General features: G+C 35.3%; 19 protein-coding genes across 52 annotated transcripts in view; 13 read left to right on the forward strand and 6 right to left on the reverse strand.

Moving 5' to 3' along the window:
• The first annotated feature begins 1,259 nt into the window (after nucleotides 1-1,259).
• On the forward strand, nucleotides 1,260-6,292 carry LOC7469779 (uncharacterized protein YKR070W). Of its 2 annotated transcripts, XR_008059839.1 has the most exons (13): nucleotides 1,260-1,516; nucleotides 1,624-1,727; nucleotides 1,823-1,858; nucleotides 2,109-2,182; nucleotides 2,300-2,340; nucleotides 2,858-2,929; nucleotides 3,023-3,224; nucleotides 3,889-3,984; nucleotides 4,369-4,436; nucleotides 5,151-5,355; nucleotides 5,470-5,553; nucleotides 5,756-6,064; nucleotides 6,148-6,292. XR_008059839.1 is itself a non-coding variant. In XM_002311082.4 (12 exons), exons 1-12 carry the CDS (start codon nucleotides 1,413-1,415, stop codon nucleotides 5,813-5,815), a joined length of 1,146 nt encoding a protein of 381 aa, XP_002311118.3. In that variant the 5' UTR covers nucleotides 1,260-1,412; the 3' UTR covers nucleotides 5,816-6,292. The 2 variants fall into 2 exon arrangements, 1 of the variants encoding a protein (XP_002311118.3); XM_002311082.4 differs by having other exon boundaries at nucleotides 5,756-6,292.
• A 1,597-nt stretch (nucleotides 6,293-7,889) lies between these two features.
• On the forward strand, nucleotides 7,890-10,488 carry LOC7457892 (50S ribosomal protein L10, chloroplastic). The gene is made up of 2 exons (XM_002311083.4): nucleotides 7,890-8,710; nucleotides 10,239-10,488. Exon 1 carries the CDS (start codon nucleotides 8,005-8,007, stop codon nucleotides 8,686-8,688), a length of 684 nt encoding a protein of 227 aa, XP_002311119.2. The 5' UTR covers nucleotides 7,890-8,004; the 3' UTR covers nucleotides 8,689-8,710; nucleotides 10,239-10,488.
• A 954-nt stretch (nucleotides 10,489-11,442) lies between these two features.
• Nucleotides 11,443-15,111, forward strand: LOC7457893 (leucine aminopeptidase). Its single transcript, XM_002311084.4, has 4 exons — nucleotides 11,443-12,972; nucleotides 13,509-13,742; nucleotides 13,822-14,148; nucleotides 14,525-15,111. The coding sequence occupies exons 1-4, from the start codon at nucleotides 11,962-11,964 to the stop codon at nucleotides 14,819-14,821; spliced, it is 1,869 nt and encodes a 622-aa protein (XP_002311120.3). The 5' UTR covers nucleotides 11,443-11,961; the 3' UTR covers nucleotides 14,822-15,111.
• A 1,369-nt stretch (nucleotides 15,112-16,480) lies between these two features.
• On the forward strand, nucleotides 16,481-20,932 carry LOC7457894 (protein TONNEAU 1a). The gene is made up of 8 exons (XM_002311085.4): nucleotides 16,481-16,743; nucleotides 17,363-17,495; nucleotides 18,158-18,246; nucleotides 18,358-18,480; nucleotides 19,634-19,761; nucleotides 19,875-19,897; nucleotides 19,979-20,135; nucleotides 20,673-20,932. The coding sequence occupies exons 1-8, from the start codon at nucleotides 16,657-16,659 to the stop codon at nucleotides 20,722-20,724; spliced, it is 792 nt and encodes a 263-aa protein (XP_002311121.1). The 5' UTR covers nucleotides 16,481-16,656; the 3' UTR covers nucleotides 20,725-20,932.
• A 795-nt stretch (nucleotides 20,933-21,727) lies between these two features.
• LOC7457895 (adenylate kinase 1, chloroplastic) lies at nucleotides 21,728-25,141 on the forward strand. 2 transcript variants are annotated; one of them, XM_024607898.2, is made up of 5 exons: nucleotides 21,728-22,166; nucleotides 22,513-22,653; nucleotides 22,913-23,002; nucleotides 23,033-23,185; nucleotides 24,656-25,141. In XM_024607898.2, the coding sequence occupies exons 1-5, from the start codon at nucleotides 21,858-21,860 to the stop codon at nucleotides 24,794-24,796; spliced, it is 834 nt and encodes a 277-aa protein (XP_024463666.1). In that variant the 5' UTR covers nucleotides 21,728-21,857; the 3' UTR covers nucleotides 24,797-25,141. The 2 variants fall into 2 exon arrangements, with proteins under 2 accessions (XP_024463666.1, XP_002311122.1); XM_002311086.4 differs by having other exon boundaries at nucleotides 21,729-22,166; nucleotides 22,913-23,185.
• Nucleotides 25,142-36,213: 11,072 nt separating this feature from the next.
• On the forward strand, nucleotides 36,214-44,809 carry LOC7469780 (two-component response regulator-like PRR73). Of its 6 annotated transcripts, none has more exons than XM_052455046.1 (10): nucleotides 36,214-36,419; nucleotides 37,528-38,033; nucleotides 40,216-40,377; nucleotides 40,494-40,627; nucleotides 40,952-41,113; nucleotides 42,405-42,594; nucleotides 42,692-43,139; nucleotides 43,224-43,543; nucleotides 43,697-43,968; nucleotides 44,340-44,809. In XM_052455046.1, exons 2-10 carry the CDS (start codon nucleotides 37,667-37,669, stop codon nucleotides 44,445-44,447), a joined length of 2,163 nt encoding a protein of 720 aa, XP_052311006.1. In that variant the 5' UTR covers nucleotides 36,214-36,419; nucleotides 37,528-37,666; the 3' UTR covers nucleotides 44,448-44,809. The 6 variants fall into 6 exon arrangements, with proteins under 6 accessions (XP_052311006.1, XP_052311004.1, XP_024461824.1 ...); XM_052455044.1 differs by having other exon boundaries at nucleotides 37,528-37,625; nucleotides 37,719-38,033; nucleotides 43,224-43,968; XM_024606056.2 differs by having other exon boundaries at nucleotides 43,224-43,968.
• A 1,397-nt stretch (nucleotides 44,810-46,206) lies between these two features.
• LOC7457897 (elongator complex protein 6) lies at nucleotides 46,207-48,689 on the reverse strand. Its single transcript, XM_002312015.4, has 5 exons — nucleotides 48,308-48,689; nucleotides 47,783-47,855; nucleotides 47,138-47,343; nucleotides 46,875-47,021; nucleotides 46,207-46,640 (listed from the first exon to the last, which is right to left on the reverse strand). The coding sequence occupies exons 1-5, from the start codon at nucleotides 48,542-48,544 to the stop codon at nucleotides 46,518-46,520; spliced, it is 786 nt and encodes a 261-aa protein (XP_002312051.1). The 5' UTR covers nucleotides 48,545-48,689; the 3' UTR covers nucleotides 46,207-46,517.
• A 6,792-nt stretch (nucleotides 48,690-55,481) lies between these two features.
• On the forward strand, nucleotides 55,482-60,149 carry LOC7469781 (probable serine/threonine-protein kinase PBL7). Of its 2 annotated transcripts, none has more exons than XM_024606409.2 (5): nucleotides 55,482-55,785; nucleotides 56,844-57,055; nucleotides 58,203-58,392; nucleotides 58,635-59,026; nucleotides 59,405-60,149. In XM_024606409.2, the coding sequence occupies exons 1-5, from the start codon at nucleotides 55,704-55,706 to the stop codon at nucleotides 59,666-59,668; spliced, it is 1,140 nt and encodes a 379-aa protein (XP_024462177.1). In that variant the 5' UTR covers nucleotides 55,482-55,703; the 3' UTR covers nucleotides 59,669-60,149. The 2 variants fall into 2 exon arrangements, with proteins under 2 accessions (XP_024462177.1, XP_002311125.1); XM_002311089.4 differs by having other exon boundaries at nucleotides 55,484-55,785; nucleotides 56,865-57,055.
• Nucleotides 60,150-60,525: 376 nt separating this feature from the next.
• LOC7457898 (uncharacterized) lies at nucleotides 60,526-70,635 on the reverse strand. Of its 3 annotated transcripts, none has more exons than XM_002312016.4 (18): nucleotides 69,649-70,635; nucleotides 68,988-69,057; nucleotides 68,068-68,676; nucleotides 67,798-67,974; nucleotides 67,554-67,667; nucleotides 66,789-66,847; nucleotides 66,507-66,573; nucleotides 66,331-66,382; nucleotides 66,145-66,237; nucleotides 65,902-65,985; nucleotides 65,389-65,783; nucleotides 64,541-64,602; nucleotides 63,440-63,509; nucleotides 63,031-63,111; nucleotides 62,823-62,924; nucleotides 61,985-62,109; nucleotides 61,471-61,588; nucleotides 60,526-60,909 (listed from the first exon to the last, which is right to left on the reverse strand). In XM_002312016.4, the coding sequence occupies exons 1-18, from the start codon at nucleotides 69,699-69,701 to the stop codon at nucleotides 60,808-60,810; spliced, it is 2,433 nt and encodes an 810-aa protein (XP_002312052.2). In that variant the 5' UTR covers nucleotides 69,702-70,635; the 3' UTR covers nucleotides 60,526-60,807. The 3 variants fall into 3 exon arrangements, 2 of the variants coding, with proteins under 2 accessions (XP_002312052.2, XP_024462176.1); XM_024606408.2 differs by lacking the exon at nucleotides 69,649-70,635 and adding an exon at nucleotides 69,257-69,550; XR_002983184.2 differs by lacking the exons at nucleotides 60,526-60,909; nucleotides 61,471-61,588; nucleotides 61,985-62,109; nucleotides 62,823-62,924 and having other exon boundaries at nucleotides 64,435-64,602.
• A 3,178-nt stretch (nucleotides 70,636-73,813) lies between these two features.
• On the forward strand, nucleotides 73,814-76,791 carry LOC7469782 (CDP-diacylglycerol--glycerol-3-phosphate 3-phosphatidyltransferase 2). Its single transcript, XM_002311090.4, has 7 exons — nucleotides 73,814-74,563; nucleotides 74,999-75,096; nucleotides 75,186-75,236; nucleotides 75,351-75,464; nucleotides 75,823-75,879; nucleotides 76,016-76,101; nucleotides 76,249-76,791. Exons 1-7 carry the CDS (start codon nucleotides 74,008-74,010, stop codon nucleotides 76,367-76,369), a joined length of 1,083 nt encoding a protein of 360 aa, XP_002311126.4. The 5' UTR covers nucleotides 73,814-74,007; the 3' UTR covers nucleotides 76,370-76,791.
• Nucleotides 76,792-77,421: 630 nt separating this feature from the next.
• LOC7457899 (protein IN2-1 homolog B) lies at nucleotides 77,422-80,356 on the reverse strand. 3 transcript variants are annotated; one of them, XM_024606217.2, is made up of 10 exons: nucleotides 79,950-80,350; nucleotides 79,508-79,582; nucleotides 79,279-79,339; nucleotides 79,080-79,166; nucleotides 78,907-79,005; nucleotides 78,725-78,824; nucleotides 78,565-78,641; nucleotides 78,253-78,360; nucleotides 77,999-78,079; nucleotides 77,422-77,634 (listed from the first exon to the last, which is right to left on the reverse strand). In XM_024606217.2, exons 1-10 carry the CDS (start codon nucleotides 80,162-80,164, stop codon nucleotides 77,623-77,625), a joined length of 915 nt encoding a protein of 304 aa, XP_024461985.1. In that variant the 5' UTR covers nucleotides 80,165-80,350; the 3' UTR covers nucleotides 77,422-77,622. The 3 variants fall into 3 exon arrangements, with proteins under 3 accessions (XP_024461985.1, XP_002312053.2, XP_024461986.1); XM_002312017.4 differs by having other exon boundaries at nucleotides 77,422-77,887; nucleotides 79,950-80,348; XM_024606218.2 differs by lacking the exon at nucleotides 77,422-77,634 and having other exon boundaries at nucleotides 78,033-78,181; nucleotides 79,950-80,356.
• Nucleotides 80,357-80,923: 567 nt separating this feature from the next.
• LOC7469783 (probable protein phosphatase 2C 38) lies at nucleotides 80,924-85,472 on the reverse strand. 4 transcript variants are annotated; one of them, XM_024606212.2, is made up of 6 exons: nucleotides 85,088-85,472; nucleotides 84,854-84,917; nucleotides 83,830-84,318; nucleotides 82,230-82,612; nucleotides 81,663-81,899; nucleotides 80,924-81,515 (listed from the first exon to the last, which is right to left on the reverse strand). In XM_024606212.2, exons 3-6 carry the CDS (start codon nucleotides 84,152-84,154, stop codon nucleotides 81,285-81,287), a joined length of 1,176 nt encoding a protein of 391 aa, XP_024461980.2. In that variant the 5' UTR covers nucleotides 84,155-84,318; nucleotides 84,854-84,917; nucleotides 85,088-85,472; the 3' UTR covers nucleotides 80,924-81,284. The 4 variants fall into 4 exon arrangements, with proteins under 4 accessions (XP_024461980.2, XP_024461981.2, XP_024461983.2 ...); XM_024606213.2 differs by having other exon boundaries at nucleotides 82,230-82,597; nucleotides 85,088-85,471; XM_024606215.2 differs by lacking the exons at nucleotides 84,854-84,917; nucleotides 85,088-85,472 and adding an exon at nucleotides 82,823-83,037 and having other exon boundaries at nucleotides 82,230-82,597; nucleotides 83,830-83,976.
• Nucleotides 85,473-87,731: 2,259 nt separating this feature from the next.
• LOC7469784 (deaminated glutathione amidase, chloroplastic/cytosolic) lies at nucleotides 87,732-91,500 on the forward strand. The gene is made up of 9 exons (XM_002311091.4): nucleotides 87,732-87,999; nucleotides 88,377-88,513; nucleotides 88,677-88,805; nucleotides 88,989-89,047; nucleotides 89,692-89,804; nucleotides 89,884-89,976; nucleotides 90,059-90,161; nucleotides 90,403-90,485; nucleotides 91,200-91,500. Exons 1-9 carry the CDS (start codon nucleotides 87,769-87,771, stop codon nucleotides 91,239-91,241), a joined length of 990 nt encoding a protein of 329 aa, XP_002311127.2. The 5' UTR covers nucleotides 87,732-87,768; the 3' UTR covers nucleotides 91,242-91,500.
• A 3,402-nt stretch (nucleotides 91,501-94,902) lies between these two features.
• LOC7457900 (uncharacterized) lies at nucleotides 94,903-101,472 on the reverse strand. 8 transcript variants are annotated; one of them, XM_024607696.2, is made up of 7 exons: nucleotides 101,230-101,472; nucleotides 99,664-99,881; nucleotides 99,340-99,549; nucleotides 99,081-99,264; nucleotides 96,951-98,925; nucleotides 96,517-96,723; nucleotides 94,903-95,477 (listed from the first exon to the last, which is right to left on the reverse strand). In XM_024607696.2, exons 3-7 carry the CDS (start codon nucleotides 99,446-99,448, stop codon nucleotides 95,160-95,162), a joined length of 2,793 nt encoding a protein of 930 aa, XP_024463464.2. In that variant the 5' UTR covers nucleotides 99,449-99,549; nucleotides 99,664-99,881; nucleotides 101,230-101,472; the 3' UTR covers nucleotides 94,903-95,159. The 8 variants fall into 8 exon arrangements, with proteins under 8 accessions (XP_024463464.2, XP_024463468.2, XP_052311010.1 ...); XM_024607700.2 differs by lacking the exon at nucleotides 99,664-99,881 and having other exon boundaries at nucleotides 96,951-98,922; XM_052455050.1 differs by lacking the exon at nucleotides 99,664-99,881 and having other exon boundaries at nucleotides 96,951-98,922; nucleotides 101,076-101,472.
• Nucleotides 101,473-104,864: 3,392 nt separating this feature from the next.
• LOC7469785 (protein MAEA homolog) lies at nucleotides 104,865-109,112 on the forward strand. The gene is made up of 7 exons (XM_002311092.4): nucleotides 104,865-105,269; nucleotides 105,671-105,865; nucleotides 105,956-106,078; nucleotides 106,920-107,105; nucleotides 107,864-107,997; nucleotides 108,397-108,583; nucleotides 108,672-109,112. Exons 1-7 carry the CDS (start codon nucleotides 104,958-104,960, stop codon nucleotides 108,771-108,773), a joined length of 1,239 nt encoding a protein of 412 aa, XP_002311128.1. The 5' UTR covers nucleotides 104,865-104,957; the 3' UTR covers nucleotides 108,774-109,112.
• A 673-nt stretch (nucleotides 109,113-109,785) lies between these two features.
• LOC18101376 (ribulose-1,5 bisphosphate carboxylase/oxygenase large subunit N-methyltransferase, chloroplastic) lies at nucleotides 109,786-116,850 on the reverse strand. Of its 4 annotated transcripts, XM_024606710.2 has the most exons (16): nucleotides 116,598-116,848; nucleotides 116,409-116,521; nucleotides 114,873-114,936; nucleotides 114,663-114,773; nucleotides 114,437-114,496; nucleotides 114,155-114,262; nucleotides 113,499-113,568; nucleotides 113,105-113,145; nucleotides 112,913-112,993; nucleotides 112,550-112,585; nucleotides 112,021-112,104; nucleotides 111,588-111,721; nucleotides 111,152-111,240; nucleotides 110,893-111,041; nucleotides 110,414-110,489; nucleotides 109,786-110,348 (listed from the first exon to the last, which is right to left on the reverse strand). In XM_024606710.2, the coding sequence occupies exons 1-16, from the start codon at nucleotides 116,742-116,744 to the stop codon at nucleotides 110,332-110,334; spliced, it is 1,380 nt and encodes a 459-aa protein (XP_024462478.2). In that variant the 5' UTR covers nucleotides 116,745-116,848; the 3' UTR covers nucleotides 109,786-110,331. The 4 variants fall into 4 exon arrangements, 2 of the variants coding, with proteins under 2 accessions (XP_024462478.2, XP_024462477.2); XR_002983254.2 differs by having other exon boundaries at nucleotides 110,414-111,041; nucleotides 116,598-116,850; XM_024606709.2 differs by having other exon boundaries at nucleotides 109,786-110,489; nucleotides 116,598-116,845.
• Nucleotides 116,851-118,986: 2,136 nt separating this feature from the next.
• On the forward strand, nucleotides 118,987-120,110 carry LOC7469786 (histone H4). Of its 3 annotated transcripts, none has more exons than XM_024606600.2 (3): nucleotides 119,048-119,152; nucleotides 119,285-119,448; nucleotides 119,612-120,110. In XM_024606600.2, exon 3 carries the CDS (start codon nucleotides 119,634-119,636, stop codon nucleotides 119,943-119,945), a length of 312 nt encoding a protein of 103 aa, XP_024462368.1. In that variant the 5' UTR covers nucleotides 119,048-119,152; nucleotides 119,285-119,448; nucleotides 119,612-119,633; the 3' UTR covers nucleotides 119,946-120,110. The 3 variants fall into 3 exon arrangements, with proteins under 3 accessions (XP_002311129.1, XP_024462368.1, XP_024462369.1); XM_024606601.2 differs by having other exon boundaries at nucleotides 119,056-119,152; nucleotides 119,309-119,448; XM_002311093.4 differs by lacking the exon at nucleotides 119,285-119,448 and having other exon boundaries at nucleotides 118,987-119,152.
• Nucleotides 120,111-122,736: 2,626 nt separating this feature from the next.
• Nucleotides 122,737-128,638, forward strand: LOC7457902 (uncharacterized). 4 transcript variants are annotated; one of them, XM_052455053.1, is made up of 5 exons: nucleotides 122,737-122,909; nucleotides 123,674-123,916; nucleotides 124,013-126,615; nucleotides 126,723-126,871; nucleotides 127,004-128,638. In XM_052455053.1, exons 2-5 carry the CDS (start codon nucleotides 123,893-123,895, stop codon nucleotides 128,053-128,055), a joined length of 3,828 nt encoding a protein of 1,275 aa, XP_052311013.1. In that variant the 5' UTR covers nucleotides 122,737-122,909; nucleotides 123,674-123,892; the 3' UTR covers nucleotides 128,056-128,638. The 4 variants fall into 4 exon arrangements, with proteins under 4 accessions (XP_052311013.1, XP_024463506.2, XP_024463505.2 ...); XM_024607738.2 differs by having other exon boundaries at nucleotides 126,753-128,638; XM_024607737.2 differs by having other exon boundaries at nucleotides 122,738-122,909; nucleotides 126,723-128,638.
• Nucleotides 128,639-135,316: 6,678 nt separating this feature from the next.
• The window catches only part of LOC7457903 (SAC3 family protein A), a 9,855-nt gene continuing 9,741 nt past the window's right edge, over nucleotides 135,317-135,430 (forward strand). For 2 of the 4 annotated variants that reach the window (XM_024606684.2, XM_024606685.2), the window contains exon 1: nucleotides 135,317-135,430. This exon is cut by the window's right edge. The gene's annotated coding sequence lies outside the window, so the exon portion shown is untranslated. The other 2 variants (XM_024606688.2, XM_024606686.2) reach the window with 2 other exon arrangements.

The following is a 135,430-nucleotide window of genomic DNA, read 5'->3' on the forward strand; positions in this document are numbered from 1 at the left end:
TTTTTTAACTGCTATGTTTTGAAGCAAGGTAATGGTAACAAATTGATTGATTCTGACATTGGACTTTTCGGTATAATAACAAGTTAATTAAATATAAATTAACTGGTCATGTTCTAAATTTGTTTCTTGTAAATCACTAATTTGAGTCTTATAAACCTCAGGATCACTAGAGGTTTGAATGGTCGGTAACTTCAGGGCTCGTGAAATTAATTGAGGTATATATAAACTGGCTTAAACACCCATGTATAAAAATTAAAATAAAAAATTGTAAAAAATTGATTGATTTTTATATTGGACTTTCCAGTATGGTAATAAGTTAATTAGGCATAGCTTAACTGGTCATATTTTAGATTTGTTTATTGGAGGTTACTAATTTGAGTTTCACAAACCTTGGGGCCACTGGATGATTATATGGTCGGTAACTTCAGGGCTCATAAAATTAGTTGAGGTACGAGTAAACTGGCTCGAACATCCATATTAATAAAAAAAAGTACAAAAAACATGTAGATTATTAATGAAAAACACTACCACGAATGCGCTTTACATTTGGTGTGTTCTTTCTTTCATATGATCATGGCTTTAGATTATGTTTATAACAAACTAGATTTTCTCATGATATTAACTGTTAATTTGGTATGAAAATGACGAAGCTGGGATTATGTTTTTCAATTAAATGGAAACTACACATGAAGAAAGAAAATCATAGTGCCTGTTGTTTAGCGGAGTGTCGAGGATTACATGTTTTGGCTTTTATACATGGCGTCTATTTATTTTTATTGTCTGATTTTTTGCTTTGCATAATTTTCAACTGGAGGTGATGATAAAAAAATATACAGAAAAAATATATTTTTTGAAACTAATGTAATGTAAATATACCATAAATGTACGTGTGTGTGTAGCATTTATAATTTCACAATACAGTACACACACGCACCTCAAATATATACACTACAATTTTGTTTTATGTTGAGCGATAAATAATATTTAAATAATAAACACGTGGATGAACATATGAAACTGGATGAATATAATATAAATATTTAAATATCCTATCAAATAAATAATGAACACTGTCTAAATAGAGTAGAAATCTAACCGGTTAATCATCAGCACGGACAAGCACGTGAATATCAAAGATAGAAAAAATTAAAAAGGGTGGAATTAAAAGATTCCAAAGTTCAGGACGTGCAAATCAAACTCTAGAAAGACAATGGGTCCAAATCAAAATGGAAAAAAAAAAAACTCAGGCCTTTTTAAGTTTTCTTCTCAACTCAACAAACGATCATCGTAAACGACTGTCGTCGAGGACTTGTGGCGCCCGTGCTCTACACAAAACTACGACGCGAGGCTCCTCCTCCTTACAAAAGCGAACAAGTTTCTGCACCAGAAGAAAGAGAGGGAGAGAGAAAGAGATGAGATTCCAGAGATCGCTGGCGGTTGTGTTTCCCCGGATAAGAAACAAATTTCAATCTCAAGCTTCGCGTTACTTTTCCTCGCAGCTTGAATCAGAACAACGGTTTGTCTGATCAATCCTTAAAAGTTTTGTTAATTTTGTTCTGTACACCAATAATAATGGCATCAAGAGGAAGTTATTTTGGAAAATTCGGTGATTACAATTTATAGGTCCTCTTTTGGAATCGCGTTTGATATCGATGGGGTTATTCTTCGTGGCCGAGATCCCATTGGTGGCTCTCCTCAAGCTATGCGTAGATTATACGGAGATTCTGGTGCGTTATACGTATACGAATACATGTATTTATTTTACGCATTGTGCGTTCATCTCAGCAGCATCTAATTATGATTACTGCCTCTTACTTTGCAGGAAACTTGAATGTTCCTTTTTTGTTCTTGACAAACGGTGAGTTATTTGAATAATTTATTCTTTATTGTCATCCACTAGCTTAAAAAAAAATCAAGGAAAAATGCACGCATTGATGGCTCGGTGGCCGTGTTTGTGTGTATTTTAGTAATGTTTACATTCTCTTGGAGAACGTAAAAATTTGCTGAAACTTGCTTGTTAGTGTGATTTCTATCTTCAGTAGTATTGGGTTGCATGGTATTGCGTTAAATGACTAATTGCATATACTTATAATCTTATATGTTGTTAGGAGGCGGCGTTCCTGAATCGAAAAGAGCTAATGAGTTAAGTGAACAGCTTGGAGTAAAGATTTTACCCTCTCAGGTATTGCTTTGAGTTTTTTTAAATGATTTACTAGTTGAAACTTGACTTTTTAGTCTATCTATGACCATTGTTTGACTGTGGAACCTTTTGTATAGCTGTCTCTTTTTCCTGGTACAGGTTTTACAGGGTCATTCACCATTTAAAAGTTTGTCGGAAAGGTATTTATTATAGATTTTGAGCCTATCTTATTTTTATCCATAAATCTTCAATTTCGAAAGATGACACATCCTCCGCAACTAATGTAATTTGAATAGTTTTTTCTTTTGCTATGGACCTCCTGTTCTCTTTTATCTTGAACGTGGTAATCACAATACTATGTTAATAAATGAAGCACATTGTTGTTATAGGAAAATTTGTAAATGAGGTGTGTCCTTTCAGCAGGGGAGTTGATCCCACAATCTGCTTAAGTGAAGTGGAATGATTGGCTGCAACTTTAGAAATCGCTTGCCTCCACTTTTATTTATGATTAAACCAAAATTATGAATTAGGGGACTGCAGGTAGTGTAGACAAGTTAAAGTGAGTCATCCCAAGGTTAAAAGGTTTCATTGACCATATTTTCTAAGATTTATTTGACTTCCAGATTTGTTATCTGCATTCTGACATAGAAATTAATGCAATCCATTATCTTTCTGATTTTGCTGCCATTGTCAACTGAGCTTCTTTTTTCCCATCAGATATGAGAATCAATTAATTATTGCTGCTGGAAAAGGAGAACCTGCTGTAGTAATGTCTGAGTATGGTTTCAAGTAAGATCCCTGTAATGTCTCAATCATTTTGCTGTACCGCAGTTTTGAAGACTTCTTCACATTCCATTGGGCCTGGTTTATTATTCTTGGCAGAAAAGTTGTCTCCTTAGATGAGTATGCATCTCTCTTTGAGAACATTGATCCTCTGTCTGAATACAAGAAGTGGACAGCTAACCAAGTGTTGGATAGGAGTGTTCACCCCATGAATACAGTGCCAAGATATGATGTTTCTTCTGAAGCAGTTAAGGCGGTATTTGTTGTTAGTGACCCTGTAGACTGGGGCAGGGACATCCAGGTATTTCTCCTTTTCATGTAGTCGTGTGATATCAGCCAGCTAATGTATCTTTTGGACATCATATATGTTAGCTCCTTTTAAATTTGATTGTTTCAATTTCGATCATTGGATCCATGTTATAGTTTACTTCCCTCTTCACCAATCAGTTATCCAAGTGTTGTCTATAAATATCATCTCAATTTGAAGGTTTAACATTATTTTGTTTGCAAAGTCCATGGTTCATCAATTACATATTGAATTGTGCTATCCTTGAGTCAGAGAAACAAAAAGCATTGTTGCTGACCTGTGAAGAGACTCTTTCACAGCACACAATATCTGTTACATGTTCAGAATTGAGAACTCGTGTAACTGATTAATTGGAAGAAATCATCTCATGAATTGCTGCTGCATCACTTCAAAAAATCTCGTGAAATTTTATAATGTTTCTATGTATAGTAATAAGGTTAGATTTTCTTATTAACACTTCTATGAATGGTTTGCAACATTGCTGTAATGTATAGTGATAAAATGTGGAAAGTATAGAAGTTAATTATATTAATTTAGTTGGTGTTGTGTGGTAAATTTTTCTCGATGGAGTACATTTCCTTTGCATTTCATGTTATTGGATTTAGCCTCCCTTAGCCATGTGTACCAAAGCTATGCACTAACTAATGCATGGCATTAGGTTCTCTGTGATGTTTTAAGATGCGGGGGTCTTCCTGGACAGGAGAATGGTCATCAGCCTCCTCTATATTTTGCTTCTGATGATCTTGAATATAAGGTTGGTAGTCCTGCTTATTAGATATTTACAGTCAGTTGTGACTTATAGGTTCTTTCATATTTTAAATGGATTTGGCAAATACACAAATGTTGGATTCTCCAATGTGCAGTTCTTTCTTTAGAACTGACCGGAAGTGAATGAAAGCTTATAAGCTAGAAGTTTTGCTACCTTCATGCAGAAAGATCATCTGACTAGTATGTTTGATTTTGAAATCCACACTGCACGAGATGGTGCCATCTTGTCAAATACTCTCCTATTTCTTGGTTGTTTCTTAAATTTCTTACAAGTTAAAATTGCTTCTAGACCTTGTTTCTAACGGTTTTTCTGCCTGGTTTTGGAAACATAGGATTCTATATTGCCTAATCAGCTTATTTTATAGTACAGGCTGCATTTCCTTCCAATCGACTTGGAATGGGGGCTTTCAGAATTGCCCTGGAAAGTGTTTTCAATAGGTAAGTTTAGTTTCTTCGGTCATTTCAAATTTAAAAGTCAAATTTGATCTCTGGGTTTTCAAATTTGAAAATTCATTATAGTTCACATTGCTATAAGTAGGACTGCAAGTGGTTTATTTATGGATCTCTGGGTTTTTGCATGTCTAAATTGATCTCAGTTTAGGGCTACTATAAGCTTTGTGCTGTACTAAGTCATGATTTCAGAAGGTTTTGTGGTTGTTGGCTCATCTTGTATTTCTTAGTTGAGCGTCTATTTTAGTAAGAGAAATTAGGTAGTTTTCACAGAAAAACAAGACTGTATAAATCTAGGAAGAAGTATGGATACCAGGATAAGACATTTCAAGAAGTTGATTTGGTCAAAATAGTGAAGGAGAAAGACAATGCTAGGTAGCATTGGCCAGTTGCTTAAAATGTTTCTTCTTATGGTGCTCGCAATAGATTAAAGACAAGAGTTAATACTACTTTCAGGTTTTATCCATTTTGCACTCAAAAACAATCTTGTTGGTTTCTTATCACCTAAATTGCTTTCTCACATTTTGTTGTTTGCTTTAAGACAAGAAAAAATAAGAAATTTTGGATAAACAACTTGGAACTCATAACACATGATACTTGATGAGGAGATATATACCATTGAAACTGCCAAAACGCTTTGCAGTTTATTGTATTGTAATCCTCCTTTTCTTATAATATCTGTTAATTGGTATTTGCTTGCAGAGTTCACCATAATCCTCTAGAGCATGTTTCCTTTGGGAAGCCAAATCCAGTTGTATTTAAGAATGCTGAAGCTATGTTGAGGCAGCTTCAACCATCTTATCATAGCGATAGTTCTAAGGAATCTGGAGATTCGGGTTTGCAATCATTCAAAACCCTTTATATGATTGGTGACAACCCTTCAGTTGACATTAAAGGTGCACGGCAGGTTTGTCCTGATTATACCTTGGTTTTTATTGGTGGAGCACATAAGATTTCTACCATAGGCTTTCACCGAGCACATGTTGAGAATGAAAAAAAAATTGTCTGGTTTCACTTTCAGGCAGGACATCCCTGGTTTTCTATCCTGACAAGGACAGGTGTTTTCCAGGGAAAGCATAACCATGCAGAGTTTCCTGCAGATCTGGCAAGTAGAATGATGGAACTCTTAGCTTGATGCAAATTAATTTTCATAAACATGGATGGGATCACTCATTTTCCCTCTGACATATAACCAGGGGACGCCCAATTTTAAAAATTGCAGCCACATTTCTCTTTCTTCTCTCCTTTTCTTCTAAATTTGTGTACATTTGTCTTGCCTGACGCTGTATTTTCTGTCAAATGTGTAGGTTGTTGATACTGTGGAAGAGGCAGTGGACTATATTCTTGGAAGGGAGTGTGTTTCATAGGCTATCTGTAACTTAATATGCTCCATTTTTCCTTCAGAATCAATCATTTCAGACTGTTTGTTTTAGAAATTAAGAAACTTGAAGCCTTTTTTAATGAGAAAATATGTTTTAGGCCTGAAATTTGCCGAAATCAACACTTGATTCCTGATGACACCATACCTGGCCTGTTTTCGCAGCCACCGCCATTTCAAATTGTAGGTGTATTTGTGGCAAAAGCCTTTTGCTTGTAATTAGCACCTTATGTGCATGGTTAGCTTACGATATTGATAATAGGCTTCCGTAGTTCAGCTGACAAACTCGCCCGTCAGTTTTCATCTCTTTTGTCTCCCGAGGATTTAGACACTTTTCAAGCCAGAGCAGGGAATCTATTTCCATGCACTTTGTGTTTAGCCTTGCGATGGATGATTCATATTGTAAAACCTCCGTGAACATTAGCTGTTTCTTGTTATCCTTAATGATCAGTGACCGATGGTGTAATATTGAATCTTTGTTGATTCATAGCTTTTATTTATTGGTAACATATAGTGATTTCAGATTTATGACAGGTTTAGTTGAATCATATTCCAGATTCAAGATTTTAGACTGAGCTGTGCCAAATTTTCCTTGGCATTTGTTCTGGAAGGCTGGATCTTGGATAGACTGGTTTTGTTTGAGATTGAGAATTGAGAATGCAGAAAGCACACCCACCTTAAGCTCAGCATCATCTGAGCTCAGTCCAATTTCTCCTCTCAAACCTAGGCAAGATGTCACAATTGATTGCGGTAGATACAGCTGACTTAATGGATTTGGTGAACAAAAAATTCAATTCACGAGGGCAGTCTTCAAAATCAATCCCATCCAGTTGCTGGGGAGCTATTTTACTCGGATTGTAGGCGACAATTTTACCTGGATATCGTCATCTTTAAGTAGTGATACTGATGCCGGCCCACTTGAATAACACAGTGGAAGCGTACCATTTGGTGGGCTCTTTTTTTAATGAATTTATTTGTCGAATAATTGAATTGATCATTTGTTTCATCAATTCAAGCATTGTCGTCACTTCTTCTCCCCTTGTAAAAATATCCAGTAAATCTTATAGTTGCGACAAGCGAATACCTCTAAAAATGGCTTGCGTATTCAACTTGAAGTTGAGCCTGAAAAATTCTTAAGAATTTATACATATGTTATGCAATTTATCCTTCATCTTACTTGATTAGTGTTTGGATAAAATAATAATTTTTTGTGAAAGCTTTATTGTGTGTTTATCAGATGCATTATATTTTTTAATTAAAAATATATTTTTTAATTTTATATATTAACACTTCAGATTATTTAAATATCTAAAACATAATTTTATATCTTTTAAATAAAAAACATTTTAAAAAACAAATGAATTATAACGTCAAACAAACGAACTTAGAGTTTGTTTGGTATTGTGATAGTAATTGTATTTTAAAATATTTTTCGCTTTAAAATATATGAAAATTTATTATTTATTATTTTTTAAAATTTATTTTTAACATCAACATATTAAAACGATATGAGAATATTTAAGAAATATTAATTTTAAATAAAAAAATATATATTTTTAATTCTTTTCAAGGTGAATTTCACAAAAAAAAAACAAATAAATTATCAGTAACCGACCGTATGACCGGTATTGGGTCGTGATCATAGTTTTAAAACCCAGCCCGGCTCGGCGGGTCTACCCGGGATCCGACTGATCAGAGGATGAAATCGGGCCGGATTTATAAAAAAATAAGAGTAATTAAAAACCTGGCTGACCCGATTAAAAATCTAGTTGTAACCTGTTAACTATTTTTTTATTTTTTATTAAAATGATAATGTTTTAATTTATAAAAAAATAAAAATTAATTTAAGTAATTTAATAACCTAACCAAAATCTAATAACTCAATCAAAACTTGTGGTCCAGATTAGATCAGGTCAATCACGACCAGATTTAAAAACGTTATATGCAAAAGCGGCTAGACATTAGCCTACCATTACAATTAAAAAGAAAAGGAAAAAGAAAAGAAAAATTGAGCTAGAAGTAAATTGAAAAAAAAAAAAGGGTTTACCCTCTAGGAATTACTCTTTTACAAATTTTCACCCTCCATTTTTTCTCCATCATCCACTGTGCACGTTGATGATGATAAGATAAGCCACAAAAACACACGCTCGTACTCTCCTCCACTCTTCCACCACCACCATGGAAACCACCAGTCTCCTCTCCTTTCCCTCCTCCAAACCTCCTCCTACCCGAACCCATTTTCGGCCCGCAAACCCATTTTCCTTTTCCTTCCCCACAACCCACAAAACCTCCATTTCACACAGACCCATTAACATCAAATCCGCAATTTCCCGCACAAAAAAGGAAGAAACAGTGGAAACAGTCAAAACCCAGCTCGAAAATTGCTACCTCTTAGCAGCTATAAAATACACAGGCTTCACAGTCAAACAATTTCAAGACTTGAGAAGATCATTACCTGAATCATCAAAAATCATTGTTGCTAAAAACACTTTGGTGTATAAGGCCATTGAAAATACGCCATGGGAAGCTTTAAAACCTTGTATGACAGGAATGAATGCTTGGCTTTTTGTGCATAGTGAGGAAATTCCTGAAGCTTTAAAGCCTTATAGGGATTTTCAAAAAGAAAAGAAGTTAGAGAATGATTTTACCGGGGCTGTTTTTGAAGGAAAGTTTTATGGGCCTGGTGATTTTAAGCAACTTGAAACAATGCCGTCCAGAGCTGAGATTTATGCTAAGATTTTGGGGGCTTTACAGGGTCCTGCTATTGGATTGGTGGGTACTTTACAGGCGCCGGCGAGGGATGTTGTTATGGTTTTGAAGGCTTATGTGCAGAAGTTGGAGGAGGAGAGTAGTGGGCAATAGTGGAGATGCAATGTAATGCGATGTAAGTGTATTGTTTAAAAGCTCCCCCATTTTGTTGTTCTTGAATTTATGTAGCGAAATTAATGGTTATTTTTTTTTTTTTTTGGATACGAAAATGCGAATGATGTTATTTTGAATACGAAAGTGGTGAGTGGAGTTGTAGAATTTGTAAAATTGGAACCTTGATAGTTGTCTTGAAGTTTAGTTCAAGATTGCTATTTTCTTGTGGTTTTATTTTAATGAATTTGTATTAGGGGAAATTCTAGCAATGTTTTTCTTGTAGTGAGTTTGATTGTCATACCTCTTTTTTGTGTTTGGAATGCTTCTGCCGTTTTATGATTTTTGGTTGGTTATTGAAGCAAATTTTATGGTTATGGCTATATATCTGGTATACTGGGAAGATGTATATACGGAATACTTTGTGCGTTCTACCTGGTTTAATCACAGCTGCCTGGTTGGGGGATTCTTTCACTCGGAATCCACGTGTGTTTATCTAGTTTTTACAGTATCTAGTTTGTTAGGGAGCATATGTAACTCTATTTCTCTCCATGGTGCATACATTTGGAGGAAAATGCCTCGAGCACTGCCATTTATGATTTAATTAGATGTTATCCAAGCAAATTCAAGTGCCTGTAGAGCATATTACTTGAGACAAATGATGCACTTGATAAGGTACCTTCAATTCTGCTTTATTCTCTCTAAGGAATCTAGTTCTTTGGGGTTATAGGAACATATGCCTTTTGATTCCGAGTGCTGATTATGTTCACACAAGGCACTTCTGGTTGTAGTAATAGTAGGAGGGTTCTTCAAGTAATAAGAGTTCAAAGACATCATTTCTGTTCTTTTAATGATTTAAATCCTTTGAATTTAGAAAATAGATGAAGTGGTTACATCTAGCAGACATGATCTTGTCAGGCATTTAATTCTGCTGGTAAGGATTCACGGAGTGACTGCCTGTGTTTGATAAATCAAGTTAGGCTTCTTTTTACTTAATACATATGGAGATGGATTCTCAGACCTATGACATGTCCATCGCATAGCAAATCTTATTCTCAGGACAGGTTTTGTTTTTTGGAAAGAAGGGTATTATCTTGCTCTGTGAGTATCTGCAGCAACGATTTATTGCTGTTCCTGTGCAAATTGTGATACCATGAGCGTATCTTTCATGGATTGAAAGAGGCTTTGTCTTATAAATGATGCAAGGAAACCACACATTATTTGCCTTGTGGAAACTATGCATTCGAGACTCCTGTATCCCCTTCCGGTCATCCTTGGTTTCACAGTAAGAACCCGGCATCAGCCAAGTCACCTTTTGTGATACCCATCTCTAGTTTGTTCCTGTTCCTAGGGTTTTCTCCAAGGTAGTGGCTGGAGAATGTCAGTGGTCTGGCTTGCGTTGCTCCTCCGTTCTAATCCTTTTATGCATACTTAATTCCCTTCCGAAGTGAAACAAGTAATCTGTAACAGTCTGATTAGATTCAACTAGCTTGTGGACAAGGAAAAATTCATGGAAAATTTTATAAGTTTCTAACTTTGTTTCTTAAATCTAGAATTGTTTCAAGATGCGTCCTGGGACAGAATCTATTCAGAAGTACTTGAAGAAACATGTGCCACTCAAGAAATTGTTCCGTGCAGCCATCAACTAGATCTTTCACTTGGTAACAACGTTGCTATTATTTTCAGACTTGCTATTATTTTCAGACTTGTTTGAATACTACTATCATTGTTTACCTGCTGCTCTGGCCTTTGTTACTTGTTAGAAGTATTCACCAGGTATTTGTTTGTTGCCTGCTTCTTTCATTTTGCTTGCTTTGCTTTCACTGACTGCATGATCTCTAGCCATTGTCCTTCTCTTTTTTCTGACTATAGTTAAGGACTCCATAAGAAATTATCTTCCAAATGATCTCTAGCCAGAGTCTGGTGTCAATCGATAGCAGGTGCATGTCTCAACTCAGTATTATTTCTCTTAAGTAAACCTGCAAGCTACGAATTCATGTTAAGCACACACAAGAGACCATCTCTATGCTGATTGTTGATTATAGTATAAGCATGTTGCACCCAGGCATTATTACATCCTTATGCAGCTAGGATTACGAGATGCAACACAGCTCTTGAATCATGCCCGAGATCCGCAGTTGATATGATGTTGTCCAGATATTGGGCGTCTAGAAAGTGTCATTCATTTTCTTACCCCAGAAAGAAAGCCATAGCTGTCTGGTCGTTACATACCATTGCCAACTGATCTTGAATTTTAATAAAAGAGCAAACCTTAAAAATACCATCAAACTACATGGGTAGTTTTTTGTACCGAATTTATCCTTATAATTTCAAAAAAAATTCAATTAAAAACTTCCATCCATTGCCAAGACATTCCATTAATATTTCCATCTAAATTGTACCCTTTTTTTTTTTTGGGTAAAAACAATGTCATTAGTTTTCGGTTGAGCATTTCTAACAAAAGTCATTATTAAGAAATCAAGTAATATGTTAATAAGATTGATATAAAAAATAGTTTAAGCGTGTAATTAAGTGGAATTGTAGTAACGATTGTATTTCAAAGTGTTTTTTACTTGAAAATATATTAAAATAATATTTTTTTTATTTTTTAAAATTTATTCTTGACATCACTTCAAAAAGATTTAAAATTAAAAAATTTCAATAATTTTTAAAAATATTTTTTAAATATAAAAATAAAATTTTAATATTATCATGTAACTTGAAAGGCAGGAAGCACCCTTTAAAACACAATGGCTGCAAATAAGGCCTTGCTTGAGCATAAAAGTGAAGATGAAAAGTAAAAAGGTTGCTTCCTCCCCGCTTCAGAAACAGAAAACAGCTCGTTCAAGTGATTCTCCCCTCCATTCTCTTCCCATCCCATCCCTGTGGGCCAGGAGTTTCACAAAGCCAAATTTATTCCTCAGCGAAGCAAAGTCCATATTTCACCTTGGCTAGAAAACAAAAGGAGCCCAGGGCAGGCGGAGCTGGTCAGCTCATATGACTCGTCATTCGTATTACGCATGACCCGTCGTCCAGGAAATAGACAAACAGTGTTGAGTGTCGAATGACTTCAACACCTTTTTCCGATTCTCCCTCCAAATTTAAAACAATACCCTAAACCGAAAAAAACAGCACCAAATCGTCCCCTTCTCTCTTTTCTTATTCCCCAAATCGTCCTTTTCCCCCATTAAATCAGATTCCTAAAAAAATAAAACATTTTAAACCCCCCCCCAATTTCTCCTTCTTCATAGCCCAGAACTCCAAATTTTCCTCCAAATGGCACCAGTCGATCCCCACTCATTCACCGATTCAACTCACCCTTTAACCACCCACATCGCCCTCACTCTCTATTTCCACTTCCCCTCCTCCACCATCCACGCCGCCGCTCTCCTCACTCTCCAAACCCCGCACACTGGCCAGCTCTCTCTCGACACTCGCTCCCTCACCATCCACAAAATCCTCGACCCTGAAACCCTAACTCCCCTCCCTTTCACCCTCTCCTCATCCGAACACCAAATCAATGGCCGCCACCTCACTGTTTCCCTCAACAACCACTCCTCTATTCTCATCCTCTACTCCACCTCCCCTTCCTCTTCCGCCCTCCAATGGCTCTCCCCGCCCCAGACATTTAAGAAGATTCACCCTTTTGTTTACACCCAATGCCAGTCTGTTCACGCGCGCTCCGTTTTTCCTTGCCAGGATACGCCTGCCGCGCGTGTTTGTTACTCTGCAAAGTTGAATGTTCCGAGGCAGCTTTCTGCTGTTATGTCTGCTAGGCATTGTGACCGTCGTGACCCTGTTGGTAGTGACTTGGATGGGGTGTTGACAAAGGAGGCGACTGGATTTGGGTTTGATTTGAAGTCATTGTGGTGTGAGGAAGGGAGAATTGTGGAGGAGTTTGTGATGGATCAACCAATCCCGCCGTATTTGTTTGCGTTTGCTGTTGGGGAATTGGGGTTTAGAGAGGTGGGGCCGAGGACTAGGGTTTATTCGGAGGCAGTTGATGGGGTTTTGGATGCTGCTGCGAGGGAGTTTGCGGGGACTGAAGAGATGATCAGGCAGGCGGAAAGGTTGTTTGGTGAGTATGATTGGGAGAGGTTTGATTTGTTGGTTTTGCCACCGAGTTTTCCTTATGGTGGAATGGAGAACCCAAGGATGGTGTTTTTGACTCCTACTGTGATTAAAGGGGATGCGAGTGGCGCGCAGGTTGTGGCGCATGAGTTGGCTCATAGTTGGACTGGGAATTTGATTACTAACAAGAATAATGAGCATTTTTGGTTGAATGAGGTATACTGAATCTTTGCTTTTGACATTTGATTTGATTATTTGGCCTTTTCTTTTATCGAATTTAGTTTCAGTTTAATGGCCGCCTCAAATAGTATCTCTTTGTGTGCTTAATCAAGTTTATCTGCATGTGTTCTCATCTGCTGTACCGAATGTGTTTGTATCTCAGTGTCTGTTTGTCTACTTGTCATTAGTGACTTGACAATGATGAATTGTTTGATTTCGTTTACTTGATCTATACATTTTCTCTTATAAAATATGGTGTGAAGAAGTTCATACTAGTTTAATTGCTTTGCACCTACATAATGGTGATTGTTTGGCATGATTGTCAGAGTTTTAGGGACATTTTTAACATGTCTGTTTTGTATGAAGGAAAGTATGAGCAAATGTTTCTGGATAATTTTTGTTAGGATATGTCTGTGTGTTATGCTCCTGAACTTCCAAATAGCCCATTGTTAGTTCAGTTTGTGCTATGCTGAGGTTGGCAATTTTTGCTCCTTTTGAGTTATAATCTATAAGTTTCTGATTCATGAAACCAGGGTTTCACAACTTATGCGGAGAGGAGAATTGTTGAGGTTGTAAAAGGTGAAGATATAGCTGCTCTGAATGTTGGAATTGGTTGGAGAGGTTTAAATGAGGAAATGGAGAGGTTCAAGGACAACATGGAGTTCACTAAGCTAAAGAATAATCAGGAAGGAGTGGATCCAGATGACATATACTCCCAAGTGCCATATGAGAAGGGTTTCCAGTTTCTCTGGCGCATTGAACGTCAGGTATATTGAGTTATTTCTTGTTTGAACTTGAAGATTGATAACAGTAATATTCTCACGGGTTGACTTTTGAAAATTTTAGATTGGAAGACCTGCATTTGATGAGTTCCTGAAGAAATATATAGCCACCTTCAAGTTCAAGTCAATTGACACAGAGACATTTCTTGATTTTCTGAAAGCCAATGTACCTGAAATAGAGAAAGAAATTGACCTTCAACAATGGACCGAGGGCACTGGCATCCCCCCAGATGCTCATGAGCCGGTTTCAAACTTATATACAAAGATTGTGTCACTTGCAAATGATTTTAAGCTTGGAAGGATGCCAAGAGAGGATGAAGTTGCTGACTGGAAAGGACAGGAATGGGAGCTCTACCTAGAGAATTTGCCCAAAGCTGTTGAAGCCTCACAGGTAGTGTCTTGATACATTTTTCAATTTCCCCATACTAACCCCCCTCCCTTCTCGTTGCGAAATTTTTTACAACCTGCAGTGATCTTAATTTCTTGAAACTTTATGTCCTAATTACTGTCTGTCCATATCTGCTTGTGCTCTCCTTGGCAGTAACTTATGCAGGACAGTTTAGAAGCGGCATGTTTTATGTGGTGTTAAAGACCACTTAGATTCCTGTATAATTTCTTCTGCATCTTTGATTGGTTTTTTAGCTGGTATATGTGTCATTTGGCAATTCCTTACCTTTTTGTGTTTAAAGTTCAAACATGGCGCCTCCCAAGAGTCATGAAAGTGAAATTTACTTCCGACTTCCTAATTGTTATAACTCATTATGCAGGTCTTAGCCTTAGATGCACGCTACAGGCTGTCAGAATCAAAGGACTATGAGGTGAAAGTGGGATTTCTCCAACTGGCAATTTCCTCCAGGTGTAGGGATTACTATGGTGAAGTGGAGAAGACTTTGAAGGAAGTTGGGAGGATGAAGTACCTCCGTCCACTCTACAGTGGTCTTGTCCACGGGGCTGGAAAGGATGAAGAGAAAATTTTGGCTAAAAGAGTGTTTGCAGAAGCTCGTGAATGTTATCACCCTATAGCTCAAGGTGTTGTTGAGGCAATCTTCGCGAAGCACGTGTAGGATGGGTATAGCACAATATAGTATCTTAACCTAAACCTTTAATGGCTTGAGCCTACACATGTCCTTTGGTGTTCGAGATCTAGCAGGCCAATAATATGACTTCTGATTTTGTTAATATGTGCATCTTTCAACACACCATGCTGCCATGTCTTACGAGGCAGCTTCCATGGAATACCCACTTGTATCTTGTCACTTTACTCTGGCAATTCTGCTGGTTTTGCATGACTATTACTGCTTGGGCTGTGGATATTTTTAGTCTTATATATCTGAAACGGTATTTTAAGTGATCAGAGCTTTCTATTTGTTTATGGATCAACAATCCAGAAGGATCTGTTCATGCTCTGACCATGGCTCTAAAGTTGGACTGTTGCTCGCGAAAATGAAGCCATTCAATTAGTGCCCCGTCAAATTGCTCTCTTCAATACCATCTCTCTTATTGATATTTTTTAACTTGGCCTGGATTTGTCCATGGACAGCTGTTTTTTTTTAGTATTTGGAATTGAAAAAATATTAAATTGATTTTTTTATGTTAAAAATAAAAATAAACATATTAAAAATAATTTTTTTAATATATTTTTAAATGAAAAATTATTTTAAAAAAATATTATGCACGACAGTCTCAAACATTCTCTTTTCAATGTTTCTTTGTTTTTTTATTTTGAATTTTTTTTAAAAAAATTCAGGACTTAAATTCTTAAAATTTTCAAGATCTCTTACTCCATAAGTATTTGTCTGCAAATCAACGCTGGAAAGTGGAAACAGGATAGCTAACGTAAATCTATTCCATGCATTCTTCAGATTAACCTTATTATTATTATAACCCAAAAAAATGATCTCCCAGAATAAAAGGTAGGAGCCACTGGGCCAGACAGATCTCAAGACCATGCTTCCTTTTTGTCGCCCTGTGTTGCTGTGCGTCTTAATTGAGCCCGGCAATATTGAAGCAAGGCCTGTTATCATTTAACATTTTGGATATCATAATCTACGCTTTATATATAGTTTAGTTGATGGAAGCCGAAATCTATCCAAACGAGAACACTCTTCTCAATCTCATGGTGTGGGACTTGCTGGTTCAATCGCAGTTCCCGAGCTATCATCGAGTGGAACATAATTCTTGCTTGTGGTAATGAGCAAACTTGTTTTCTATGCTATTATATTTGAAATTTACGTGTATAGAATGAAGAAATTTTACAATACTGGCCAGAAAACTAGATAAAAAGCGAAGATCTCTCTCTCTCTCTCTCTCTAAACAAATATAGTTATGGATGGTTATTCTCAGGGCAATTTAAGATTCTTCATAAATACTAACATGTGAAAGTTGATAAAAAAAATATTATAATCCTCAAAAAATAGCAACCGACGAAGGCTTTCCTTTCTTGCAAACAGTAAAAAACAGGTACACTGTCTTGCCAAGTTGCTGTTATAACTCGGATTTGTTTAGATTAATGATGTATTTATGTAACTACTTTTATCTCACGAGTTAAAGGAACACCAATTAGCGATAAATCCATTGATTATTGATTTTTTTGGGATGGAAAGGTTGGCTGGTCACAAAAAAATAATAATCATGCTTTAAGGAGTTACTTTACTCGTCAACAAGTAGGACCCATAAACTCGAACCTCAGATCATGGCATGGACGACCCAGATCCAACCTTCAGTACCATCAACTAGACCCTCTCACTACGAAAGGCAATCCTAGTTATGACTGCTATCACACCCATCTCCTCCCTGAAAAACACTTCTCTCCTTTTTTCCCTTTCTCCTCGAAAAAAATAGTTCTTTTCATAAATAACAGTGAGCAGAGGAGAAACGAACTAGCCCTCCCTGAACAAAAATGGATGATTACACGAGAGAAATGATGGACCTGAAAACACTCGTCACTCGAACCCTAGAGAAAAAGGGCGTCCTTGCTAAGATCCGGGTAATCACTCAGTTTTCTTTCTGGTTTTCTTTTTATATTGATGATAAACTGAAAAGTAGAAGGATTATTTTGATTGTGAATTTTTAAATTCAGTTGTCTCGAGCTAATTGATCTTGAGTCAAGTTTCTTATTTTTTGGTTGGATCTTGTCCCATGGGAAAAAAATGGAACCTTTTTTCTTTGTTTAATTGAATAATTGTTTTTGCTCTAGATCTTATTTTCTTTGTTTGAAATTGAAATTAGGTTCTTTTGTTTCTCCCATTGGTTTTGAGGAGAAATGATTATTTTATATTTTGTAGCTAGGGTCTTGTGTTTTGTGCAGGATCAAAGCCCTGTAGCCAAATGTAAAGCTCAAAGTTTCAAGATTTTGAGCTTTTTTTTAGTGAATTAGACGGCTTTTCTTTTCCCTTTTAAATTCGTAGTTGGTTCTGCATTTTAGCTATTTTGTTCACCGAGTGTTTAATGACGCAATTCACTCCTTTTTTTTCTTTTGTATCAGAAAGTGTGGTTATTGAGTAGAATTAAATAGAGAATGTAATCAGGCACAGTAATCCGTATGGCGAAGTTTGTGGTTTCCTTTGTTCTAAGTTTTGTATCTTACTTCTTTACTCTGTTTGTAGGCTGAACTGAGGGCAAGTGTTTTTGAGGCAATTGAAGAGGAGGATAGGGTAATTGACAAGGATGAAGGCCTACCCCCTGCATTATTAGGAAGCTGCAATGATCGTGCTAAACAACTTCACGCTTCTCCATCAGGTTACTCCTTGAATTCATGACCCTTTTAGTCTGTCTCTCAATTTTGAAACTTTGTTTAATGTTTGTTTAGATTGATGAAATCCAATATAGTGCGTGGGTGTGTACATTGGCCAGCATTTTGTTGGGTTATGTAAGTTTGTGCTAGGTCATGAAATGAAGTTACTTGGGGGTAACCAAGTTGCCAGTTTATTTTCCTCCTGGACCAATACTTATGTTTCAATTCAGTCCATCATGGTAGTTAACAACTTTGATGTGGGGGGGCTAGCTAATAAGTTTTTTTCCCTGGGCCAAATTTTATGTTTCCAATATCTTTCATAGGCGATTACAACTTTGAAGCTTCATGAGTGGACATGCTATTGCTAGCCAAAATCAAAATTCTGCTCTTTCAGATCCGTATAGGTTATGGACCTTCAAGTTTCCCTGTTAGAATTTGAGGTGTAGAGAACATCACAGGATCGCTGATCTTTTATTGGTTGTTGGAAGTTGCTAAGATAGGATATCAAATAGTTATTTCCCACCTATCCATTCCTAAAAACGAGTGCCTTTTGGTCACAATGTTCAAAGTTTGTAGTAACTTAAACAAGTGCATGTGTTCTGGTGAAGTAAGATGTTCATAGTCACTTGTGTATGTTGTGTTGATTTTTTTCCAAAAACAAATGCAGGGAGGCTGCTAACTGCACTAATTTGTGAATACTTAGACTGGGGGCAGCTAAATCACACGCTAAAAGTCTATTTACCAGAGTGCAATTTGGTAATCATGTAATTTATCAGTGTATTATTTCCAGAGTTTTTAACACCTTTATATGATTTTCACTGTACTTGATTTGTGAACATTAAACTGCATTCCTTATCTTCCCTTCAGCAAAAGGATTCTTGGAAAGCTGAGTTGAAAGAATTCAGTAGCAAGAATGGATATGACCTGAACAGGAACGGAGATAGTGCTCCTTTGCTTTTGGATGTTCTTGAAGGATTCTTGAAGTTTGAGGTTTGTCCCTATCTGTAGCTGCATATCTGCTTTTAAGACTTTTGGGTGAAAGAAAAATGGCATTATGGTGTCTGCTTCCAGCTATAAATGTAATGCAATACAATCTCTTTGGACATCTGATTATTCTTAAAGAAATCAAACATATCAAAAGGAATTATCGATAGTTTTGCTTTGTGATGTCTGAGTTTGTAATAATTGTTCACGCATGAAATGAAAGCTGTGCAGCCTATTGTCAAGTTCTTGAAGGTGTTTACTAAGATGTTCATGAACTAAGATGGATGGGTGCTATTGTTTGCTGGTCTTATATCACTTGAATAGTGGACTAGTTTTGTTATGGGGACTGAAATGAGCTTGCTAATTGTTTGATAGGACTTAAGAATTAAGATTTTGTTCTTAATGCTCCAGTCACAGATACCATGTTCTTATCTTATACACTGCAAATACTTAGGAGCTAATCTTAGGTAGAGTAAGGGACCGCTTTTAGCTATGGAAATATTGGTGCCTGTGGAGAATATCATCTATGCTGGTTCAATGTTGATTGAAGGCTTAAAGAAACCAAGCGCGAGTTCCCACTAAAAAGATTCAATGTTGATTGTAGCTGGGATGAATATGTTAAGGTGTCTAAATCTGCAAGCATGGAAGATGAAATTAAAATTTATGAGAAAAACTTATTTCAGTTTTTAAGCCATTGAGATATAGGTTGAAGCTTAGCTTCTCAAACCCGTTGGACCTGGAAGAGTAAAATCTGCATGCTCAAGTGGAGGATATGATGACATATAGGTGGCTATTGGAAAACACTTGAGGAGAATGCATCTGAATGAGCTGAAGCGGCAAAGTGACATAACATGAGACTAATTTTGATAGTCTGTGATCCTTTATGGAGCTAAGTGGCAATTGAGGATTTATAAGTTAATTCCATGCGGCTTTGATACAGGGCTTTTGTTGGGCACCATTAACTTTTTCGTCTTCAATTTTCGTACTTGATTAAAAACAATATGTATGTTTTTCTAGGAGATATTTTTTTCTTGGAATAAGGTTCAAAACTCTATTCAAATTTCAAGTAACTATATTGCTTGTTCATGATTTCTTGTCTCTTGATGTTTTTTTTCTAAAATCATTCACTGTTTTATTGATGAAAATCATTTTATTACAGAATTTATCCCAAGGAAGGGGTACTGGAAGGAGAATGTCAGAAACCGAGTCCTTATCCAATGTAGAGTCTAGGAATATGCGAAGACCCTCATCATCATCTGTTGCTGGTGGCTTACCTCCATTAATAAGGTGTTGGGCCAACTCCAACTTTTAATTTTTCAATTCTTTTATTTTTTATTTTTTGGTGTCAAATATTTCCTTCCCTGATCCACTCATAATTGTTTCTGTTGTTTTTCTGCCAGGCCAGCTTCTTCCCAGGCATCTGGTGAGTGATTAAAATATGCATCATTTGCTCTACCATCTCCTTCCTAGTTGCTCCCTGTTTCTAATACTGTACGTGGTGCAGATAGGAGAGCAGGGTCTTCCATGTCTGGTTACAGGAAAGATGATAACAGTTGGCGATATGATGGTGATGAACTACCTGAGGATGTGATTCGAGCTTCTACTGCCCTTGAAAACCTTCAGCTGGACAGGAAAGCTAGGAATCTGACTACATCTTGGAGGTTAGTTTCTCATGCGTCTTCAAAATTCTTCCATTATGAAATAGGTAAAAGTGTATTTTGATAACCATTTATTCTGGACCAATTACAAAATGAACAGTTGTCACTGTGTATATGAAAATTATGTGCAGTAACGGCGAAACTGGAGATTGCCCTATATTAGAAAAATGCTGAGGGGTGTGATTAGATTGTTGTGAAGTTTTTTTATACTGCAAATTGTCTTATCCTGGACATTGCACCCTCGAGAATCCTGAGACCATATTTTGATTGGTTGCCCCCCAGTCTTTTGTCTTGTTAAACATTTTAGAGTAGCTAAATTGGCGGGCAACTAGCTAGCAGTCGCTTCGCATGTGCTGCTTTTAGGTAGCTTATAATGAGAGGTCCTATAACATCACTCTGATGAACTGAATTCTTCCATTAGTTATTGTATTTGATGTATTGTTTGATCAACGGAGCTGTTCACTGAGATAGCCTCATGCCCGTGTCTGTCATCTGATTATATATAAAACTCATGATCTTATGTGTTGGGTTTGGTTGCAGGCATGCTGGGGATGGCATCAGTGATGACGGGGGGAGGGCTGACCACATTTAGCATCCTCGAATGATGCAATGAGTAGCGTAGTGTGTATTTTTATTTTTATCCACTAATGTTTTTTTCATCAGCCAAACGAGGTAGCGATTTGTTGTTTTGTTTTTTGGTTAAATATATTGTGAGGTGCTCTAGTGTTTTGATGAGTTCTCTTGCTTCTTTTCTTCTTTTTGGACACAATTTGAAATCTCAATTAGTGATTGCCATAAAACTTGTGTACGTAGATTGCCTTCAATTTTTTAGTTGACCAGGGAGGCTGAAAGATCAGGCCTGTTAAAAGATGGATCAAGCTTCTCTCTTTACAGCAAGAACAATGGTGACTTTTTTATATATATAATTGAAAACATTTGGGAAGACGAATTTAATTGGATAGGGATACGTGTATATAAAACAAGAAAATCACTTTCATCAATACCAACCAAAATAGAGTCGGCAGTCTTAATTCCAAAGACGAATTAATGCTTAATTCCATTCTCCTGTTAGACATTCAAAAAAAAAATGAAAAAGGAAGAAAAAAATGTTTATTATTTGCACCTAGCTCTTCGTGTAAATGTTTTTATAAAAGGTTTTTTTTAATTGAAAATGTATTATTATTATTATATTATATTTTTTACATTAAAATTTAAAAAGTATTAGTTTGTATTCGATATTGTGCTTAGATTTTATATTTATATTTTAAAAAACAAAGGTTTAAGAAAAAAATTAGTTGTGATTTTAAAAATATAAATTTAAAAAAATATATGTTTAGTTAAAATTATTGTGAGATGAATTTTTGTATGTAAAATAAATTAAAAATAAATTATTTTAACTTTTACAAGATTAAAATTTAAAATATTATGTGTGATTTAGTGTAAAAAAATTATTTAATTAAATAAATAATTTTTTATTTATGATTAGATAAATTATAAAGCTATCACTATAATATGATAAACAATTTAATAATTTTTCATATAAATAACACTTTAAAAGCATAAACCGAAAAAAAAACCCTCCCTAAATCACGTGCTGTCTCTCCCCTCACTGAGGACACAAAAGCCTTAACCTCCCATCACCTCACCAAATAAGCAGCCTCCTGCTTTCCACACGCCATCTCTTCTCTTTCTATTTCCAACCGAAAAAAAAACCCTGATCTATCCATGGCTGCTCTTTCAAGAATCCCTAAAACCTCAATAAAATCACTTTCTTCTTGTATATCTCGAAGTTTTTCTATAACTACGTTGAATTCCGAGATTGACCTCAAAGTACCTTCTTTTCTTTCTCACAACTCTCTACCTCTCCGTCAGGAACCTAAGGAAGGGAATATCCAGTGGGTTTTTCTTGGTTGTCCTGGTGTAGGTAAAGGTACCTATGCGTCGCGTCTTTCCAATTTTCTCGGTGTTCCTCACATCGCCACCGGTGATCTGGTTCGCGAGGAGGTCAATTCCTCGGGCCCACTTGCCTCCCAGGTATTTGCTCTCTTTTTTTAGGGTTTTAGATTTTTACGCCTCTTTCTTCTTTTTGGCTCTCTGGTTGGCGAAAGTTTGAATCTCTGCAGTTGAAATTTCGAAATGAATTGCATCGCAACTTTTATTGATTTTGTTTGAACTGAATCGCGTTATAAATTTATTAAAGACTGCATTTTTCGTCGAGATTGTGACACTGACCGTTACCTGTTTGATATTTTGCTTCTTACTGGAAAAATTCTCGGGTGCTATAATAGTTGGGGCCCACATGACGGGGCTGACAAATATTGGTATCTGAACATTGTTGAGCTGATTATTATTGATTATTCTTTTTGTTGCTGTACTGTAGCTTAAGGAGACTGTGAATCAAGGGAAATTAGTTTCTGATGAGATCATTATAAGCTTACTGTCAAAACGTCTTCAAGCTGGAGAAGCTAAGGGTGAATCTGGTTTCATTCTTGATGGTTTCCCTCGAACTATTAGACAAGCGGTGAGCTATTGTTATTATTGATTAGTTTTGTTGGCAGTTGTCTATATATTTCTCATGGATTTTGAAACTGACTTAAAAAAAATAATAATAATTCTAGTTGTGAATGATTAGCTGGTTGAGCACTTTTAGTTTTCTCATTAGCAGTTTTTGAGTTAAATTGTTATGTGAAGTGCTTTGTTTTCCTTTTCTCTTCTATTGTAGACAATTACTCTGGTGTCTGTCTATCTAACCTGATATTCATGTTCTGGTCATACTGCAGGAAATACTAGAGGGAGTAACAGACATTGACTTGGTGGTGAACCTCAAGCTTCGAGAAGAAGCGCTGCTTGCAAAATGCCTTGGGAGAAGGATTTGCGTTGAGTGTGGAAGAAATTACAACATTGCTTGCATTGACATCAAGGGTGAGAACGGGAATCCTGGAATTTATATGGATCCACTTCCTGCTCCTCCACAATGTGCACCAAAGCTTATCCAACGAGCTGATGACACTGAAGAAGTTGTTAAGGAGCGACTACGTATTTATTATGAAAAGGTATTACTTCATCTTTCATTTTTCGTATTGGTGCCTTTTTTTAATATAATCATCATATGAACTTGTGAAGTTCTATAACACATCATCTGTTGATCAGCCACGTGTAATTTATGGGATATCATCTTCTTTTTAAGTATTTTTCTGCCAGATGAAATATTTTATAGCCTGTGTATGGTACCTTGTTGTATATTTGAAAAAAAAAAAGTGAAATATAACTTATATCTATTTGTTAGACCACAGAAAAACTTGCAGATAATTGACGAGAGAAAAGTATACCCCCCCACTCCCAAAAAATCCCCCCAAACCCTCCTCAGTAGATTTGAGATGATACATGGATCTTAAAAAGCTTCAGTATGTCTATTCTGATTTCTCTCTAAATGATTATCACTATTGGAAAGATAATAAGTGCTCTTGCATATGGCAACATGTGGTGGAAAGTAAAAAATAGTCTTTGGCATTACAAATGAATTTGTTAGAAACCATTGATACATGCTCTCACTCAAAGCACATACATTTGTTACCGATGCAACAAACTAACCTGTTCTACATGCTGATTTCCACTCAAAACATATGGCTGACTTATTATTTTTATGTTTTTTTCACGGTGACACACAAAAAACACAAGTGCAAGAGCAATTTTTTTTTTTTTGGAATTCTGAATTTGTGGATGTCTGAAATCTAAACATTAAGATGTTCGACTCTCTCGTTCACTTTATAGTTCTCAAAAGGCTAAGATTGCCTTTCTTGTTTTGCCCTTTTTCTTTTTGAAAAAAAAATAGATTTTGTTAAAAAAAAAGTAGCACAATTAACTTCATTTCTGGCTGATGTAGTAAATTCACCAGTAGGCTCCCTATCTCTAGATTTCATGGAGTAATATTTGGTACTATGCCCAATTTCAGCTGTTATTTCCATCAATATGTACACAATCATGAACTCTATAGTTTTTTATTGTTACTGTCGTTCTAATTGCATCATAATCTAGGTGTCCGAAGTTGTACTTTTACATCTCAGCAGTGGTTTACACAACAGAATTCGGGAAAAAAGAGAGGACAAGAAACAGTAGTTTATCTTGATATAACTTGTGAGAAAAGGCAGTAGATCAGTTGGGCGTTCCTGTGATACATTTACAGTGTAGTTGGGTGCATTTGATTTCAAATTCATTGTTCTATCTATAATGTTTTTCCATAGGGTGTTTGCTTAACATATAAATGCCAGAATTTTCTTTTCAATACATGGATGCCATGCTGCATATTTCCTCTTTTCCCTCCACCTCTCCTTATCATTCCTTTTAAAGTGGTAAATAGTAATAAAAATGTTGCCTTGGAGTGGGAATAATGGACAATCATAATAATCGAGCTTAACTTCTGGCATAAAGTAGGTTGTTTTTAAATGATTCTGACAATAATAGCTGTAATTGTCATTTGTTCCGCAATTAATGGCCTGAAATCTGCAAACCGTATTTTCTTGCAGAGTCAACCTGTTGAGGAGTTCTACCGCAGTCGTGGGAAGTTGTTGGAGTTTGATCTTCCTGGAGGAATTCCAGAATCCTGGCCAAAGCTGCTGGAAGCTCTGAATCTTGACCACGAGGATAAATGCTCTGCAGCAGCATGAACTCCCATAGTTCTGCAACATATTCTCAAGTTAGGTCATTCTTTGCATGTGGGAGACTACATGCATAGTATTTAGAAAAAAGGAGGTTAACAATTATATCAAATAAAAAAGCCTAAACCATTACCATAATTTTATTGTTTGGGGAGCAAGGAGGCCATTCAATGGACATGGTTAACGATATGATTTGTTGTTAGATGCATTTGGCTTGTAGTGATTAAATGGACAGATGTCAGTGCCATTCAATTTTGCTATAACAATTGGTTTTGAAATTCGTTTTAATGGTTCTTTGAACAGAAGCAGCAAACAATAGTGGAAACCGAATAAACTGCTTTATTTGACCCAAAAGACCATGTTCTAGTTTTGTTTAGACAGGAGCTACTATCTCTCTTCTTGTTGTTTACATTACTTCTTCTGAGGTGCTACCTGGTTTTTCTGTTTCTTGCATGTGTTGAGATTGGATGGATTGGTTGTTTGAGTTCCCAACTTCCCATGGATAACCTTTTATTGTGGCAATTGGCAAGCTACTCAACATCAATATGCTCTTGTGCACAATCTAAATGCATAAGAAACAATATGCTCACCTATCTTAGCTTCTCATCTATCAGCATTCTTCTCTCTCATCTCGCAGTTTTTCTTTCTCAGCATGATAGTCCTCTCCTTTCAGATCAATGCTAAGCATGCTAATTTGTGTTCCCTACATATTGCTTTAAACGCAGTTTTTTTTCTTCTGGTACTGTGAATCTACGCTCCTACCAGGGGTTTTAAGCACTTCTCTTGCAGCTGTGTAACTGATTCAGTTTTCGTTATTGCCCGAGTTGCGTCTATGTAGAAGATGAACTATATATGTCACTGTATTAAATTTTAGTTTCCCGTTTAGTCATTCCAAGTCGTCTTCTTTCTCCCACTGATCGAATAGAAAGCTGGACGGAGTCAGTTTATTGCTCTACTCGAGTGCGTGTGGGAAGATGGTGTAAATATTCAACAGAAGCATAAAAATCTATCACATTACATGTTCTGAATCTGAAAAAAAAAAAAAAAAAAAAACTTCGATTGTCGTGCCTAGTATACACTAGTGTTCCATCGGTTATCACCGCAATGACCAGATGCTTAGGCCAAGCTCGTTGATGAGCCATGAGGTCCACGAAAGCCCCCTTCCACTATTGACCAGATGCCAAACACAAATTGTGCCCATACCTTTCATTAGGGATTGCTCGAGCAGAAAAGGCCCATTTAGCAATCACATTTCGAGGCCCTACAAGTTAAAGAGCCAGCGAACCCATTCCAAGCTATAAATATTTTTTTCAAAAATATTTTTGAAATTTTTTTATTTTTTATTTTAAATTAATATTTTTTTATGTTTTTAAATCATTTTAATATAATAATATAAAAAATACTTTTAAAAAATATAAAAATATTATTTTAATATATTTCCAAATAAAAAATACTCTGAAAAACAACTATCATGCCCTACAAATACTTTATAAAAAGAAGCATTTTGAAATTTAGTTTAAGTGGTAAAAATTGGACCTTCACGAAAGTTCGACCGAAGTCACAATGTTTTTTTTTCAAGGTAAAAAAAAAACCCGGATAAGGAATCTGGAACAAACCTCGAAAAAACAAAAGGCAGTGCGAGCAACTTTCAGGAATCTAATTCAAAAGAAGGATGAGCTAGCCATTCTTTGAGCAGTGGGAGGAGGGGAGTGCGTCTGTTAACGTGGCCAGAAACTCGTGCCAGACTACAAGGAAGGCATAAGAAGCAAAGCCTGTTAAAAGCGAAAAATCATAGCCTCACAGGACAACATTCTTGTCCCGTCTCTGCTTGAATTGGAATCACTGCCTCGGAGAAGGCATCCTTCTCAATTATTTCTCCTCTCTTCTATGTTTTTTCCCCTTAATTGATAAAATTGCAATTAATTTTTGCAGAAAGAAAAAAAAATGCACGTATCCTCAAGAAAAAATGATTTCATTTATGTTAAAAATATATTTATATATAAACAAATACATGAAACATCAAACTAGTTAGCAATTTTTTAATTGGGGCATTCACTTCTTATAGTTTTATTCATTTTTTGGACATCTATTGTCCTCGTATAATCAATTTTGGTAATGTTTTATAGGCTTTTATTATTGAGATTACAATTATGAACAGACATATATGTTCCTCTATTGTCCGAATCTTAAACTACTTGTAAAAATAAATAGCGTGCATGGCATTTTTTTTCTTTTTTTTTGGGTTGTGTTATGCCTGCAACAGTAGAGCTAAAAACTTAAATCTAGTAAAGCTACGGGCCAGTCCGGCTAGTTGACCTGGGCGAACCCGGGTGATATCCAATTTATTTATATATTAATTTCTTTTAACACTGCACCTAACAGCAAAAAAAAAAAAAAAAGTTAAAGTTTGTGATTTGGTTTCATTTTTGAACAACCAAGGGATCTATTAGCAACTATCTTATTCTTTGAACAACCGAAAGCTAGATTGCTTTATTTTCTAATAGAGGATTTATTAGAGAAATTGGTGCTACTTCCAGCTGGTGTTACTTCTACAAGTGCTCTATCTCTCAGCTGAGTGTGTTTGGTATTGTGGTAGCTTTTATGGTTGTGATTTGAAAAAAATTATTTTTATAAAAAGTACTTGTAGTTGAGTTTTGTAACAGTCTCAACTTGTAGACTCAAAATATATGATATATATTCATAGTTACTAGTTTTATATATATATATATTCCTGAAATTTCGGCAGAGTTTTCTTTGTATTTTTTAGATACCAAGTTATCGACTCAATTATTTCTCAACCTGTAACATCAATTACAATATACATTCCATCATTTGGACTTTCAAAACTCAAGCATATTTCAATATCTCAATTCTATTTTCTATAAAACATTATGATAAAAGTTAATAAATTAATAACATGCATCGTATCTTCTTTCTTTTTTTCCAAGTATTTGTACTCAAAATATATATATAACCAACCATAGTTCAACTTAATAATAATAACATTATAAATTATCTCATACACAAGATAATAAGTTAAACATTACAATTTTTAGATATGGAAGTATAATTACAACAAAATATTAGTTCTTCCAATTACATTAATCACATAACAAAATTATTTATCCAAACATCTACTTTCCAGATCGAGGGTGCGATGTACCTAAAAACATAAACGCATTAAACATGATTAAAAAAAATTACACATTTCAATAAGTAATTGATTAAGGATTAACTATTCATATATATTAAAGTAACTTTCATATCATCAAAAAAATTGTCTTATTTTCTTTTTGAAATTTCTAATTTCATAAATTCTCTTCTAGACATAGAGATAAATCTACTAAAATAAAAATATTAAGAGTGTCTCCCACAAACCAGCATATTTAATTTCAAAGTTTTACAATTAATCTATTTTACATCGAATGATTATCCCATTAATTCATAAATTAATTTTCTTAACATGGTCATTCAACCAGGCATAAATTCCAGTAACCAGGAAATAATCTTCAAGAGTTGCCCATTCACCAGGGCATTATTTCCAATAACCAGCACTAGAATTTACAATCTATAAAATTCCTTCTACAGTAAAAAAAAAAATATAAACTAATTAATTACTCCAATGTGTCGAATACCTACCTGGTGTTTGTGCGCGTGAAGAGGTCCCTTGTTGCTGATTAGGTCCTGCGGCCTCCTCTGTACCAACAAAAATTACTTTGTCATTGTTCATTCATTCAAACCGGTAAAATTCTAATACTCATTACATATTCTTTGATTAAATCAAACACCCTTAATTAAGCTTAATTGACTTTTAATTCAATGAGGATAAAACCCTCATTTTTGAAACATTTACTTATTTTTTTCACAAAAGTCCATATTCAATTTAACCTATCAACATCAATTATCTTCAATTTGGCAAGATTCCTCAATAATATTATTAGAATTCCATTCTCTAATTTTTCTTCTCCATTTAGCTAAAAATAACCTAGGGAAGGAATTGAAGATTTTTCTTTTCTCTTTGAAAAATTCTTACCCCATCCATATAATAACACTTATAAACATTTATCTTCCCATATTTTCCAAACAATTATATTAAACCTCAAATCCCCTAAATTATTCATCTTTTGGCCAAATATTCAATTAAAATGGGGGAAAATAATTTTTGTTTCTTTTATTTAAAATTAAACACTTACTCAATTATAATTCATGCTATCTAACATGGTTCAAACATAATTTGCATTATTTCTATAAATTATAATATAAATCCACAACTTCACATAATCATAATTTTACATAATCCTTCATCAAACATAAAATTAAAGGAATTAAATTATTTGGAGCATGTTATTTACCTCACTTTGATAAGGATTTAAGGAAAAAATACAAGAAAAATCAAGTTTTCTTCTTCTCCCTCTTCAAACCCAAGCTTGAAATCATTCCTTCAATGCACTCACCACCTTAAAATCACCCCCCTCTTGATATTTAATTAAGTTAATCACTCTAATTACTCACTTTAATTAGTGAAATCAATGAGAATTTAAGTAGAAAAACACACAATCCCCCCCTCTTTGTCTCCAGCTCACGGCCAAAAGAGAAAAAAATGGAGCATTTATAGTCTAACTTTTACTATTTACACATTGGCCCTCATATCTTCTCATTTCTATTTTTGTCATTCAACTCTTCTTTTTACTTAATTCACAACATAACATCTTATATTTTATTCTATTGTATCCAATTACAATACTTGAAATCCTTTTATTTAATTTATTCGGTACTTTATTTATTTTACTCAAATTATAATTTAACGGTTTTTCACAAGGTTGGTTTGATATTTATATATGTTTGGTTAAAACTATGGTTGAAATTGAGGTTGAACAAAAAGTAGTTTAATGTGTTTGGTTAAGAATGTTTTTCAAATTGAGGTTATAAAATAATTAAAAAAGATATATATTAATATTGATGGGTTTTAATTTAAATATTGTAGATTTAACAACTGTTATTACATCATGAAATAAATAATACTTATATAAAATATTTTTTATTGTCCCATTAAACTATCTACAATTCCATCACGTACGAAATTCATCCGACAAGGACTACAGTTTCCTTGGTTTCTTAAGCGCGCAACAATATTAGGAACAAAATTGGGATTGCGATCAAATTCTGCAAATGCTACGTCATCAAGCGATCTCCTTCTAATTTATATAGTGTCATTGAATAATGTTAAACACTAGTTTTTTTGAATAAAACACAATTAAAAATAAAAAATTAATTTTTTTTAACTGGGTCGGACCCGGTTCAATGTTGGACCGGACCCGGTCCAGCCAGAAGAGTGGAGAGTGTATCCATTGTTCACTTAAGTGAACAATCACTCTCACTTAAGTGAACAGTGAAAAGTGAATTAATTCACTCTTCATTTTGTGGAGAGAGCAGAAGCAGCTTGGAGCTGTTTTTAGTGGCATGCAGACGCGCCCGTAAATTCTAGTAGGTTCCATTAATAATAAATAATGTTTTATCACTTACCAAACACCTGATACAGTGCGTTTAGCATAGGCGCAAACGCAAAGACAAAAGGGCTCGAACTTGCTACTTCTGCACCTTTTGTTTATTTTGGTCAACTATTTGGTTTAAACATCATCTCTTAGAAATGGTGGTATTTGAACATTATCTCTTTGTTAAATCTTGTTGCTGTCAATTTCTTTGGAGGTTGATTTGATGGTGTCTGAATTAATAAGTCAAAGATCCACTCGATGCTCGTATCCTTTCTATTGTTCCTTGTTCTCTTCTCCTTTATCTTGGAACTGATTTGTTATTGTCAAGTAATGAATCTAGCAAGGGGCAGTGGCATTCAGAAAGAAGCTGATATTATGTCCAACGCTGTTTGTACATGCTTAGTAAAAACTAAAAACCAGAAGCATAGGTGATTGAGTATATGTTCTTGCGCAAAAATTCGCACAGCAGAAGTGGACATTATGGAAATTTCCGTCCCTTCAAGTTGCAGGTTAGGCTTCCACACACGTCCATATTTAATTCCAGTTCTTAGTAATCAGAATGGTTGACCAGAAAAAAGTTGTTGCCCTTTACCAAATTAATTAGTTCATCAGATAAGAAGCATGAAGTTTTCCAAAGCGGGACCATAAAGAGCCTAGACTAGACAAAATAAAGGTGGATAATCCATGCATGTATCCAGGCACCTCACGAGCAGAAACGATACAGCGTCGGCTCAGGACCAAACGTTCCGAGCAGAACTAAAATCTAAGCCCAGGCCTAGTTTTAACTTTCGCTCGAGACTGAGCCGGACAACCCGGTTCTGTGCTGTACGACATCACTTAAGATATGTTCTTGCTCACGTGTCAGCGCCTTGTCGCCTTCCTCAAAGCACTCACCATTCACTAAGGGCTTTCCCGTCATTTCATAACACCATCACATTACGATGCTCAAAAGCGAGAGCATCTTTAACTCGTTGGACAACGTGCCACGTTTGATCGCGTGGTCAAGGAGATCTTCCGAGAACAGTTCACAGCAAGTGACGCTCCAAATCAGCGAATTTATGTACCCGGATCCAGTATACTCGGAGAAATAGATGTAAGAAAAATAAAGAAATAAGGATTTTTTATTGTTTAATACAAGTCACTACTATAGAATATCTCAAATCATGTAGACTTTTTTTTATGCTTTTTCATTGAGAAATTAAGAATCCTACTTTGATAAGTTTAATTTAAATAAATACTCGGAATAAAAAACAAACACTCACTGCATGAATAATTCAGACAAACATGAGATTGGTTAAAAATTCGATTTTATCCGCATCAGAACCCGGAAAAAAAAAACATAGGATCACCGTGTCGTCACAAAACTATTCACGGCGGGGCTTTTGAACTCGTGCCACGTCAGAAACAAGAATCCTACATGGCAGTGTTGTGAGCCTTCATTTTGCCCACGTCAGTAAGAAGAGAAAACAGAAGCTAGTTTAGAAGAATTTTTATTATTATTATCTCTCCCTCTCCTCTCTTCTTCATGTTGCTTTCGGAGTTGGTTATTTCATAAATAAATAAAAGACACGAAAAATAATAATTTTATGGGGATTGAATTTTTCTTTTTTATCCGCCTTTTTCTTCGAAATATACTCGTGAATCTCTCTTTTTAAGAAGCACACGTAATAGTTACTCCAGAGAAATTTCCTAGTATGATGTCTGTTTTGATGTTTTTTCGCTGCTATGCATGTTCTTGTTAGCTCTAGCTCGCGTTCTATTTTAGCTGTTTGCAATTTTTGAGTATTGAAGATTGTATTTTAAAATATTTTTTATTTTGAAATGTATTAAAATAATTTTTTTATTTTTAATATCAATATATTAAAATGATAAAAAATACAAAAAATAAAAATAAATTTTTTAAAAATATTATTAAACCACAATACTAAATATATTAGTATGTTGTATTCGCTTCAGGTTTGGCTACTTTAATTTTTTGAGAGCTGGTGAGACTACATTGGAACGAGAGATATGGAGTCTATTAGGTACCGTACAATTACTCGAATTTTCCTTGAAAGTGGAATGAATTGTATTTTTTTTCTCTATATTTTTAATTCTGGAAATCTAATTTGATTTTTCATCTTCGTTTCCCCCCTCTATCATGCAAGTTTAGAGCAATAGGATTATTTTTTTCGTTAAAATTTTGAAAGTTTACTCTATAAGAAACTTACAATGGTTGTTTTTTTTTTTTTTTGGTAAAAAAGCTCCATTTGTAGATTTTTAGGTTTGTTTTTGTAGAAAATTTATCTAAACAATATGATTAATAAATATATTTAAAGTAAAATTAAAAATAAAATTCACTTAATTTTTAAGATTAAAATGGAGTTTAATATTTAAAATATACTCTCATGACATGAGATGTTTTTGAATAAAAAGTTATTTGAAAGTACAGTAATAATTGCTTTTTAAATTATTTTTTATTTAAAAATATATTAAAATAATATTTTTTATTCAATAAATTCCCTGTTGATGTCGTTAATAATTAACCGTTAAATAATAAAATTACTCATTTACTTGGTTTTTTTTTAAAAAAAAAACAAACATGATATTATTCTTAGATTATGTTTAGTTAATATTTTAGAACTTCTAGACGAGATGAATTTAATTAGAAAGGAAAAATACAGAGATATAAAAATAAAATTATATTTAATATAATTTTAAAATGAATTTTTATCATTTTAAAACGTGAATGATAAAATAATGTATTATCTCTATCCTAATTATTTTTGTCTTTTTTGTTACAATAACCAAACAATACTTCAATTTTAAAATAAAAAAAAAGCTAGAATCTAGCCACTATGACCTTTTTTATCTGTAAAATAGGCTACTATTATATATAGGTGAATAATATCACTATAACTTGATCCGGTCATGGTCTGAGTTGAGCTACATCCTTAGTTAATTTTGTCAAGCTGGTGCCCAACCTGAACATTCAGGCCTCTAATTAAAAAAGATGTACAAAAACAAAAAATCATTTACTAACCTCTTAGATAAATAAAAAAAAAAGGAAAAAAATAGCTAAAGTAAAAGATTTGAATTTGCATAAATATTTTGCTTTTTACATTTACTTTCCATTGAATTTTTTAATTTAAATTTAATTAACACCCTCTCTCTTATTATTTTAATTGTTTAGTACATTTGTTTTAAATAGCAATTAGTATTTTGAATTACTTCTATGGTTTTACAATACTTCAATTGTATTAATATAATTTATCTTAATTTTTTTCTTTAAAATTTTAGACAAATAAATTATATTTACATGATACAGTAACAAAAATTATCTGCACGTAGCAACCAAAATTAATCTCTAAAATAAATAAAAAGACATATAAATTAAATATTTTTATTTACATTTATTTTTTTCTTCGTGCATGAAAGATAACTACTTGATTTAGTTTTTAATTAAAATTAATAACTTATTTATTTATCTATAAATTCATATATTTTTCATGATATTTTACTAAAAGTTTTTAACTAACATTAATATTTTTTTTATCAATTTTTATTTTATTTTATTAAAAACAAACATTATCTTTCCATTTACTGATTAAAAGAATCATGACAGTAAAAAACGTATTGATAACATCGAAACCTTCTCCTCTTCTCTTGCATTAAAAAATAATTCAGAATCCTTTCACCGCGGAGGTCGGGTGCGCCAGCTAGTGGCTACAAGCCTACAATATCGTTTTCTTCGGTTCGGTGATATTGGATTTTGTTGCTTTTCATGGACCACACTACAACACCGGGCCAGTTCCATGTTTCCTAAACATTCTCTTTGGACCGAACCCGATAACCCGGCCCTTTAATGTACGACGTCATCAAAGATATTTTCTTGCTCGCGTGTCAGCTCCGTGTCTCCTTCCTCGAAAAAATCAGCAGCCACTAAGATTATTTCCGTCTTTACAGATCACAATCGTACTCCCAAATGCAAGAGCATCTTTAACTCGCTGCAGTCCGCGCCACGTTTCATCATATGATCTACGAGATCCTCATGAGATCATCTCATCATTCACAATTAACGCTCCACGTCAGCAAATAAATTCCTCTTAACGCGGGCATTCTATTTTTCTATTTTTGATTTTTATACGGCAAAGGAAATCGATCCATATTCTCGGTCAGTCACTCCAGAGTTTTTTTTTCCCCCTCTAACAGTCACTCTAAAGTAAATTTGAAGGGATGGTAAAAAAAAAAAAAAACACATTCGAAATGAGATTTTGAATTTGAGTTCCACGATCATTTATATTTCTTAAAATATCTTTTTTTTTTTACGGTACAAGTATCATTCACCCATTTATTTTATTTATAGTTATAAAATATGCAATATTATTTCTTAATATGTGACTAGCGTGTCTGGATAACCATTTTTTTAAGGTGTGGTCATGTTTTTTTTTTCGGTTAAAAAACAAAAAGAAAGTTAAAAAACGACATTTTTTTTTTGTTTTTGGTTAAAAAACAAAAGGTAAGTTCGAAAACTTATTCAAAAAGTAATATAAACTATTAAATTAATTCAATTCAATTATTGTTTTTTTTATATATAATATTTATTTGATCAAATTTAAATCAAGTTTAATCAAATTAATTAAATTATCAAAAACATAACAAAATTAACTATGGCCATGTTTGTTTTCCGGAATTCACTTTTCGGGAAACCACTTTCCAAACTTTCATGTGTTTATTTGCCATTAGAAAAGTTGGTTAACGAAAAACACTTTCCGGTCAACGAAAAACACTTTCCAGTCAAAGAAAAATTTGGTTTGATTTCCAGGAAAATGTTTTTCCTTTTGGCTGTGTTTGTTTTCCGGAAAGTGGTTTCCGAGAAATCACTTTCCAAACTTTCCCTGTGTTTATTTGCCATTAGAAAAGTTGGTCAACGGAAAACACTTTCTAGTCAAAGAAAAATTTAGCTTAGTTTTCAGGAAAGTGTTTTCTTGGAAAATTTGGGCGGAAAACACTTTCCGGAAGTTGTGAAAAATTTAGAAATATCATTATTTGCTGATTATATCAAATTTGATCCTCAAACTTTTGATTGCTATATATAATTTGTTTTGAATATTTATTTTTCAATTCCATCTCTTAAAATTTAATTTTTATATTAATTTTGGTCATTGTTTTTATAATTGCTATCTGCTTTTTTCTTATCATTTTTTTATTGAAATTTTTTATCTATCAAATTTGGTCCTCATTTTTTTTATTGTTACTTATTTTATTTGAAATAATTTATGAAATGTTAATTATTATTATTTTAATTTATTCACCTTTTATTTTTTTTAATTTTTTAGATTTTATCTCTATTATTTTGATTATTATTTATTTTTTTTGAGATAATTTATGAAATTATATTTTTTTTAATTTTATTTTCATTCAACTTTTTAATTTGTAAGATTTGTTCCTCATTATTTTAATAAACTTGAGAAAAATAAAATATTAATAAGTTATTTTCCAGCTCATTTTCCATGACATAACCAAATACTGAAAAATATTTCCAACTTATTTTTCATTACACTACCAAATATCGGAAAATACTTTCTCAAAATTCACTTTTTCTCAAATTCACTTTTTAAAAAAAACTATTTTTCAACAAACAAACAGTCATATATTTCACTGAATCAATTCATCTTAAAATCCAACTTAAATGAAGTTATCACCACACATTTCTGCAATCAACTCACTTGGAAACAGCCATTCTAATGAACACACACGAGGATCACCTATGGTCCACCGTATCGTGAGATTCGTGACAGTTTATTCGCAGCACAGCTTTTGATCCCTTGCCAGCTCATATATCATGTTCTCCCGTGGAATCTGACATGGCAGGGCTGGGAGCCTTCATTTTGTCCACGTCATCAAGAGGAGAAAACGGGGAGTATAGTAATATCTTTTCGGTTTTCTTCTCTTTTCCTTTCTTTTCTTTTCCTTCCTGCAATATCAGTATTTTATTTAGCTTCTCTCAACCAGTCAAGTCGTTTCTTCTTCTTTGCAGATTTTGTGAACGAAACCCTAAAAGTTAATTTATTTGATTTATCAGTCTCTAATCTTTGTTTCAAGTACATTAATTTTTGAAGGCTGATAGCTGGATCGAGGGAGAGGATGAAGTTTAAAAGGTGAAGTCATCATTTTTTTTTCCTGTTTGACACGCTGCAGAGCTACTAACTCAATTTTTTCCTGGAAAATGAAACAAACGGTATTTTTTTCTCGAGAAGATACGGGGTTTAATTATTTTATTTTTCAGTTTTTGTTCTTTATTTTTTTTGTTGAAAATTTTGAAACTGTAATACTCTGTTAACTTTATAACTTATTGTCTGCTTGGTTACTGAGAAAACTGAGTAAAATAAACTTGTTTTGAATTCTTGAGGTTTGTTTCGAAGAAATGAAGGGGTACTTTTAAAAAAAAATGAATTCTTGCATTTTTAGCTGTTTTGAAGCTTTTTTTTTTTTACCTGGTCAGAATTTGAGAGATTTTGATCTCTGTTACTATAATCTGTTTGGTTTTTGAGAAAATTGACATAAAGGAACAAAAGAAGCTTGGAAACACAGAGACTCAAGAATTTTGGACAGAAAGGGAAAATAAAGTTTAGCTTGCAATCTTTTCATATGGTTCAAATTCATAGAAGTAAAGTCTCCTTGGTTCATCAGAGTTCGGTTGATTATTACATGTGTGAATTTGTTTTTTGCTTTTATTCGATTTAGCGGATAAAAATTTCAAGATCTAGTTTTATTTTATTGCTGTATGAAGGAAACTGTGTTTGATGTCCATTTTTTGGATTCTTTTTTATTGCTTTTTATAGTCTGAATTATTATTTCGAGCGAGGGATGGGAGACAAGACATCGATATTGGTTCCATTTTGCAGGCTTGTCTGCTTGCCTTGAAATTGAAGAACAAAATTATGACTTTTTTATTTTCAAGAATGAGTTTTGAATCTTATCTTTGATGTGTTCTGTGTCTGAAGAAAAATAAAATGTTCTAATTTTTCCGAGCTAAATACCTAGGAACTGTATGTTTCATTTAATGTTTTTATGACCCAAATTATTGAACATTAATGATATAAAAACATATTGACCTTTTCTTTTTTCTATATTTTCTCGGCTATAGATGTGTAAGATATTGCTAAGCTATCGAAATGTTTGAGCATTCAAAGGTTATCACAGTGTAGTTCTGGGGTGATGGTTTTGTGTATAGCATCTGATGTGTGACTTGCATAACTTGTGCAGGACTTGTTGAGCTATTGTGTTTGATGTGATCAGTAGCTTGGAGACAATGAAATGTGCAATATCTCTTGCAGAATAAAGAATGTATTCTCACCTACTCGGTCCGATGTGTTCCTTATTTGTGTCGTTTTGAATCTGATTGATGTTGATAGTTCAAATGAATAAAAATGCTTCCATTGACCAACGGGTCGCAGAACAAAATCATATTGTAGAAGATGAGCAGAAGGAAATAAGGGATGGGATCATGGGCGAGGGCCAGGAGCTCTCAGAGGAAGATGAGTCTCAAATTAATGAGGATGGAAAATATATGAATGATAAGGGCATGGAACTGCTTCAGGTCCAGAACGATGCCCAGGCTGTAATTCAGAGTCAACAGCAACAGTCTCAAGGGCCTTTGGTTATTTGGGAGAGGTTCCTGCCTCTTCGGTCTCTTAAGGTTCTGCTTGTGGAAAATGATGATTCAACTCGCCATGTTGTCAGTGCGTTGCTTAGAAATTGTGGCTATGAAGGTAAGTATTTTTATGCTGCTAACTTATTTTTGCTTATGAGCTAACCTGATATATGATCTGTAGAAGACATTTCATATCATGCAAAGAAAATGATGCATGAGCTAAGTATTGTCATGGCCTGCTCTATTATTTTGCTCAGAGAATCAGGACCTAAACTTCATATAAAAAGAGATACATGGGTGATAGCTCATCATAGAATGCTTTGGCAACTTCAGTCGAGCATCTCTCTCTTTTAGCTACCCCATTCTGTTGACATGTATTGCAAAAGGAAGTCTGATGAGTAATGTACTGAGATGCTCAAGAAACTGAAGATACTCTTTCTCTTAAATCAAGACATAAAAATTCAAGTGATGGCAAATGTGAAGAAACTGTATATATAGCTCTTACTCTGGATTATTAAATATATGAGCATTATTAAACTATTTCATATTGTTCATTTATATAATATTTGATTTTCCATTAGGGGTTTTATTAACTAGGACCTTTAATTTCCCCCCATTTAAATGGTTTTATTTAGGATCTCAATTCTTGTGGTGCTGACTTTCTCCCTACTCCATTTCAAATAAAGGCTAGTCTGCCCTCAGAGTTATAGAAAGAAGAGTAAAAGTTCCTATTCCTGTTCTGTATGGGGTTTGATGCTTGTATAAGAGCATCCATAATTTATTTTTCCTGAAGTTGCATGTTTCGACGATTAACAATTGGACTTGAGATTTAGTTACTCCTTATCTTGACTGTTATATTTCTCTTCTCTTGGTTTCTCCTCCACTCTCATCCTGTTCTCTTTCCTTCTCCAATCCCTCCTCCTCCTGCATCTTCGGGGCAGATCAGCAATGCATGAATTGGCTTGCTATGAAAATTGGACAGATTTGAAGCTTGTTGTCAGGTCCACTGGCAGTATTAGAAGCCTCGTTTCCTAGCTTCTCATTCTCCTAAAAAGATCAAACACAAACTCTTTTTGGGAAATAAAGATGCCTTCCTCATCCATCTTGTATGTGTTTGTTTCAGAACAGTCAAAGAATATAATTATTCCTTTAGGATGATACTCAAGCCTTGCTCTTCTTGAGAAGAACAAGATTTGTGTCTTCTAATAAACACGTCACCTTAAGGATCTTCGAATAAGGAAACTTTTGTGCTCATCAATCATGCTTATCAAGCTTCTGATAAGAGATAAGAGTTCCAAAGAGTTTTGATAGAGGCAGGGCAGGCCTATGTTGAACGATGGGGGCCATGGCAACCTCAAACTTTGCAAATTTTACATTTTGATCACAAAACTTCTAAACTTTTTAATCATATCCTTCAATGTACAGTTTATTTTATGGAATGTTTGGCACCCCCAAAGATCATGTATTATCCAATCAGCACCCCTGATCCTAAATTCCGGAGGCCTTTGCCTCATGATCATTTTATCATTTGGCTTACCTAAGCTTGTTTGGGGAGGAGAACATGCCACCTTTGAACCACAAGGCTCATTGGCTTCTTCTAAAGATCTAAAAATTGAGAAGTCGGGTTAATTTTTCTTACACTTTTCCCTTGTTCCTTGGATTCCATCAAAAAGTTTCTTATACCATTACCAAAAACTTAAATTTCACCTCAGGATTTGGGATGGAAATAGTAGGATTATTTATAAACTCGATTTGGGTTCAAGAGTCCAAGGTGAGTTGGGTTTTTTATTCTTTGAAATATTTTTTATATATTTAGGTACATTATCACATTTGATAAGATATAATTATGTAATGGTTTGGGTTTTTTTATATATTTCAGTACAGTAAAGCTTTTTATACAATTATGATAGAATATATTTTTTATATATATTTAAGTACTCGGTTTGGGTTCAAGAGTCAGAGGTGAGTTGGGTTTTTTATTCTTTGTAATATTTTCTATATATTTAAGTACAGTAAAGTTATCACATTTGATAAAATATAATTATGTAATGGTTGACATCTTTTTTTTTTGCGTGTTTCTCCATTTACTTAATGTAACTTTTTAAATAAGTCTCTTGGATGTAATATTTAAACAATGATTGGTAATGGATAAAAGTTTTACTTTCTTAAGTAAACAGATAATGTAAATTACTCTTTTAAGTATCCCAGCAAATGCATGGAACTTTCTCCTATTTGTTTCCGTTCCTCCTGTTTATAAGCTAACAATTACACCTCCCCCCCCCCCTTATTTTTTGTTTTAGTTACTGCTGTATCAAATGGTCTACAAGCTTGGAAGGTTTTACAAGATCTGACAAATCACATTGATCTTGTTTTAACTGAGGTGGCCATGCCTTGTTTATCAGGCATTGGCCTTTTAAGCAAGATTATGAGCCACAAAACTTGCCGGAATATTCCTGTTATTAGTGAGTATACTTTACTATTTTGTTCTTCTTTTTGTTTGGAGCGGACACCTTTTTATGACTTTCATCTTGAGAAATTGACACTTTTAACTGCCACACCTGTTGACTCTTTTGTGCAGTGATGTCGTCTCATGATTCCATGAATGTAGTCTTTAAGTGTTTGTCAAAGGGTGCAGTCGACTTTTTAGTGAAGCCTATTCGAAAAAATGAGCTTAAAATCCTCTGGCAACATGTTTGGAGGAAGTGCCATAGCGTGAGTTGCTATACTTTTGTCAATTTGTGCATCAAACAAATAATATGGGTCAATATTTGGACTCTTAACTTCAAGTCTCCCCTATATACATGCATTTTACATGTCAATTTTTGAGAAATTCCAACTTAAAAGGAAGTTGTCAATTTTGCTTAGAACACCATTATGGATACAAATTTGAACCATTTACGTTGTGGGAGTTTTGTTTGGATTTTTGTTGGCCTTTTTTTTGTATTCACAATATTTACCACTTCAGTGATATAGGATCACAAAAAAATGCAAAGCTCTGAAATTCTGTTTTGCATTTACTATTCATCGTTTCATCAGGCTAGTGGTAGTGGGAGTGAAAGTGCTGTGCGGACTCAAAAATCCACAAAGTCAAATGGTGCTGACGAGTCAGATAACGATACCGGCAGCAATGATGATGATGGCATTGGAAGCGTTGGTTTGAATGCAAGGGATGGAAGTGACAATGGAAGTGGTACCCAAGTAATATTTTTTTGTTTTTTTTATAGACAAGCTTATACTTTGATATTTATGTAGGGAATAATGAAAAGAACATAGATAGTAATAGAGTAGTGGGTAATGGTATTCCTTGTACTTTGAGGACTACAATTTTTTTGTGCCATTGAAATCTGGGACTTAATAATTAGAAACTGTTATAGATACGGCTCTGCAACACACCTGTCAGTGATTAATTATTGGAATGTTGTACCTAGCCATATTCAGTGCTGTTATCTGTGGTCAAGCTGGAGATAGAATATTCAAGTGAAAAATTTGCCTCCTGTCTTTTACTAAGGAAATTTTGCATTTTCAGGATTTCCAAAATCAAGCTTCAGTGACCCTAGAATCGATGTGCAATGTATACATGTACAAGCTGGGCGAATGATCTTTTTCTAAGTGTGTTGTTTTCATGTCAGTATTTTAGTGTTGCACAGCAAGATTCCTTTTTTATTATTAAGACTTGAATGGTAGCTCAGTTGACTTATATTTGTTGTTGTATCACTAAAACAACACAATGTTGGTTCCTTTTAGTCTACAATTAGACGTGCGATTGTCCATGCACACACATTTGCTTGAATCTATGTATTCCACATACAAATGAGATGGCATAGATGGTAGAAAATTCATTGCTTCTCTGAAAAAAAACACCAGTAGCTTTTTGTCATTAAGTTAACCGCATGTCTTTCTACTGATTAGAAACTTTATTGTGCAAATATGCTAACTCTTGAGTAGATGTAGATAGATAACTATGCTAAAAAGGACGTATCTCTAATAAATCATAATACATCACAGGCTAAAAGTAGAGAACAAATGTTGCAGACATTATTTGGTCATATGCCATATCAAAGCGATGATGGTAACTTAGCGAGTGATATGTATTTTGTTCAGAAAAGGATAACCCATAAACCAATGTGCAAGGGTTAAGTTGGTGAGAAAACATAGGATGGTGTGATATGATTGCATGAACCCTAGAATAATGGTTTAAAAAACAACCATAGATAAAGCAGAACAGCTAAAGCTTCCATATAGCGAGCACTACTTCTGATAAGACTGCATGATTCTGTATCTTTCCTGTGTTTGACAGTGGGTTTGTTAATGTGCATGTGCGTGCACAAGTATATGTTTTATGTGTCTATAGACAATGCATGCAAAGATACTTTTGGCGAAGAAAGGTTCTTAACACATGAATGGTATTGCGTGGCAGATTTCTAACACGCATCTTGTAACGAAGTGGTATTCAAATATCTGTATGAACGCTTGTGTTCTGTCTTTGCAGAGTTCCTGGACAAAGAGGGCTGTCGAAGTTGAGAGTCCCAAACCAATGTCACCTTGGGACCAGGACCATTTATCTGATCCGCCTGATAGCACATGCGCCCAGGTTATTCACTCAAGGCCTGAGGCATGTGACAACAGCTGGGTGCCCCTGGCTACAATGAAGAAGTGTGGAGAGCAGGATGATGAACTTGGTAGGCATGGCTCTGTATGCAGTGATTGTTTTTGGATTTTCACTCTCTGATGTCCCCTTATCTCCCTCCTTTTCTTGAATTTTGGTTGAATTTGTAGATAATATTGTTATGGGCAAGGACTTGGAGATAGGAGTACCTAGAATTCCAAATTTGCAGCTTAAAGATCCGATCAAAAGGGTACCAACCAACATAGCAGATAATGATGGAGAGAAATTTCCTGAAATAAAATCAAAGCACGATGGTGGGCATTTAGAGAAAAGACAACAGGAGCTCAACAGTGAGAAATGCAATACAGAATTAAGAAACCAAGGCAATGATCTTAAGGGTGGTGGCATCACAAACAGTGCTAATCCTCGGATGGATAGTTTAGTCTTAGACGTCCCAAACGGTCTCTCCTCTAACCGAAAAAATGAGGTCACCTATGAGACCAAGGAGGTGCCTTCTTTTGAGCTGAGTTTGAAAAGGCTGAGAGATATTGGAGATGCCGGGGCCAGTTCCCATGACCGAAATGTGTTGAGGCATTCAGACCTTTCAGCATTCTCAAGGTAGGAGAAGTTCAGCTTCTGACTATATCCATCCTTTTGTTCTCCAATGAAGATACATTTGAAAGTATCTTCATTACCATGCAGGTATAATTCTGCTTCAACTGCTGATCAGGCTCCAACAGGGAATGTAGGCAGCTGTTCTCCGCTTGACAATAGTTCAGAGGCAGCAAAAACAGAATCAATGCAAAATCTTCAATCTAACTCAAATAGCACACCTCCTAATCAGCGTTCCAATGGAAGTAGTCACAACAATGACATGGGCTCTACAAATAATATTACTTTCGCCAAACCTTCTGTAATCAGTGACAAGCCAACTCTCAAACCTACAGTTAAATGCCACTATCCTTCTGCCTTCCAGCCAGTGCAGAATGACCATACAGCTCTTCCTCAGCCTGTTATACAGGGTAAGGGTGATGCTCCTATTGCTAACACAACTCTGGTTAAATCAAGAGGTGTGAACCAGCAAGGTCAAGTGCAGCACCATAATCATTGTGTGCATAACATGCCCCAGCAGCAGCAGCTCACCAACCATGATGACCTGTCTTTGAATATGACAGCTGCAGCTCCCCAGTGTGGGTCATCTAACATGTTGAGCACACCCACGCAAGGAAATGCTGGTGATTACAGTTTGAATGGAAGTGACCATGGGAGCAATGGCCAGAATGGAAGCAGCATCGCTTTGAGTGGGGCTGTTGAGAAAGGTGGAACCCCTGGACCTGGTGATGAAAGTGGGAGCAGGAGTGGAGTTGGTCGAAATCGCTTTGCACTGAGAGAGGCTGCATTGAGCAAATTCCGCCAGAAGAGGAAAGAGAGATGCTTTGAGAAGAAGGTAACTGAAATTGCTGCGTCATTAGATACAAGCTTAGAATTCAATTATTTTCCTTAAATGTACCTTTAGTGAAACAGTCCTAGCATATAGATAATATTTAGTAAAAGACGGTACTTGAGCTTTGTGACATACAAAAAGATCTCTCAGTTGTGCACTTACACGTGCATGGATAAACACCCAACTCTAAGATCAATCACCATGGACATATCAAGCACCATGAATTTTCTTTAGCAGTATTCACCGGTGAAAACATTAGTTATCCCAACAGTCATCCAAGTGAATTTGTGAAATTCAGAATAAAGGATCTATCATGATGGTTGTTTCTAAACTGTATTTAAAGTTTCTCTCTTACATTCCATAATCTTTTCTAGGTTCGATACCAGAGTAGGAAGAAGCTGGCAGAACAAAGACCCCGGATTCGAGGACAATTTGTGCGACAAGTGGGACCTGAACATAAAGATGAGGATGCACGTAGCTAATCTGACCATTCCCAGCTTGTGTCTTTGGAATTGAGATCGGTTGGATTATGCTTGGCAGGAAAAAAAATTTACAGAACCGCTGCTATCAAGGACAAATTAATTGTGTGTAAGAGTTTGTTCAGAAAGACATCTTGTACTGTTCTATGATTGTGGACTCATATAGGTGTTACTGTTATGGACTATTACTACTACTACTACACAGAAGGTAACCCTTCACAAGGTAGCCTTCTCCAGTAATGGGCTCATCGATTTGTTGTGTTGTGGTTTACCAAGGACTGCCAACCCGGTCCCATGGGTACTGCTTGAAACTTGAAAGGTTCCCATTTCTTTTGTTCTCCTTGCAACGGATTCTGTTCTGATCATGATGTTTCTGTTCTCAATTCGTTTCTTCTGTCAACTAGTTTTGAATGTAGCTGAGAATCCTCACACACAGGTAGGGAGTAGGGTAGCTATAGTCCGGTCTTATTCTTTGAAACATTATTAGCATCTGGATATCCTCATTGCAAACACAACGCATTTTGGTCCACCAAAGTTTTACTTGCTGGTTAGGTGATCTTCATATTTTTCTAATTCTAGCTGTGAAAAAAGTTACTAATTTCTTTCCTTGCAATGGTGCTTCCAGCATGCCATGCTCCGAAAGCTCACTATTGTCACTAAACTTTGGTACCCAGTGTTATCCAGGTGAAGAGGCGGACAGAAACCACGAAGAAATTGCTTGCTTTCTACGGAACAATAATCGTGTCTTTGTTATCGTTACTGTGTATGTTATCCTGAACATGAGGTGGCTATTCGTTCCTTTTGTTGCTTTAGTGCTTGGACTCCAACTGCGAGATCAATCGAGGAACCCAACGAGATTACTCGGGCCTCGTGGTCGGTGTGGACCATGAATGCTTGAACAGGCCCGCAACCCAATTATCTGGTGACTTCTGAAACTGAACCATCGTCTACCTAGCAAGGTGGAGGATAGGCCCGTTTGCAATTGATGAATTTTTTATGATGTCGCAAAATCTCTCGGTAGAATAACATTTGCCTTTTAGGGCTACAGAGTATACAAAATCATGAATTCATTATGCATGCAAGGCATAGTTGCCAAGCCTAGACAATCTCCAGGTTAATAGTTGAACCTCCGAATGAAAAAAGAAAACAGAAATTCAAAAGAAGTAAGAAGTTTGGCCTCACTTTATGTGAAGATCCTTTCTCTGCCATCTACCATCGTTGAGCTATATCGTTATTGCTGGAGACCTATGCATGGTATCATAACAGCAATAGCTTGCAGCGTGAGTTGCAAGCCCGAGCCTGACATCTGCAGGAATCTCTTAAGGCCCTTGCACTCTGCTGCAACCAGTTTGTGTACCCGTTCTCCCCGCTGCTTGTTCTGGTGAGCCCATGCTACTTAACATTCTGACTGGGATTTTATACACATTTGTTTTATTACTATTTTTTGCAGCAAGCATGCATCCAGGAGTAGCGAGTACTCATCGCTGGTTATGAATGAGATGAAGATGAAAAACCAAAGAATCTTGAACGCACTGAACAGCTTTCCAAAATTGCATTCACTAATACAGGTCCGTAGATATTACAAGAAGCCCAACAACATTCAGTTAAGAACCTACGCAGCATTCAAAAAATTTAATTTTTTTTTAAAAAAAAAAAATTTAGGGTGTTTTTGGAATATTTAAAAAATAAAAAATATATTTTTAAATAAAAAACACTTCAAAAAAAAATTACTACCACAGTACAAAACAGGCATTACCATGGCTACGAGAAAAGGAGTTGTACTTAGTATTACAAATTCTATTTGTTAAGTTGGTTTCGAAATGCTGATCAAACAAAACAAAAAAAGTTGGTTGAAAAATAACACTACAGATAAATCTGACAATTCCAATTAGAAAAAGGGAAAATTTTTAGCCCTTTTTTGGAAGATGGCATTTTTCTTGTAATTGTCATCACTGGGCACATGCCTTCCCCGATGAAAAAATATGCAGCCTCCTTTCACAGTTCTGATAACCAGAAAGCTTTGCTCCCTTCCCAATAGGGAGGTGTCCGTCAAAACACAAATAGTTTAGCTCCTCAAGTCCGAGTGCCAGGATAGAAGTATTCAACGCTATTTTCCTTGACCTTGAAGTGGAAATTGCTTATCTTGTTCTTTGAGCTCCCCTTCACATTGCAAAAATCCCTGTTCAAAACTGTCAACTGCAGCAAATAAAATTATGAGAAAATTTGACGAAACGAGAACATCTAGTTACAATATCAAATCCGAGTTATTAGCTTGCATTCTCAAAACCATTATGTCAATGCAAAAGGGAACTTATCAGTTTGAGATGATGCTTTCCATATCTAACATATCCTCTTCCTGAATGCATAAAGTCAAAGACACAGCAAAACTTAAACAGCATATGCTCATACTAATATAGTGATATGTATTACCTGCCCGTGTACATCAGCTGCCAACCCAGTGGCTAAAGGTTCTGCCTTTATCAAAACATCCACAAGGTATTTAGTCTGTAACATAAATGTAGGCCTCTCCATGCTTGTATATATATCCTCATGATTAAGTGTTATTAAGGAGCAACCCTATAACAAGAACAAAATAAGATGCCGAATAATTCAGCCAAAAAGCAAGTAATTACACACACAGAAATATTATACGAGGTAGATAAAAGTAGTAAACAATCACAAAACTGTCTTACAAGTTCTGACGTTAAGGTGTGACAATAATGCATGAAGTTTAGGACATGATCTGAAGAGCCATGGGCAGCCACCTCCATAAGAGACATGTCATCTATCATTATGGTAGCATGGTTCTTGTTGTTTTCAGGCAAGGCACATATTGTATTCTGTATTTTCCAGTATAATGCAGTAAATCCACCTTTGCCAGTTTTCCCTTCCTTCTCATCTAGTCAAGGATCAGAAAACAGCATACTGGCATGAAATCATTTTCACCAAAAACATGTTAAAATTAATAACTTGTATCTTATCATATGGTTCACAACAACTTCTCTGAGATAATTAATAACACTATAAGCAAAATGAAAGAAATGAGTCAAAGCGACAAAAAATTTGAACTTCTTCATCAAATTAACAGTAGCTTTTAGGAAAGCATCACAACATGGCAAATGTCGCTCTAGTAAACAGGGTGCATGGAAACACCGACTAACTGTAACTATTAACCTAACAAAAAACCCACAATTGTTTCCTTTAAGGCAAAGATAATAACTTCGTGTAAGATATAAAACATGAAAGAAAATCCACAGGAAATTTAAAACAAGAAATAAACTAAAGTAGCATCGCAAGCAAGCAGTTCTATCAATAACCAATTTACCTGATTTTCTCACCTGGACACAGTAGCTTAAGCATATCAAAGAAAAAGAATCTGCCATTTTCCCTTTGGGCTACCAAATTGCAACCCTGTCACAGCACCACACCTTCATGTCAGACCGTTAAAAAAAAAAAAAAAAAAACTCAAGTACTTCCCTTCTACCATACTTCTTCCATTGCGATTTTAGTATTTCGAATTTTACATGGTATGACCCACAGATATTAAAATCACGACGGTGAGAACACCAAAGTTTTTCTCATATCACGGCCAATGTCAGTCATTCACTACTTAGCTTCACTAGATTAGATTAAACATGCAAATTGATCGATTAGAACGTAACTACCCTCATTTTACATTAATAAACGCTTCCCCTGATTAAGACCGCACTGCCCATTCACAACAGTCAGGGAACTGGACCAGAACACGGCATTGTTTGCACCTAGCAGTCCTCTAAGTCAAAATTAACTGCTATGATTAACTTGAATAACGCTAATTACTGTGATTAAAAATTCATTATCTTACTCCAAAAAGGAGGGAGTACCAGTTTGCGTAGAATGCGATCGTAGTGGGATAAGGGGTGTGAGAAAGCGAGGAAGATGACTGTATTGTTTGGAGATTGGGAAGAGAGCGTGCGCTTTAGGAGTTGATGAAGCACGAAGCAGCCGCTGGTCTCTACGCAGTCCTCGATTAAAACCACTTTTCCGCGAAGAGGCCATGGGTCAGTCTGGTAGTCGAGGCCCAGGGCTTCGTCTAGGAGATTTAGAGATCGATTCTCCATCGGTGATTAGGGTTTAGGGTTTTTGTCTTTGGAGCAGAAAATGGAGGTTGAGAAGGAGGGTTCCAGTTTTTTTTTTTGTTGTTTTTTTTTTAATTTGTGAGGGATTTTTGTTTTCTTGATTTCAGATTGATGACAGTTAGCTTAGGAAATTAAAACTTCGGTGCCTGAATTATAGTGAGTTTTACAATCAAGTGCGTCGATATTTCTTATTCTACGTTAATGGATATATTCGAGTCATTTTGTGCTCGAAGCCCTGGACTCAGATTATTTTGTTTTTCATTAGCTTTGGGCTAGGCTACACTAATTTTTTCTAGGCTCTCGTGCCTTTGCAGTAGCCCTAGCCCCGGTGTTAAACTTGTGGGTTTCAGCTAATCATAGCGGAAAAAATAAAATCATATTCATAGGCCCTATGAATAGATAAAGACATGACTGGTTTGCTTAACCAACAATGGTTTGTTTCACGGCAAGTTTGTAAATAAATAGTTCTTCTGAAAGTAAATTTTATTTAAAAATATATTAAAATAATATTTTTTTATTTTTTTAAATTTATTTTTAATATTATCATATTAAAATAATTCAATTAATTCTAAGTGTAGAGAAAATTTAAATTTTAACAAAATTCATGTTGAACCTAGTTGCTAAACACCTCTTAAAGCACATATATTAAAGGTGCTAAAAAAACAGCTTGTATTATTTGACTTAATATAGTCTGATAAAGCTGGATAATACAAATATTACAAATAATAATAGATTAAAAAATCTAAAATATTGATATCACGAGTCGAATAGCGGATTATAATTTTTGAAACCCGATTAACCCAATTCAATTTGTATACTTTATATTTATTTTGTCTTTATATTTAATAGTTTTTTAATTGAAAACTTATTTTTATTTTTTTTATAAATATTTCAGCTTCAATTTTTTTATCGAATGGCTTCTTATTATATTTCTTTGCTGTAGCGAGATAAAAGATTGTCTATTTATTTGATTAGAGGGATGTAACTTGAATTTTACGGTGATGAAGGGTGTGAAAAATAAACTTAATATCATAGATGCTATGATACCTATAGTCCATGTTGTGTATCTGTCTTTGAATATAAACCTATAAAAATTAGCAATACAAGCTCATCCAATTAATATTTACAATATTTATATAAAAGTTAGCTCAGCTCAATATATTAATTCACTTTAATCCAGATAAATAATTGGATTTACAGCAATTAATCTCTTCTTTTCTCTACGTTGCAACAATCAATTTCATTAAAAAAAATAGCTGGACCATGAAGGAAATAAACAGTGACATTGTACTTATTTTTATCTAATTAAATTAAACCTCATCCTCCATCTTAAAATATAAACCGATACAATTCATGAAGAGCCCCGTATTAAATCACAGATAAATCACATTTAATCCAGTGTTTCAATAATTCAACTTGTTGTTCTCAAAATTACTAGTATATAAATGATAGGTTATTTAGTGTGTTTGATAATAATTAATCAATATGTCAAGGTAATTAGCTTTATTTTTCTTAGACTATGGATCGTCAAGTTAATGGTGAAAATATAAGTATATACAAAAACAGTTTTAATTGATAAATTTAAAGATTTCCCGATAATAAAGTCAATGTGTCTACGAGAAAATCAATAAATGATTTAAAATAACCTTAAATTAAAGGATCAATGATGCTTATTTTTAAATTTAATATTGGTTAATGTTTTGAAATATATGTCATTTAAAAAAAAAGTTTAAAACCTTTTACTTAAATGGTTGAAGGAGTATTTATATCCCATAAATATTATTGTTTTAGGGAGGGAGAAAGATTATAAAGTTCTTATTTAATGTGGCATTGAAATCTCGTATATTTTATTAATGAAAACAAACATTTCTTGTATATTATTAACAAAATAGGCCGTGAGGTGAGCTTTTTAAAAGACATTTTGTATATACAAGGATATATGAAGATCGTTATCTTGAATTTGAATGAATCATATAATTATTTTACATGGAGAGATATAATAATTTATTATATTTACAATATTTTTAATCTAAAAGATCATTTATGATTTGAAACATGGTTGTAAAACTTAATAATTTATGAATCAAAATATTTTAGATCTTACATGTTTTGTCAAATCTATATTTTTCTAAGATTCAGCTAAGTACCCTAACCAAATATCTTAGATCATCCATATTTTTTCAGATTCATATTGGATAATTGTCGAACGTAAATGTAGATGTTTTGCATGTAGTATGTTTGTCGGGTTTATATTATATTGAATTTAATCATCAATCGAATCTAATTGCCTTAAATCAGGTATATCTGCTGGACCATGTTGTTTCAAGAAATTTTCAATCCATGTAAAAATCTAGATCAAAATTACTGATTCATCACTCACTGTCAGAGGGAAACTGGCTGGCTTCGCACTCATTTCCCATCTTCATCCATTTGATGCCTTTGGTCGTAACATTTGCTGCATCTTTCATGTCTTCAAACAGATAACCAGTGAAAGTACACTAATCTAGAAGACCAAGCTCTTGTCTTCTCTTTTTTTTACCCCTTCAGATGTGACCCAAGCTAGAGTCATGAGCCATTTGGCACCAGCTGGCACCCCATCATCATTTCTGGTCCTTTATTTCAAAGGCAAGTCAAAACTTAAAAAACGACAAAGCCCCCATGCCCCTCCTAATTAGAATAAAAGACACTTTATTTTTGGCCGCTTGATCATGGCTTTTCGTACTAATCACTCCTTCAAAACAATCAAATTTAGAAAAAGAATATATATATATATATATTTTTCATCCTTTAAAGATTTTTTTCATCCATCGAGTCTATACAAGTCACGGGCATTATATTTATAAGAAATTCCTTTTTTTTTCTCCTCAGAATCTTCTTAAATTTATATCCAAGGTGATACCGTGCGTGCTGTTGTGATGGTTTTGATTTTTTAAAATATTTTGTATTAAAAATATATTAAAATAAAATATATTTTTTATTTTTTAAAATTTATTATTAATATCAAAACACCAAAACCATCTAATAATATTAAAAAAATTAATTTTAAATAAAAAAAATTAAATTTTAAACAAACATCTGAAAAGCTAATCCATTAAAAGTTGACAAGAAATTTTGATTCTAAAACAGTTCATTGTTTTTGACGAGAGGGTCAAATATCATGCTTGAAATGGGGTCCACGTAAATGGATAGATTTTTTTTTTGGTGTAGCAGACAAGCACCCAGGATTCTCTCTCGAAGGAAAGCTACGCAGCCGAATTGGTGCTGTACGAGACGATGAATTACGGCTTTTACGTATATCTACAAACTTTACGGGAAAATAATATAAATAATCGAGCAAAGTAATTATTTATAAGTTATTTGTTTTTTTTCGGCCGGGCAAATCCACAAATTAATAAAAAAAAGCCTTCCCCTGGAACACGGTTTTGACAAAAGTAGCTCTTTCAAAGCCTCGACTTAACCGCCAAAATACCACCGGCAAAGCATGTTTCAGACAATCATGCTCTAGTTATTTTCTACATGAAAAACAACCACCAGGGAGAAGATGAATATTAATTGAGCTGCAGAATCATAGTTTATAGTCTACTCGTGTCCAGAATTATTTGACTCAGCCCATTGATTTTCTCAGTGACTTCCAGCTTCATTTGACCGGATCGAAAGGCAAGTTTCGTCACGAGTTTTGTGAATCCATGTTATGTGCCTGCTGACGAGGCCATCATTGTCCCTCGGAAGGGATGGGTGCCCTTCTGCTAAGGATTACACGTGCTCATAAACTATATAGAAAGAATGCGATTTTCACCGAGGGTAGTATGTTTTGGATGTTAATAATTTATTCTACGCTAGTCAAGTGACAATATATCGGACATGAATCCTGCACGATCAATTAATGGATCATATATACAAGTCGTTACCATCAGCAGTGACGACTTCTTTCATTACTTCGTCATCTCTCTCTCTCTCTCTCTCTCTCTCTCTCTCTCTCTCTCTCTCTCTCTCTCTCCCTTGTTATTATCTACACGTCAAATGATGACCAGTTCATATAGAAAAGGTAAAGAATGATTATTTTTTAAAAATATTTGGTGAAAGGCAAAGATCAGTGTTGAATCTTTGAGGTGTTAGCTTGCGTGGCAAGTAAATTTGCTACGAGCATTGTCATTTTCCATTTCAGGATTGAGTTCAATGGATCAATATAATAATGAGTAGGTTTTCAAAACTAAAGCGGAAAGAAATTAATATCAGCGTGCAAAAGATAAATAAAAAATATGGCCTCATTATTATCAGATGAAAAAAAAGAAAAACAATATTCACTATATATCCTTGAATATTGATGTTTTTAATTAGAAGATCATCCGCGGAATTTAATTTTTTTGGGATTTTATAAACGAGCGTTGCAATTTACTTGGAACCTTGTTTTCATTGGTAAAATTAATTTTTAATATTAAGAGTTTGTCTGGCCCTTGCTGTGTTGTGGGGTTAAGTAAAACCAAGTTGTCTGGTAACGGGTTTTCATGCTGTTTATATTGCAAGTAAAATCACTTAAATTAAAGTTACTATTAAAGACATGATTTAAAATTAAATAATTTTTTAAGAAAATATATAATTTTAAAAAAATTGAGTTATTTATTTAAAAACACTAAATATCATAGGAAAAACTAATATGAAAAAAAAAACAATCAAAACACCACACGATATTTTTTAGTTAGTAGAACTATTAAATAATTTAATTAAAATTCATACAGGTCGAAAGCTAATATAAATAATTAATAAAAAATAATTCAATAAAACTCGTATCGACAACGTTTATGTGGAAAGTTTTCCTTGCCTTCAAGTTGGCGTTCACAAGACCCATTATCGATCACATGGCGGCAATGCACTAAAGTTATTTGGTTAGGTGACTACATTGTAATTATTGCTAACAACCCGCAGCTTTGGAAACTTTGACTTTTTTTAAAAAAAATATATATTTATTAACAGAATTTTATGAAGTGGTTTCATAATATATATATATATATATATATATATTAAATAAATATTCTTAACAAGTGAGATAATTGAGTATTAATAATTTTAGTTTTTTTTCTGGATTACATTATAATTGAAGAGGCTTACGTGCCTTCAATTTCATAGCTAAAATTCCTTCAAAACCACCACGGAATCAATACACACACCAAGGATCAATTTAAAGAACACTTTGCTTGTCGTTTTTTTACAGTGGACGTGTCACGAAGAACGCAGAGGGTGTCCCTCTCTCTCCTGTGTTTTCACGGAGAGAAAGCAGAGTTCTGCCACTGCACACAAGAATAAAAGCGGAGAATATTTTATCAAAATAAACACATAAGCAATACCTATAACTACCTAATAATCACCAAATCTTAAAGACGTCGATGTTTCCCAAATCTTTGTTGGGTTTTTTTTTGCCTCAGACAATCTCATATCAGGACATGACATGACATTGATAATGCTCGTTCAACGTGCAATTCAATATATATATATATATATATATATATATATATATATATATATATATATATATATATATATATATATATATATATATAAGGTTCTGAGATCACTCAGCATAACAGCATTAATTTGATATTATATAATGGAATTATAATAGATTTGATAGTACTGTTCAAGAAATCTTCCTTAATTTTTAAAATTATTTTTGATTTGAAAATATATTATTAATTTTTTAATTTTTAATATCATTATATAAAAATCATATTTTTTTTTAAAAAAATAATTTAATATATTTTTAAGTGAAACATATCAAAACATATAAAATATAGAATTACAATTTTTTTTTTTTTGATTCACGTGGGGTGTCCGGGCCAGCTTACGCGCACCACGACTATTCCCCACGGCCCACTGGACATCCTGCAAGTCCAGGAGCAGGTAAGACACCGCGAGGGTGATAGGCGTGCACATAAAGGGTCGAGGCATGCACATAGAATTACAATTTTGCTCGCACCAGAGAGTGAAGACTGGGAGAAATAAAATAAATCTTCGATCATGTATAGAGCTCGATATATACCTCGCTCACATGCTTTTATAATAAAAGAGGAAAGCCTTGAAGTCATGTGATGACCATGTTAAAGTGCTTAATCATATATCTATTAGCGAATTCTTCAAGGCTTTTAATTAAAAACTTGAAAAAATATTTTTTTTAATTTTTTTTTGACTAGATCGACGAATCATGCGAATTGATGGGTGATTGCTATTTTAATTATTTACTGATTATATAATAAATATTATGAGCCTGCATTCACTGCTTGTAGTTTTAATTAACACATTAATTTATATATATTTTTTAAAAATTTATTTGGTTTTATATCTATGCATAGAGCATACAGATAAAAGTATAAAATGTTCTTTTATGTGGTTAGGATAATCAATTTTTATCTTTATTTTGTCATCAACTATCACCAAATTGGAAATCAAACTTGTTGATGCCACAGTTTTTCCTTGTAGATACTATCCACCAAAAAATAAATTATTTATTTTTTAAAAAAATAAAAGAATAATAAAAAACTTCATTTTTTATTTAAAATTTAAATCTTATTTTTCGATGAATTAAAATTTGATCTTAACAATTATAAAATAGCATTCTAGTAACATTTAAATTAATCTATAATAAATGTAATAATAAAATATAGAGTGATAATAACATCATCAAAATGCAAAATTAAATTTAAGTAAAATACGAGTGATTTAAGAATAACACGCTCACGGAGCATATATTGAGACCTGGGATTACCTGGTAATAAAAACAAATAAGGAGAATATAAAAAGTTCGGGTCGTCATTTACAAATTGGCAAGACAGAAGGGCACAGCTGCAAAAAAGACACAGGAATGAAAAGATATATACGAGAAGAACCCTCTCTCTGAACTTAACACACAGACACTCTCTCTCTTTCAAAAGTTCGGGTCGTCATTTACAAATTGGCAAGACAGAAGGGCACAGCTGCAAAAAAGACACAGGAATGAAAAGATATATACTAGAATAACCCTCTCTCTGAACTTAACACACAGACACTCTCTCTCTTTCATCCAAGCGTTGTTTGGTCTGATTTTGCCCCCCCCCCCTCTCTTTCTCCCTGTGAAGTAATAATACCCATTGCAGTAAGAGAGGCAACAAAAATGGGTTGCTTTTCCTGCGCAGGAAAGTCCAGCAAAAATGATAGTAAGAAGAAGCCTGATGATCAGATCCCATCATCTTCAGGTATTTCAATGAAAGACGCTATAAAGCTTGAAAATTTATATTTTTTTCTCATATTCTCAGTATCAAGTTAATATTTTTTGGACTGATTTTCATGCATTTTTTTTCATGTAAAATGATTTGAATTGATGAAGTCGCGTCCTTTGCATAATTGTGTGAAACAATCTTTTCTGGGCTGGGAATAATGTATTGATCTGGATTGGACATGGAGGATATAATTCGAGATTGATGTTTCCTTTTAACCCATGTTCAACTCCTTTTAGGCTAATGTGGTCTGTTTTGAGGTTTAATCAAACGATAATGGCTTTGTGGGCATGGTGAGTTTCCATAATCATGAAAAGTGGAAACCATGTCGTTGCTTTTGTGTGATATAAGATCTTACTGGCTTAAAATGATTGTCAGTAACTACCGGGATCAATTCATGGACGATTTACAGTAAACATTAGCATCAAATTCAAGAAATCAGAGGATTAATGAAGCTGAATTTTATTATTACCTTTTGCCTTTGCCCACCTTGATCGTAAAATATGGATTGATTAAAGTTTTGATGGATTTGTAATGTTATTCATGTCGGTTCCGTCACTTATTCATGTTTTTATATGTTTGAAATCCTCACTTTTAAGAAGTCACTCAATGCTAATTCTAAAAGGCGGTTTAATTAATGTTGCAGTGGTTGTACAGGTGTTCAGTTTTTATTTATTTCTACATCTCTGAAAAAACGGCAAGTTATTTGGTGTTGAGGTCCAATTGCCTTTAAAAGAATTGGACAGCAACCATTTAGTTCAGAAACTGTTTATATTTCCGTTGCAGTTGGATAGATGGTGGTGCATATGGAAGCAATGCACCATACTTGTAACTGAGATAGATCGTTTTCTTGTCTTGTGTGATTGTAAAAAATCCCAGCTTGGATCCTTCTTTGATGCCTGTTTTGTCTTTCATGATTCTTGTTTTCTTTCTATACTCTCAATGACATGATGAAACGTTATCAATATTCAAACATACTTTATGTTTGCTGATGTAGTAGCATGTACTATATCTTGCTTTTCTACATTCATTTGTAGATGGTGTTAATTTCATTTCAGATAAAACAAAGTCAAATGGTGCACCAGATGTCAAGGAGGCTTCCAAGGATGGAGGCTCTGAACACATTGCAGCACATACATTCACATTTCGCGAACTGGCAAATGCAACAAAGAACTTCAGGGCGGATTGTCTTTTGGGTGAAGGAGGTTTTGGCAGAGTATATAAAGGGAGATTGGAGAGTACCAATCAGGTTGGTTGAAGAACTTATTGGAATTTTAGTTTTCACCAAAAAAATTCAGATGCAGCACATATGCTTAAGCATTCTGTTGTATACTCGGGATCAAATTATTCCTACATGTGTACTAGTGTTATTTTATAGAAAGTTCTCCTAGAAAATTGTATAGGCATTCTGTGGACCTTCAGGCTGACATTTTGCATGTTCTTAAAAAGAATAGTACTAGCAGAAAAAAGACGTTGGGTGTGTGCATTTTAAGCAATGGAATAAAAAAAGAAGTGAAATAAGGCTTCAAAAGAACCAAATAGGACAAAACAAACACTGATAATATTTAGGAGAAAAGGTAACGCTAACCTGGCCAAGACTGACATTGCAGCTTCACGTGTTATTTTGCTGCCACACATCACCTTCCATATCATTATTGCCTGGAACAAACAGCAGTTCTGCCATCTCACAACTTCGTTCATGCCATGATGGTCACCTCATCCCACCAGTGTCCTGCACCATCACTTAGCCTGTACTGTGATCAATGTTGCTACCATGATCCCTGGACACTATTGTCACCATCACAACTCAAGTGCCAGAACCTCACATTATGACTGTTGCACAGCACCCACCCTCTATCATCTAGCAAATCTCCATGTGTTCATCTATGTACACTTCCACCTTGCAAGCCAAAACCTACACCATAATCTGTGCTGCCCTTTCACTGCCCCTGAAATCATTCTTACAAGCTCATTGAAGGCATTTTAGGTAGTATGGGTTGCTTCTTAATGTAGTATAGTTGATCTTGCTTAGTGGTTGCTTTTTTCTAAAATATTTATTTATAATGTAAAGCGAATAGCAAGTTAACTGGAAATAAGAATCATCAAAAGACGAGTTTTTCTTTGTAGTTTTTATTATTTTGGGAGGGATAAAAGTGATGGGAATTATGGGGTGCATATTTCACCAAAAGGAAAAGCTTGTGAAGAACTTCCTCCAAAAGTTGCGTGCTTCTAACTGGAAATGTTAAATATTGATCTTTATATAGCCGTGGTTGTTCTTTGTTTATTTCATAATAATCCCATAGCTGTCAGGATAATATCTTTTTAATGCATATGGTTTTGACCATACGCAATAGACCTTTGGTTTAGACCTTAACCATGTTCTTTGGATTGTGTAGGTTGTAGCTATCAAGCAACTTGATCGTAACGGGCTGCAAGGGAATAGGGAATTCCTTGTTGAAGTATTGATGTTGAGCCTACTCCACCATCCAAATCTTGTTAACTTGATTGGCTATTGTGCCGATGGAGATCAAAGACTTTTGGTTTATGAATACATGCCATTAGGATCTCTGGAAGACCATCTATATGGTATATGACCAAATCTTGATTTCTATATAATTAGGCTGCAAAAAAGTTGTATTTTTTGTCCATTGCATGTATTACTAAACATTTGAATGAGATGGGTGGCAGGTGAGGTGCAAAAATTACATGGTTGCAGCTAAGATTTCTGTTCTAGATTATCATTTCTTGTTTAATCACTACGGTGGCTTGATATACATTTCCTGTACCAATGCTTCAGTATTTTTTCTTCTTATATGCTTATATTTCAGACCTGCCACCCGATAAAAAACGACTTGACTGGAATACAAGAATGAAAATAGCTGCTGGTGCTGCGAAAGGCTTGGAGCATTTGCATGACAAAGCTAACCCCCCTGTTATATACCGTGATTTGAAATGCTCAAACATTTTACTTGGCGAAGGTTATCATCCCAAACTATCTGATTTTGGCTTGGCGAAATTGGGTCCTGTTGGAGACAAGACCCATGTATCCACAAGAGTGATGGGAACCTATGGATATTGTGCACCTGAATATGCAATGACAGGACAGCTTACTCTGAAATCAGATGTTTATAGCTTTGGGGTTGTTCTCCTTGAGATTATTACAGGAAGGAAAGCTATCGATAATTCAAGAGCTGCTGGGGAGCATAACCTGGTTGCATGGGTAAGAAAGTTGTCTTCCTCCTGCAATGGTATTTTCATCATTTCTGTGTGGATGCTTCATCTGAATAAATATGTGGTGCAACGACCTTGAATCTATGTAACTTTGGTCTTCTATTTTATTTTTCTTGGTTGAGAGTGAGTAGTAATAAGCCCAGGATTATATGAGAGAACTGCTGCTGATCATTAGGCTCCGAGCATTTCCGTTTCACACAACAAGCATAATTTTTTCACCTTTAGCTAGTTAGTATTTTTATCTGCTTTTTCTATGCTGTTGCTGTCATGCAGTGCAGTTCTACTGTGAGGCGATGATCACCAAGAACTCTATTTGTAGTCAAAATGCTAGTAAAGTGAATGTTATCTAATTTGTCTCATGTTGCAGGCACGGCCCTTGTTTAAAGATCGAAGGAAATTTGCACAGATGGCTGACCCCTTACTCCATGGCCAGTATCCAGCGAGGGGCTTGTATCAAGCTCTTGCTGTAGCTGCAATGTGTGTTCAAGAACAGCCTAACATGCGACCCCTTATAGCTGATGTAGTCACAGCACTTTCTTATCTTGCTTTGCAGAAATATGATCCAGAGACCCACCCAGTCCAGGGCTCTCGCACAGGCCCTTCTACTCCTAGAACTAGAAGAGAACAATGAAGTTGGTAGGAGAGAGATTTAGTGAGAACAGTTGTCCAAGGATGGTTCAATCCTTGGAAACCAACGATTAGACCGCTATCATCCTGCAAACCATGGGAACACAGGATGTTTCACCCAAACATCTTTCTTTCCATGATTCAGAGATCAGTGGATTGGAGTTCAGTAGTGTGCAATTGTTGGCTGCATTTGCAATGGTACTTGTCGATGAAATCCTGCAGCAGTTCCAGACACAGTGCTGCAATAGAAAATTCCTCCGCCGCTGTTTTGTAAGATTCGTCTTGGCCTTACAAATATCATAATTCCCCCCGTCTTCCAACCCTTATACAAAAATTTTTCATGTACAATTGAGCTTGGGGCTTTGTATCTAATTGTCTTCCATAATAGAAACTTGTGCAGCCTTGAAAAAAATCTGCTTGGAATTACGCCTCAGTGTTTGTATTTTTTTATATACCCCTGATTTGCCCAGGATCTTTGGAACTCATTAATCTCTCAGGGTGGCTTGTTTTGGATTTGGCACTCTCCTATGACAGGAACTTGTGGTTCTGGAATATGGGTGTATACATGTTTTGTCAATAGCCATAACTAGTTGAGCACCTGGCAGGGGAGCAGGAGCCTCTATCCTTGACGAAAACAGACTAAAACAACAAAAGCAAGCCAAGGAATATAGATTGGACCCAGAGCCTTGTATAATCATTATCTTATGACTTGGAACAGCCTTCAGAATTTATTTCATTGTTTGTTGTTAAAATGCACCAGCTCTAGGCGTGCCATGCTATTCTACTGTCTACACTTCCGTAAAGGAATTTTCAAGAATTAAACCAAGCATCACCACGCATTTCCTCTATATTTCAACAAAATGAACTCAAATGCCGACCACTGAAAGATTTATGCGATTGTTTCACTGATGATATCATGGTTCTTACATTCTCTTCACCTCTACACTAATGTTATTATTGTTTAATGAACAAACAATTAATGGAAATGGGCTCTACAATGAAAAAACCCAAAAAAAAAAAAAACAAGAAACTAATCTATACTCTGCCTGAACTTACCTTCGTACACAAAAAAATATCTACCACGCCCACAAATAAGGATATTTCACGATCTACATATCATTAGGATAAATATGCAATTTTCTATTACTTGTCGTGTGCTGAAATGCCATTAGTCTCCTGCTCAGGATTCTGCCCCTCATTGGTAGACTTGTCATCACTTGCCTCCTCAACAGTGGCGGGTTTCCCCTGTTGAGTTCAGTTTGAGTTAGCAACATTATTATTATTATTTTTTTTCATGAGAAAAATTAGCAACTTTAATAAAAAAACAATCGACAGCTAACACTAGGCAAATAAAACTATCATCGTGTTGAAGCAAGCAGCTTTACACTTAATAAATACGAAGGACAGGTGCTATGGTACACAGCATTAAAAAAAAAAAAAGAATTGGTAAATAGCTGCCTCAGGCAATGTTTTAGCCACAGCAAAACAAGAGACTGTTGAACCAAGTACACAGAAGGGACCAAACTCTACGGGGGTGTCACCCCAGAGACCCAAGGGGAATCCTGGAAGGGTTAGGCAGCTAGCTCTCCTTATTACTCCAATTATAGACAAAGAAAACAAAATTAAAAGGCAGAAAAACAGATAATCATGTAAAGAAATCCAAGCTAATGAGTAGTTTGAATGCAGCGATAACTATCAGCTACCCCAAAATGGACACATCAAAATCCTATTTATTAGCACACTGCAATATATAGGTGGTGAAAGCATTCACGAATTTAAGGAGGCAGTAGCAAAATAAAATCGAACCTTGTTTCGGTCACGCCATCCAAGTCCAAATGGTCGGGCTAGTAAACCAATCTTTCTTGCAGGTATTTCCTGTTCAGGCTCTTGATTGGCACGTGTTTGTGAATCTGGATGTGAAGATCTACAAAGAAATTCATGTTTCTTATAAGCACCAATTATCCAAGTAGGTACAATATGTGTGTAAAACAGACAATACTTCATGCATTTTCTGCTCAGGAACGCATATCAAACCTTGGGGACAGAGAGGGAGAAGACAATTCAAATAGAATTTATTTGTCAGCATGGGAAGTTAGAGCAACCTACACCTCATTCTACTTAAATGTGGGCGTGTCTTTTAATTAATTGATGCAACATATGAAAAATTCCATTTCTCATCCCATTATGTTCAATCCACTCTATTCCTTTACGGTACATCAAACTGACCCAAGCGATAAATCAAAGTAAATATGACCACATACAGTTCCAAGGAATGGTGAAAAATTAAATCGTTTTGGCACTAGCAAAATTGACTACACACCGAGGAGAAGGTTGTGCTTTAAGTTGACCAGACTGATACTGCAAAGTGGCCTCCAACATTGACTCTGCCATAACCACTCGTTTCTCCATTTCAGCAAGTGATGCAATGGCCTGTTCATATTTTTCCTGCATATAAACAGTTGTTGGAGAGAATAGTGAAACAAAGAGACAAATAGAATGTCAAGAAGTGAACATTTTCAGAGTGTTGAAATACAGAACAGATCAATTAAAGAATGACAAAGGAATCTGGTGCGCTCCTCAGTGGAGAGGGAGCACAACTAATCTATAGCTCAAGGAACTATGGTAGAAAAGGACTCTCTCTGTCATATCAAGTGTGTTCTGCATAACATACAGAAAGAGGGCTAGTGTGACGGGCGGTGTGTACAAGGCCCAGGAACCAATTCACCGCTGTAAGACGAGTTGCAGCCATATGTGAAATCATGATTCTTGATATGGGCCTTCCTCCACTGATTCTATTAGGGACACATTCCCTCTTATGTGAAATTATCAGAGTCTCAATCATATCAAGTGTGTTCAGCATAACATACTGATTCCTATTTATATGGAAATTAACTTGGACCTTTATCTAACAGGCACCACCTTCCAGAACTAGGGTAGTGAAGGATTCATCACCAGTTCCTAATGGTTGATAAACTGCTAATAGATATGATATATTTGCATTAGAATCAAACAATATGGCAAGCATAATTGGTATGTCCGACCTGCAAGTGTAAAGCTCAGGACACATCACATACATCATCATAGAATTGTTAAGACCTCTATTTGAATGTAAATTACATATAAAAGATGAACTAGGAATAGAACAAGAAATTATAAACCTGAAGCACTTGAGCTGCATATCTCTGTGCTGCCGCATCTTGCTCAGCATATATGCGAGCATCTTCAGTTACCTTTTGATCTTGTTCCACCCGCATTAAGACCTACATAAGAAACAAGTGAGCTAATATGAAGAAAAGACCAGGCCAAGATTTGAGAGAAGATACGATCTTCCCAAACCAAACTGATTGACCATGGAGCAAAATTAACCTGAAGCATGGCATTTTCTTGTTCCTGCTTATCAGCAAGAGCCCTCCGCAGCTCAGAAACCTCTTGCTCTAACTGTTCGACCTGAAGATCAGAAGTAGATGCTCAGCACGTTTGATCAAAGTTAGATAGCAAGGACTTAACTAGCATAGTAACTGATTAACTGCATATTGCTTAAAAAATCCCAGCTTAATGTGAAGTCCAATAACAGCAACTGTATGATCAAATTTGCCCTATTGCTACCATCACTCCTGGGGCATAAAACGAAGTGGATTCTAACTACAATGTGAAAACCATTCTAGAAGGGAATTGGAAATAATACAGAATAGCTGTGGATTTTGCATCATTTCACTTCCCTGAGCCTTGCAAGAAAATCAACTATTTAAAGAAGAAGAAGAAAGTTTGGACATACCCTAGCACTCAATTGCCGCCGATTATCTTGCTTGACCATCTCCATCAAAGCTGTCTCCAACTCCTCAGCTCTGACAGAATTGATATTAACAGAAATTTAATGTAATATTATGGAAAAACAAAAACACTTCGACAATTAAAAATGAGGTAATTCTACATCAAATTATGCAGGCAAGAGAACTGCAGAAACTTCTTAATTTTTTATACTGTCACAAGGAGATATAAATTGTTATTAATGTTGTTTCCACGAGACTCCCACCTAGAGACAAAAACGTATTTTTTTTCTGCCAGAGACACCATATCCATCCATAACTCAGCTATGCTCCTTTTTCCTTCTTTTATTAGAACAAAAAACTCACCTATTCTAAAGCTTCACGGTTTTTATTTGGGGATGTTTAAGAGATCTAGTCATCTTCAAACTGTGAATTCCATCCACGCAAAAGCTAAATTTTGGAGATCTAAGTAGCTAGTTGATAGTTATGAAGCAAGTGCTAGCTTTGAACCCAAGCACTGCATTCAGATCCTCAGCTCACTCTATGAAGTGCACGTTGAAAATTGAAGGTGAATCAAGGTATCATTTTCTTTACAATTACTAACAAAGATTACAAGGCCGGAATAGTGCAGTTGTTTCTTCGTATTATAGCCCTCAATGACCAAAATGGTACTATGTCACTCAACAGAAAGGCACATTTACAAAATTGAATTGGAAACGTACCAGGAGAAAGGTCAAGGCCCGTTATGGATGTAGAAAGCTAGAGTAAAAAGTTTAAAATAACCAAAGGCGATATTCTGAAAACTAAAACAAAGTCTAAGCTGACAGCAGCAGAAAAGATGAAAATTCCAAGATGAAGTGGTAACTTTGGAAAACACTGAAGGCTTTTCTACATAAATGCTCCTACTATCTAGAGCTCTAAGAAATCCCGAGGAGGTAGATGATCTCTGTAGAACTGTTCCCAATGCAAATAACACTAGTGGAATTTCAAATTTCCTTCTCACCACACATACAAACTTTGACAGCCAAAAAATGCTCCATGTGTTGTATGCAGCTTGTGGTAGCCTAGGTTTTAAAATTGAGACTATGCATCCCAATAAAAATCTTAACCTGAGCATGGTAGATCTTTTCTCCTCTAGCAACTTGCACAGTTCAACCTTCAACCACACTACCTGCATGACAAAAGAACTGCATTTCACCATCTAGCATCATAAGACAATTATCTAGACTTGTATTAATGTCATAAAGAAGGGAATATAAATTCCAAGTTTCATGAAGGTTTCCACAAACAAGATATCAAAGGGGGGCACAAAATAAAGCAAGGATACAAACACAACCCAACCAGACACGAAAACGCTTAGTAATCAAACCACTACAATACTGCACCTATAATTATAGCATAATATAACCAGCATGTCCAGTTTGGACTTCGCTGATTGAAACATGATGTTTAATGCATCAAATCAGCTCTGATCAAGAACTTCCAGATCTCAAATACATATTTCCCTCCCCAGTAATTTCTCCAGAGGTTCATAACCATAAAAGTGACTGTTTACATTTCCCTCCCCAGTAATTGCCCAAAAGCCCTAGTGCCATTGTTTACATAGTGATCTTCCTACACATCATTCAAATCAGAGCTGAGTCCATCAATTCTTTTTCCCTCACATATGACTTAAAAAGTATGACCACTTCATTCCCAGAAAATTTTTTGCAATGCTGGAGTAACTAAAAGCCCTGGGGAGAAAAGGGTGAGTTTAAAAGAAGGACGATCTGTTTATCTACATTTATATAGTTTCTACTTTACTACAACCAAAGTGATGCCTGGTCATCAACTCAAGGGGCTTGTGTAAATAAACATCATATGGACACTATACGGTAGACAATCATCATTAGATTTGTACAAATTCCGCATCAAGGAAAAGATTATGCTCGAGAAAAGGGGGGGAATGTTTAGCTACCTGATCTGGAACACTATCTATTTCAGCATCCCCTGTCAGGCTAATAAGAACTTCATCTGCATTGGTGGATCCAGACTCTGAACGAGACAATTCACCACTAGTCTTTTTAGTTGTTTCCATCAGTATTGACTTGCGATCATGCTTGAAATTATATAGCTTAGTTGCCAGACCCTGAGAATCCCTCAAAGCTTGAAGCCCCTTTGTTCTTTCCTCAACCATAGTTATAACAGCCTGTCGATGCTTATTTCTCAGCTCTTGTAATCTGGTTTCATTTACATTTTGGTAACCCATGCAGGCTGTTAAGACAAGTTGACTGCTATCAAACGTTGAGCCTGCCAGTGACTGTAGCAAAGTAACTGCATCTCCAGCATCCTTAGTGGTAACTAATGCAGGGCCTACAAGAGACTGAACTAAATTAAGTTCCATAAACTATAACAGCCTCACTTGAAGATCAGAAAACCAAGTCACTGTTTGTACAGGGAAAAAAAAAAACTCAACGTAATTCCTCAGTACCATATAACTCCATCAAAGCAAGTGCTGTCCTAAATAACATGACACGGTTTCCTTCGTAAAGGAGGACATCCCAAACTCGGAGAACTGAAGTCAAGAGAAAGCAGTCAGATGCCAAGCTTGTAACTAGGGCACAATACAATGAGAATAAGAATGAAGAAATTAGAAATGCTGTTAAGAAGTGAAAAGCTTTATCATGCAATGCTAGACAGACTTAAGTTCATATTTTAAAGCTTAAAACCTGACCACTTTCCCAAGGAAGCATGTTCATGAATATGGAAAGGAACCATGGCCCAGTAACCCAAGCAACCTGCACTCCCTGGTAATCAAGATGATTGACTGCACCAAAAGTAAAGCTGGCATAAGAACTCTCCTAGGTAGCATCACCAAAGAAATTTTATGCATGTATAAATAATTAGGAACAGCACAAACCCAATTTAGGAAACCTTTCGCGCACCAGCTCCTCAAAGACAAGTTGGTCAACCTGACAAATGGAATGGTTGATCAGATACCTATCCATATCTGCTGATGGATCACAGCATCATAGCAAGCATCGCCAGAGGGAAGGGCACAGATATACAGAAAGACAGATCTATAGCAAGCATTACCTGTGACTCTATCATTTCCTCTGAGTAATAACCATCAAAATAGTCATCGATAATACCCATCAATGTCCTGGGAATTAAACCAAAATTTAGGGGCACAGCAATATCAAAATTAATCTGACATAGGAAATATAAATCCAAAAGTACTGTAAAAAATTAGGACTAATAAAATTGTGTTCTCTGTCATTTGACAACATAAAACTACAGCAGCATGCTTCTGAATACAAGGACTATCCAATTGGGGGGAAAAAATTAAAATGGCAAAAACAAAATTTCAAGGCCTACCAGAAGGCATTTTCTTCAGGCATCAGAAGTAGCAACAAGGCAGCAAAAAAATTCATGGCCTGCATATATATAGAACCCAAAAACACATTAAAATTCAATGGCATATTCTTGCAATAAATCACAGTTATTGAACTTGAATAATTTGTTACTTTAGTTGAAACTTGTCTGAACCGGCAGTATAATGTTGTCAAATCACATTTTGAATGCTGCAACTTTTGTCTTATCTACTAATATCCTCTTTATCCAAATATATCTCATAAGATGAGAGAAAATTTCTTTTGAAAGTTATACGACTTCTTTTAACAAAGCTGAAACTGACAGGAGATAGGTTGTTGTGATTACAAGATCATTTTTGCGATTTGTGTAGATATTGCCTGATTTTTAATGTCATATAGTTGTGATTTTAAATTAAAAGTTGATAATTTCATTACATGTATTGCATGTCTTGTTAATGATGATGTTATCATTCAAAGTGATTCTGAATGCTGTAATAATACTCAATTCAACTACATTCAGGAATTGCTCGATTTTGATCAATCATTGTGTTCATGGAATTTATGAAGCAAAATTTTAAGAAGTTTGGCCAAAAATTTGTAAGGATGCAAATTGTTCTTATTCACATTGTAGCTGTTTCATCTTCTTTATTACATGTGTCAAGTAATTCATCACATCTCCAGATGTAGTATTTTTTTTTAGTAAGCTGGCAGGCCAAGCCTTGAAAGACACAAGTTGATTTCATTGAGTACCATAAGCTGTTTCAAGTACCTGACAGTAGCCAACGGCAGGGTTATGTCGAGCATATGCTGTCAGCAATCGCCTCAGAGCATCTCTACCATCATTGTCCAAAGCAGGATGACCTGGAAAAGTTCTTGGCAAGTCCTGCATATGAAACGGGCTATAGATTTTATTTCAAAAAGCCACTAATATGTTGGGTGATGACTTGGATTGAGAATACCAAATAGAAAAAAGTAGGTCCCGTTCTAAATTTAAAGACTGTGCATGTCATTACCTTCTCGATCTGGCCTTTCCATTTCTCTGGTACACAAACAGTGTCTGCAGTTGAACCTTTGGTATCACTGTCTGATTGTTGGTCTACATGATTTCCAGAATTAGTTTCTGAAGCAAGCAGATCCTGGTAATACTTCTCCACTCTGCGTGTCCTTGCACCCACAAATGCTTGCCAGAGCTAAAATTGAGAGCACAAATCAATTTTGAAGCTCATGCACCATGAAACAAATTTAATTTGAGAAGAAAAGAAAACAAATAGCACAAAATATACCTCTCCTCTGAGTGCCATTGGGACTCCCCCGCGTACAAGGACCTCCAGCTCTTCTTTCCAAGGAAATGAAGATTCTGGAGGCAGCGCATCAGCAGGAGCACCTGTGGCAGGGGCACTAGCACTGTCACTGGAAGAGGTGTCTTGATTTGGATCTGATCTTTCCACGTCGTAAAACTCGTCTTCAGAATCCTCTTCAGATGCTCCTTTTGCTGATTTGGCATCTTCAAAAGAAGGTACCATCCTTTCTTTTTTAGTCTCTTGCTGGTCTTTTGATTGGTTTCCTTTCCTCATGATGCGAAGACTCATCATATCCTCAATGACACGGAGGGATGGCCTGATCTCAGTCCATATTTGGATCCCATGAGTCTTTTTACTGGTTGCAGACTGTTTCTCCTCTGTAACGTTTTCCAGTAAAACATCAGAACTAGGTTCCTCACCACTTATATCAACGCCCTTCTCCGAGCCATTATTTATCTCTTGCTCTGTTGCTTCAGCATGCAACTCCTTGTTATATTTCTCAGAAGATGTGCCATTTATCGGCAATTGAGAAGAATCTGCTTGCTGTTCCAAGAAGGTCTTCCATCTATCCGATCTTTCCTCTTCTTCCTCCTGAAATCACAAGTTCATCAGAAAAACAAGAGAAAAAAAAAGTTATTCGCCTTAGTAAGCAACTTCTCTATCTCAACCTCCATTTGATTGCATTAAAAATATTAGGAGATGCAGATAAATCAAATCTTGGATAAAAAGTTCCGGATAGGTAATGAAACAAGCCTCGTTTTTCAATCTTGGTAATGTTCGGACATTTGCTGCTCTCAATTATCAATACTTTCAGGAACCGAAACACTGTTTAACAGCTTCCTCGACAACTAAACAGACTATTCAATTTATTTTTTTTCAAGTACAAAAGAAGCAAAGCAAACCTGGTAGATATTAGCATATTCTCTGTATCTTTGTAAATGCTGCGGTCTCACAGCAAATCCATACGCATCCCTGTCCACACCAATATCCATTAACAACATAACACCTCCACAACAAAAATTCAGGAAAATTCCCGATGACATGCAAATCACAAACATACACACAAACACTTCTGCCCGCAATAAATAAACAAAGAAAAAAATATATAACTCTAAAATAAATTAAAAAAAAAACTCATGGATTAAGACAGATCTAAATAAAATGAATTTACCTGCAATCAACCTTGAAATCTCGCTGGCTCAAACTAGACAACAACATATTCCACTTAAAACTACAATTCTACCCTCCATATCTCTCAACATCAGATTTACCAAAAATCACCGCATTTCACACTTAATTCCTAAACTTAGCCAAACATCACGCATTACAGTAACCAAATTCAAACAAATCAAGTTCGGTAATGATCAAACTAGTCAAAGTCAAAGAGTAGTCAAAGAGTAATTATAAACGCGATCGATCAGGGAAATGTGTGTGCTAATGAAGTTCAACTCCATCACGCAAACTGTAGGGGCCGGAATTCGATAGATCATCTCAGAAATAAAAAGAAAGAAAGTGACGCGTGACGCGTGGCGAGAGAAGATGGGAGAGGATTTGTAGGCGTACCTCTTGTGTTCAAAGGCGGTGAGAGGGTTGATAGATTTCGTTTGGGACTTCATTTGCTGGATCAATTTGATTGGTCCGTTTTCACAGCCTTTCTGTTGAGAGATTGATGCAGGTAGAGGATCTCACTCCGCAACTGATTTTCAGGGAGGGGGGGAGTGTGTGCGCGTTTGCGCTAAGTAGTGTGGGTTTTGTGAGAGTTTTAAGCGAAGGGGGGAGGCTAGAAAAGAGCAGAGGGGCACATGCGAGTAGCGAGATTGTCGTTTACATCATTACATGTGAGATTTGTGAGGCGAGTTGCCGTTTTTTGATATTTTTTCATTTTTTAAGCACGGAGTTCGAGGTTGTGTTTAGCGGAGGGAGAAAGAACTAAGAGGGAGAAAAAGGGCGCTTTTTGGTAAATTTGATGCCTGTATTCGGCTAAATAAGGGACCCACGATGGGGAGCTGATGGACCCACGAGTGAGCTGAAATGGTCCGGGTGACGGTGATGCCGGATGGGTGCCGGTGTGTACCGTGAGGCAGTACTGATTAAGGTTTTGTGTTGATAATTATGATTCTAATTTGGTAAAACAGAAAATACTTTTCCTATTGTCAATCGGTGCTTACTGTAAATGCAATTGAGGTAGGGGTGGTCTTATTTTATGATGAATAATATTATGCATATGTCTTTTTATACTCTTTTTTATATATATATATAAAGGTAAGAAACTCATGAAAAAAATATTTTTTTTATAGATATTAAGCAGTAGAATTGAGAAATGATATCTTGATATTAAAAAACCATGTTTCAAAATACTCTCAATAATGTATTTTTGTAACCAATTGTTATATTTTTTAAAAAATAATAATAATAAAGAAGTTTTGTAATGTCATGGTTTATTTGAAGCTGTTGATATCTCTTTTCTTATTATTTTCATTAGCTTTTCCTCTTATTTTATTATTTACTACAAAACAATGTTTAAAGCATGATTGTTTTTATGTTTTAAAAGTATTTAAAAAAAATTAAAAATATATATTTTATTTCTGCTTCAAATCAATTTTATTTTATTTTGTTTTTTATATAGTTTTAATATATTGATATTAAAAATAAAATTTTAAAAATAAAAATTATTTTAAAAACACAACGGATACTCCAGTATAATACATACTATCAACGCAGCGTACAGAAATTGTTGCGTTCTTCATTTGAGGTAAGCTTCTAGTTTGATTGAAGGGTGCGGGGTAAATAATTTCTTCAGACGGTAACGATTGTGTCGGCAATCAGACTTTTTACCGTGTCAGAAACACATCAAGCATGCCTAGCATGATGCATGGCGTTCATGCCTTATCCAGTTGAACATGATATTAAGGAAGTTCATAGCCATAACGACCTGTGAGAATTACCGAATGGACAGCAGATGATGAGTGGTGTTCCTTCAAACAAGTAGGCCCAAGACGGCTATCATTGGTGCCATATGATTACCAGCCAGTGCAAAATGTCACGACCAGTTTGACCATTTTGCTTAGTAGGTGCTCAACAAGGAGCTTTTTTGACGGGTCTTCGTGAACATGGGGATGGAGTAGCACTGATGTTAATTGCTTGCTCATCTGCTTCATCATGACGTAAAGCGAATTTCTGTTTTAAGTTTATTTAAACTTGAATTTTTGTGAATATAAAAAAAAATGTCTAGTTAATGCTTTTTTATTGATTTAACAGTAAATTTATTTTTAAATAGTTTGTACATCAGTCATATTAATTTTAACCTTTTTCTTTTTTTAAAGAGCTGGGACACGTACTCTAGAACCTGTTTCTCCCTTCAGTTTATTTGTGTGGAGTGTGTGTTTTTTCAAGAATATTTTTAATTTAAAGATATATTAAAATGATTTTAAATACGAAAATAAACAATATCTAATTCAACCTGGAAGAATCATGACTTGGCTCGATGGAGGTCGTCTCACACAACTCCTTCACGAATAGGGGAGTTTTCTCCTCCATGTCTAAAGTCATGTTTAGTACGGTGGTTAACCACTATTAAGTTTTTCAAATTGTTTTTTTTTAATATATTAAAATATATTTTTTATTTTTAAAATTTATTTATAAAATCAACACATGAAAAAAATTAAAACAATTAAAACAATTAATTTAAAGTAAAAATAATTTAAAATTTAATAAAAAATCGATTTAGCCGCAATACAACCATAAACCCAGCTACTTCTTTAAAAATTATGGGACAAAGTTCTTTAACTCGCGTAGCTGGATATGATCAAGAGGTATTCGAAAAAATAAAATTATATGCTACCATAGGTGTGGTGTTACAAGTCACTGAACCGAGAAAGGTCATGACACATTCATATTGTAATTGATGTTCAATTTTATCTCAGCGTCTCAAACAAGTTCTTCTTTATTTATTTTTATTTTCTCCGTCACATGTTTGGTTTCTTTGTTTTTGAATGTGCGGATCACGGATTCAAGGTAACCTGATCTTGTCGATTGCATTTGCATAGAATTCTTCGTTATGGTCATGTAGACTCTCATATTTCAGTTCGAGACATCCTAGTTTTATAGATAATGTGCGGATCACGGATCCTGACGCTAGTTTCATAGATATCCTCGCGGGTTACCCTCGCGAAAAAGCCCTGCCATGCGACCCTTCACTCACTTTTCCCTGCATGAACTTGGTTCGAGGCGCTAATCTGGCTCTTGTCTCGTGGGCAAGAAGTCCCTTTTCGTCGCAAATCGTGGTTTTTTTTTTTTTTTAGATTGTATGAGATTGTATTAGTAATTGTGATTTAAAATAGATTTTGTTTAGAAATATATTAAAATATATTATTTTTATTTTTAAAAAAATATTTTTGATTAATATATCAAAATAATTTAAAATATAATATAATAATTTATTTAAAAAAAATTAAAATTAAAAAAAACACAATTTCTATCGTGTTTCTAAATACAACCTTAATCAGCACAAGATCATACGATCATACGACTAAAAAGGGTTGTTAAGGGAAAGGCCATGTGAACCGACGGAGCAGAATTAACCTTCGACTCTTCACTTACTATCAGCTCCTATTTTCGTGCTAAAGCCATTGTCCTGTCTTAACTGGAAGGCAGTTGAGAAGCCAATGTATAAAACATGGGAGGACTACAAGGGTTATAAAATAAGGGAACTTATAGATTAATATCTCTCATTCGACCGCCTATTTCATTTGACTTTCAGAGAAAGGTGTTCCGAAACCCGATTTAATTGACTTTTCGATAACAGGGTGAGTAATGTGTGTTTGTTTACGCAGGTACGACTGCGTTTTAATTAAATTACAGAATTAATCTATTTTGATACAGGAAAAAGCTTAATCAGCCACCAACTCTGTACAAATCATGTCCTACAGCTTGACCTTTGCTTTTTTAAGGCTTTTATATACACACACAACATATAATGAATAGTGAAAGAAATTTTTGTTTTTATATTTTAAAAATATTTAAAAAAATGAAAATTTTTTTAGATATTTTTTATATTATTTTGATATGTTGGTGTCAAATATAATTTTTTAAAATTTAAATAATATTATTTTAATATATTTATAAAAAAAAACACTTTAAAAAATAACCACTACTACACTTTTAAATATTTTCAAAATAATTACGGGGTATATGATTTGAAAGTTTTCGGTACAGTATGATAATAAGTTATGTTAGGATAGGTTAGGTTCTGGGATATTGGTAATTTACAAGACTTCCATGCACAATTTTATTATATACTTTTTTAACAAGTCTTATAGCATATGGTTTACAGAATGGTTTTTTAGTTGTAAATTTACATAATTATATGAAGAGTCTGTGAAGAATATCTATTCTAACAAGCATTAAGGTGTAATTAAAAAAATAAAATCACCTATAGAGTTAACATATTTTATTTAAAAATGTAATTTTGAAAATACAATAAGAAACTCCCCCTTCCATTTTTAAACTAGTAAAAAGTCCTCCAAATCCTGTCCTTTGCTACCAGTCCTTTCCTATCCAGCACCATGCACTAAAACGATTCATCAAGGAACAAAAAGAGAATTAGGAGCCTAGTTACGGTACTCGATTGATCCAGTTAGGAGTATAGGGACTGAAACGAAATACACCGTACAATACACGGACCAAAAAAGACACAGAAAAAACAACGCTAAAATATGCCTAGGAAGCAGGAACTACTCCTAGAATCCCCAACCCCCAAATCAGGACCCCCGAAACAAAACCAACTTCCACTGAACACACAAAATCCATCTTTCCCTTCAATTTCAAATCCCAGCTCAAAAATCAAAAGTTCAAATCCCTTCCTAATCCGCCACCGCCACCGCCACCGCCACCGCAACCGCAACCGCAACCGCAATCGCCATCATGCCAACCCTTAAACTAAGCATGGCAGTTTCACTCCTTCACCACAAAAAATTAGCCCACACAATCACCACCACCACCTCCACCGCCAACCCCACCCCATTTCTCACTCCTCACTCTCTCTCTACACCCCTAAACAGCGATAAAAGTTTGCGCGCGTTAACACCCTGCGCACACCTCCCCTCAAATAAGAATAATAAAAATACCCCCTATTATTACCATTATAACATTACTAGTTATAATAATAACAAAAGTAGCAAAAACTTTTTAGGAGCTACGTTTCGTGGCTCTCTTTTATTTCCCTCTCGCAAATCTAGTTCATCCACCCGCTTCTCCAGATCCGACTCGCCGCCTTCAGCTTCCTCTCCCGGGTCAGGTTTCGTTTCTGATATGGGAGCCGAGAATAAAATCGACGGCGATGTTGATTGGCATAAAAATGACCGTCAAAATCAACCGCCGTCTGTGTCACCGTCTATGCAGAATCACGATTCCAAATTGCTCACTTTGCCTACCATTTTAACCCTCGGTCGCGTAGCTGCCGTGCCGCTACTTGTTGCCAGTACGCACCGTTTTAGTTATATTTTTTTCAAGTTATGATTTTTATTTACGCGTGTTTATTAGTTTTGGGTTTTTAATTTTGTTTTTTATTGGCTAATTGGATTTTTAATGGTAATTTGATTTTTTTTTTGTAGAGATGTGTATTGATTTAAATGGTTTTAATGGCATTTTGAGCTGTAGATTTTATTATTGGAGCAATGCTTCTCCTCTTTTTTTTTGCAATTTATTGGAAGCATGAAATTAGTTTATCATTTTGGTGGTTAAAGCGAGCATGATTTTTGTATTTATGCTAAATTTTGTTTTTAGTTTTGCATTCCATTTGAATATTTTAAAGTTGTAGAAATAAAATTTAATTGAATATTTTTTATTCGTAGAATTAAAATTTAAATGTGATTTGGATTCAAAGAGTCTGACGCTGTAATTTTTTGTGCTGTAGCATTTTATGTGGATAGTTGGTGGGCAAGAACCGCTACAACAAGTATTTTTGTTGCCGCAGCAATTACTGATTGGCTTGACGGGTACCTTGCACGAAAGGTGGAGTCTTTTATACGATCAGAAAGAGAGAGTAAATTCTGTTGTAGTTTGTGTGATTGGTTAAATCTAAATGTTTCGTTGTGTTGCAGATGAAGTTAGGCACAGTTTTTGGTGCGTTTTTGGATCCGGTAGCTGATAAGGTAATGGACCTAATGGTGTTTTTTCAAGCGTGGTGGAATTAGTATGTATGGTTTGTTCAACTTGTAAGAAATGTTTGAGATTTCTTATTTGATTCTTATGTCTATTAAATGCAGCTTATGGTTGCTGCTGCCTTGATCTTATTATGTTCCCGACCTTTGGAGGTTGCAATGTTTAGAGAAGTACCGTGGCTATTCACTGTACCGGCGATTGCAATTATTGGACGGGAGGTAATGCAGATATGAATGCACCTATTACCTGTAATTCTTGTAAATTCATAACCGACATCAAGAACATCTTTTGTGTGGCATTGCTCATCGAAATATAATGATGCATTTTCTTGTTTTCTTTGGGTTTGTTGCAAGTCTTTTAGTTGGGTTTTTCAAGGAACTCAATGGTAGGTTGTTTTTTATGTGATCGTGAATCATGTCAATCCCTCTTCAACCATAGACAATTGCATCAATGAATCATTATAGTTTTCAGAGTGCCTATGTCATATGCTGTTCTTCTTTCTCCCTTCAGGTGATCATGTATTCTTGTGAGATATCATGGATTTAATTTGACCAATTGATTTGCTTCTTTTTTTAGATAACCATGTCTGCAGTTAGAGAATGGGCTGCTTCACAGAATACAAGACTTTTAGAGGTTTGTTTGCTGCTGTCCAAGCTCCACAAACACCTCTCCCTTTTCTTCTCCAACTTTTCAAAAAAATTCAGCTGTTAAGAGAAAATGCCTTACTATTAACTGTGATTTATATATTAAGAATGATTCCTATTCTCAGGCTGTTGCTGTAAATAACTTAGGGAAGTGGAAAACTGCTACCCAGATGATTTCACTAACTATCCTCTTGGCTACCCGAGACAGCAGGTCCCACCTATTTCCTATCACATGGTTCCTCCTGCTCTGTGGTTTATTTACTCTAACTTGGTGATTGATGTCTCAGAAGATTGTTTTGTGTCATTCCCTGTATCTAACAGTTTCTTTGTTCCCTTGTCCTTTTTCTTTGTTGTGCAGCCTTGGAGGACCAGGGATTTTAGTACCTTCAGGTGTCCTTTTACTTTATATCTCAGCAGGTCTTTCTGTATGGTCTTTAGCTATATATATGAGTAAGATATGGAAAGTATTGCTGAAGTAGTTTGACAGCCGTGCCGTGCATTGCTTACACATGCTCCTGAGGATGTATGCAGATGACATTGAGACACTTTCTTACATATCCCATTTCAATGATTGCTCTCACAGATTGAGTTCCTCAAGTAGGCGGCAATTAAGGGGAAATGTTGTTCTTCTTCTTTTTTTTTCTTGCTTGGGAAGGTCCTCATATTTAGGTTGCTTGTGGTGCGAGCATAGACTCCCTGTTTCTTTGGGGGTTTTCCTAGTGTTTTTAAAATCATGTTAGTTTGTTATATAGAAGAATTGTTAGGATGTAGATGTCAGAAAGTCTGATCATAGCCATTGATAGTGTTGATTTGATCGCTCCTGGATCATTGATGCCATGGGTGGATGCTGGTTGTACAACATTGTGATATTTTTGCAACGGAGCTGAAAAATTCTTGTTCAGTGCAATGTAATCGATCAAGAATTAACAACTACAGAGAATTAACAACTTAAAATTATCTCTTGGATATTGTCAAGTTTAGGAGTAGGTTTTGCCGAGATGCTCAACTCCAGTGAGATGCAATATTAGGATCATGGTAACGACTAATATGAAGAAGTTTTCAAATCTTTAATGGAAGCCATTAGATGGTGATTTATCCTTGTCTGCGAATCATTCTTCGTGCCTCAAGTCTGCAAGTGATACTGTGATAGCATTGTTCATTTGACTGCCGTACTCTAACCTGCTGCATGCGAAGGCCTTTGCATGACATTGCAATATTTTGCTTCGTAAATTGTAAGAGCCTTCTTCAGTTTGTCGGCTACCCTAGTATCTGAAGCACCACATGTTGATGATGCTGTTACTGTAGCTAACACTCTAAACAACCGTATTTCATACTTCATACTATGGTTGTTTTAGGCCGCATCTGATTGCTGAAAAACAAAAATAAACCGTGACGCATTCTTTCCTGCCGCTCTATGTTTGTGCTGTCAACTAGTGTATGCTCATTTTGATCATGTCCAGAAACATTACGAGTACATGGATATATAAATGAGAAGCATCCTGCATCCTCAGTAATTGTTGTCAACACAATATTATCCAACAGTTCCTTATTTTTCATCTCGAAGCACAACGCAAAAGTCACACCCAACAAGCACAAAGGAGGCCAAACTAGCCCCATAGTATTTTGTTCACTTCTACTAGCACCATTAACCAATACACACACACACACAAAGCTTTCGTAGAAAAATCTGCACTAAATAATTTAATTTCATGGTAGAGACGGCACCATAGTTTCACAAATGAGCCTGCGCAAGAAACATGGTCAGAGAAGTGTATTATTAGCTACCATTTTTCTTAAATGCCTCTGGGAAGACAAGCTTATGATCAATATTTCCGTATTAAAACAGCGAACCACTATGACAAGAGAACACTGATGATTTCTCAAAGGTTTGCCGAACGATTTGTTATGAAAGAAATCCTGGAGCTACCACTGGAAAATCTGGACATAATTATTTTATTTTAAAAAAGAGATGGAACTCCAAAGTCTCAAAGATGAGCCTGCACCAGAAACATGGCAAGAGAAGAGCATTAGCTACTCTTTTTGTCATTTTTATAATCTGTAACATTTCAGGAATCCAAGTTCTTGTCAAAATCAGTAGCAAGCCATACCGCAAAGCGTTTCTTGTAGGTTTCAACATGCTGCTTTGGCTCGCGCCTGGTTTGGTTGTAAGCCTCTATTTTGTTCATCTCCTACACAGATATAATTACGTTGTGGTTTCACAATGTTTCAACTGTTGAATCATAACAGTACACTCCATAGAATCACTTGCATGTTCACTATGATATGTACCACTGCATATGGACCATTGACAGGATGACATCAGGGAATAGAACAGAAGAAAGATTCAGCAGTTTGAGCATACCTCAATCCAAGCAGCCAGTTTAGGCCTTCCCGCAGTGATGTCATACTTCTTAAATTCCAGCAAGGCAGGCTGAAATCTTTCGATAAATGGAGCATAAGCTATATCCACCTGTGCACATCAGAGCATTCATTATTCAGATTTCAACAATATACAAAATAAATGAGATTTGAAAGAAAATAAAAACCTGCTAGTATAAACTTTCATTGACATATAAAGCATTATTATGCTACACTTGATGAAAATAAAACTCAAGCTAGCTTGTAGCAGATAGCAGGTATAGCTGCCACAGGATATGCAGGACTCTTCTCTTACCAGACTGAACTGCCCAAGGAAAAAGGGCCCGTCGTCAAATTTGGAAAGAGCGGTTTCAATATAATCAAATGCAGCACCTGGGGCAATTCACCACTTCAGTCTTTTTATTTGTGTTTTTAGAGGACAGAGAAACATCAAAGGCAGCAAGCATTATTCTCACCAGCCTCATCTGCTTCTCCTTTGAATGTGGAATTATTGGCTTTGCTGAATGAACCAGTGTAGGAAAACAAATCCTCTGCAAATTCCTTCTTTGCAGGATCCTATGGTTCACAGTCTGAACATCAGTTATCCATTTCAATGAAGGGCTCAAACACATGATATAGAGGATAATCTGAATCTTACATCAGGAAAAAGTGACGGCCCATCGAAGTGACTGTCAATATATTTAATCAAATCAAGAGACTCTCCTTTCACTTCGTTATTGTGTTCCAGTGAAGGCACCTGCACAAGAACCTTGCATGACCAATCCAGGAAAGAAGACAGCAGCACTAGTTGGGATTATCAAACAGCTTTACCTTGTTAGGAGGATACACTTTCTCCTTGTACCAAGCAGGCCTGTCTTGTAAATCAATAGGAACCAATTTTATCTTGTCCTGAAGTCCCTGCTCTTTCAATTTGATGAAACAAAAACATTGCCACAAACTGATTGTATTGACGAAATTATACAGAGACTAAACAAACCAGGGACAGGCCATGAAATGTTGTAGAAATAACCTTGCAATTCCGGGTAATCCACACACGCTGTGCATAGGGACATGTGTACGATATATACAACCTAAAACATAGAGAATGCAACATACAACATGGTAAGATAAATTGCTAGTTAATTTTCACCCATTTAGGAATTGGAGGAAATGCATTGGTAAAGGGATAAAGAAATTCAGCAATTTTATCACAGCATAAGCTGTGAATTTGGAAGCAAGTGAACTAAATGAGACCATACCTTGTTGTTCCATCAAAAACTGGAGGTGGTTCTGAATTAGAAGTAAGAACTGGTGGAAGAACTTCTTTCCCGCTTCTGTACAAAATTTTGCCAAAAAAGAAGAAGAAAGAAAACCTAAAATCCACCACTAAAAGAATAAAAAACACTCTGACCTGTTTGACTGCCAATTGAAAAGAAAACGGATTTGAAATCTTGCAACACTTGTGAAAGAAAAAGGAAGTCTATCTTTTATTTTTCTTATTAGGTGCTAATTAACAGGGTTCCGATGTTCTAAGCAGCCAAACAAAGCAAGTTTTTCATGAAGTAGAGATGGGAGGTGCCAGTTTTTCATCATCCTTTTCCTTTCCTTTTATTTTCTCAGCAAGCAACCAGACAGAAACTCTAACAAGTAACAACCAATCCAATTCATGCAAGTATGTACATGTAAGGACAATTGACATACCCAGTAGCCATCGTTGCTGATATGGGACCAGTTTTGGATTTGCTTAGTGGTTGAAGTTGAAGCGAATGATAGCGTGGTAGTTTTACGGCATCAGCGTCTAGCCATCTTCTTGTTTTCTTGGAGGACAGATGGACAGAGAAACGAAGAGAAAGATGTTTTGAAGGCGTCAGTGGTGCTGAACCATTGGAATAGTTCATGGGCAGTAATGTGGCCATGTTGCCGATTGTTTTTTTGAGGGGTAGTTAGATCCTTACTACTATTACCATAGCTTTTATTACTATTACTATTGCCATAGATGGGCAAACGTTGATCCAACATAAAGACAAGGTTAGAATAACTTTGTGAGCTCAGCTAATTGAATGTAGATATGTTATCTTACTGAACAGAACTCGAACTTCAAACCTTGGTCTGAATAAATTTTGTTCTTAGCCACCTGATAAATGATATTACCCTTGAAGTCTCTTACGCTATTACAACCACATATACGATAGACTTTGTCCTCTTCTTTCCTTTGTTTCAATCTTAGAGGCCTCTTTCAGGTGTCCATCTCAGATCACTCTGCTTTATAACTATAGGCTAGGCCCATTATTGATATTGCTGGCACAATTCTGTATTAAAGACTGCAAACAGCACACTAAGCTTGCAAGGAGAGGATGGTACCCCATGGATTACATATCATTTCGGGCTGGAATCCAATGAGAGTTGTAAAATTAACATAAACACATTAATCTAGTCTGTGCAAAAGCAAAATCCAGATGCTGTCCCACAAAAAAAGCACAAACAATAACCGCTGTTGGACCTGTTACTCCGTTAGACAGTGCAGTGAAACACAAACTGATGACACGCAGAAATATCCCAATAATTTCTAATTGCAATACAAGTCCAGGAACGATGAAGGGGAATATACACAGCAAGCTTGGAAGGAGCCAGATGGCAGATCCTGACTCACACCGAAAATGGACAGCTCAATGAACTAAAACTGAATAACATAGTGACTCTCAATTTAAATGGGATTATTTTTTCTAGTTCTCAAGGCAGTTGAGTAAAACCACAGCTACTGTAAGTAGGTAGTTTAGCAAGTATCATATGCCAATAACCAGACAGCAACTAAGGCTTTAGTTAAGGTATCTGTCAGTCAAGGCATCAACTATACTACCTAAGGAAGTCTTTTAAGACGTTACATAAGTAGGTTTCTGAGATGCGTGGCTATACAATTGACAAAACAAGGAAAAAAAGGGAGGGGGGATTCTTTCAACTCTCTCCTCTTCAAAGAAAAAAAAAGAGTTTCTCAGTACGAATGAAGAAATGGGGCTAGAGGGAACAAGAATTCTCAAACTAAGTGTTGCCATTTCCAGAGACACCACAACCTCCCTTGATTGAAATTAGGGGGCCACGGAAGGAGCTGCGACTGACAAGATTCGAATCAAGAAACAAAACTATGACTGTGATATCATCATGAAAATGTCTCCTGACACCACGATCAATCCTTTTCAAGTCTGAATATCTCATTTCTCTTTTCTTTGCTGCTTCACAAAGTGCAGCTTTGAGAAGTTTCCTTGCAACACCCTGCAAAAACTTGGATAAATTAAGGTCCCTTCATAAGCAAAGGAAAAGGATTGATTCTGAAAGTTTTAGAAGTATTATAGACAACCAGTAAACACAGTAAGTCACATGAAGACAAAAGAAAGTTGAAACCATAAACAGCAATCCTACATTACGCGGACAACTGTGGACAATGTCAACTGCCTCCTGATTGCTTAGGTGCTCCCACAGGCCATCTGATGCAAAGATAAGAAACTGATCTTCAGGGCAGAGTTTCTGCACTAAAATTGTTGGCTCAGCTTTAAGAATTGGTGTATCGAAGGGTTCAGGCAATCTAAATTTAGCTAACAGAGGTTCTCTGTTAAATTCCGCCCTTTTCAGATAGGCATCACCTATAGATCTTGAGATCTGAAGAAGCAACAAAGATTTGCCAACAGATTAGATTGTAATATCAACAATCATGAATATAAAATGCCACCATTTATCATCATAGAAATAGAAAGAAAAATTAGGTGCCTAGTGGAACATAGAAAAAGCTTAATGGCAATCACGGTGCCAAAATAAAGTTGAATTATCCAAAGTCAAAGCCATATAAAGATATCACCGCGACTAATTTTTTTTTTTTACCGTAATATATTGAAATTGATTTGCGAAAAAAGAATGAAGATGGGGCAATAAGTAATTTGCAGTTTCAAAAAAAGGCATGATAAAAGAGCTATATGAGAGACCCATATTCACCTGAATCAGACCCTTCACACGCCAAACCTTGTGCTTTAGAACAACAATACGTGGATCATCAGGGTGCAATGAATGCAACTCCTCTCTCACAGATTCTATACTTGCATTATGTTCATATGATAACTGAACTGCTTTGATCTCCTTAATGGCCCTTTCCAGTCTTCCTAACACAACCCGAGAATCTCCTGCGTTTGCAATGTAGAGAACACCACTGCATACTACACCTACCAAACAACATGCACCAACAGAAGCAATCTGTGGCTTATTTAGCCACTGCTTCTTCACTAGAGAGAGAAATTCCTCTTCTGTTGCCAAAAATGCTTTGTTGATAACATTGGCTGACATTCCATTGTTTTCTGACGTGAATTCTGCACCATGAATAGCTGTCATGTCAGTGAACATGCGCATTAGCTATATAAACAAGAAGTTAAGAAGAAAAGAATTTTTTTTTAGATAAACAAAAATCATATTACGATATCAACCAAACAAATACAAAAACTCGAAGGTGAATGAGCTATCCTCCAAAGAAAGCAAACAAAAACAAATCATAATAAAGCAGCCCAATCCCATCAATATCCAATAAGGATACACACCTAAAGGCACCCGATGCATAACATCACAAGGAAGAACGAGAAACTATCTTGGCCCATAATAATTGTTTCATAGAGTATTAATTTCTGAAAACTCCAGCATTGCTCTCCAACCAAGGACACCAAAAAACAGCACAGAAGAAACAAAACCATATAAAGTCCTTAACTCTTTCCTCCTTTGAAACCTACAAAGTCAAAGACAAGTAGTCTGCCACCTCCTGCACAACAACCCAAGACTCTCCACTGAAAGTGTACAATCTAGCCCACATATCCCGAAAAGAATAAAACACACATCCACATTATGAAAAGAATAAAACATATATATGGGTATAATGCACCATTCACGTCAGAAACACAATCTGCTTTATGAATTCTTGCAAATAATAAGTACACTTGCAACTCAATGCAAATGAGGTGTTGAAGCAGGAATTATGAAGCTCTCAAGCTCGGAACATAAAGGTTTTGGTGCATCCATTGTCATTATTCTTAAAAGATCATTTAAGTTGTAGTTTTGACTTTCCATTAATCTAGCACAACTCATATATATCTGGAAAAGATTTTTTAACATGAAATCAATTTTAATTTTCCATTGATCTTATTAAACCTGTACATATTCTGAAACCTATCTCTGTCCCTGATCAAAATCCAAACAAAAACCGATGATCCTTAATAAAAGAAATAATTAAAATGCACTCCAATTTGACTTAGACAATCTGTTTTGACCTCTTCATGTGAAAAACAAAAGCATCTTCATGGTGGGTGAATAGTACTTCGGGTGGGGTGCTAAAACACAAAAAAGTATCCATCATACTCATGAACTTCAAAATAGCCCAACATCAAGATGAGTGGAAAACAATAATCATCACCACGCATGAAAAACAAGATTTCACTGATGATATTCATGGAGCAATTGTAGAACCATCAACCATCCAGATTGGGATGACATGAATGACAGCATACAATCATTTGAATAAGAATGAAATTCATCATGGAAGAGGAAAAAAACATACTCTTGATGTTTTCGAAAAGGCGCTCATTCACAAACCGGGCAGCTTCTGGACCTCCATGGCCATCATAAACTCCAACAAATGTTCCATGAGGACCTGATTCAGCTGAGCTCATTGGACCTGATTCAAGATGACTACAGTCTTCCAATAGATTGTTCGCTTGAATTACTGCCATTGAAAATTCCCCATTAACATGCTGACCTGAATCCTTGTACCATAACAATCCCTCAGCTCTACCAGCAGCATCCCCACCATTACTTGAATTTTCACCCTCGACGGAAGGCTTCCAACAAGGTGAAACAAATCTCATCAATGTTGCGGATACCATTACTTACATATTCTCTCCCAAATAACCCAGAAATCAAACTATTCCTTGAATCAGTATCAATAAGTATATAAGAGACTGTTCTTGGCTCTTGTTTCTCACCAATCTCCAACCCCACAAAAGATGTATCAGAAATTAAACCCTTATTGAGCGCAGACACCATTAATCTGCAGAGGAGTACAATATTATGAAGCCAGTGAACATGTCCAAGAAATTGCATAAAAATGATTTTGACATGTATTAAAATCCACAGGCCATAAATCTGCAAAGCAATCCGCAATACAACAATTGACAAATAATGCACAAACTGCATAGCATGACATTTATGGAGGCACCAAAACGCAAGCAGCACTGCCTCATCAAAAATTCAAGATGCAACAAACATATTGCTTTGCAGGTGCAGAAACTGCATGATACGGGCTCTAAAAAAGTCATATTCCGACACACTATCAATCTAATGAAGCAGATGAATTTGCATATCTATAAACTGGATAATGTAGAGTTTAGAAAATGCATCAACCAAAATTGTGTCGTCATGGTGTGGCCCCATATTTGAAAGAGAAGTTTAAGTTTTGAGACAATAATCAAATGCAGGCACCATAAAAATTGATCATCTTAATGATTAGGAGGCATGTAAAGGAAAGGACCCAAAACATGAAAATCACAGCACATTACAGACTATCTGACGATAATTCTGTATACCTCGAGAATCTATAAGTAGTTGCCTTGAGGGATTCTGGCCAGTCAAATTGCAGACACCATCACCCTGAAACATAAACACAAAAATACAGATAATAGGTACTGCCCAATAATTATGTCTTGGGACCAAATCCCCTTGAAATAATGAAATTTGACATTACGGGTTTCTCATAAAATTGTGTGAAATGAATTGCAAACTTTTGTTTTTTTGAGAATCAAAGAAGTTTCTAAACATACCTTGTAATCAATTTCAAGAGGTAAGGAACAAAACTTTATGATCCTTCAATGCAAAAGCCTTAAGATAAAAGCAAAAAGGCCCAAACTTTGAAGGATTTATTAGAAGAAAAAAAAAATCCAAGGGAAGGGATTTTAGAATGTTCTAACAGAAAATAAGGTTGTAATAAAGATAGATCTAGAGAGAGAAAGACGCAGGCAGAGAGATTGTGGAGTTGTGATTGGTTAAAGAAATAGAGGACTGTAATTACTTATACATACAACAAATCTTGGGTTTTGAAGGAAATCCATTGATAAGAAGGTTCTCTTCTCTGATTCCTTGGTGGGCTATTAGGTCGTGATTTTCAGTTTTGTTTTTTCTTTTCTTTTTCTAGTTTATTTGCTTTATGGGAGGGGTTTTGACTTTGACCTTATAACAAGCCCCGCCATTTTAGGCAGCTTTTGCTCATCTTCTTTTGTCCTTTTTATAGTAATGTTAAAACTCCCCTTTGTGAAAATGATTCAGATTTTCTATCATATTTATTTTAATTTTTGAGAAATTGTTTCTTGGAGTTGGAAGTTGAGTGGGGCTTTTATGAATAAGATTATCAATCAATCAATGTTCAATTCTAAAAATAAATTTCAAGAATTTACTTTTAAAAAAAATATTATGATTTTATCTAAAGTTATTAAATCAATTTTGTTTATGAATTTGATGAATTAATTGGGTAAATCAAAATATTTCAATTTTTTTAAAAGGATTAAAATCTTGAAAAAAAATGAAAATCAAATTGAGTTTCTATCCCATTAATTAGGCTGTGAATTAATACACTGGAATTAAATGAATTAACTCAAAGTTAATTTGTTTTTAAGAACTAGTTTTTAACTAAGAGTTGACTTAATAACTTGTTTATAAATGTGGTTGTAGTTGTTTTTTAAAGTATTTTTTTATTTTTTAAAAATTATTTTTAAACTTAATGCATCAAAACAATTCAAAACATAAAAAAATAATTTTTAATAAAAAATTAAATTTTTAAAAAACACGATTTATATTGTTATACAAAACTTGATTTGACAAGTCTAATTTTAATTGTAGATGATATTTATTTTCAAACCCAAAATATAAACTTCCAAAAATAACTAAAAGTTAATATTTTTAAAAAAGCTACTTCTGAATTATAAGTTGGGTTAGCTAATTCTTAAATCAATTTGCTAAGCAAAACTAGATTTAATAAGTCTGGTTTTTATAGATGATATTTCTTTTCAGATCCAAAAAATAAACTTCCAGAATTATTATAAAATACAGCATGACTGTGAAATAATAGATTTACAATGCTGCTCTTTTCATAAGTATACACCACACTCTATTAGAGCAACTCCAAACCAGGTGCTAAATGGTGAGGAAACAAAAAAAATAATATTCTGCTTTTCTTTGCCTGTTTTTCACGTTCCAATATAGAGTTAAATAAAATGTTATTTTATTATTTTTCCTGTAAAAATAATTTTCTTGTATTTCTTGTAAAAATACTAAAATATTATTCATTACAATAATATATTTTTTATCAATTTTATTATTGTGTTGATTGAAAATTATCGATTTATTTTTAGATCCGTCAAATTAATTAAGGAATATTAAATTGATACAATAATTAAAAAAAATTATATTTATCATATTTAAAATACTATATTATCAATCGGGCTCTTCTAAATAGTATTTCCATGCTCGCTCTTATAAGGATAAAGTTGCAATAAATAAGAAGCAAATAAAATAGCCAAATGCATAGGCTTTATGGCTCTTCAGGGGCCGACTGCAAGATAAGAAAAGTGATAGCACCATTATGCAAATAAATCAAAACAGAAAGGACAGAAACATCAAAGTTAAAGAGGGATATGTTTCCTTCGTCAGTAGTTATGTAAATTTCGTTTTGAGAAGTATTTTGGTTTTTTAATTAGAATAAAATGTTTTAATTTCATAATGTTTCGAGATGTCGTTTTGAGGTTGTACTACTTATTTATATATTCAACAAATATAATTTAAATTTAAGATAAATTAATTATAAATTATGCAATATAAATATAATATCAAACAAATATAATTTCAAAATTTAAAATATTTCTAATTAGTCAAGATTAAATAGATCTTTAACTTAAAGTAATTCAACTTAAACAAAATATCAAAATATTATGAAAGTAAAATATTTTAACACAAATATTTTAAATATAAAGTTAGGTTAATGTTATCAAGGCTAATGGGATCTAAAGTATCCTTTATTTTACTCAAATTCCTACAAAATATAAATATGAAAAAAAACAACATGAATATAAACCATATATATTAGTGATAAATCTAATTTTAAAAAATTAATATGATTGTTAATGAAAATACTAATAATAATTCAATATTATTATTAATATCATTGTTATTGAAAATAGTAATAAAAAAAAGTTTTTTATATTTTGGTGATTTAATTAATTAAATTGAACCAGGTTTAATTTGATTCAATGACTTTTTAAAAGCGGAACGGAATATGTGAAATGAAATCGAAATATTCTAATTGAAATTTAGCTGAAAAATTTAAAACAGATGAAGATTTAAAATAAAATAAAAATAATTCTGTTTTTTAAATTAATATGAAATATTTTGATAACAAAACGGAATTCACGAACTTGTTACATCATCAAAGATCTCTCTCTCTCTTTAAACGATGCCATTTTGTCTCTACAACTGCCGCTTCTACGTCCACCTAAAAAGCAACAGGACTCTTCTTCTCTGCCCGACCCGTCACGTGCGCTCCCGCTCACTGACCGTTCAGTCAAGTGGCATCATTTCCAGCGATCCAGCCATGGCATCGAACTCAGTCCGAGTCGCTGCAGTTCAGATGACATCAATCAACGACCTGGCTGCCAATTTCGCAACCTGCTCTCGCCTCGTCAAAGTATACTCACTTTTCAATTTCTCATCAGCACACAGTTTTTGTTATTTACTGCTGGTTTGTTCTGGTTTTCATTTTTGATTACGCATTCCTAGCACTGACTTAATCAAAATCAGTGTAATTAGCGTTGATAATCGTTTTTATTTATTAACCAGTGAATATTTAATTGATAACTATAATACGATGATTATAGTTGTGTTATTCGTTCTCATCATGTAACAACTGAATCCTCGATATGTTTGTTGAACACTGGGTGTGGACCCCACATATGCGCGTGTCAAGCACAGTGAGGATTACCTGCGATTGTAGTTACCACCTCTCTGTTGAGAAATGGTTCTAAACTAATTTATGTATTTTGGCGGGGCGTTGTGCATGTGAAGGAAGCAGTGGCTGCTGGGGCGAAGTTGGTTTGTTTTCCTGAAAGTTTTTCTTTCATTGCGGCAAAGGATGGGGAAAGTGTTAAGCTTGCGGAACCTTTGGACGGACCGATTATGCAACGGTATTGCTTGTTGGCTAGGTAATATATAAATTCGCTTTATTTTCTCTGCATTGTGGTCTTCCTTTCTTTATTCGTAGTTGATAGACACTGCCCATTTTATTCGTCGTTCTCTTATTTACTTTCTTTGCTGGCACAGTATTAGAATTTTTGTTGCCGTCTGGTTATGATTATTGAATTGCAGGGAGTCGGGCATTTGGCTGTCACTTGGAGGATTTCAAGAAAAAGGATCTGATGATGCGCACTTGCGCAACACACATGTTATCATTGATGACAGTGGGAATATTAGAAGCAGTTATAGTAAAATACATTTGTAAGATGGCTAATTCTATGTTTTGTTGCGATGGTTTTCCCCTGTCATTATAGTTCTTGAGTATATATGAGCATCGCTTGCTTGAAGTTGATATGTCAATTCTTTCCTTTATATTGATTTGTGTTCATCTTGATTTAATTTATCCATATGGGAGCTAAACAAACCTTTTCTCTCTAAATAAAGGTTTGATGTGGATGTTCCTGGTGGACGTGTATACAAGGAAAGCAGCTTTACAGAACCTGGTGAAGGCACCGTTTGGCATTGCAGGCCAACCACCATTTTGAAAAAATTTAATTTTTTTTTAAGCTTCAAATTATTTTTCTTACTGTTTTTTTTTTATCTTTTTAATGTGCTGATGTCAAAAATAAAATAAAAAAATAAATTGAAAAAAATATTATTTTAATGTATTTCCAAGCGAAAAGCACTTTGGAAACAAACCTCCATCATACTTTCAAATAGGCTCGAACTCTTCATCCATGTGTCGGACTTGCATGTTGAATAAACAAATATCTTATATTATGTGTCCTGGCCTGCCAACACCTGCTTTTGGTTCAGTGTACGAAGGTTCCTGATGGATAATAGATTGTTTTTGATGTTTTTGCTTTCATAACCTCATGCTTGAAATCTATGGAAAAACAAGTGACTGCCAGCCAATATGCCTAACGTGGCATGCTTTCTGGATGATCTTGATGAAGACCCTCCAATAATTTATTTTTCTTCGATCCATGCTTTTGAATTCATACAGTTTTCTAATAAGAATTAGCCATGTGTAATGCATTTGTAAAATTTTCCCGTCCTGTTAGCATTTTCATCTCCCTTGTTCCTAGTTAGTGCCTCTTGACACAAATTTCTGTCCATAACCCATCTATATCAATTATGTTTCCAGGAAAGGATATAGTTGCAGTTGACAGTCCTGTTGGACGCCTGGGTTTGTCAGTTTGCTATGATCTGAGATTCCCAGGGTTATACCAGCAGCTCAGATTCCAGCATGAAGCCCAGGTATAATTCAGTTTATGTATTCTCTGGTATAAATTGACTTTAAGCATCTAAAACTTGAAGCATTTATTATCATTTGCAGATTTTATTGGTACCTTCTGCTTTTACAACAATAACTGGTCAGGCACACTGGGAGATTTTGCTTCGTGCTCGTGCAATCGAGACTCAATGCTATGTATGAATTCATTTGTGTCTTAACAGAATTATGAATTTGTGTCCACCACGCACAATTAATTGTAATTCCTTTCCCATGTCAGGTAATAGCTGCTGCCCAAGCTGGAAAGCATAATGAAAAAAGAGAAAGCTATGGTGACACATTAATAATTGATCCTTGGGGAACTGTTGTTGGTCGATTGCCTGGTGAGAATTACTGTCTCTCGTTCTAGCACTTCTTCCTATCCTTGAATGAAGAGTCTCGATATTGTAAATGCATTTCTATTTGTACTACATGTTATTTGTTTTCATTCAACAGACTCAGATAATTTCTTCTTCTTCTTCCCTATCTTGTGGTTATTGTATGTGCTGTGTACTTTGGTTTACAGACCATTAGCATGTTTGATGAATTTACTGATTACTAACTTGTTTTGCTTTTTCTTTGCAGATCGCATTTCAACAGGGATTACTGTGGCTGATATTGATTTCTCATTGATTGATTCAGTAAGAGCAAAAATACCAATTGCCAAGGTAAATTCCACTCTATTCAACTCTAGGATACGAGACTGATTAAAAGTTAACGATTATTTAAGGCAACTAAAATAAAATTTGGAGGGGGAGAAATGGCAATCACAGGTGTAGAAATAGCCAGGCAGCCCTCTAGTTTTCAAGAGTGGCCCTAGCCCCGGAGAGATTTGATGCGGAAAGACATGCATATATAAAGTTGAGCCTGGATTGATGGCCAATCTGCTTTGGAGGCTAGGGACAAGCACTTGAAGTTTGGACCAGGTCCACACTGCTGGTGCTTGATTCATTTGTTTCGCTTGTAATTGTGGCATGTCAGGGCCTTGCGTCTATTAGGCTGGGTTGGGTTGATGTTGAACTATAGCCTAGTTAGAGTCTAACCTAACTGCTTGAGCCACATTGGGCCTGGTACTGCCTGTTAATCTAGCAACTGGCCTCCCCCATGCCCATTTCTACTGCCAGAATTAGAATCTGTAAGCATCTGTATACTCAAACTCAACTTGGCATGCATGCATGTGTCCTGCCCTTGCGTAGGTGCAGGTGTCAGTGTGTGTGGTCTTGTGCGAGTATTTGTATATTAATGCCTTAGAAGTTGCACATGTGAATCCATAATACAATCATGCGTCGGTGTTTGTGTGTGTGTTTTTGGTTACAGGTGCGTGTATTCATTCTATTTAAGTTCTCATATTTGTAATGAAATGCAATCTCTTATACTTCCAGCAAAGGAAGCTCATCGAGTTCTGGAAATCTGCATCTCTATGATCGTCCAGTCAAGGAAACCCCAGTGGATGAACCAGCTACAAGAAAGGAACAACAATATATATATATATATATATCCCCCAGCCTCCAAGGAAAGGCATTATGCCTTCCATCTGTGCTATTTTGTCCAGACAATGTGCCGCCAAGCGTGCATCAAACTCTTGTTGTGGCATACGATTCAAGGAACGATGATCTATATTCTTACTTCCATATCAAGGATGATAAGGTCATTAAAATAACATGAAATTAAGTTCTAATGTCATTTGTCAGTGAGCATGTGGTAAAATTATAATTCTTTTGCTTGAAATATATTAAAATAATATTTTTTAAATTTTTTAAATTTATTTTTGATATTAACATATCAAAATGTTTTAAAATAATTTTGAGGTAAAAATAAAATTTAAATTTTAATAAAAAAACAGGTTCAATTTTAAAGTCAAACACTTTCTAATCACATTTGTAATACTGTTAGAGACTACAGAATAATAACATTTTCGTTTCCTCATTGTGAATATTTCAAGTAAATGTTGTGGATTATGGCTGAGAGCCTGCAACTATTAATGTATGACATCAACATCGAAGGAGTTCGAAGAAGAAAGCATCAAAGGGCTTTCGTTTTGCAAACAGAGATTCATTTCAACCTCGCTTTTGTAGCAAGACACTTTCACTCTACTGCTGGGCATGCCTACTTAATTCAATGCTCATCTCTGTTGTGACTTTCACGAGAAACAAATTGTTCTCGACCATCCGTAGTTTAGGAGTGTGGTAGACTCGGAGAATTCAGTGAAGGATAACTGGTGGTTATTTTCTAAAATATTTTTTTAAAAAAAATATATCAAAGTACTTGGCAGTGACAATGTGGAGGTGTCTTTTTTTTTATTTTAAAAATTGGCAGCTCAAAGTAACGTTTCCTTTTCTGGTCTCTTGTTGAATCCCTTCAATTTCTCCAATAAAAATGGTTTTTATAGTTAATTACATTGTGGTTTGTGGATTTTTTTTTCATTTTCTTATTTAAGGATTTTTTTTCATGCTTTAGTGTAGAATCTATCATTGTAATTCTAATTGTGGATTTTTATTTTGTTTTGTTTTCTAATTGTGAAATGCATTCATGTCTCCTTCAGTTGTTTTTGGTCAGCAATGCCTGTAATTGTGTGAATAAATGCTGAAACGAGAAAAGCATTTAGTTGAAAATTTTGTTTCTATGGTGATGTTAATTATCACAGAAATGGAGGGCGGCGAAGGCTCCCCGGAATTAAGAGCTAATCCGGCGGCTGCATCAAATCCTGATAATGCAGAGCCAAGGTTTGTTAACATTTATACAACAGATGGTTGCTTTACCTAAAAATCGTGGTTTTTTTAGGTGGTGTTAACAAGGATTACTCTCCATGTTTTTGTGTTTACTGTATCCTTGTGCCTCACGGACTGGAGCGCAACGCAATTCCCTTGAGAAGGGCGAGCAGAAAGCAAATGAAATAGCACGTGAAGTTAAGAGGTGTAGTTTAATTCTTCAGATTTGATTACTAAAAGCTTATATAATTATTAATTTTAGAATTTATAAAATTAATTAAGATATAAACAAGTTGATTTCAACATCCATGTTAATAAAATAAAAATAAAAAAGCAGTGGAAGTCACTACCAGAAAATGCTGAGAAGAATCATGATAGAGAGAGAGAGGCCTCGATGTAAAAGATAACTATAACCAAGAAACCATTTTAGAAGTCTCGATGAGGAGAGCAAGCTCTCCGTTCACTTTAATTGTAGCCATCATTATCTGTTTGGCCATTGAAAGCCTGGCCAGGGCTGTTACCCTTAAAGCATTATCATCCAAAAATTGTTCATATTCAACTGAGATTGAGACAGCTTGCCTCATCTGTTGACACAAAAGATCAAATCAGTGTTAGGTTCAGCTACTCTACAGGAAACTTTAAATATCATAGTGAAGACTGAAGCATCCAAAGAACCCCAAAGATTAAGTTGTCATGTGCTCCAAAGCAAGGCGGTGCAAATGGAGGTTTTGAAAGATGCGTAGACATGTTTGAGGAAAGCGGAGCGTGCCTTAAGAAGGTTGGATCTGATGATCAGGTTGGTTAAGGTTTTTATTTTATTTTATTAATGTAGGTGTTTTGGTTAGTTTGTGCGTATCTCGACTAATCCCACGAGTCCTGAATTTAACAACCATATAAGTTTTCAGTGGCCCTGAGATTTATGGAACTCGAACTGATAATTTCTGGAGAATAAACCCAAAACCAAACAAGTTAAATTAAGATTTTTTCATCAAGAAAGTAGCGGTGATTTAGTGCCAGTTTCTAATATAAACGCTTAAGAACATCTGTGATTGATAGTGTGTGGTGTTGGTTTGATTACAGTTACTCTAAAGAAGGTTTTATGCCTCATTTGCAAGCTTTGAGGGAGACTGCTAGTCAAACCTATTCTCATTTGACACTGAAATATGGTTAATTATTTTTGTCTATATGAAAATAAATGAATTCTTAAAAAAATTATTTTTAATATCAGATATTAAAATAAGTTAATTAACTTTTAAATGAATAAGCATTTTGATAGTAACAAACAAAACAAAAGTTATTGTCAAGATGATAATATTTTTTTTATAATCAAATATATCTTTAATATTTTTTTTGGTATGCTTAAGAGCATCTAGCTCATTTTTTTCTTTTTAATTTCTCGATAAAAAACTTTATTTGTAAAAATAAATCATGAGTAGCTTAATGCCAATCGATTCTGGCCCTTGCAAGAACAACACGTAAAAATCGAGATTTCATGATCAAATTCGGTGAAGCAACTAGATGAATAACATTTTTTTAAAAAAACCAAACAAGCTATTAATGTCTTTTTTGTTCATACCTCCACACCCATCCCATATTTTTGTTTTTGCCTAGTAAGAAACTTTACTTGCAAAGGTAAACCATCGGAGCTTAATGCCAATTGAGTCTGATTGACCCTTGCAAGTTGCAAAAATGACACGCAAAAATGGAGATTCGACGATCAAATCAGGTGAAGAACATCTCAAGGAACCCATTTTCCATAGACTCTCAAAGCATTTGCTTAGCCTCTGTTATATATATATATTGTCTGACTCTATCCTCCGGCAGCGGGCCAATGTGGGATCCAGCACGAGGTGAAGCAAACTAACACAACCTTTTCAGCGTTTGGCTTGTTTATGGTGGCATCAACCTCGTTCTCTTTGACCTGTTCTAGGTGGTTCCACAGCTGTCAGAGTTTGAATTCTAATGCTATCCAATTAATGGCAAGGACACCAAAAATGACACAACATCGGCTCCTAACTGATCCCATCACAAGAAACAGTACAATTGTATCAACAAAAGGCCCAGCTTTAGGATTCGTCATCAATGAAAATGTGCTACCATCGTCTGACCTGTGACTTGCCGATTCCAGGTTGCATCCTGAGGCCTCGATGTATTTGCCAGCAATATTTAGTAAAGGAATCAAGAATAAATAATTAGTTCAAGATGACAAAAGATCTTGAAGCTTCACACCAAAAGCCTATGTCAAATGTATTGTACTCCCAGCAAAATTTTGGAAACAAATTGTTGAGGGATAAAACCAACAACGGAACCAGAACCCAATTTCTCCTGATTACACTGTCCAAGCTGAACCACAAACACACACTTAGAGAGGGAGAGAGAATCAAAATTGCTAAGACCAATTCATGGCTATAAGAGTAGGAACAAGGAAACCCCAACTACATACAATTACACAGAATCAGAGTGTGTGAATTTTTCCAAGCTTTAACATCTTTACCCATCAAAGCCTCCAGTAAGGAAATGGAGGAAAGAAACGGTAAGGTATAAGAAATGTAAAGAAACCCGAAGAACACAATTTCAAACTATGGACAGTGTTTGCACACCCTACCCAAAAAGAAAAAGGTTGCTTCCTCGCAATCATTCTAGCAAGAATTCTCGTGTACAACTAGGACTACCAAGGAGATCAAACGGCCTGCTGCCTAGGGTGTCTTTCAAGATTGTGATTTGACCTTCTTTAAGAAGAATATCTTCTTCTAGGGCCTCTATCTTCTTCTTCAATACATTAATCTCTGAATTCAATAGCATATTCTTCTCCTTAAACTGTTTCACTTCCTCCCACATAATATCTCTCTCCTGTGAAACTTTGGCCAATATCCCCTTAGTTGTTGCTAATTCCTTTGCGGATGCTTGGAGGTCACTTTGAAGTCGATCTACATTCTCATCCTTCTTCAGCATCTGTTAAAAAGACAATTACATTAGTTATATTATAGGACACCAAAAGGTCATGACAAAAAAATAAGACAGCTGCAGTTACCAACAGGCTCTAAATAATTTCTTATGAAATATAATTATCAAGGAAAAAACGAGTCTGTTTAATTGTCCTAACTGTACACTGGATACCAAAGTTTGAAGGCATAACAATAGCTCCCAAGTAACGTGAAGGTACAAAGACAGCAAGAGAAATTCAAAAGACATCGCACTGCAAATCAGGTACAGCACTTCATTATACTTCTTTGCTGATGTCTGACAAAGTGTTGTGCCAAAAGATCATGTCTGGTTGGCTTTTGGTATCCCAAAAAAGATAAAAAATATTTAACAGGAAAAATCTTTAAATGGTTTTAGTAGAAATTTATTCTCATGAAATATGACAGAAAATGCCAAGCCGATCACCATAAGAACCAAAGAAGGAAAGGGAGTAAACATGCCACAGATGTCCATCATAACAAAATTAGTCTTTAATGAACAATAACATCGAATTATGCCATAGCAAAGGAACTAAACTAAAAGCAAAACCATAAAAAGCAACATTTAGGATAACAATTTTATATTGCTTTTAAATTAAAGGATAATGATTCACAGAAAAACCAGTTCTAAGGATGGTGATCAAAAACAATTATGGCAAAATGAGGGCAGACAATGACCTCATGCCAGTTTCACTATCCATTGGAAATGAAGTGAATATCTCCATAAAATCACCAGCTACACAAGGACAGCACATCACTCCACCTCCACAAGGGAGATTTCGGGTTACAGAAGCCCAACTCAACAAAATCACAGGTTAGGTAGGCGTGCATATAAAAGAACTTAGGGAACACTAAGAGCTGACCAAATCAATGCAGACCTTAACCCTTCAAGTTAATGCATCAGCTTGAAATTAAGTGCTTTTGTAAATGCATTTAGCACAAGCAATGTTTGCAAAGCACCCTGTGTAAATGAATATTTAAAGTGATATGCAACTTCAGGTTTTTTCTGCAGAGTTGGGATCTAGGAATACCTGAAGTTCAAGATTTTTCAGTTGATGAGAGACACAAGCAAGGCTATCCAACGAATTGTCGACTTCACATCGAAGGATGTCATTACCTCTCACTGCTGTTGCTAGTTCAGCTTGCAACTGCTCGAGCTCCAACTCTTTAGAGTACAGCTTCTCCGTTAACAGACTTGTAAGCAAAGTTTCAGCTTTAAGTTCAAATCTCAAAGATTCCTGCGAAGATGAAAGGGAAATCAATAATAGCATTAAGGGTTGAAATCAAGTTTACCAATAGTCAACTGTTCAATACACAAATCAAAGATCAACTTAATTTAACATACTGAATAATTGTCGCTAAAAAGCAAATTCGAATCAAATGAAAATACATTTGCATTATGACCATCCTCCACAGAAACCAAAAGATGAGCATGTCACAAGAACAAATTTAAGCAGTAGCCTACCTCTGGGATATGATGGTCAAGTTTCCCAGAGCCATTGACATTACTGCTTGGGGACTGAGATTTTGAAGCACCAAGATTGGACTTCCCCTGAAGTAAACAAGATATTGTCTGCAAACTCCTTGTTAAGCTTTCAGTTCCACGCTTAAAGCCCTGAATTTTCATATCAGATTCAACAATAAACTGCTCATCTAAACCATTCCCCAAAACTTCCATACCCTGCTTAATTTCTTGAAAGTGGCCGCCCACTTTCCCTTTGATGATTTCCAATAACTTGGAAGAAAGCTGAGTGCTCTCATTCAGCATAGACAATCCTTGATTCTGCAGGCAGCAAGTACGTGTCCACATTTCCTTATCTAGCTTGAAAGTTAAAGCACCAATCTCTTCGCCATTACACTTTAAGCGCTTCAATAAGTTTATATTCTCATGCCGAAGGGAATCAATCTCTAGTCTACAAGATTCCACCTCCCTTCTGAGAGCCAGTTCTAATCCTGTCAACCTCAGTTGCTCCATTTGCAATCGTGTCACATTCTTATCAAACTTGTCCAATGGTGGCTTCTTTTCAATTTCCTCGCTAAAGTTTTCCCGCAAACCCTCAATTGTCTTCTCTTGATCACTGCAGGTTCTTAATAATCTTGTAATGGATTTTTGCAAATCCTTGCACTCCTTGTTCTTCTCTTCAAAATTCCTTTTAATACAATCTTGATCTTCTTCTGCCACTGCATACTTCTTTTGCAATTCAGAAAGATTGTGTTTCAGATCTTGATTCTCATCACTCACCTTCTCCACCTTTGAAGTCAGGTCCCTGAGTTGTTGCTCGGAATATGTTATCACACTTTTGTTTTCTGCTTCTCGCTCACTAAAAGAAGATACTTCCCTCTGGAGTGAAACATTGTGCTCTGCAAGCTCTCTAACCCGTTCACGAAGCCTTTGCTCTTCCAACTGGCATTTCTCAAGCTTTAATGACCAGTCACTCGACCTTCTGTCTAATTCTTTCTCCAAGGCTGTCTGCAATTCATTCTTCTCCTTCTCTAATCTTTGGTTCCTTGCCTCCCATTCTGCCTTTGCTAATTGAAAACCTTCCTTGGCAGAATTCCTGTCAGCAATTCGAGATTTCAGAAGACCTGAAACCTCAATTGCCAAGCTTAACTTATCCTCTGTTAAGCTCTGAATAGTCTGCATCAACAGTGGAGCATCAAATCGACTATCTTGGAGAAAGCCTTCCTGCTCAAGCTCTTCAGAAAGAAGAACAATCCTCTCCTCAGCTTCCTTAGATCTTTGTTGTAATTCCACATCTATCAAGTCTTCTCTACTGACAGTGTTCATATCCTCAAATTCATCTCCAGGGAAGTAATTTGGTTTCTGATAACCTGAGAAATCATCACCATTGTAGCCATTATTGGTTTCACAAGGTTCCTCCAGTGAGTAACTTTTTCGGGCAGGAACATCCATACATGAATTCATTGATCCACCATAGACATCTTCAATTGTGATTGGAATATCACAGGCGAACTCCTTTGGACTTGATTTAGGATAAGAACGCCCCAGGGAGAGTCTCTCCATGACATTCCTTGCAAGTTTCCGTGGAGATTCATGGCCAAATCCTTTAGCCACCCAATCTCTTGAAGAAAACTTCTGCCGAGTCCCTCCATATTCCCGAAATGAGTGAGACCTGGGCTTATCTTTGATGTTATCCATTGGTGAAGTAGGGGCTATGTATTGGACTCGTGGAGGAAGTTTTCCATCAGCATTTCTGTTTCCAATAAAACTTCTCTGTGAACTATTTTTGGGCTTGCTCATTTCCTGCTGCTGTTCTCCATCAATGTAGCGATCCACAACTTTACTTGAGACGTTACTAGAAGTAGAATTTCCTGATGAATCATGATGGGAATTGGAATAACCAGATCTCTCTAGGCCAGTTGCTGCCACTTCAAATCGTTTTGTTTTGGCTCGCCTCTCAGGAAAAAGATTGTTCCTGCTGTGTTAAATTGGAAAACATTTGAATTAACCTCAGGAAGCAATTCAAAAAGAAAGTGTACAGGAGTTATATGCAAACAAACTTGTATTCAAGATCACTAAATAATCTGTAGATGCATCCTTATAATGTGATATTAATGGGATCAAAATTCTCACTGAGATGAGCGATCATGTTGCTGATGAGCACCACTAGAACTGCTAGGAGGAGTTCTAGTTTGATCTATGCAAGGAAAATTCCCCTTCCCCTTCCCATCATCAAGAAAGGCAGTTGATGACAATGAGCGGCTCCTTCTAAGACCCAAGCTGTTGCTGGTGCTCTGGTTATCATATTCTTGCTTTCCTGATTTTGACAATAGTCCCCTTAGGCTCCAAAAATTACACTGAACATTATCATCATTGTGATTGTTTGGCTTACCTTGGAATGGTGCCTCCCAGTAAACTTGCTTATCTGCAGACGGTGGAGAACTAGTATTGTTGTTTCCAGCACTGGAGGAAGAAGATCTGAAAAAGAATAGTTTCTTCATCTGTCTATCTCAAACCAGAACCACTATTTGTAACTCATCAAAAATGGTAGTTCACAATCCCGTGCTTTATCACTCCTTGGACAGAAGGGATCTCACTGAACCTGAAATTAAATTGTGTAAGAAATTAGAAGGGGAAACCATGATTATAATTTTACGAAGAAAGATTTGAAGAGGAATGCAGCAACTCATACACAAATAATGACAATAGTGATTACCCGGAGAGGGGATGAGCAAAAAGAAAATAAAAGGACAACGGTCATTAGTCCACAAACAACTACATATGATCTCCTCATCTTATAACACATTCACCGAGCAAAGATTCCAATCCCCCACCCACACACACAACCACCACATCAAGATCAAGATATCTAACAAAGTGAAAAGGAAAGCATGCAACAAGGTGGTGATAATTATGAATTCGCACTGGAAAACCCTAAAAGCAAAACAAAAAAAAAAAACAGGTTCAGTTCTTAAAAACCATCACGTTATCAAACATAAAACCAATTAACAATTTAAGAAACCTGAGATATACTGGCCTGAGAAACATGAGAGTAACATAGCAAAAAGTACATAACTGAATCTAATTTCGAAACCCCACATCCAAAAAGTGATCAGATTCGATTGCTAGAACAAATACTTGAATTAAAACAGTAAGTTTAAATATGAACGACAAAAAAAAAAAAAACAGAGCAACACAATAACACGCCCGCACACATGCAAAAAATAAATGAGTAGTTAAAAAACATAAGAAACATGTCAATTACTTAATGTAGACGAAGAAGCAAGAAAGAAGAGAGCAGCTATCAAATTCAACAATATAAATTTGCATTAATTTTTTTAAGAAAAAAACATAAAACAAAACAATTGTCTAATGCATGTGTCAGGGCTTATGATCTGTTCCTTAGTTCACTAAGCTATACCTTCAAAAATACCAAACTACCCCACCATTTCCGGTTCTCAAAAACCCCAAAACCCTCTCTATCTCCATCAACCACCACACTTTAAAAAATCAAATAAATCTGACACAAACAGAATCTGATATTGTTAGCCTTTAATAATCAAAACAACATCGTGATTAACGAAAAGGAAGATTCAATTGCAATTCCGGAGAAAGTAAAATAGAAAAGGAGATGACACTGTTTGGAGACTGAGAAACTGATGGAAAAGAAAAGAAAATTGGCTTAATCACGTTTTAAAGAGAAAGGAAAAAAAAAACACTTTTTGGTTGCTGAGAAACTAATGAAAAAGGAAAGAGAAAGAAAACTTGATATTGAAAAATCACACAGTTGCCAGTAATTTAAAGTTTCCAAAAAGAAGGGGAAAAAAAAAACAACACATGCACCTGAACAAGTTTCGTGCCTTATCCTTTCCGTTCCCTTTACTTTCTCAGGAACCAAACAGAATCAAGAAACAAAGAAAGGAAATTAAAAGAAAGGGAAGGGAAGGAAATGCAAGCTTCACTTGCAAGAAAAAAAAAAAGTTCACTGTTCTTTCTTTCCTCTCTTGCACTGCTAACGGTCAAAAATCTCTAATGACACTTGGGGATTGGGGCCATTAAAAAGAAACCAAAACAAGAAGCCAGTAATTATATTTTTTGAAATTGTGATCTAAGAATTAATTAACTTACCATTAAAAGCAGATACTGCAGCATTAGTGAGTGATTAATCTAGTTTCTCAAGCGGATTTCAAAATTCAAAAAAGAATTAACAGTTCTTTTTTTAAAAAAGTACAACTACGAAACCGAAATTTAAGAAAGTTTCTTTTGTAAAACGGAATCTTACAGGGCCGCAGTGAGTAACGGCGTCAGAGGGCGGCTTTGAGGGAGGAAATGAAATAGCAGTGAGGTGAAAATATGTGATTTTTTGGGTGTCAGAAATCAAAATGGAAATAATAGAGGGAGAAAGGGGGTTGCTGTTTGGGGCCAGTGACAAAGTGAAGTGATTTTGATTTTGATTACGAGAGGAACTTGTGAGAAAAAGAAAGAAGGAGAGGGGCTACCAGAAAGAGAAGTGGAAAGTGAGGGAGCCAGACAGAAATTGAGGGTAATACTGGAGGGCAATTTGGTCATAAAGTAAAGAAAATTTTAAAATACCTTGCTGCCGCGGATATAGCGGAGGAGGAGCGGGTGATTATGGAATTTGGGATCTAGTGGAGCCTTGTACAAGGTAGTTAAAGTGGACCTTTTGTGTGTACAATTTCGATTTGTAGCAAAAGGCTGTAATGCTTTTTTTTTTTAAAAAAAAAACATCTATTATTCTTAAAACCTACCTGTGTACAAGTGTTGAAAAGTATGGTTTTATTGTTTTATAATTTGATTTAAAATGGATATTAGAAAAAATTGTAGGAAAATAAAAGAATAATATTTAAGATTAAGATATTGTTTTGAATTATATTCCAAACAACATTTCATGAAAAATTAGTTTTTTTTATTTAAAATTATTTTTTTATATATTTCTGAAATGTTTTAATGTGATAAAGTTAAATATTTTATTTTAAAAACAATATAAAAATATTATTTTAATATATATTAACAAAAAATATTTTTAAAAACAACCACCATTATATTTTTAACCACCTCTAGTTCTTGCCAAAAAGAGAAGATTGTAGTAAACGCAATGAAAAGGAAACGCTTGAGAAGCTTGGATGATGGGGTTTGGGCATCACCTCTACGCTACATCATTAGTATTTATAATTCATACAGCTTTTTAAGCATTGCAATCATCTTCCTTCCCCGTGTTGAGATGTCCACAATGATGATTAAGTTGAAAATTGAGCACAATCAACGTGAAAATGGCACAGTGGCCTTAAAAATAAAATGCGTTATTCCACTTTTTTTTCCCCTTTTTACCTCCTGTATATGCTCAATACAATTGCTGCTATTCAAGTTGAGGAAATTTCTCCTACAGGGACTTTTGGCAGTGACAAGTGGATGTTGTGTGGATGATTATTGCTGCACGAGACAGTGTGGATCTGGACCAATAGTCGGTACATGTTGCCCATCATTTAAGCAATATTTGAAATTGCATTGTTCTTCACAAAAAAAAAAAAAATTAAAATTATTTTTTTTTACTTTAAATTAATATATTTTTAATATTTTCAATCATTTTAATATGCTAATGTCAAAAATAATTTTTAAAAAAATAAAAAAAATATTATTTTAATGTGTTTTAGAATAAAAAGCATTTTGAAAAGCAACCGCTACCATATTCTTAAATTATTTTAGACAAGATGTTTGAAAATATAATTGCAATTATTTTTTAAAGTGTTTTTTTGTTTATAAATGTATTAAAATAATATGTATTTTTTATTTTAAAAAAATTATTTTTAGTATCAGTATATTAAAATATCTAAAAACATTAAGAAATATTAATTTAATATAAAGAAAAAAAATACAACAAAATTTATTTTATTTTAAAAACATTTTTAAAATAAAAAACAAACAGATCCTGTTGGTCAACAGCTGCATCCAAGAAGGCGAGATGCGGCAGCTTCGCAGCGCATGTTGTCCATGCAAAAGCATTTTGCAATCTGGAAGTTCACCTTAAAAAGGTGCAAATAAGGCATGTTGGTCTATCCTACTGTCGTTGCCTTGTTGGAACCTTTCTCATGCGTATGGCGTGGACCCTCGAACCTTTTTCTACGTCGTACTTATCCGTTGATTATAGCTTCTTTTAGTATTATTGTTTTTAAATTTTATAGTTAATTAATTGTTAAAAAGAAAAAGAAAAGGAAGCTAGTTAATTAGTTGAATTAGAAACAAAATAAAATCTATTTAAAAAACTAAACTACAATCTGAAATCCAGCCAAAATTAACATTGAATATGCCTGGCTACTATTGACTGTCAACTTTTATATTGTTCTCCGCGTACTGTTCGCCCATTCTATCTTTTTATCCGTGATATTTACCTTGAGTCCCTGTAAACTGTCTTGAATTTACCTCGCCTGAGGTGTTGCTTCATAGTAATTGTTTGCGGTGAAACAACATCAGTGATAAGAAATGGTTCAGCTTTTGCGAACTCTCCACTTAATTTTTTTAATTAATTTTTTATGATTTTAGATGTAATGTTAAAAATGTATTTTAAAAAATAAAATAATTATTATTTTAATTTATTAAAAAATACTTTAAAAAACAACACTTAACAGCCTTTTATACAGCTCAACTATTGTTTTAAGCTCGAAGTAAATCAATAAACATGTTTTCAATTACCACAAACATTTATCCTTAAAAATGTCGAGTGAATTTATTATTGTAGTAATAATTATTTTTTAAAATAATTTTTATTTAAAAGTACATTTGGATATATTTTTTATTTTTTATATAAAAAAACTAAATGATTAAAAAAATAAACAAGTGAATCAATGAACATGTTTTCAATTAGCACCGACATTTTCCCTTAAAAATCTGGGGTGAATTTAATATTTTTATAATAGTTATTTTTTAAAATAATTTTTATTTTAAAATACATTTAGATATCTTTTATATAAAAAACTAAATGATTTAAAAAAAAAATTAGCCGCGTTCCTAAATATGCTACTCGTCCACCATGTTTGTGATGTAAAATTCGACCGAATATTTACGTGATACGAGAAACAATCAACAGGTCACCGGTTGTTCGGTTTCACCGTCATCCATCCACTTGTCGAACTGGATATTGCAACAAATTCAAGCTGAAATACAAGCATCTACTAATTTGCTCCTTCTAGCGAGTATCTCCATGTTATTGTTTCGCATTTAAGTATTTTGAGATCATGTTTCGAGTCCAGCACACCGGGAAAAAAAAAGTTTTACACGGTGATGCTGGATTGGCAGTAAAACGAGTCAATATTGAGATTAATACGGTCTTTGTTTATAAGTGTATTAATAATTATTTTTTAAAGTATTTTTTAGTTAGAAATATATTAAAATAATATTATTATTTTTTTAATACTTTTTAAAATATAAAAAGAAACAGATTCAGGTGGGCATTTGTTCTGTATTTTTATCTTAACCTACTAGTTTAATAAAATCATTTAAAATTTGAATGATGTGATGTAACCATTTACAATGTTTTAAATGGTAGTACGATCATCTGGTTACTTTGAAGATGTTGTTGGAATTTGAGTTTGCTCATATGTGAATGTTTGGATTTACAAAAGAGACCGGGAAGCCATTACTTATCTGATTCTGCTCGTATCTCAAGCGAATACAAGTGAATGGGCCTCAAGCCCATTTCCAACCCATATCAGCGCCGACGTCGTTTACAACTCTACCCAAATTATTGAAACCATCGTATTCGTATCAATATCAATCCCACCGAATCCAAACTTAAAACCCCGCTGTCCTGCCCTGGCCCAGATTATCCAACAGCCGTCAACCAAACACCACCCATTAACCAAAAAGAAAAAAAAAAAGAATAAGACCAAAACGCATGTCGTTTTTCCAAAACCAATAATTGCACTTTGCTTGCTTTGGTCACTCTTTCTTTTCCATCTTCAACAATTCCCAGCGAATCTTGATTTTACTTCCACGATGGAAATGGACTCCCTCCCTAACGGCAACTCCACAATCCCAACCACAATAATCCCAACCACCACTCCGTCAACGGCTCTGTCCTCAAAACTGACGCAACTGACTGAATCTTTGAAACTAGAACACCAGTTCTTGCGGGTTCCTTTCGAACACTACAAGAAAACGATCCGTACCAACCACCGCGCCGTAGAAAAGGAAGTCTCTTCCGTTATCTCCGTCGTTAATGACGCCGCTGACTCTGACATCTCCAACGACGATGCCGTTCAGCATCTCACTTCTCTCGTTTCCAGATTGCAAGGTCTTAAAAGAAAGGTATACTGATTAAAAAAAAATGAAAGTGACCCCGTCGATGTCGTTTAGTTAAATTTTTAGTTAATTGTGGTTCTTTTTTGTTAATTTTAGTTTAATTTAATAATGATTAGAGATGAGTATAACTAGTTCAAGAAAATGTTGTTTTGCAAGGATTTAGTAGATTTTTTTTACTTGATTTTTACTATATATTTTTTTTTAATTTATTGTGATTTAATAAATAGAGAAATTGATTGACTTTTCATTGATCGAATTATGAAGTGAAATATTTTGTCAGTTGATTAATTATTGGTGTTTTCGAGTGACATATAATGATGTGATGGGTGAATTTCTGTTTTTTTTTTTTTTTTTTGGATTTAGCTATAGTGATTTTTGTGTGTACATACTTTGATACATTTATTTAGTTGGAAGAGGGAAGCCGGACAGAGAACTTACAAGCGCAGAGGTGTCGTGCACGGATCGATCATTTAGAATCAGCTGATGCGGAGAATCTATCAGAGTGGAATAACATGCGGATGAAGCGGATTCTTGTGGATTATATGCTACGAATGTCGTATTACGATACTGGATTGAAGCTAGCTGAAAGCAGCGATATGCTGGTAATTTATAATTGTGGATGTGACTTCTATGCTGCGGCATATCTGGTAACTCTGCTGCATGCTCTGATAATTTGGTGAATTCAATGCCAGGATCTTGTTGACATTGATGTATTTTTGGAGTCGAAAAGGGTTATTGATGCTCTTCAAAAAAGGGAGGTTGCTCCTGCTTTAGCATGGTGTGCTGATAACAAAACAAGGTTGAAGAAGTCAAAGGTAATTGCTAATCATTTTTGAATGCCGACTCTCGGATAGAGGCTAAAAAAATTTGCCCTTGTTGTTATCTCAGTTGCTGGATCTGCTTCTTTTAGGTGTGTGTGCTCAGCAAGAATTAGATCTATGAATTAAAATAGAAATCCTATATCCTCAGTATATTTATTAATCCTAGCATACTTGGAGATAAAATCTAAGAATTGAAGTATCTAAGTATATTCATGACTAAGTTGTGGACATGCTGTATATTCATTAATCCTAGCATACTTAGAGATAAATATAATAATTAATGTATGTAAGTATATTCATGACTAAGTTGCGGTCTCTGCTGTACTTATTTTAGGAATTGCCACTAACTGAAACATTTGCAAACAGTGCATGAAATTCTGATCCTGGAATGAATGTTACCGAGTTCTATATTATTAAACAAATGAGTGTGTTTGATTGGCAATTGATACTGGAAAAGATGTTAAATGGTCTTGGATTGAATTCTTGATTACTACCTAATCTTTTCTATTCCTTCTGTTGTAAATATTTTATGGATTGGGGATTTGATTTTGACAAGAACTGAAATGTTCTATAACTGCAGAAAAACATATTTCTTTTTCCTGGGGATTATTTGTGTGATTTGTCATACCTTGATCTTTAAACTCATGTTAAAATGTGCATTTGCATCGCAGTGAAGGTACCCCCTATCTGACAATGCTTCTTCAATTATTTTGATGTTACTAAATACTTCTAAATCAATGTTGATAGTTTCTTTGCAAAATTGGACCGCAACTACTTAAGATTCTAAAAAATTTGGTGGAGTGCTTTTAATGCCCACTGCTTTTTTGAATGACAGAGCAAATTTGAGTTCCAGTTGAGACTTCAAGAATATGTAGAGTTAGTACGAGCAGAAGACCACCTGCGTGCCATTACATATGCTCGGAAGTATCTCGCACCATGGGCAGCAACGCATATGAAAGAAATGCAGCGGGTCTTTGCAATAGTGGCTTTTAAGAGCAATCCTGAATGTGCTGTATATAAGGTAACCTGGTTTCAGTGAATAAAGGCCATGTTTTTACTGCAAATGACACCATTCTTCATGACTTTGGTATACAAAATGTTACATTGACTGCATGTGGAAGCATTTAGTTTAGTGGTTTGGTTAGGATGAATTTCAATTCAGCCCAAAATCTTTTGATTTTTGCAAAGTTGGAAGATCTATCAACAATGGAAATGACCAAAATGAGATCTGCAGTACACCCAGAACAAGCTGCACCAAAACCAAACTTGAGATAAGATACTCAGAATTTTTCATTTTAAAACATCCATGAATATTACAGTAGGGAAATCTAAAGTTACCTGGATTTGTACTCTGTTTATTCAGGCCCCTCTCTGGAATGAAACGTTTTGGACTTCAAGTGAATGTAAACTTAGTTTCTGCTTCAAAAAAAACCTGCCCTGTTCATTTCCTCAATTGCTTTCTAGTATTCTAGTTTGATTCTATCCATTGTTGCTTGTGTTTTCTATATACATTCATTTATGCACTGGTAGGAAAAAAACTCAGTTTGGATATTTTAATGGCTGTGTGTGATTCAGTGATAGACCTGGAAATACCTGTTAGAGAATTTTACATCTGTGGCTCTTCTTTTACACATTATCTTGTGTCCAGATATATCTCCCCTATGGTAGATTCATCTAACAGATTGTGGAAATGAAATTGCTATGCTTGTTTCTATTGCTCCTTTCTTCCTTGACAGGTTAATGGGAGAAACTGATTGATACCTGGTGTTTTGCTTTCAGGTTTTTTTCGAACCAAAGCAATGGGACTACTTGGTAGAACAATTTAAACAGGAATTCTGCAGGTTATATGGCATGACTCTAGAGCCGTTGCTGAATATATTTCTACAGGCAGGGTTATCCGCCCTGAAAACTCCGTATCCATTATTAATTGACTTGTTGCTAGCATGCAACTGCTCCTCGACCCACCCACACACACGCGTGTGCACACATGCATGCACCCTGTCTTGTTTGATACATTATAAATTATGGTGGCAAAGTGCTTCAAACAACAAAAAGTTAGAGAAGATGAGTTTATCCCTTGCCAGTCTCATTCAATACGTTATATTTTGTGCTAGCAAAGCTCTTAAAAAACTAAGAAAATGAGGTTTTGAGTTTAAGCTGGACTAATCTCGAGCCTATAAATGATACAGTGATATAACAGTTTTCACATCATGACTTGTATCTCCCTCACAGACGACGAGGCAGCATTCTGTACTGGAGTTATTGCTTGATATGTTATCCAAGTGTTTGTTGTTTGCCTTGACCCTTTTTAGCTACTGTTATGAAGATGATTGCACCAAGGAAGATCCACTGTCACAGGAGAGCTTCAGGAAGTTGGCATTGCCATTACCGTACTCAAAGCAGCACCACTCAAAGCTTGTTTGCTACATAACTAAAGAACTAATGGACACAGAGAACCCACCCCAAGTCTTGCCTAACGGCTATGTTTACAGCACTAAGGTTCAATTTTTGCATGTGGTATAAAGATACCTCTTGATCACATTGCTGCACCAGTCTGATTAGTTTGACGTCTTTGTTACTTTTGCAGGCACTTGAAGAAATGGCCAAGAGAAATGATGGTAAAATAACCTGTCCAAGGACAGGTTTAGTCTGCAACTATTCGGAGGTGGTGAAGGCATTTATATCATAAATTTGCATCTTGAAGCAAACTGCGTAATTCAAGGGAAAATATCCTCTGCGTTGGGCTCTGAAATGATGAGGAGTTCTAGCATCTTCTTTGAATACTAGAAACAGGATGCGATGTTCATTAAACGCTCAAATAACTCGGGGCAGTTTCTCACGCGCCTTGATCTGATGATACCTTTGTTGGAGACTTCCCACTTGTATATATGCTGAAAGAATCTTCCTTTTTCTTTTTTGTTAAATCTGGCGTTGACCGCTTGTTTCTTAGCAGTTCACGATTGACTAAAGTTGATTTGCAATTGCGAATTTGATCATATCCAGTCATCTACGCTTTGCGTTTTCTCCATGTTGCTTGGATCCAGAATGTAGCCAGTTCCTGTGAATTAAAATGTACCATTTAAACCTGTCTGCAAGCATGTGGTCACATCCTTGCGAAGAAAGCAAACTGTATCTTTTTCTCAAGAGCAATCAATTTCGCTAAACTGTAGCACAAGGGATTCTCCCCTCATTACATGGAGGCTCAGGTTTGAAATTGTACATGGAACTATAGGCAATCTAGGGAGAGCAACTATAGATGTGTTGGGACTGTTGCTCCCAAAGTTGGTTAAGCCCACCGAGCAGGTTATCATTCGTGATCTTTACTTGTATCTCGAGTTTATTTCGACAAAATCTTTATAATGATACTGGTAATGTTATTATCTGCTTTTAAGATATTTTTCTTCTTCTTTTTTTCAATCCTCACTCATTATAATTTTTTACATGCCACTTGACAATTTTCAAAAGAGGTGAACACTAAAAACTACATATTTTTTTGAAATATATATAACTAAAGAACTCAGATTGTGTACAGGCGTACATAGAGGTGAATGCCTGATCACCTGCGGTGACTGGCTTGCCAGATATGAGCAAGGGGCGTGGGGCATTTAACCCTTCGAATATCCATGTTATTCAGGTTTTGATGTAGTTGGGGCCACCTCTGGTCCCTTTCCATACGGTAAAAAGAATAAAAGAAGGTGGTATATGCCGTTCAGGTCTTCAATTAAAAAAAGGCCCAAGTTCCACCTGTCATCAAGTTACCGGTGGCCTACAGCACATAACAAATTGTTTGGAAACAATAATAATTCTGTATTCTGATAACTAACACATAATTACACACACAAAAAAGAAAGAACGAAAGAAAAGGGTGAATGCAGGATGCTTCGGCTTCAAATATCGTAATAAATGGGCAGCACTAACGAAATCCTGTGATTGCTATGGACACAACAGCATTACCTTAGCTGTAGTACAAGTCGATTCTAAATTTTACTGGCATCCTACGTTGCAAAAAACCGATGTACTTTGCACTATCTTCATTGCAATCGGGATTTCCGGCATAACGCTGCAGGTTTGTAAACACCCAGGAAGGGCACTTCTACGTCAGTCTAGCTTTAAAAACTGGTTTCTTTCTGAATTTCCTTCTTGCAGTTCTGAATGAATTTACATGTACCAGGATGTGACGAAGAAAATGAACATTCTGCTCTTATTTACTTGTTCATTCCCGAATATTCCCACAGGCACTGGCATCATCATTGGTAGTGGAATGCTGTAACAAGGTAGCACAGTAATTATTCAGCCATGTGTATGCAGATTCAAGGACACGAAGCTCACCAGTGAGGAGATCTAGAGCCATCTGCCTTCGAAGAGCAAATCTTTTGCACACAGAAGCAGCAACAGGTTCCAATGACTGTACAGTGCATGAAAAGGCTTAAAACAAATGAAAAAAGCCCGTAAAGGAAAAAAAATTGTTCCAGATACCATAACAAGCAAGTAATGGCTGAAAATGTAAAAGGGGATACGAATGGAGGGGCATAACGAATTGATGAAGGAATAGCTGTGCAAATAACATGCGACATGAGATTACTGTCCACTTACCAACCAAATATCTATCATGTATTTTTTTTATTAACATGTTAGGAAACAGTCAATATCCTGGCAACTTGTATTAAGAACCAATTGCCATGGGAGCTGAGCCGACAAAAACCGATGCTTCACCCATTTGAAAACTTCAATACCTGCTCTTGACTCTTTACAGTAAAATTAAACCTGCAGCTCCAATCAATCAATGAGGGGAAGATAAGCATGTTCACCTTCATAGATACATTATATTCCTCAATAAGTTGACTGATTCTTGACAACAGGATCTCATGTGCTTGGATCTCCCTGCTGCTATTTTTTAAAGGGCGTCGAGCTAAACGACCATCATTTTGTGCAGCTTCCATGGCCAAATCAATTAAATCTGAAGAGCAATTATAAATCAGGAAATATTTTCAAGACTAGTGTGGCCCTACTTACAGGTCCTGAGACATGGATTTCATACAAAGTAAAAGAATGCGATCTGAGGCACACCTTGAGAAGAGTTGCAACAAAGAACACGAGCAAATGCACGTAGTGATTGTGGCAGACCTTTTCCTTTGCCTCTAGCGGACCTCACTTCCCTGTGATGAAATCAACAAAAACAATCATCATGTCACATCAACACAGGCACTAATGCCAGTGCAGACATAAGGTTACATTAGCTAACATTCATTGCCCACATTGGTTATAATCATAAGAAACATTAGCTGACACTTCTAAATGCTAAAGGAAGAACTGAATTACTAAAGCTCAGAAGAAATTGGGCTGTGATCATAAAATAATGTCTAAAGTGAAGCAAACACTTCAGCAGGGTCCGCCAAAAGCATCACTATTACTCATATTCAAGATTGGCTTCTTATTCTATGTTTTATTTTTATCAAAACAAGTTCAAGATAGCACAATTACTATACCAACCCAAAATACTGACTTGATTATGAAAGAATCCCCAGAAAACTTGAAGTCATTAGCATATCTTGTGGTTGGTAAATGATGCCTTCGTAAAATATCCAACTTCATTTCACCTAGAAAATCATGATTGGGCACGTCAATGTGAATCTGGACCTGAGAATACAAACAACATTTGTAAGAGATAGGTCCACAATTTGGAACATAGAAAAACAGGCAGTAATAAAATATGACATAAAAAATAGTTTTGGGCATCAGGCAGTAATAAAGAATCAGTTCAAGTACAAGGAAATACTAATTAAGAGAATCCAAAAGAGACAACAGGAATGACAGTGTTTCTGCTCAATAGAATAATTTATGGTTGATAACATTGACAAGCAAGATAGTAGTAAGCAAAACTATTCCTATGACAAAGTGCCATTAGACACCTTCGCAGCTTTAAATTCAAGACTAACCTGGTCATGGATGTTGTGTGGAACTATAAATCCGAATTCCAACAGCAAGGTAGCATTTGAAAATTTTCCATATCTGATCAGCACCTACACAGGTGTTTCAGATTATCTAAATTCTCAGCTCAAGGGTGATGGAAGATGAAAAGTACAGGCTTATGGCCCCCAAAAGAACCAGAAATGCATTCATAAGAAGCATGTGTGACACACCAAAACCATATGGAATCAACACTATGGTACTACAACTATTAAGAACAGCAATAACAATGCATAAGTCTTGTGACTATAAGAATTAACAGTATTTTGCAACTATTGCAAAAGGAACACTTTTTTTTTTGTGATTACCTTTATTGCTAATCATTTGATAACAGTTTTCTTCCGTGGAAATGGCAAGATGGCAGAAAATTGTTAGCAAAACTTTGAATCAGAAATACTAGTCCCGCGTTGCTCAGTTTTCTAATTAGAAAATCTAAGACTACTTTCAACAGGAAAATATAATTATTGTTAAAGAAAAGAAACTGTTTCAGTATCTGACCTCTTCATGAGGAGCAAAATTACGATCAGCAATGACCTGCATGCATGGATTTAAATAATTAAATTAGAAATGAAAACATGTGCAGAATACATAAATGATAAATATAATCTCCAACAAACAATAAATAAAATCTCCTATAGGGCATTGTTCTTTGAGATCAATAGAAGCCAAAACAATACATCGTAGAGGGTCCCTTTGTGATTCAAACTTTGTAGTACTCTGAGACAGTTTTTTTCAACCATCATTTCTTGAATAACAACAGGAGATTTTGTGAAACGACAGAAGATTAAAAAAAAAAAAAAAGATTCCCACTTTGCTGTAGTATTAAACTCTTATACAGAAAAAGAAAAGGAAAGTGTATACCTCTGAGACCTGTTTGTCTTCATCATTTAATACGAATGCTTCAGAAACCCCATCGTGGTTTGAAAAGTCTGCAAATGGAATCTATGGAATAACCAAACAATTCAAATAAAACACTATACAAATAAAGGATACACCACAAGCAAATATAAAATATGTTCTACAAAATAAATGATGTCATTATAACGGCAATACCAGGGATACCCCCCTTGTGCTTCCCCATGCTCGAGATCTAACTGTCACATGCATAAGAAAGTTGACATAAGAATTTGAAAGAATACAGACATAGAAAATTACAGCTAAAATCAGAGAAGGAAATATAATTCAGAAGCTTCATAAGTATTTTGAAATCATAGTTGATCAGTACAGTAGCATAGTACCATGTAACTCTTTACCTAGAGCCCATCCTTCCATTTTGGTTATGACAGACTGACTCATAAAAACTAATTACATATAGATGAAGCGTTTCTCAGAATAATCCAGTAATCACAAAAGTGGCCAAACAATATACCTTTCTCTCTTCAAAATACGGGCATTCATGAAGGAAAACAAATCATGGATAGCAATTACTTCTGCAGAAATCGCTCACCTAAAGCATATGCATGCATGAAATCCTCAAGTGTGATACCATCTAAAATTTCTGGGGAGTGATCGAGAGCCTGAAAGCATACGAAATTTAATCACAATCACAACACTCAATGTAAGCAGAGCTGACAATCACGTGTATATTGAGTGAACAAAAATCAAGGTTAACTTTGCAACTATCAATCCCTCATCAGTTACCAGCATATACTTTACAAAGTTTGATGTTTCCAAAAGTTAGATAAATCTGAATTGTTAAATGGATGTTAAATTTGTTGAAAAATATGTGATACTGCTGCATATCTCTAACCCGACCAAACAGATCAATATGTGCTCTTGAGCCCAATTTTTTCACACTAACAAGAGTAGCAATGGATGACACCATGATCCTCTCTCTATCTATCTACATCCCTTTATGTTTAGCTCCCTGAAATTGTGTCCTACCTTCCTATATTAGAGATTTTTTGTAAACCACCTCTCAAAATTAAGAGGAACACAACCATCCCACTTCGTCCCACAGCATTTCAAGTGAAGAGCAAGAAAGACATGATGAATCAGCAAAATTGTACTGCAACATTATCTAGACATATTTTTCTTCAAAACTCTTGATTACAACTTCATATGAGCTTATAGATTCTCTGGAGAGAAACAAAACAAACTTACTGATTTAATTTTCAAGAAATCCTTTTCGATTTGATATTTTTCTTTGATTGTTTCTTGGTATACTGTGCTTTGATGAATCATGTCCAACTCACTTTTGCTCCAAAATATCTGTAAAAATTCAAGCAACAAGAGAGGCGAGTTTCTGGAGAAATTCAAACAATAAGAGAGACATAACTCTTGCAATATCTTGTTCTTCAGGAATTATATATTTTTATTAGACTCATGTCCTTCGAGAACCGATGATCCTAGTAATGAAAAAATGCAAAAAGTGATAGTGCAAACCGTGCTATGCATTTCTCTAGGCCAAGGTAGGCAGCTGATATAAGGGGCCCACTCCGATTCCTGCAGGAAATATAAATATAGGCCATCAATTTCTTTATATTTCCTTGAATTTAAGCATACAAATCAGAAATAGCAATGTCAATCAATGCACAACTATGCAACTACAAGAAATTGTTCCTTCAGCCTACTTTTTATCAGATGAATAAAATAACATAATTGAGTTTACCTGCCCTCTTTTCTGCTCAATCAAAATGACAATAGCAAGCTTTGCAACATTGCCAACTTCATTGTCTAACAAAGATGCAACTTTCGGAAGTAGATTATCTGGTGCTATTTGCTGAGAAATCAAGTAAGAAAATATTGGCCAACCTTTTAGAAAAAGGGTAAGAAAATTGCTAACCGCTATAGCAGCAGTACTATGTGTCAAGAGGGATACCACGTTGTATGGGACTCTCATTATGCATTCTCCAGTTTGTATGCTTTTAGAAGCAAACAGTGACCTGTATGCCAAAACATGCATCATTAATTTTTTTACTTTTGAAAGAAATTTGACAAGGCTGGTGACAAAAGAGAGTATCCATCCCTCCATGTGTTTTAGTGATAGAGTATATTTTTCATCAACAGTTGCAGCTGCTATATTGTAGTAAAGGCCTTCCAATACTTAAGCTATTTCCTCATTACTGATGAGGTGCAGGAAACCCAGTTGATTGCTGAAAATAATAAGACCTTTGAATACTATAAATATTCTCCTTCAAGTGAGTGAGCTATTTGAGAGACAAACAAAGACACGCATATAAGAGATGCCTGGCACAAGCTAAGGTGATAAGGCACTCTATTTGCTAAAAATAGGATGTGCGTGCAGTTGAACTCTATTGATGTTCACTCCAGGATGGGGCAAAAGAGTGCAGGATATGCCTTCAGTTTTTCAGTTTACTCTTACCTCATGCAGCCACAGAATTGCTCAAACTTAACAAGTTGACCAAGCAAGAAATAGTCAGTCCTTCCAAAGTAATATGTAATAGACTATCTTTGATCAACTGGTCCCAATCCCAGATTCAGAATAAGAATCAAAACCCAATTGACAAACTAGCAAGTTCTGCACAGGAATGTGTATTTGCATTACAATGGCCAAGTAATTAGTTGGAACCACTTTCAGATAGTATAACCAAATTTACATGTTGATCGAGGTCAATGATATCATTAATTTCTCCCAGATCCAGCAAACACATCTTGAGCATTTGATATGAAACTTTTCATGTGGTAAAAGAAACAAGAAGCTTTGATTTCATCAGTCAAACAGGAGCACAAAGACAGGTTGACTTGAGGCCTTAAAGGATGAGCTCATTTCACAAACTGTCACATTTTATGCAACAGAATTCGGTCCAAGGTGTTGCACACCTTATAAAAATTAAGGAGTGCTTCACACATCCAAGCGCCAAGAGATTCCCCTGTTTTTCATCCTGCTGAGATACACGGTTTCCAATTTCAATTTCAAAATGCCATGCAATATTGTTTATCACTAAAAGCACCCCATCATAAGAGAGCTGTAAGCACTTTTTGAAAAAGCATTTGTTATATGATTCCATGGAGCACTGCACAACAACAACAAGCACCAAAAATTCCTCCAACCGCACCTCAACAACGATCAACTAGCTGCAGAATTCTCCATCACGATCATCGAAAGTCAAACTTATGTCTATTGCATACACCACTCTATTCGCACAATGTCTTTCGAATAGATTCTATTCTATTCGATTCGATTCGATTCAATCGGAAACGGTACAAATTCCGGCTATTGTTATATCGAGGTAAAAAATTATTGAAATTGGCCAAACACCATCTCAATATCAAATAACTGACCCTAATCCACACGAGCACCGATAAAAGGCAATAATTAAATCTTCGATTTATCATCAATCAAGTATTTCATGGTAAAATTAGCCAATTAAGAAAATACGGGCACGATAATAACCTGCCGTACGCGGATTTGCCAACGTAAAGCTTTGAAGAAATTTCGACTCCAGCTTTCCTTTCCAACCACGGCAAAAAATCAACGCATTCCTCGTCTAGATGATTTAACAGTACCTAGCGGGAAAAAGTATCGAATAATTATTAATCGTTAAACAAAACCTACTTTAAAAAATCTGTGTTTTTTTAAAACCTCTGGAGCGGGAGAGGAGGAGAAATTTAGTTTCTTGGAGAAGCGATGAGCGGCGGTGAATAGCTGAAGAAGAGACCGCCGTGGATTTATGAAGCGAGAGCGTGATAGCATTTGCGGATATTTAGAGAAGAAAACGCACGCAAGCATCCTGCTATTTTTGGTACCGTTGGCTGTGGTGAAGCTGGTGTTTGAACTTTGAACATCGAAGGAAGGGTGATGGTTCGAGGTGTGGCCGAGGGCAAGGCCCGGTCCAATTTAGCACAGTGTTTCTGTTGCGCGGGTGTGGTTTGTGGCAAGCCCGCCTCATTCTCTCATGCTTGTGCAGGTGAGGTTTTAGTACGTGTTTTGATTTGAGATTGTAGTATCGTGATAGTTTTAAGTATTTTATATTTAAAAATATATTAAAATAATATTTTTTTAATTTTAAAAAATTATTTTTGAGATTAGTATATCAAAATAATTTAAAAATTAAAAAAATTAAAATTTAAAACAAATACAGTTTAAACTGTGTTTTTAAATAAACTTTTAATATGTGTATGATATTCTCAAGTGAATATTTTTTATTTTTAAATATTTTTAAATTTATAATATGAATATATTTAGATCATAAAAACAATATTTTAAAAAAGTCTTAATTTATTATTTTTAAAAAAATAGTACCCTCATCTTATTATTGATCGCTCCTTCGTGGAACTGAGAGCATATAGATTGACAGTATTGTTATTAAACCCGGTCCTGCTCGGCGGATCGACCTAGTGGGTGGACCGGTCCGGGTTTAATAAAAGATTGGCAGGGGCAACAGCCCGGCCAAACCCGGGTGACCCGACTGGTCGAGCCATGACTCGAGCGACCCGGACAAACCGGGACGAGACCGAATGTTTTTTTTTTCAAATGTGGGATTTGAAACTCATTAGTATATATACTCTATGTTCCCAATAAAAAAGTCATGTTTTTAAAATGTGGAATAGAAAACATTTTGGTTTAAATACTTCAACTTAAAATGATAACATAATATATTTTCATTGTGGGATTTTAAATCATTTCGTATATATACTCTATGTTTCCAAAAAAAAATCATGTTTTTTCAATGCGGGATAAAAAACCTTTTGGTTTAAATGCTTCAACTTAAAAGGATAACATAGTATGTTCTCGATGTGGGATTTGAAGTCTTTTCGTATATATACTCTATGTTTTCATTGAAAAAATTATGTTTTTTCAATGTGTAATTTGAAACCCATTAGTATATATACTCTATGTTAAAAAAAAAAATCATGTTTTTTCAATGTGGGATAAAAAATCTTTTAGTTTAAATACTTTAACTTAAAAGGATAACATAATATCTTTTCAATATAGGATTTGAAGTCCTTCCATGTATATCATCTGTATTCCCAGGAAAAAAATCATGTTTTTTCAACGTGGGATAAAAAATCTTCTGGTTTAAATATCTCAACTTAAAAGGATAACATAATATATATTTTAATGTGAGATTTGAAGCCCTTTTGTATACATACTCTATGTTCCCATGAAAAAAATTATTTTTTTTTAATGTGGGATTTGAAACCCATTAGTATATATACTTTATGTTCCTAAGAAAAAAATCATGTTTTTTCAATGTGGGATAAAAAATCTTTTGGTTTAAATACTTCAACTAAAAAGGATAACATAGAATATTTTCAATGTAGGATTTGAAACCCTTTCGTATATATAATATGTGTTTTTATGAAAAAAGTTATGTTTTTTCAATGTGAGATTTGAAACCTATTAGTATATATATACTCTATGTTTCAAAGAAAAAAGTTATGTTTTTTTAATGTGGGATAAAAAACTTTTTTGGTTTAAATATTTCAACTTAAAAACTTAACATAATATATTTTTAATGTGAGATAAAAAATCTTTTAAAATATTATTTTAAATTTCATTATTTACAACATGTATAACCTATATTTACATGGATTTTTTCATATGAAATATTATAACTTTAATTTTTTTTAATTTTTTCAGGTTAATTCGAGTTGACCCATGAAATCTGGGACCCGATTTCTTTACTGGGTTAACCCCAAACCGGGTTTAATAACCATGATCCACATGTTCCTCCAACCTCTAATCCGAGTTTATGATATTCAAACCTCCAAATTGATTTTCAATCCATAGGCATCACCTTCCCCGCAAACAAAATCAACTGAAATTGAACAAAACTCTCCAAAATCTTACTTGAACTTGGATCCAAATCACGCTCAAGAAAACACAAATCCTTTTCTCCTCCCCTCGACGATTCAAATCCCAACACCATCCCAAGCTAGCACGTATTTTAAAAACGCCACGTCATCGGTCCGCATCGCCACAAATCTTATAATCCCAACCGTCCAGTCTAATAACAAACGGTCCGAAGTCCTCTTCAAAACATTCGTCGCGGATCGTCCCCTAAGCACCCTCCTTCACGTGTCCTTATAAATACGACTTGACTCCCCATTTTATCTCATCACACAAACAAACAAGTCTCTCCCTCTGGATTTCGATTCTTCACCTCGAGATTCAATTCCAAGTCTGCAGTTCAGGTATTTCTCTCTTCATGTATTCTCCCCTCTCCTTTCTTTTATAACGTCGTATTCTCGGGTCAATTTGATTTTACTGTCTGATATCGTTTTCGAAAATCGTTTTTGTTCATTTTCGATTAAAATGAAAATCAGGTTTTCATGTGATTTGCCCGTTAGGGTTTCATAGGAGCAGCTAAAATAAATTAGCATCAGCTTTCCACTAATGATGTTGAATTGCGTCTTCAACAATCTCCGTTCCTGTCAATTAATGTTCGAGAAGTGTTTTTTCTTTTCAATGCATTTCTGAGAAAATGCAGGTAACTTACAGAAAGTTTTGACTCAATTTATCTTATTAATATTCCAATTAATTCTCGACCGAGTTTTTCTGTTTTCCCTTCTCCTGTGCTAGATTTCAATTTCTCGGGCATCTTAACTTTTATCAAAGTTGTAACCAATTTTGTGTTGGATTTTTCCCCACAGATCCTCTCATTAATTGAAGAAAATGTCTGGACGTGGAAAGGGAGGCAAGGGTCTGGGAAAGGGAGGAGCCAAGCGTCACCGTAAGGTTCTTCGTGATAACATTCAAGGTATCACAAAGCCTGCAATCCGCCGTCTTGCTCGTAGGGGTGGGGTCAAGCGTATCAGTGGTTTGATCTATGAAGAGACTCGTGGTGTACTCAAGATCTTCCTTGAAAATGTTATAAGAGATGCTGTGACCTACACCGAGCATGCTCGCCGCAAGACTGTCACTGCCATGGATGTGGTGTACGCACTCAAGAGGCAGGGAAGAACTCTATACGGGTTCGGTGGTTAGGGCTTTTGATTTTAGAATAAGTCTTGCTGTCAAGAAATTTGGATTGTAATTAGATTGGTAATTAGGGTTTTTAGGTACTGTTTTGTAAGTAAGTTAAGGGTTTGCGTTGATGGATTTAACTTTGAGTTTTTGTTTGGGAATGGAATGGTGGTGTTCGGGTTCAAATTTTGATGGGCTCTTTGCTTTTTACTTAATGGTTTGGACCTTCTGTCAATTTTTGGACCGAGCTCCTTTGATAGATAGAGGCGGGTTACATCAATGTAGCTTGGCGGGATTGGAGATAACACACGGTGTTCGGGTCTCCTCGGAATTCAACTCTGAAAGATTTTGGGACCCTGAAGGCCATGTGCTCCGCTTATCAGGGAAGATGAGTTGACCCCGTAAAGAAGGAAATTATTGCCTCTTTTCTTTGGCAAGCCCGTTTGTTTTTTTTATTTAAAAGTACTTTTGGTACAAATTAATTTTTTTTATTTTTTCTTTAAATTAAATTTTCTGTATTTTTTAAATAAAAATATTTTAAAAAATAATTAATATTCTTAATCTGTCTTTTCACGGTTAAAAAACTTCATTTTCAATAATTGTTTTTTTTAAATATATTAAAATAAAAAAATTATTTTGAAAATTGTGATAATAGTTATAGTTTTAGGTATTTTGCTTAGAAATATATTAAAATAATATTTTTTATTTTTAAAAAATTATTTTTAATATCAAAATATTAAAATAATTTAAATTTGTTTTTAAAAGAATGAGATTTCAACTATATTTTCATATACAGCCTTAAACTTGGGTTCACTCACCGATGTAATCCAGGTTTACAACAGTAGTTCCTGTATCCATTAGGAGAATTGCTTCTTTTGATTTCATGGCAACTGATGATAAAATAGGAGTTTTACTTGCGTGCTAATTCACTACTTGTTTACTGGTTTGCTCCTACGTTATTCTGATTGAGATTCTAGCCCATTAGGGGTATGCTCTGTGTGTGAGGCCTAGTCTTGTAAGCAATTGTGTCTTTACGCGGAAAGTATAGTCTAGCAACAGTTCAAGAGCAGAAGACTAGTGTGGTCCTCCCTGATAAACATGCTTCTGCTTCTGCTTCTGCTTCTGAAATTGTCATTATCTCTTGAGGTATCGTGCCACTTTTTGTGGTGGATACAGTGACGATAAGATAGGGGTCGTCGTCGAGCAACAAGTGATAAAACAACCTCAAAATCTAAACCAATTTTACGTCATTCTACGCGCATCTGCGAGGCTGTAATTTAACATGTCCCCAGTTTTAAAATAGAACTCTGTTTATGTTTTGAAGGTGAAAAGGAAAAATAAGAAAAGGTAAATGTAATTCATTGAGCAGCCAAATGAATGGTAAAAGCTAAAAGGGTGTTGTTACCTTTTTAAAATTGTCTTCTTAAAATAGATTTTCACCGAGATAAACTAGATGCGCGGGTGGGATTATTTTCTTTCTAACAGTAAAAAAAAAAATGCAAAGTCTAGCCAAAAAAAAAAAACCATAAATTTTAAATCTGATGAATAACTAGACCACACATTTTTTAAAAATTAAAATGATGATACATTAAACAATATAATTTTTTTAAAAAACAATGAAATAGTTATATATTCGACCAACCAGTGTTATGACTTTCCAAGAAATCACGGCATATTTTAGTTTTTTCCATGATATTGAAAGAGCTTGCGAATATATACATGCTAGCCATAAATACAACAATACAATTTCTTTATTTATAAAAAAGTATTTTCCCTAAATAATAAAATACAATTGAAAAATAATATTTTTTTCCTATCCTGATGCTAGTCGAATTGCACCCATGAAGTACACGGCAACCTTTTCCAATTTGCATAATTTGTTTTTTTTTTGTAATTTATTCCTCGAGGTTCCTTGAATGTTTGGATTTGGTATCTAAGAATGAATTATTGCAATTTGCCTCAATTAATTAAAGTCTATTTATTTAGGGGGCAAACCCCCCCCCCAAGGGAAAGCAATCCAATGCAGTGTCAAGTGCGCTGCTGCAAGGTCATTCTTTTTTTTTTCCTTGCAAATGGAAATTTACATCTTTATTTCCTTGTAGCTGCTCTCTCGCTTCGAGGGTAGAAAATGACAAATCCAAACAAACTTCCTTAAAATTTAAGTAGCACAAAATAATAACGAGGCTTGAAAATGGGTGTTTTTTCTAGTTTGAATATTTTATTTTTGAAAACAGCATGGTCAATTTTTCTTTCAAAAAATAATATTCTGGTAGGAAAATCGCGATTTCTATACATGATATTATAAAATACCACACTTGAAATCTACTGTTTTTATCGTGCTATTTTTAATTTTTTCTTTGCCTGTGTTAGTTTTCATTTTTTTAAATGTGTTAATTTAAAAACAAATTCCTTGAAAATCCATTGATCTTTATAAAAATGTTCCGAAAGAAACATATAAATGGGTGTTTTTGATATGCCGTAATGATTGTTTTTTAAAAATAAATTATTTAAAAATATATTAAATAATATTTTTAAAATTTTAAAATATATTTTTAAAAATAATGTATCAAAATAATAAAAAACATAAATTTTTTTAATTTTTTTTAAATATAATTGGACCACAAAAATAAATATAAAGGAGCCTAAATGTGTATCTGGAATTATTGTATTTTTTAGTTTGTTTTCTTTATAAACGTATTAAAATTATGAAATTTTATTTTAATAAAATCAATTTAATATTTTTTTAAATAAAAACAAGAAAGAAAGTCAAATTACAAGAAAGACCGTGACTACTTTATTAAAAGCCACGGCCCTTACCCCAAGCAACAACTTATCAAAGCAATCTCGGATTCCTCACCCTCTCTCTTTCCATCTCTTCCTCCCCGTGTTTTCGCTGAAGGTGCGAAGAAACCTCCAGAACACTTTCTCCTCACTCTCTCTCTCCAAAATCACTAACTCTCTCTCTCTCTCACTCTCTCTAATCAGGTAATTAATCTGTTTGGTGTTTTTGTTTGATTAATTAAAATCCTCTTAGTCTCCGATTCCGTCTACAAGCCCGGTTCATTTATCTCCCTCTTTATTCTCCTAGCTTCCCTGAAATGGTCTTGCTTTTCTTTTTCCGATTTTGGATCTGAACATGTCTGGAAACTGAGTATAGATTATCCAATCAAATGCTAAAAAAAAATCGTTTAAAGGAGATTTGTTGTTTTTTTATTTAATTTATAAATGATTAATTTATTTGTTGATTTGAAAAGTGAAATATTTGAATCTTTGCCAATATCTTATTTAAATTGTAATTAATTCACAGTTTTTTTCTTTTCACCTTATAATCCGCTGTGTCTGTTTTATTAGTGGTAGTTGGTCATTGATGATTGTGAATTTAGGTCAACTTTGTTCGATTTTAGGTCTCAAATTATTATTGTGTAATTCACAGTCTCATTGAATGAGTTGGGCTTTCGGTTACTTTGATTGGCTGCTTTGTTAGTTATTATTTGTGCTAAGGAAATAGCTTGTTTTATTTTTTTAGATCTGGATATTAAGGACAGTATTAAGATGAGAGTGAGTTTTAGCTATCTAGATTATTTAGATTATGAAATTGTTACTGGATACTTATTGCTGATAATTCAACCATAATTTGGATCTAGTCCGTTGAATTTTTTCCAAGATCAGAAGTTTATTTCCTCTTGGTCTTTCTTTGTTTATGGAGTTTTGTTTTGGACTGATTAAGGATTGTGTTGTGTTGTCTGCAGGTGCTAACTACCATTGGCAATAACCTTGCTTGGTTGGTGCTAAAAGACTCAAGAAGTTGACTGATTTAGTTATTTAAAAGAATAAACTTGCAAACTTGATTTAAGTAATTATTGAGGTTGGGTTTGAAGGCACCTCAGGAAACGTTGCTGGGGGATTAATCCGCGAATCATTTTTGTTAAGGTATCGTGAAGGGTTGTGCACGTGCAAACTTTGGAGTGATGCCGGTGTCAGGAAATGAAGAGGTGTTTATTTTCTTTTCGAGTTACTGTTAACTAAGATTAGAGAACATTTAAAATGTTTTTCCTCTGAATATTGATTCATTAATCTTTTATTGGCAGACTGGGGTTAAACCCCATGCCCAGCAGTCTAGTCTTAACATTGCAGGTGTTCCTATCAAGAAAAGGAGGTTCATCTGGCCTCCTTCGCCTCCACCAGAAGAACAATCTGTGCCACTGTTGGGAAATGATTCTGCACAGAAAGAACCTGGCAGCACATCTAAGGAGTCAAGTCCTTCCAATTCTAGTGTTGCAGCGAGTTCTGATTTATCTGATCCATTCAAGAATTCTGTAGCTGAAGAAAATAAGAACAGGTTGGACAGCATTGTGCAAATGAATGCTGAGAACTGCTCAGGAGTTAAAGTTGTAGCACAGAACCTTGCAACCCATTCTGATTCTTTGGCTAAGTTTGGCAAACAAGAGAAGCCCGTGGTGGAAGAAAAGTCTGCCAACACATTGTTGATTTCAGCGAAAACTGAGTTGAATTTAGAATCCAATAAAGGTCCTGGACTCAATGTTGGTAAAGAGATATGCGGCCAACAAATATTGGAAGGAAAGTGTAAATCAGAGATGCCTATAGCTTCAGTAACTTCTCAGTTTTCTTTAGGTTTAAAGGAACACGATGTTTCATCTTTGGAATGTTATAGCAATGATGGTAGTCAAATTAATGAAAATGTAGGAGCTGTTTCATTGAATTTGTCTTTAAGCGAGGGTGAGACTGGTGTTCTGCACAAAATGGACAATATTCTTGCTACCGACAGCACTGATGTTTTTGCTAACAGATCGAACTGGGATTTGAATACTACTATGGATACATGGGATGGTTCTTCTAGTGATGAACATGCTGCTCAAGAAACTGCTGATGGGTGGAACAGAGTTGGTGTCAAATGTGATATTACTACTGGAATAGTTGGAGCTGGTATGTCTAATGGAAGGCAACTCCTTGATAGCAGTGAGTGCAAATCTAGTTTCCCCCAAACATTTTCTGATTGTGCCAGGGAGTATACATCTGAGGATTCTCTTCATCTTCGTCTCAGTCCATCCTTTCCTTCTTTTAACTTAAGCCAGGAGCATTCCAGTTCTTCTGCTAATAAAGAAAGCTGCATTATTCCTAACATTAGCTTGCCTGGAAGCTTGTTGTCAGCAGGCAATGCAACCGTGGCTAACTGTAGGGGCATAAAATCAGAACCATTTGATGGGAGCCTCAAACATGATCTTAGAGGAGCCAAAGTCAATCCATTTGATTTTTTTGTTAAGCGCGAGTTAGTAGAGAAGGGTAGTCTAGAAACCTCGAAGTCGTCAGCTTCTGGTTCTTTGAAATTAGTTGGTCATGGATTCATAAAACCAGAACCATTTCATGATGGCAAACCAGAAACACCCAGGATGGTAGGTGGGGGGTCAATCCAACCTGATAAACAGGTGCTACAAAGTCAGGATACTGGAGAGCAATCTCCTTGTTCAGCAAGTAAAATCGTGCTGCAAGTTCAGGATACTACAGGACAACCTTCATGTTCAACAGATAACCAGGTGAGGGAAGGTCAAGATATCTTAGCAAAACCTACTTCTTCAACAGATTTGTTTATAAGTGGCAATGCATCAGACCGATTAGAGTATACCACATGTGTTGAAGGTGCCCTTCTTAGGAACGCTATGCCAAAGGAAGCACCTGAAAGTGCTGGGCAGGTTTCTTCAGAAATGGTTTCTATGCCTGTAGGTCACAGTGGTGAGGAATTAGATGCTTCTGTTAAGATAGATACTGCAATTACTATGGACAGAAATGGTGATGCCCCGGAGCAGTGTGAACTGAAAATTACAGAGGAAGTCCCTGCAGGTTCACATGGAAATGGTGAGGCTTCTGTAACCGATGAGGAAAAGATTAACTTGTCTGGTGATATGATAGAAGAAGATTCTTATGGCTCTGGCTATGAGTCCGATGGTAATACTATGTCTATGGATATAGATGAAGAGCAGCGAGAACACAAGTATGAAGATGGCGAGGTCCAAGACCCGCATCTGCAAGCTGCGGAAGAGTGTCAGAAATGTGAGGAAAAAGATGTTAGTCATGGTAATTCTGAACATGAAAAGGCAAACTCTGGACTTGCTGGTGATGATCATTATATTTCATCCCTTGTTGAGGAAAATGATTCTAAAATAGAACTTTCTGAAAACAATGAAGTTACTGTGAAAGAATGCATCACCAGAACCATTGAAGATGCTGATAATGCTTCTGTGAAAGAATCACCAACAGTTGAGATGTCAACTTGTGGGGCAGAGCAAGAGAGGGAAACCACAATCATTCAAAGAAAATCACTTGACTTATCTGGAAAGAAAGATTGTCCTGTGGGCCAGGGGACAGAACTGTCATCTGGACAAGACATTACTGCAGGTCAAGGGGTTTTAGTTTCTGTTGAGCAAGGTTCAGACGAGAACATTAAAACAAATTACATGGAAAAGAATGAGTTGCCTGAGTTAGAGGCATCTTTAAATGGTGGTGATATGGCTAAGGATGTCAGCAGCAGCCGGAGTAGGATTATAAACTTGCCTAGAGCTTCTAATTCATCATCTCCTGGCAAGACAAGATCTATATCAGGCAGGCCTTTTTCATCATATCAAGAAAGATTACCTGACGGGCCGCTTGAGGGTGGAAAACTACATCCCCAAGGGAGGTGATTATTTATTACCATTATTTGTCTCTCTTTTGTGTTCCATTTTTTTTTTGAAGGCCTACTATATGTATTATAGGCTGATTTTTCCTCGTAATGATTGGTCTCAGGGATGAAATATATATTGATGGTCCTCGCAGATTCTCAAGAGATAGACACCAAGAGCATTTTCCCAGAAACTCTAGAATGAATTTTGTCCGTGGTAGAGGGAGGATTTCCAGCCGGGTTGACACTCTTCGTGGTGACAGGGATTCTGAACGTAACTATGCTTCAGAATTTTACAATGGTTCATCAGATTTTGCTGTTCGCAGGCATAAATATGCTTCTGCTGCTGCTGAGGCTGATTCTGAATCTATTAATTATAATATCGCACCAGATGGTTCATTTGTAGGTACTGCACGGGGAGGGAGGAAGCTACTGGATGATGAGACACCAGTTTTCCGCAATGTACCCTCAAGGAGGCGGTCTCCTGAAGGGAGAGATGTGCCTGCTGCACGAGGCATTCAAATGGTGCATAGAGTTCCTCGAAACATTGGCGAAGAGGGTTCTGAAGTTATTGGAGCAAGGCACACTGAGAATATGAGGGGATTCCCTGATGATGGTACAGAGCAGGCATTTAGGCGACCCCAACCTTCATACGAAGGGTTAGATGGTCATTTTGTCCAAGGGACTAGGAACTATTCATCTGTTCATAGAAGGGCTCTTCCCCAATTTCGTTCAAAATCTCCAATTAGATCTCGTTCTCCTGGTCCATGGTCATCTGCCAGAAGAAGATCTCCAGATGGGTTTGGTGGGACTTCAGAATTGTCTAATCGAAGATCACCAATTTACAGTATGGGGAGGATCAGATCACCTGACCATCCTGGTTTTCCCAGGGAAATGGTTGTTAGGAGGCACGGTTCTCCACCATTCTTATCTCGACCTCCTGATACCAGGGAAACAGATCCTGGTCATTCAAGGTCTATTATCTCTAATAGGGGCCAAACAGGAAGGGTTTTTCTCAGAAACAGTAGGAGGTTTGGTATTACAGATCCTCGAGAAAGGGCGGACAGTGATGAGTTCTTTGGAGGGCCCATACACTCTGGTCGATTTCATGACCTTGGTGGTGATGGGAATGTGGAAGATAGAAGAAGATTTAGCGAGAGGCGGGGACCTGTCCGTTCATTTAAGCCTCCTTTTAATGGTGCTGGTAGTGAAAATTTTCATCTTAATCCAGAGGATGGCCCCCGACCTTTTAGGTTCTTTCCGGAAGATAATCCAGAGTTCCATGAAAGAACTAATTTGAGGGAAAGGGAGTTTGATGGACGGATTAGGAACCGTCCTGGAAATGCACCCAGAAGACCCCGAGGCATTGAAGAGCAGGAAGGAAATTACAGGCATGGTAGGCAGGTATTGTATGATGATGGGTTTGATATTTCACGAATGAAAAGGAAAAGGTTTTAATAGCATCTGCAATAGGGCAGGATCCAGGGCTTGTTATTTTTTAGCATAAAGGGGACCAAAGACAGAATTGGTTTTGGTTACTTACACAGATGGATTGATAAATGTTCTTTGCCTGAAGCACAATTCAAGTTGCTGTTCTCTTTGTGATTCTCAAATCAAGTTGCAGATGTAATGCCAGATGCTGGCTTCTTTTAACTCTGGATACTTGCAACCATCAGATGACTGTTCTGTCATGTACATAGCTTGTCTCTCAGAATTCTATCTGCTGGTTCCTTGTTTTAAATTCAGGATGTTAGGTGCACTTTTCAACTTTTCATCTTAGCAAGTTTTATATCCTCGTAATTATGGTGGCACTTTATATATGGTCAAGATTATCAGTTAAAATCTATGGTCAAGATTATCAGTTAAAATCAGTGATTGTATAATCTCCAGCGGAAAAGCCCAAGTTTCTCAATTTTTCTTAGCTTGACATGCTGATTATGCTTGGTGGGTTGGAGCAGGCATGCAGCGAGGCATTGTTGTAATTTCAGTCTGATTCTGAAGTCATCAAGGAAGCTTCAATAAAATCAGTAACTTTCTGTTCTTTGCTTTGCTTCACCTTCCCTTTGTTATGTTGCCCAAATATGAACATTCCAATCATGTTACCAAATTTGTGCGGCTAGCTCCTACAGTTACTGCACAGTGCTCAAGCTTTTAGAAAGTACTAGTTGTTGCTATCTACTTTAATTACATAGAGAACTTTTCAGGCTTGCAGCTGCTTATAACTTACAGTACAACTGTTGGAATCTGGAAATGTCTGGTGGGCTGAGGTAATCTGACTGCAGGAATCTTAGACTTTACTGAGTTCCATGGTTTGTTGTGCTGCAAGTACTCTTTATGGACACAAGTTCGACTGAACTTTGGTTAAGCTTTTGTCAATTTTCTTGTAGAAAGTCTTAAATGCTTTCAAGAGGCAGTGGGCAATGGCATGTTAGGTTAGCCGAGAAACTTCTTTGGATGTCCACTAGCCACAGGCTTTCCTATCTATGCTTTTATTTATTCCTTGATTTGAAAATCAACTTCTCATTGGCCATGTTGGTGGCGTGTCTAATCTCACGCATTTGCCAATTCCAGTCTTGTCCTGATGTCTTGTCATCAAAGAATTAGTTTAATTACTGTCTCTTAATAGGCATTTTCTTGAAAGGGGATCGTTTCTGGGAATTTTAGCTTTTTGGTTAGTATTAGTTTTGTGGTTCTCATTGAAGGCAACATATGATTGCTGCTGTGTTGGATGGCGGCTTGCTGTGTTACTGGTAGCAGTTTCTGGAATTTTTGGGAAAACAGTTAGTTAGGAATGTCGGTCTATTTCATTGTTTACAATGAATAGGATGGTTCAGCCACTGCACTCCTGTGATGCTCTGCATGTTGTGTGCTTTTCACTGCTGCATGATTACTGGAACAGAGCAAGTATAGTGAGGATTTTAAGACACATGTTGAATGTGGGTGTAAACACCAGGGGTTTGGTTCTAATGGCGGTGGTGCAAAACCTCAGGTAAGGTTGTTCCCCTGTTTTAACACACCTTTACGATATGTAGGTTAATTCTTCCTTAAGGATCAGCAACCAGGTTGAATAAGGTCCATCCTTTCATCATTATGCACCAGCTTTTACCATCTTAGTCGTCCTTTCTTTCTTTAATAATAATGATAAAATAAAATATTAGTAATGAGCAGAATAAGAATGTAAATGGTTTTTGCACCAAGAAGCTAGTGTCGAGCAGCATAATGAAGAGTTCAGACGTGTATAGTTCATGGATGTTGTGGACTATGATTTGGTATTCAGTGGCCATTTACTTTGGGCAATAGTTGACAAGTACAATTCAGCTTATGGGTTGCATGTGGAATGAAAACTGGACTTTTCAAAATTTGACCATCTCAATAGTCAAGAGGTGAGAAAAAAGACGGGAATGATTTGTGGGGAGTTTCTTTTTCAGCTACCAGAAATAGAGTCCTAGTAGTTATCTGTCTGGTGTCAGAAGACAATATGACTGAGTGGAGGGCGGGCCTGTGATGTTGGCAAGAGCCATGAAGGCAGGAATAGCCGGCTTAGATTGACTCCGAATTCCAGAATTGCATAGTTGCAACCTTAACTTTGTGCTGGCAAAAGTTTGTTACCTGCTCAATAGAAGTTGAATTTTACTGCGTAGAGTTTAAACTTGTTCGAGATGATTGGCCCTGCGTTTACAAGAGTGTTCAAGCTTGATTGGATGATCCGACTCTGGTAGTTCCTAGTAACAATGCCGATGATGGACGTTTCAAAACATGGGGGACTAGGGGAGGTGAAGTCATGAAAACAGCGGTAGTTATATTCCCCTGTACCATCTGTAGTCATGCATTATGTGGGCCACCAAGTCCAAGCCTCTTATGACTGACTGGACGGTTTCCTTTCAAGGCGTCAGCCATTGCTGCCTTGGCCAAGATTGCATTAAAATGCCCCCTTTTCCATGGTTCTTTGGGAGACTGCAGTGTTTTACAATATTAGAATCCGGGAGGGCAGACTCTAGAACCCCTCGCCTAATTATATTTCTATGGGTGGGTTTGGACAATTCTTAACTTACGTACACGTTCGAACTTGCTGAAGGTTTATGAAGGCTTCGCGTTCTTTGGAACCCTCGACACACGTATAAACTGATTGGCTGTTGAATGATGTCGCTTGTCTACTAGCTAGGAGGGGGTTGAATCTTCAGTTTTTTTATTGGTAAATGTTTTTTCATGGTTTTCAAGTCAATTCAATGCTATATAGGTCGATGCCTTTCCAGTTTAATGAAGGAAAAATTGAAAACTCTCCCGTCATTTTTAATATATTTTTCTAGAAGTGAGACAAATGTATGCTTATTGCCTTACGTCTCGGGAGATATTTTGCTGTTAACCTCGAGGGCAGTAAATTAAGAGGGTGTTTAGTAACGTGGTTAATCTCACCCGCAGCCACACCAAATGTCGTTTGATTAAAAAGAAAAAATTGTTTTTTTGATGGTAGGACCCATCAAAATGTCAGCCGAACCGCATGTCTACAAGAAGCAGCATTTTGCTGCTTCTCGTAGGGAAAAAAGCAGAACAGTGGAGCATGGCTACACAGTAGAGCATGGCTCCTGGCTCCACTGTTGCACTGTTCACTTTAGTGAACAGTTTTTTTTTTTTTTATGAAAAACATGACGAAAAGTTTAGTTTTTTTTTCTCTCGAAAAACCAGTACAGTTAATTGATTTCACTCGTATTATTCATGTGAACATGAATAATATTGTTTTTTAAAAAAATTAGTTTAAGGTGAATTAAATTTACTCGTATTGTAATCTCAATTTTATTCCTGATAATATTTTACATAATTTTATTGCACGCTCAAAAAATCATGAAAACTGTAGTTCTTGTCGAATGAATTTTGTACGTAATGAAATTGTAAATTTTTTTTTAAAAAATTGAGTTTTACTCGAAAAACTAGTATTTAATATTATTTAATAACACTACATAAATTAGAACGATATCGTATGATGACGTAGCATTTGTGGAATTTGATCGCAATTCCAATTATGTTATTGTTGGGTCCGACCCAATTAAAAAAAATCCAGTTTTTATTTTTATTTTAATTGTGTTTTATTCAAAAAATTAGAAGGATATCGCTTGATGACGTAACAAAAAATTCAGTTTTTGTTGTTGCGTGCTTAAGAAACCATGAAAAATATAGTCATTGTTGAATAAATTTTGTATGTGATGACATTGCATATAGTTTAATGGAATAATAAAAAAAATTGATATCAATATTATTTATTTCATGATGTAATAATAGTAGTTAAATTTACAATATTTAAATTAAAAATATTTTTTAATTATTTTATAACCTCAATTTGAAAAACATTTTTTTAACCAAACACATTAAACTACTTTTTGTTCAACTTCAATTTCAATCAAAGTTTTAACCAAACATATATTTTTCCAATCCAATTTCAACTAAAAATACTTTTTATAAAATATTTTTTTTAAAACCACAACTATAACAACAATCACAATACCAAATACGCTCTAAGACCCACGCGAAGAGCAACAATGCTAGCACGTCCAAATGAAGGAAAGGGACAGGAGAAAAAACAACGATCTCAAATTTGTTATCAGGGGCGGCGCGTCAGCCAAATGTGTAGGGCAGTGGCTCTTCCCAATTTTTCAGAAAATTATCTGTCCCTTAATTTTAGTAATGTATTCACAACAGTCCCTTGAAAGAATATTCCAAGGCTTTTACTAGTTCCTATCAATTTCAAAGTTTTTTATAACATTACAAAAGTCTCGTGATATTTCTATCTTGGCCCTCCACACACGCACGCAGGCCCTCTTCAATGTTTAAATCACATGGATTAATACAATATCGTTGGAGGCTGGGAGCATGTCATTCAAACAATTAACTTATAATAATTTGCAGATGCAAAAATATTAACTAATTTGTGGCTTTGGATTTATAAGTACGAAATCCCAAGTTCCCAACCCTTGTCGAAGAACAAGACCATCATGGCTGAAGAAATGTAATTCTAAAAGTGACTTTAGTAGGATTCCATGAATCTCTAAAAATATGATCTCTCTTTGGAGAAAGGAGCACAAATGCTCTTGTTTTTGTTAAAGATTTTTTTGTCCATTGATCCAGAAACTGTCGCAACATGATTTATATAATTTATGTTGATTAGAAGTCAGAAAACAGTATTAAATAACCTATTGGCCCCGGATCGGAGTAAATTTTTTTCTTGCATGGAAAAAAAAGGTATTGCTAACATCTTCTAGAAAAATAAATAAATTTTAACTATAAATTTAAAATTAATTATATAGTGGATGATATTTTTATTCAATATTAAAACAAAAATACATTAGATCTATCTAATTCAATCCAAATTGATATGCGAAACTTACAGGGATAATCTTAAAAAAAAATTAAAAAATTAAATTCTCAACTAACTCAATATTAGATGACAAAATTGATGGGGGGAAAAACTCATAAAAAAAACATATGAACTTGAGTGAATCAAACAATATCACGACGCAAGTTATGCATGTTAACAAATTTAATAATTTTTTTGAACAAAAATTTAACAAAAAAATAATAATAATAAACAAGATGTTGTAACCTAACTGGTCGAATTTGTGATTCGTATCATGAACTCAACCGGGTTCAATATATTTTTTTTATAAATAAATCTATAGGTAACCTAAATATACAAAACAAAATAAAAAAAAAGGGTAAAAAGGCAACCCAAAAGCGCAGGTCATGGCTTATGAAAGCAAGAGCCCATACATGTGGATCTTCAAGCTCAGGTCCGCGTGTTTGGACCTGTATTTTTTTCATGATTTAAAAGAGCGGACAACTCGTTATCCACACTTATTATTTTCTTGAAAAAAAAGACAGACAACATGTCACTCGCTGTGGCAAATGTCATGTCATCTACAAACTCAAAATCTGGTCATCACTGTGGTGGCTAAGAAATCGAGCCTGTAGATTTTTTATCCGAAAACTATTTTTCAACTAAAAAACATCTTAGAAACATTCTAGAAACATCAACAAACTAACATGTCAAACCAATAAACTAAAATAAAGGTCTCAATCACATAATCAACCTTAAAAAATTCTGATTCTTGATTTAGATCTAATTTTCTAAGCAATATTAAAGTTCAAAACAACCACTACAAAGCTTCGCTCATCAAACGGATCCTATTGACACCAATTTTAATTATTTTGGTGGTGAGAATAGGTGTAAAAAATGACTTTCTATCTCTACACTGAATTTCAACGAGTGTCTCTATCTCCTCCCGCGAAAAAATAAATGAAAAATAAGAGAAAAAAAATTTGATATCGAATTTGAATTTTTGACGACTAAATATGAGAGAACAAATTGAATCATTTTGGATGAAATTCGAAGTTGCCACTTATCTTTTTTTGTTTTTTATTTTGGTCCTATGTGTTTTAATTTCACTATCTCTTCTAAAAAAAGATGTGATTGGATATTAATTTAGGTTAAAGAAGCTCAATTATGAAAAATATAGTCTAATGATCAAATTTAACTTTTTTTTTAACTATTCCAATGTACTTTGATTCGCAAGAAAATGCATAATGCAATGTGGAGAGTAATATTACCACACGACTTTGTTTTTGTTTTTTTTTTTTTTAACTATAAAGCAACGTTCTCGCATGGATTTATGAACGGATCATCTCATCCCCTCGTCCGGGCCTCAAGCAAGCTTGGATAGACGTCGAGTTTGGTCAATCTTTGCTTATCGAGTATTGACCTCCGCATGCGTTGCTTGTGCAGATCGCTGAATTTTTTTTTAGCAAAAAGAAAATTCGGGGAAGGAATACTGAATTCCTCGCTTCGACTGAATACTTGAAATGGAGAATGCATTTGAGCAATCAGCGGTGGAAAAATCACTCCCTCCTCCCATATGAAAACGGAGCCTGTAAATATATATTATAATTATATTGAATCCTATCAAATTATTTTACGAGGGACATAATACAATCTCAAAAATAAAAACTAATTTTAATTTTCTCATAATATTTTGGAGGTCAATAATCCATATCTCTGGCCCGTGCAAAATATACATACTCAAGCTTGGAAATGTGTAACTTAATTAATCAGATCCTAAGTTTATTTTTCAAATATCATCAGTTTGAGTGCCACAAATCTTAAAGTTATTAGATTTATATAGTTGTTAATTTTAGGGTCTTGAGGGATTAATCAAAATACACGTAAGTTGACCCGAACACCCACGGTTAACAAACATCAAATCTAAAAAAGAAAATTACATGTTGATGTGTTTTTATGCTAAGACATTGATTCGTGCATCCTAGAAACATCAAATCTAACATATTATTACCAAATTTGTATAATGGTTTGCATTATTTAAAAAATATAGCTCACAAGAATCTAATTATCTTTCTGCATAGGAAAGAATCTAATTTTTTGCGCGAGGGATGACACCTAAAAAATCCCAACAATGAGAATTTTATTATCGGAAACCAAAGCCAGTATAATGAATTTTCATACTGTTGCTAGCCATTTTGCACGTCTATTATAAAAAGAAAAAGAAAAAGAAAAAGAAAAAGGAAAAGAAGAAAAAAAAGAGGAAACTTTTTAATCAACAAAGCAAAAACTACATGAACTTTGTCCTAAATGCCACGCAAAAACTGAAAAACACAAACGACTAGTTGCAATTTTTTATAAGTTGACGTACTAAATAAATTATAATAACCTAATTCCGCCCCTTAAATCCAAAATAATCATAATATCATATCTTCCTCCACCGCCATCGACGACATACGCACGGACCCAAACACGACCTATCATTGACTGCTCCTTACTTGAATGTTGAAT

This window comes from Populus trichocarpa, chromosome 8 (assembly GCF_000002775.5).
Source record: "Populus trichocarpa isolate Nisqually-1 chromosome 8, P.trichocarpa_v4.1, whole genome shotgun sequence".
Lineage (NCBI taxonomy): Eukaryota > Viridiplantae > Streptophyta > Magnoliopsida > Malpighiales > Salicaceae > Populus > Populus trichocarpa.

Excerpts from the sequence above, each read along its gene's own strand:
- LOC7469779 (XM_002311082.4), top strand. The coding sequence starts at position 1,413 with ATGAGATTCCAGAGATCGCTGGCGGTTGTGTTTCCCCGGATAAGAAAC. Across the intron at positions 2,930-3,022 it reads ATGTCTGAGTATGGTTTCAA|AAAAGTTGTCTCCTTAGATG; the intron begins GTAAGATCCCTG and ends TATTCTTGGCAG. Across the intron at positions 5,554-5,755 it reads CAGAGTTTCCTGCAGATCTG|GTTGTTGATACTGTGGAAGA; the intron begins GCAAGTAGAATG and ends TCAAATGTGTAG.
- LOC7457892 (XM_002311083.4), top strand. The coding sequence starts at position 8,005 with ATGGAAACCACCAGTCTCCTCTCCTTTCCCTCCTCCAAACCTCCTCCT.
- LOC7457893 (XM_002311084.4), top strand. The coding sequence starts at position 11,962 with ATGGCACCAGTCGATCCCCACTCATTCACCGATTCAACTCACCCTTTA. Across the intron at positions 12,973-13,508 it reads AGCATTTTTGGTTGAATGAG|GGTTTCACAACTTATGCGGA; the intron begins GTATACTGAATC and ends TCATGAAACCAG. Across the intron at positions 14,149-14,524 it reads AAGCTGTTGAAGCCTCACAG|GTCTTAGCCTTAGATGCACG; the intron begins GTAGTGTCTTGA and ends CTCATTATGCAG.
- LOC7457894 (XM_002311085.4), top strand. The coding sequence starts at position 16,657 with ATGGATGATTACACGAGAGAAATGATGGACCTGAAAACACTCGTCACT. Across the intron at positions 16,744-17,362 it reads GCGTCCTTGCTAAGATCCGG|GCTGAACTGAGGGCAAGTGT; the intron begins GTAATCACTCAG and ends CTCTGTTTGTAG. Across the intron at positions 18,247-18,357 it reads ATTTACCAGAGTGCAATTTG|CAAAAGGATTCTTGGAAAGC; the intron begins GTAATCATGTAA and ends TCTTCCCTTCAG.
- LOC7457895 (XM_002311086.4), top strand. The coding sequence starts at position 21,858 with ATGGCTGCTCTTTCAAGAATCCCTAAAACCTCAATAAAATCACTTTCT. Across the intron at positions 22,167-22,512 it reads CGGGCCCACTTGCCTCCCAG|CTTAAGGAGACTGTGAATCA; the intron begins GTATTTGCTCTC and ends GCTGTACTGTAG. Across the intron at positions 22,654-22,912 it reads CTCGAACTATTAGACAAGCG|GAAATACTAGAGGGAGTAAC; the intron begins GTGAGCTATTGT and ends GTCATACTGCAG.
- LOC7469780 (XM_024606056.2), top strand. The coding sequence starts at position 37,667 with ATGTTGATAGTTCAAATGAATAAAAATGCTTCCATTGACCAACGGGTC. Across the intron at positions 38,034-40,215 it reads TAGAAATTGTGGCTATGAAG|TTACTGCTGTATCAAATGGT; the intron begins GTAAGTATTTTT and ends TTTTTGTTTTAG. Across the intron at positions 43,140-43,223 it reads GACCTTTCAGCATTCTCAAG|GTATAATTCTGCTTCAACTG; the intron begins GTAGGAGAAGTT and ends ATTACCATGCAG.
- LOC7457897 (XM_002312015.4), bottom strand. The coding sequence starts at position 48,544 with ATGGAGAATCGATCTCTAAATCTCCTAGACGAAGCCCTGGGCCTCGAC. Across the intron at positions 47,344-47,782 it reads GCTTAAGCTACTGTGTCCAG|ATGAGAAGGAAGGGAAAACT; the intron begins GTGAGAAAATCA and ends ATCCTTGACTAG. Across the intron at positions 47,022-47,137 it reads ACACCTTAACGTCAGAACTT|GGTTGCTCCTTAATAACACT; the intron begins GTAAGACAGTTT and ends TTCTTGTTATAG.
- LOC7469781 (XM_024606409.2), top strand. The coding sequence starts at position 55,704 with ATGGGTTGCTTTTCCTGCGCAGGAAAGTCCAGCAAAAATGATAGTAAG. Across the intron at positions 55,786-56,843 it reads TCAGATCCCATCATCTTCAG|ATGGTGTTAATTTCATTTCA; the intron begins GTATTTCAATGA and ends ATTCATTTGTAG. Across the intron at positions 57,056-58,202 it reads GATTGGAGAGTACCAATCAG|GTTGTAGCTATCAAGCAACT; the intron begins GTTGGTTGAAGA and ends TGGATTGTGTAG.
- LOC7457898 (XM_002312016.4), bottom strand. The coding sequence starts at position 69,701 with ATGAAGTCCCAAACGAAATCTATCAACCCTCTCACCGCCTTTGAACAC. Across the intron at positions 66,574-66,788 it reads CCTGAAGAAAATGCCTTCTG|GACATTGATGGGTATTATCG; the intron begins GTAGGCCTTGAA and ends TTTAATTCCCAG. Across the intron at positions 66,383-66,506 it reads AGGAAATGATAGAGTCACAG|GTTGACCAACTTGTCTTTGA; the intron begins GTAATGCTTGCT and ends TCCATTTGTCAG.
- LOC7469782 (XM_002311090.4), top strand. The coding sequence starts at position 74,008 with ATGCCAACCCTTAAACTAAGCATGGCAGTTTCACTCCTTCACCACAAA. Across the intron at positions 75,097-75,185 it reads ACGGGTACCTTGCACGAAAG|ATGAAGTTAGGCACAGTTTT; the intron begins GTGGAGTCTTTT and ends GTTGTGTTGCAG. Across the intron at positions 75,465-75,822 it reads TTGCAATTATTGGACGGGAG|ATAACCATGTCTGCAGTTAG; the intron begins GTAATGCAGATA and ends TTCTTTTTTTAG.
- LOC7457899 (XM_024606217.2), bottom strand. The coding sequence starts at position 80,164 with ATGGCCACATTACTGCCCATGAACTATTCCAATGGTTCAGCACCACTG. Across the intron at positions 78,825-78,906 it reads GGCCGTCACTTTTTCCTGAT|GATCCTGCAAAGAAGGAATT; the intron begins GTAAGATTCAGA and ends TGTGAACCATAG. Across the intron at positions 78,080-78,252 it reads AACTGGCTGCTTGGATTGAG|GAGATGAACAAAATAGAGGC; the intron begins GTATGCTCAAAC and ends ATATCTGTGTAG.
- LOC7469783 (XM_024606212.2), bottom strand. The coding sequence starts at position 84,154 with ATGGTATCCGCAACATTGATGAGATTTGTTTCACCTTGTTGGAAGCCT. Across the intron at positions 81,900-82,229 it reads GTGTGAAGGGTCTGATTCAG|ATCTCAAGATCTATAGGTGA; the intron begins GTGAATATGGGT and ends TTGCTTCTTCAG. Across the intron at positions 81,516-81,662 it reads TCCACAGTTGTCCGCGTAAT|GGTGTTGCAAGGAAACTTCT; the intron begins GTAGGATTGCTG and ends AAGTTTTTGCAG.
- LOC7469784 (XM_002311091.4), top strand. The coding sequence starts at position 87,769 with ATGCCATTTTGTCTCTACAACTGCCGCTTCTACGTCCACCTAAAAAGC. Across the intron at positions 89,048-89,691 it reads AAGCAGCTTTACAGAACCTG|GAAAGGATATAGTTGCAGTT; the intron begins GTGAAGGCACCG and ends TTATGTTTCCAG. Across the intron at positions 89,805-89,883 it reads GATTCCAGCATGAAGCCCAG|ATTTTATTGGTACCTTCTGC; the intron begins GTATAATTCAGT and ends TATCATTTGCAG.
- LOC7457900 (XM_024607696.2), bottom strand. The coding sequence starts at position 99,448 with ATGAAGAAACTATTCTTTTTCAGATCTTCTTCCTCCAGTGCTGGAAAC. Across the intron at positions 99,265-99,339 it reads CTGGGAGGCACCATTCCAAG|GAAAGCAAGAATATGATAAC; the intron begins GTAAGCCAAACA and ends TGTCAAAATCAG. Across the intron at positions 95,478-96,516 it reads TGAAAAATCTTGAACTTCAG|ATGCTGAAGAAGGATGAGAA; the intron begins GTATTCCTAGAT and ends TCTTTTTAACAG.
- LOC7469785 (XM_002311092.4), top strand. The coding sequence starts at position 104,958 with ATGGAAATGGACTCCCTCCCTAACGGCAACTCCACAATCCCAACCACA. Across the intron at positions 105,866-105,955 it reads CTGAAAGCAGCGATATGCTG|GATCTTGTTGACATTGATGT; the intron begins GTAATTTATAAT and ends ATTCAATGCCAG. Across the intron at positions 107,106-107,863 it reads CTGAATGTGCTGTATATAAG|GTTTTTTTCGAACCAAAGCA; the intron begins GTAACCTGGTTT and ends TTTTGCTTTCAG.
- LOC18101376 (XM_024606709.2), bottom strand. The coding sequence starts at position 116,744 with ATGCTTGCGTGCGTTTTCTTCTCTAAATATCCGCAAATGCTATCACGC. Across the intron at positions 114,263-114,436 it reads CTAGAGAAATGCATAGCACG|ATATTTTGGAGCAAAAGTGA; the intron begins GTTTGCACTATC and ends GAATTTTTACAG. Across the intron at positions 110,490-110,892 it reads AATATAATGTATCTATGAAG|TCATTGGAACCTGTTGCTGC; the intron begins GTGAACATGCTT and ends TGCACTGTACAG.
- LOC7469786 (XM_002311093.4), top strand. The coding sequence starts at position 119,634 with ATGTCTGGACGTGGAAAGGGAGGCAAGGGTCTGGGAAAGGGAGGAGCC.
- LOC7457902 (XM_024607737.2), top strand. The coding sequence starts at position 123,893 with ATGCCGGTGTCAGGAAATGAAGAG. Across the intron at positions 123,917-124,012 it reads CGGTGTCAGGAAATGAAGAG|ACTGGGGTTAAACCCCATGC; the intron begins GTGTTTATTTTC and ends TTTTATTGGCAG. Across the intron at positions 126,616-126,722 it reads AAACTACATCCCCAAGGGAG|GGATGAAATATATATTGATG; the intron begins GTGATTATTTAT and ends GATTGGTCTCAG.